General features: G+C 41.5%; 9 protein-coding genes across 14 annotated transcripts; 7 read left to right on the top strand and 2 right to left on the bottom strand.

Moving 5' to 3' along the window:
* The first annotated feature begins 3,906 nt into the window (after positions 1–3,906).
* Positions 3,907–7,743, top strand: vgll4l (vestigial like 4 like). Its single transcript, XM_069138425.1, has 5 exons — positions 3,907–4,092; positions 5,662–5,785; positions 5,888–6,137; positions 6,716–6,797; positions 6,949–7,743. The coding sequence occupies exons 1-5, from the start codon at positions 4,026–4,028 to the stop codon at positions 7,248–7,250; spliced, it is 825 nt and encodes a 274-aa protein (XP_068994526.1). The 5' UTR covers positions 3,907–4,025; the 3' UTR covers positions 7,251–7,743.
* A 3,675-nt stretch (positions 7,744–11,418) lies between these two features.
* Positions 11,419–18,430, top strand: slc20a1a (solute carrier family 20 member 1a). The gene is made up of 11 exons (XM_069139240.1): positions 11,419–11,533; positions 12,546–13,165; positions 13,283–13,423; positions 13,551–13,636; positions 14,692–14,788; positions 16,019–16,138; positions 16,507–16,716; positions 16,835–17,306; positions 17,398–17,583; positions 17,669–17,753; positions 17,907–18,430. Exons 2-11 carry the CDS (start codon positions 12,817–12,819, stop codon positions 18,060–18,062), a joined length of 1,902 nt encoding a protein of 633 aa, XP_068995341.1. The 5' UTR covers positions 11,419–11,533; positions 12,546–12,816; the 3' UTR covers positions 18,063–18,430.
* Positions 18,431–21,226: 2,796 nt separating this feature from the next.
* Positions 21,227–67,510, top strand: dtx1 (deltex 1, E3 ubiquitin ligase). Of its 2 annotated transcripts, none has more exons than XM_069139238.1 (10): positions 21,227–21,718; positions 22,176–22,804; positions 48,560–49,307; positions 56,646–56,707; positions 56,906–57,037; positions 59,135–59,196; positions 59,369–59,527; positions 60,604–60,765; positions 61,945–62,034; positions 62,147–67,510. In XM_069139238.1, the coding sequence occupies exons 2-10, from the start codon at positions 22,546–22,548 to the stop codon at positions 62,369–62,371; spliced, it is 1,899 nt and encodes a 632-aa protein (XP_068995339.1). In that variant the 5' UTR covers positions 21,227–21,718; positions 22,176–22,545; the 3' UTR covers positions 62,372–67,510. The 2 variants fall into 2 exon arrangements, with proteins under 2 accessions (XP_068995339.1, XP_068995338.1); XM_069139237.1 differs by having other exon boundaries at positions 56,876–57,037.
* A 757-nt stretch (positions 67,511–68,267) lies between these two features.
* On the bottom strand, positions 68,268–84,562 carry LOC138215953 (rasGAP-activating-like protein 1). 4 transcript variants are annotated; one of them, XM_069178482.1, is made up of 21 exons: positions 84,208–84,562; positions 83,846–83,902; positions 82,179–82,292; positions 81,759–81,820; positions 80,524–80,653; positions 79,856–79,937; positions 79,524–79,664; positions 79,294–79,385; positions 78,446–78,563; positions 78,094–78,247; positions 76,517–76,581; positions 76,094–76,206; positions 75,207–75,399; positions 74,927–75,064; positions 73,769–73,913; positions 72,927–73,099; positions 71,790–71,927; positions 71,350–71,485; positions 70,587–70,707; positions 70,292–70,371; positions 68,268–70,082 (listed from the first exon to the last, which is right to left on the bottom strand). In XM_069178482.1, exons 1-21 carry the CDS (start codon positions 84,270–84,272, stop codon positions 69,934–69,936), a joined length of 2,466 nt encoding a protein of 821 aa, XP_069034583.1. In that variant the 5' UTR covers positions 84,273–84,562; the 3' UTR covers positions 68,268–69,933. The 4 variants fall into 4 exon arrangements, with proteins under 4 accessions (XP_069034583.1, XP_069034584.1, XP_069034585.1 ...); XM_069178483.1 differs by having other exon boundaries at positions 78,464–78,563; positions 84,208–84,558; XM_069178484.1 differs by having other exon boundaries at positions 78,536–78,563; positions 84,208–84,557.
* Positions 84,563–84,868: 306 nt separating this feature from the next.
* Positions 84,869–87,900, top strand: dgcr6 (DiGeorge syndrome critical region gene 6). Its single transcript, XM_069178486.1, has 6 exons — positions 84,869–84,964; positions 85,098–85,203; positions 85,340–85,500; positions 86,411–86,511; positions 86,607–86,747; positions 86,909–87,900. The coding sequence occupies exons 2-6, from the start codon at positions 85,100–85,102 to the stop codon at positions 86,984–86,986; spliced, it is 585 nt and encodes a 194-aa protein (XP_069034587.1). The 5' UTR covers positions 84,869–84,964; positions 85,098–85,099; the 3' UTR covers positions 86,987–87,900.
* Positions 87,901–88,373: 473 nt separating this feature from the next.
* slc7a4 (solute carrier family 7 member 4) lies at positions 88,374–95,657 on the top strand. Its single transcript, XM_069138300.1, has 5 exons — positions 88,374–88,518; positions 89,839–90,902; positions 91,016–91,722; positions 91,886–91,994; positions 93,533–95,657. The coding sequence occupies exons 2-5, from the start codon at positions 89,921–89,923 to the stop codon at positions 93,748–93,750; spliced, it is 2,016 nt and encodes a 671-aa protein (XP_068994401.1). The 5' UTR covers positions 88,374–88,518; positions 89,839–89,920; the 3' UTR covers positions 93,751–95,657.
* A 1,205-nt stretch (positions 95,658–96,862) lies between these two features.
* Positions 96,863–100,739, bottom strand: ccdc157 (coiled-coil domain containing 157). 2 transcript variants are annotated; one of them, XM_069178100.1, is made up of 10 exons: positions 100,440–100,739; positions 100,211–100,355; positions 99,397–100,093; positions 99,242–99,319; positions 98,953–99,122; positions 98,640–98,816; positions 98,375–98,543; positions 97,875–98,014; positions 97,652–97,746; positions 96,863–97,522 (listed from the first exon to the last, which is right to left on the bottom strand). In XM_069178100.1, the coding sequence occupies exons 1-10, from the start codon at positions 100,685–100,687 to the stop codon at positions 97,291–97,293; spliced, it is 2,151 nt and encodes a 716-aa protein (XP_069034201.1). In that variant the 5' UTR covers positions 100,688–100,739; the 3' UTR covers positions 96,863–97,290. The 2 variants fall into 2 exon arrangements, with proteins under 2 accessions (XP_069034201.1, XP_069034202.1); XM_069178101.1 differs by lacking the exons at positions 96,863–97,522; positions 97,652–97,746; positions 97,875–98,014 and having other exon boundaries at positions 98,028–98,543.
* Positions 100,740–100,818: 79 nt separating this feature from the next.
* Positions 100,819–105,828, top strand: sf3a1 (splicing factor 3a, subunit 1). Its single transcript, XM_069178099.1, has 16 exons — positions 100,819–100,896; positions 101,020–101,098; positions 101,631–101,740; positions 101,844–102,048; positions 102,150–102,407; positions 102,501–102,575; positions 102,668–102,818; positions 102,924–103,120; positions 103,302–103,419; positions 103,514–103,821; positions 103,992–104,228; positions 104,322–104,529; positions 104,723–104,877; positions 105,099–105,200; positions 105,301–105,372; positions 105,480–105,828. The coding sequence occupies exons 2-16, from the start codon at positions 101,051–101,053 to the stop codon at positions 105,579–105,581; spliced, it is 2,346 nt and encodes a 781-aa protein (XP_069034200.1). The 5' UTR covers positions 100,819–100,896; positions 101,020–101,050; the 3' UTR covers positions 105,582–105,828.
* Positions 105,829–106,275: 447 nt separating this feature from the next.
* Positions 106,276–116,885, top strand: LOC138215758 (TBC1 domain family member 10A-like). Its single transcript, XM_069178102.1, has 9 exons — positions 106,276–107,115; positions 108,613–108,712; positions 110,423–110,530; positions 110,835–110,941; positions 111,127–111,241; positions 112,181–112,246; positions 112,827–113,016; positions 113,364–113,518; positions 114,329–116,885. Exons 1-9 carry the CDS (start codon positions 106,934–106,936, stop codon positions 114,824–114,826), a joined length of 1,521 nt encoding a protein of 506 aa, XP_069034203.1. The 5' UTR covers positions 106,276–106,933; the 3' UTR covers positions 114,827–116,885.
* The last annotated feature ends 9,415 nt before the right edge of the window (positions 116,886–126,300 follow it).

Here is a 126,300-nt window from a genome sequence, read left to right as displayed (position 1 = left end):
TAACTAACTGAAATGAAACGGAAGAAATGGTTTTGCGGCCGCTAAACTGACTATCGTCATGGTTAAGTCTTACAAGCAATAATGGTATATTAATAAACTTCCTGTATTGTTCTGTCTGTCTTTGTCTGACTTGACGCAGCTCTATGATGGGTTACGCGGGTGGTGCTGATGAGAGCAGTGGCAGGGGCGTCTCTCTCGGTCAGCCATGAGCCTGCTGTTGACTCCACAGGATACACAGGGGTGTTGATGTTATATGGCATCCTGCTGGGTACAATAAAACAGCAGTGGCATGCGCACTGTTTGGCCTTCAGGTGTTTTGATTTTGATTATGTCAATACAGATTGTTAGAGATGCGCCTCTGCCAGAGCAAGTGATCAACACTGACCCCCCTGGGAGCAGGCTCTACTATGGAAACTGGTCTCTGTGGTGGTAACTGCTGCTGCGGCTGGTACAGATTTATACTGCTGGGTGCATTTCTTTCCTGAATCATACATAATATATAACCTATATTACGCTGACAAAATAATTTAAAAAAAAATACATATTTTAGTGCTGCTGTTCATATTAGATCATTTTTGTTCCCTTTGTTATTTGCAATATTTTACCTTTAAATAAATGGTTGGTGAGTGTGAATAAATGTTTTATCAACACAGTTGGTGATATTTAATGCATTTTTAAATGTATCTATTTATTGAATGGTTAAGTATAGTGATTTTTTTTTTTTTAAATTCAGTCTAAAATCCCTGACATTTCAGCAATAGCTTTGTGGATTTTATCCTAAGAATAGTTCAGTTTCGCGCGTAGACTGGGTTGAAACAACTCAAAGAGCAAAGAAAATTAAAACTGCAAGCATGCAACGCGTGAACTAATGAAAGTTGGTGCCTGACGCATACAAAGTTTCGTGAGGTTTGGAGAATTGTTTGACCTTAAACATCAACTTCCTGTGTTACGGCAAAACATTAAACTTAGCTGCATCGCCCTGGCTAAACTATATACAAAAATGACTTTTGGGTCAACTTTTGGACGACATGGTTTTTGGAGTATGACCTTTTTCTGAACTGAAATGTATGCCTCAAGTGGGGATTGAACCCAGTTACTTACCAGTTACTGTAAGGCAACTCCACTGCACCACTGTGTCATACATGTACTCTGAAATATAAAAAAAAAAAAAAAAAAAAAGGTCCTGTATTAATGGGATTCTGGGGGATAAAGTTTGCGGTAGTTTGGACAGAAATCCAAGAAGATTTTGACAACCTTTATTTTGTATTAAGTATGACTGCATTTACACCACAAATCCGAAAGCGTGTGGCTTACCCTTAGCGGGACTTATCCTCCGTATACTGTGTGTGGACTACCCTTAGGGGGACTTGCCCCCTCCATGAACTGTGGCTCGAACCCGCATCTTCATGAGATAGTTTCCAGCTCTGAAGCGGCATAGTAGATCAGTGGACTATCTTTGGCTGAATGACAAAAGGACAGTCCTGACACTTCCCTCTGACTCCAGCTATCATCTCCAGCTCTCTCTAGCAGGGAGCCAGGCTGCTGCTCAACCGGCCACCTCAGAGCTTGGGTGAACATATCAGTCTTTGGTAATCAAAGGTCACTCTGACCTCACGTCTGTCCCATTCTCCTGAATGCAATATCTCAAAAATGGCTTCAGGAAATTTCTTCAAATGTGGCAATAGCATTCACTTTGACTCGAGAATGGACTGATTCGATTTTGTTGGCCAAATGTCGCTGTGACCTCACACACTGTGACACAATTTGTGTACATAACTCAAAAAAATCATACACCAGTCATGACAACATGTTGCACAAATGTCTAACATGAGTAAATGATGAAGTGATGATATTTTATATCCAAAAGGTCAAAAGTCAACTTCCCGGTGACATCATAATCTTCTAGCCAATATTCAACAACATAACTCAGGAACAGAAGGGGAGGGTGGGATCATATTTCACAGTTGGTCAGATACTGAATTGGTGACACTAATCTTGGGTGTCCACCTTGAAACTGTGTTAATTAAATGGATCTGGGGTGTCAGGTTGAAGATGTGTGTGAAGCATCTACCTTTTAGAATGTGTGGCTTCTTTGCAGCAACATGGCAACAATTTATTGTTCTGTCAGACCAAGCTTTATTTCTTCACTATCACATGTGTCTGGCCAAACATGGATATAAAGTGCAACTTGACTGACTAGTGGAGGCATGAAACTGCAAGGCAGTAGTTTTACTTTCTCTTACTTTCTGTTGTTTGATTGTCATGCAACACTAAACCCAGACAAATTATGTGAAAACTTGCTTGTTGGCAAAACTGTTGCGAAATGGCAGTGAAATAGATCATTCTTATCTTATCGTGTTTCATTTTGACAGTTGCTCTGCTATCTCTATAAGGAAGTGAAATAAATATCAAGGAAATCTTTAAAATAAGTTTTGATAAGTCTTTTATGTCAAAATTGCAGATTGAGCAAAAACTGTAGTTGTGTTTACTGCCAATCTACTGCAGAAGAAAACTCTAGTGGAGACTCACAGTTGACAGATTGATAAGGCTTTGAAAATAGATCCAGTTTGATGTGTACTGCTCGAACCCACACATGTCGGTTCAGGCATTCACCAGTAATGTTCACAGTTCAAGATCACTGCAGACAATTTTGCAGCAAAATACACTGATAATTAAATAGAATAAAAAATAAGATCATGGCTGAGAAACTTTTTTTTCAGCTAGAAGAGAATGAAAACTTTAAAACATCCCATTACAGTAGTATAGCACATGGAGAAACTCTTACTTGCTACTGTGAGGACGATTGTTACCAAACCAGAACTGTATTGACCATTCCTTGCATTTCAAAATGTTAACACTGCATGGAATTTGTCACTGACCAAACAGGTTTTTCAAGGTATATATAATGTAAACACTGTTTTTCTATCCCTGATCATGCAGGGTGCATAAAGACAGTGCACTAATGTTGGTTTTGATGTCATGCTATTGCTTTGTACAACGTAAGGGGGCACAGTTGAGCTTCAATTAAACCCAACATAATATTTTCCATGCATGTATTACCAGCAGGACATTTATACTAGCAGCTCTTTCTCATTTTAAACCAAACTTCATCAGTGGGTGCCATCATCCAGTTAGGGAAATTTTCATATTAAAATGGTGATATTTTGGTCAAAACCAGGGTAGCACAAAGGATAATTTTTCTTGATTCTCAATATGCTAATACATATTTTTTAGCAGAACCACTGTCACAATGTCTAAATAAGTGGCCTCCCAAGACCTCCTACGTGTTGCCAAACTCCTAAGTATGCTCTGACGAGATTGTTCTCATGGCAGCAGCATTTTCAGAACTTAGGAGTCTTTGTCTGGCCATCAACAATAGCCTTTGGATTAGTGGTGAGGCAGGCTCAGAGTACAGCTGCATGCGTGTATGGGCAGGTCAGTGGAATGACTGGAGCTCCGGTGGGCTAAGCACTCAGAAAAATGTAGTTTGGTGAGATTGCAGATTAGGAGGGAGGGAGGTGGGGGGGGGACAGGTGCTGACTCCATGGAGGGAAACCAAACACATACTTCACCCACAGGCAAGACATAAAAAAAGCTGCATCAAAAATGTATTTATTACCAGTCCTCTTTGCCATGACATCCTTTATAAAAGAAAGTGTTGAATAAAACAAAAGCTCCTCTGATCAGTGTGAATTGTGTAGCACTATGATATTTAGCAACTTCACTTTCCACTTTTGAGACAGGCCTACCTGAGAGCACATACCACCTATAATACAATAACAACACTGAGTGAATGAGGGCCCTGCATTGGCCCAGACAGCAGCCAATCTGAAGGCAGGGAATGAGTCATATGGAAGCCACTGTGCCTATCTGCACTCACCTGATACTTTACCTGACTGAGCTCAGACACAGAATCTCATTACCTTTCCAATACAATCTATAACTGAGGCTCATTGTGTCCTGTAAACTCCAGTAGTCAAGGTGTTCCTCTGTATTTGGCTCCACTCAGACAAAGACGAGGAGTGATGGCTGTGGCTAATTTCCAATACATTACGCGGATGAGCAGCGGCTTCAAGGTCTACATTTTAGAAGGTAAGCTTAAATATGGCTTTTCTTTTATTCCCTCCTGTTGCTTGATGGCAGTGAAGACTTGGATTACTTTGATCAGTGTCTCTGCTATGGTAACGCTATTACATTTTAATGATTAAATGTTTTTGATCTTACATCATGTCACAACCTTATAAAAAAAAAAATCTATGTTCATTACAGTGGTATTTACCTTTGTTCTGCCCATGATATTTATGAAAGAGAGAAGAAATCTGATATGTTGAAAATCAAATGGAAGATATACATCAACAAGAACCAATTAAAATATACTTTTTGGAATGTGTTTAGCTTTCTGATGAATGGATTTTATACAAGAAATCTACTTACATAAAGCATAAAGGACTCCCTATTCATAGTTATGGACATTCAAGGTCCTTGAGTGTGAACTAAGTTTCTATAAACTCTTTCTTTTGGATATCAATAAAATCTGATTAAATACAGCAAAACAGAAGGTCAGGCAACATATTCCCTCTGCTAATCAGGAAAAATACCCATGCCTGAGGCATTAGAAAATCAGCATAGGTGTGGTTATACCTGCCCCCTTCCACAATGGCACTGGAGTAGCTTCACAGGTGTTAGAGTGTTTAGGCAGTAGGAAATGTGAACTGTGGGTGTGAAGACACTAAACAAGTTTTGATTGTCTTTGAATGTGAAACAGATAATCACCTATTGTTTCAATTGAGGTGTTATATTGTCTTCTAATGCACCCAGTGGTTGCATTGAATACAGCTGAATACTCCTGCCCACCCATCAATGTGGATTTCCAAGTGTTTCACAGTGTAATTATGCTGCCATTACATTTTCAAGCAGTGCTACTGTTTTGACTGTTGGCATGACATATCAGATTGTGGATGTCACTGCAGACTGATTTGGTTGTTTTGATTAAAATGTATTGAGGGAAAAACCCACATTTATGAAAACACTGTGATGTCCAAATCCTTTTGTGAGTTGCAGTCTGGATAAACTATGCACGTATTCAACACATCAGTGACATCATCACCTTCTTGTTGATGTGTTTCAACTTGTGTAATTGCAAAAATCCAGTAAGTGTGTGTGTGTGTGTGTGTAGTCACCTTAATGGCCTTTTCACCAATGGGTGCCGCCCAAATCAGGGTCCTCAAACACTAAGAGCCATTTCATGTTTTGCGATCCATCCGAACAAAAAGTGTTGATTGAGGGCTGAATGCCAACAGTATGCAGAAAAACAACATTTACCGTTAGCATTGAATCAGCTGTGTAGTGTTGCAACCCTCACTGATCAGGTTGATCGAGTTCTTCAGCTTAACGGAGTTTACGATTAACGGTGACAAAAAAAACGTTTTCCCACGAATAGCAGTCATGCAGGTTGATGTCATGGATCAAAACAAGCAGTTACTCATCAGTGAGGGCAACTCACCACTGTACATTAAGTAAACTCAGTGCCAGTGTACAGTGTGGTCATTTGTCTGATTAGGTTTGTTTGTTTTAGCAAATGAACTCTAGAACCAATGATATGATTGTATTTTTTTTTTTTTAAATCCTATTCTTATTTTGCACTTTAATTTTGTTTTGTAGGTCAGCCACACCTCAGAAGTGAAGACAGATACAGACATATGTCAAATGACAGGGCTCGAGCTCCAGCTGTGTATCCAATGAAACGCAAGCGCAGCCACGAGAGAGGTCTAACTTTGGAGGAAAGGTTGGTGAGATTCCATTTACGATGCAATATAAAAACAAATTTACAGATTAAATGCAATTTTTTTTCAGAGATGTGACATTTTCTGATAAATATCTGTTTCAGGCGAGAGCGGGCGATGAGCAGAAGCAGTGTTAAAGTGGCCCATAGAACAGCTCCAGTACCAGTGGTGTTTAGCAGCCAGCAGAGTCCCACATCTACCCTGAGTCCAACACCCAGCCCCACCAGCCCTCTGCCCACCCATGTGTACTACACGCCAGTCATGGACGAACCCCTCGCCCTCATCAAGAAACCAAGAAAAGACCCTGAAAACACAGATGAAAAGACCAAAACCTCTGCCACCAGTCAAATCCAGGTAATTCAGCAGAGCTAAATAGCTGTTGCTTGTTGTTTTCAACAAACTCACTTTAGGGAAGATCAAGGTTGTCATAATTTAGGAATTGTGCAGGACTGCATGTCCCTTTGTAGTCTCAGTGTAGCTCCAGGCTACCCACAGCAGTGGTTCATCTCCCATTTGCAGGCAGTGAATCCAAATGCACTGGCATCCTTCTTCCAGGAGTACATGCAGGCCTAAGCTTGCCTGAGCTATGCAATCCAGCCAGATTCTGGAAGAAAATGTGAGCAATGGAAAGAGGAATGTCATCAACAAGACCAAACAAACCGCTTTCTCTTTGACCTGTTTATGCCACCTCACTGGGAGTGATCTGATTTTAATGGGCAAACCCAACCAGTTTAATCGGTTTTCAAATCATTTTGTTTTCAAATTAAACTCTATACACTGTTATTGTTGTGGCTGGTCAGGTGTGTGATCAGGTTTAGGTAATCCAATCATAGTAATACAAAATTTGTGGAATGAAAGGAAACAATAAGCAGGAAATAAAGTCCAATTTCTGTGTTCTTTTAGTCAAATTAACAATACATTTTTTTTTTCAGATGCGTCCCTCTGTGATCACTTGTGTCTCCTCATTAAGCAACCCCTCCAGCAGATCTGAGGTCCACAGAAGCCACTCATCAGGTCAGTCTCACACTCACACACTGAATCAGCTCGCTCACCAGACGGTCACTCCCTAGTCTTCACACACGCATCATAGTGTGGATAAACGTTCACTTTTACTGACTCACTGAGGTGTGTGTTTGACATGTGTCATGCATCCTTCCTATTGCAGTGATTTCCAAATCCAGCTACGACCATGTCCTTGAGGAGCATTTCCAGAGGAGCCTCGGTGTGAACTACCAGAAATCTCGCTCCCAGCAGCTCTCCATCAGCGTGTCTGTCGACGACCACTTCGCCAAGGCTTTGGGAGACAAGTGGCTGCAGATCAAATCCAAGTCTTCCTCCTGCTCTTCCACACCTCCCAGCAGTCCCAGTGTCACCCACTCCCCCACCTACAGCCACAGCCCCAATCAGTTCCACAAAGAGTCCACCAGCAGTTCATCGCCGACTTCTAGCCACTGGTCTGTCAATTAAAGCAGGATTTACTTCTGATCCAGGTGGAAACTGGACTTTGTGACTTTTAACATTTTACTGCCAACAGCTCTGCTTGTCCATGCGATGGAAATGCAGGCGCTAACAGTTGCAGGAGTGTCGCCACTTTGGAGCTCTGTGGGTCCAAACTTAATACACAAAATGACGCAGACAGATGTAGCATTAATTGGGACATTCTTGTGTTGTTACGTTTCTATCCTCTGCTTGTCGTTAACATCTGAAAACTTGAGATACTGTAGATGGTGATGTGGGATGATTGAAACATCTGCCAAATAATCCTTTACATTTCTTTGATTTTGGGTCATTCTTATAAAGCAGTCTGAATGCCACAATCTTATTGTATTATATTTATATTCTGTTACACTTGGGTTCCTTATAGTCTAAATGACTAGCCTATCTGCTGTACAATATTATGCTTATAAGCTGTACACCAAACAGACTTTTGAAAAGACTTAAAAAATAAAAATCTAAAAAAATCCCCCAAAAAATATTTTTGGTGTGTATGTTTTTTTGGTAAAAACACGTTTGAATGGAGCATTTGACAAAACCAAAGGAATATACACTATTTAAAAAGAAGCAATGTGAATAAAACTCCTTTCATACAGGAAGGTTGTGAACCCACGTAGACCTTGTAAAAACTGGACAGGGTGGTGTACCAGACAACCTAATGTCAGTTGTGAGTCAGTGTGCGTCTACAACACGTCCGGAGGACACGTAGCATTTTACACAGAGTTGTTGCCACACACGGAGTAACTGGATGTAGGACCGACTCATTGAGGGCTTTTTCCTGTAAGTTGGAGGGAATGTAGGGAGCATGTCCCAGCAGGCACTCAGCCTTGTGTTCTGACATTCCTGTCTCCTGAGAAAATGACTCTCTAAGATCCTACAGATCCTGTTTGGCAAGGGATAGGAGGGAGGGAAGAGGGGAAGGAAGGGTTGGGCTAACATAGGCCTGAGCATGAGAACCAGCCTTGCTCTTCAGTTACTTATTTGCATGTCCTATCTTGTCTAATTTCCATTATGATAGGCAACATAAAAAAAAAGATCCAAAGCTTTTGTTTTTGAAATTACAGAGTTGGACAATTTTAAATAAGTACGAGTTAACGTGGATGTTCTGACAAGGTGGACATGTTGAGGTTCAATCAGATGTGAGAAACAAGTAAACTGAATGTTTTCTTGCATTAAAAAAATTATAGCTAAACGTGAACATGTAAAAGCTAATGTTACTGCAGGTTTGAGTTCACGCTTCCCTAAAATCCTTCGAACACCAACATAAGTTTAAACACAGAACAGATTTAGCAGCAGGACTGCACATACAGGAGCAAAGAGAGACCGACCTACTGATGATTATTTTTATCTCATTAAGGCACAAACTGGTATTTCCACATCAGGCAGTGTAACCTGAACAGGGGCAGTGATGCCATCTAGAGGCCCTGAGGTGGACCTTACACCACAGACACTGTCACTGACAAATGGTCTCATGTTGCATGATGAACAGCACAAACAACTAAAAACGCAGCATGTTGTTGAATAAGAGCTCTCGCTTGACAGAGACCTTTAGAAATGTAAGAGAGAGAGGAAAAAAACACTTCCTTCAGTTAATCACTAGGAGGCGACTTCACACCCACTTGTAATCTACTTAACATGATCTGATGATCATTTCTACATGAGTATACAAACATAGATTGTGTTTCTTATTCCAAATGTCATGTTTATGTGGCAATGCTAGACAAAATAATGGATGATACATACATTTTCAATAGATCTTTAAAGATACACTGTGTATAACCACAGTTATAAGTTAAATATGTTCAGATATTGGCCACTGTTTTTTAGTGCAACTAAGTTGGAAGTGGTTGATAGAGATGAATCACATGTCATGAGAATGTCAAGAGAAAAACGTCTCATGCAGCTGCAATACAAATGCACATTGTTGTGCGAGGCAACAATGACAGATAATTACAATCCTCAGCAGCCCAAACAGGACTAAAAACAGCATTTAACTCATGGCAATAGTAATTAAGTATTCTTCACAATGCAGAAGATTGGCCCAGCCCTCTGGGAAAACTCTTGAAGTTTCTCTGGTCTTTCAAAAGTTAGATGACTGTCAACAAATTGAGAATGATTGTGTAAATAATTGAAATTATAGCGCTAATCTCATGAGAACATGATTGCGTGGAATGACATTGTGCATCTGATTTATTTTCAAAGTTCGTGTTCAAGAGATTTGCATTTAAATGATCAAAGATAGTTATCTAACCTTAAATGAAGATTATTCGGTTTCAGACAACTGGCTGCTAAAATTTTCTAACTGGCATCCTCCTTAAACCCACTGCAGGGAGTGAATATGATATGAAACAAGCACTTTATGACAGACTAATGCTGTTCATGTGGAATTGCTGTTTATGGAGTTACATTACATGAAACTTAAACTGTAATATTTGAATAGACAGCAAACCCTTAGAAACATGGCTCACAGGCAGTATCAGTCCTGTGTTAGTAAAAATATAATGGCACACTATATTCATTATTTAGAGAAAGGGGTGCTCAGCAACAAACAGGAAAAAAACTGCTTTGAAGTGTAGAAAAGTTCAATTAAAAAGCCAGTAATTTTTGTTGTTGTCGTTGAAAACTAAACTTTGCCCCCTTCTTCCATAATGTGGATACAAGAAGTGACGTCTCGGAATTATTTGAATAGACACTGCAAGAATCTGTCTCCGGTTATAATAATCCAAAACCATCATTTATAGCTTATGTAAAGCACACAAAGAAAACAAAGAGCATCATCCAAGTGGTAGGAGGATAACAAACTGTTATCTAAGATACTCTAGGTCATTTCATCTGATTTGTGTGTTTATAGGCTGGCACAGGCATGTCACACCTGCTTAATGAGCTAGAGTGTTTAAATATTTTTTGTGTGTTGTGTCATACTGTTGTGGTTACATTGACTGATGGATGTTCAGAATTATGTATGTATGGGCCTGACACCTATCAATAAAGACAACAATGCAAATTGATTTGCGTTTCCTTCCTTATCTCAGATATGGTGTGAGCAGAGTGCTGACTGCTTGCACCACCTTCACATTTCTTGTCACTAGAAATCTTTTCACTTGTCACATGTTTCAGAGAGGTCAAAATGTTCCACACTGCTGGCACTTGTGCGCGCGTCACAGATCCAAACTACATCGTCCAGCAGGCACTCAATAAATGAGTAATGAGGAGGAACTCATCAGCAGATTTGGAGGCACTGTAGCATTTCAGAAAGAGCCAGTTCTGCTGACGCTGAAGGCAGCCTGTCGCTCTGCTGGAGTTTCTCGTCAAAGTGACTATTCATAGTGAGCAACAGGTTGATTAGTAACAGTTTGTGGCTGTTATTTCACATTCTGCTAAGCTACACTGACTTCAAGAGCTATACACACTACAGATGATTCCCTATGGCCTAAACTTGACTTCACTCTGATCATACAGTGGTGGGAATTCTTTAACACTGCCTGACATCCTCAAATCCAGAGAAGCGGACAGAGATTAGGAAGAAAAAAACAACAACACCCCTGAAATAAAACAAGTTTATAGCCATGCTAATGATCCCAGAAACTAATTTACACGACACGACTTAAATACAAAGGTGTTTGGATGGAGGAAAAAGGTCCTGTTCTTTTAACCGTAGTGAGCAGAACATGTTAATGTGGCCAGCAGGTGGCACCAGAGTAAAGGTCATTTTGTTACTAGAATAAAAAAAAAAAGATGCTCTTTATTTGTTATTTTAATGTTTTAATGTCTGACCGAGATATCCAGGAATATTGAAGCGGGTACTACGCAGATAATATAAAAACAATAAAACCCTGATGTCTATAAACACTCTGCGGCCTGAAATATGTTCCTTATTTTTCTTTCGACATTACAAGAAGATATATTTAGGCAAAACAAAATTCTGTTTCTTCGCGGCGGTTGGGGAAAAATATAATTTGGGGTTGAGGTATAAAGCAACATAATCAGCAGACAACTGTAATTATTTTCTTCCCCTGTCAACAAACAAGCTAAACATTAGCTTCATGTGCCGGTGGTGTCTCATGACTGGAAAGGCGTGTTCTCCCTCAGCTCACTATATAAACCGACCTCCAACAGGAGTCTCTGAACGCTGCAGGCGGCTGAACTGCCTACATCCTCCCAATTTGCATATAAAGCCAGTTTAGGCTGCTCACACCTGCCAGCAGGACGCACAGAGGACAACAAATAACACGCAGTGGAAAACTTTGGTCTCTCATGTAAGTTTCACTTATTCAACTCTCTTCTCTCGTGTTTGATTTGGTTCTCCTCTGTGTTGACGCTCCATTTGAATTATGCAAGAGCAACTAAGCAGATTAACATACCGCTATTTTCCATACTGATGGTGAGGTCTGTTCAAAATGACTGACTGCCGACAGACCTGAATAGGCCAATTATTCGCAGCCCCGAAGTCTCGTTTTGAAGTTTTAAGTGGATTAATTTGTCATTTTTCTGTCACGCAACCGGAATTTTAGAGGCCAGTGCAATTATGTAACACTTCCCGTGCACCTGTTGAATGCGAAAGAAAAATGGCCCATAAAAACGTCTCAAGGAAAAATAATTAACAGTTAGATTTCATTATGTAATTGGCTTTTATTTCAGCATAATCCTAAATCCTTTTTAAAAACACTCCCAAGTGATTTAACACACTTTAAAGGGAAGTGAAGTCACTAAAAGTAAAGCTTTACTTCAGCCCATTTTCAACACCAGTCCCTAAAAATTAGGATCACAACACTGTAAAGTAAATGTTTTTTTTGGTTTTTTTTTAACATGATTAACCCTTCAAGTACACCTCTATAGGCTATTTTAAATCAGATGATACACTTATGTGTCAATATACTGCCTGTATATTAGGCCTACATCGTTATTTCAAGTAATCAGAGGTTGTTTCCTGTTTTTGTCATAAAAATCAAACCAAGTACACTATAGTCCATTCATGAGTTCAGATGGACCACAATGAACTCAGCTCTCTATAGTCTCCTGCTCACACACTTACACTTAATAGTAATATTATGTTTTACCAATTTCATGTCAAACTTACATGTGTCTCACACCAGTGTGAGAAAGTGTGTTTTTCTAATACTGATATGAAACACTTCCCTCTGCCATAGCTCAGTAAATCACGCATGCTGTTTGGTTATGAGAGGCAGTCTGGACTTGTTAATATGTAACGGAGGTCAAAGTAAATAAGGAGTATTCACCACTAACTCGTGTATGTCTGTGTTTTTGCAGAGGCTCGCTGTCAAAATGGATGTCTCTCCCATCTCTGTAACCTGCCATCTTACAATGAAGCCTACGGACAAACCCAGCATACACAGCTAGCAATAAATTTTAATTTCTTTCCATTCATACTTTTGGAACTGAGCTAAAAGTTCTTGTTTTTTATTTTTGTGAAAGAAATCTATTTATAAAACACATATTACCTCATAAGTTACCATCAAACCACAACAAATTGCCTCAGTTTAACTGTTATTCTTTTAATTAAGTTTAATTGCTAGTAGTGATGGATACATCTACACTAGCAGCTGTGGCCACTGCCACCACCGTGGCTTTGGCCTCTCAGTCTGACATGTCAGGCTACTTGTGGCTGTTGGTGGTAGGCTTCATCATTGCCTTCATCCTGGCTTTCTCTGTGGGGGCCAATGATGTGGCCAACTCCTTCGGCACAGCAGTGGGCTCCGGGGTGGTCACTCTGCGACAGGCCTGCATCCTGGCCACCGTCTTTGAGACGGTGGGCTCGGTGTTGCTTGGGGCCAAAGTCAGCGAGACCATCCGAAAGGGCATCATTGACGTCCAGATGTACAACGGCTCTGAACATGTCCTGATGGCAGGATCCATAAGTGCAATGTTTGGTAAGCATTCTCAGAAATTACTTCTTGATGACCTTGAATGGTGCAACTTAGGGAGATATTTGGCGGGTGAATTTTCAGGTTGTGAGCACAAGCCTTGCTCTTGTTTTTGCACTGCAGGTTCTGCTGTGTGGCAGCTGGCTGCATCATTCCTGAAACTCCCCATTTCTGGAACCCACTGTATTGTTGGAGCCACAATTGGCTTCTCCATGGTAGCCAGAGGTCACCAAGGGGTCAAATGGATGGAACTGCTGCGCATTGGTAAAATCATGTGTTTTGCCTACATTCCAAATAAAAATATCTGATAAATCTGAAATACAATTGTATGTAAAAGCTCATTTAATTAAATCATTTAATTAGTTAATTTCTTTTAAATGTCGATCTAAAGTGGCATCCTGGTTCCTGTCACCTATGCTGTCCGGCATTATGTCAGGAATTCTCTTCTACTTTGTCCGCAAATTCATTCTGAACAAGGTAAGCCCTTTCTTCTCAGAGAGCATCGTTGATAAGTATTTTGAAATCACCAACGATGGAAGACATGTTCAGATCCATAATCACAGTATAGAAATATATGAAGCTACTTATTTCAAAATGATACTAAGTAAAAGTACAGAGGTATTTTCAGCCATACACTTTTAAGTACTTGGATTAAATAGAACTAATGATCACTGCTGTAGTCCAGGAGTTCCCATCCAAGGGATCTGGTCCCACAAAAGGGTCACAAGATAAATCTGAAAGGTTGCGAGATGTTTAATGGTCAAGTAAAGGAGAAATCATAGCTTTTTTTGTGAAAGACCTCTTTAGTCTTTTAACAACCACCTGACAAGTTTCTTCTTCCTCTTCTTGGTTGGAATTATAAATAGGCCATTGAAAGGTCACAAGAGGCCTCAATTAGACTGTTTTTTTCTTATGAGGAGTAGAAGGGCAACTGTGAACCACTCTGTCATTTTTAATTTGAAATTATATATTATAAGCTTTTATAATACTTCGTGTTTTTTATTTAAAATCGTATTCTGTAAATAAATGTGTAACTCCACATTTGAATTAAATAATTAAAATTTAAATAATTAAATAATTAAATTAAAATAATTAAATTAAATTAAATAATTAAAGTAATACAATATATGCACCTATAAGTACCTCAAAATTATACTTAAAGGACTTGTTTAAAATTTTGGGAAACACACTTATTTGCCATATGGTGAGAGTAAGATTAAAAGAATGACACCACTCCCATGTCTGCAATCTGAGCATCAAATTAGCAGCAGAATCTTGCTAATTTAGGCTGGCATTAAGAAACGGGAAAACAGCTTGTCTATTGCATATCCACAGTACCTACTTCAAAGGTGTATAAATTAATCAATATCTGTCTCGTTAAGAAAATATATAAGTGTAGTTTTTGAGGGGCAAACCGATAGCCGAATGGTTATGGGACATTTTTCTTTCTTTAAAGTGTAGTTTGTGTGAAATCCAAGAATGGACCTCCTAAGAAATTTGTATATATGACCCCGACAAGTCTATTTCCACAGGCGGACCCTGTACCCAATGGCCTGAGGGCCCTTCCTATCTTCTATGCCATCACTATGGGCATCAACATCTTCTCCATCATGTTTGCAGGAGCACCACGTGAGTATCACGTCCACACACCACACCCGTGCTTCTGTCGAATGTCACTGACTGCACTGCACTACCACAGAAGCTGTTGAAATCCCTGGAGCAAGATGAGGTGACTAAATGTCATAGGATGCACAGAGGAGAGTTGATGACAGGATTGAGGAGACCATTTCATAAAGAAGTACCTGGAAAACTGTCTATATCAAAAACTAGAAGGTTTAACTCAGTAAAAGTACAATTAAACCAAGAAAACCCAACATGACTACAATAAATCTAACTGAATAAGAATCTAAAAAAGGATATACAATTATTAAATGGAAAATGTCCATTCCTTTTTGTTTTGTTTGCAGGATTGAATTTATCAAGAAGTCAACTGGCCTGGGCCCTTCACTGAAGGCTGCAGGCCGGTGTGCTGGGGTCAAGGAATTTAACACACCATAACTCCAGCTATGCCAAATTACAGCATAACACATTAGAGTGCACTTCTCACACTGATACTGCATGCATGTTCCCCTCCCAACATTTTATTTTTTGACACAAAGTTACAGAAAAACATCATTTTGTGTTATTTTCTACTAAAACTAATTTTCTGCCAACACACATTATGCAGTTAACAATTTTAGAGGCCAGTTTGGCTTTGCATGTTGAAGATGGGGTACACCCATACAGTTTTTACTGTGTGGCCTCTTAGTTGTTCTTAAGTTGTTGTTTTCTACAAAGAAAAGGTAAGTTGTGTTATTCAGGGGTGATTTAATGTTGCCATACTAACCCACATATAACCTAACTCCAGACAAACAGCAACAGCAGTTGAGCTATTCAGCGTCAACATTAAAAGAAAAGTGAAATTACTGAAAGCATCCCTAACTGTGTGTAGTATTTGTCTCTTTCTCACTATCTGATTAGAGGAGTTTGTACACTCACTGACACTCTTATCTATAAGAACATATTGAAATGTTGGAAGCAGCCGTTGAGACGTTTAAAAAAAAAATTGTAACAAATCACTTGACCACAACTTGCAATTAGAAGTTGGATTAGACTGGAATGGGGTGTTTTCACTTTGATCACTTCTTTTTTGGATCATGTAAAATAAGGGTCGCGCTCCTAACACAATGCAATGTTTCTAAAGTAGGCCGAAGCATGCAGGTATGTACAAGCAAAAAACTGTTTTTCTCTCACTGCTGAGTGAGTTGTGAATTAATTAAAGACACGGTTGTTTCTCATGTCCCTATCTTGTGTACACAGTGCTGGGCTTTGACAGAGTGCCATGGTGGGGTACGCTATGCATTTCTCTGGGCTGTGCCATCATCACAGCTTTGGTCGTCTGGTTTGTTGTCTGTCCACGCCTCAGGAAGAAAATCAAACGTAAGTAAATCTGACCATGTCAGACTTCCAGTAAGAATGCATTTGGAATAAGAACCAACTTCATGCATGCTAAGTACATGTACTCCAGTGTTGTCCTTCAGCACAATTTTAAGGCTCCTTCAGTATTTCCATTTTATATTATGTACTTTTCCAAATAAATAAAAAATATGTTACTATATGACAAGAAAAGATTTAGGGTAAATTGACAGACTACACTGGAGAATATAAAATCATTAAAAAAAAAATAGCCCCACCATTAACAGCTGCAACATTAAAGTGATGTAAATGCTGAATAAAGCAGAGATTACTCGCAAACAGAGTTTTCTGCGTGCTCCTTTCACAACTGTCCCTTATTTAATGTACTGCAGGAGAAGCAGCTGCTGCTCCCCGTGGAACTCCACTGATGGAGAAGAACTCCAGCAAACCTGCGCTGCCAGAGCAGCCGTCAACGCCTCCTGATCCGCAACCTGAGACCCCTCCAGCAGACAGTCAGAAGGTGGCTTTCAAACTCGGAGGCTCAGAAGAGGCTGATTTGGACAACAATGACATAGAGACCAAAGACCTGGATATCACCAATGGTGAGACGCTCCTTCTAACTATAAATGTCAAAATATTTGACCTCAGTGGTTACATTCATGGACATATAGTACCAGTAACTCTGACTAAGTTTACCAAGAACTAAACTTGTTGTCATAGGTCTGAATGGCCATGTTGGCCCCATGATGATTACTGATCCTCATAGTGGACGATCACACACAATCCACAAAGACTCTGGCCTTTACAAAGACCTGCTACACAAGCTCCACATGGCCAAGGTGGGTGACTGCATCGGTGACAGTGACACAGAAGAGCGGCCCATGCGGAGGAACAACAGCTACACCTCCTACACCATGGCTATTTATGGAATTCAAGGGGAAGCTAAATACAAAGAAGTGGATGGTGAGCTGCAGAGAAGATCGAGGGTGGACAGTTACAGCAGCTACAACTCGGCAGTGACCAGCGGGAGTGCGGTCCAGGACGGGACTGTGACTGAAGAAAATGCCAGGGGCCTCACTCTGGAGGAGGATGAGCTGGAGGTCGACCAGCCGGCTGTTTCCTTGCTCTTCCAGTTCCTGCAGATCCTCACGGCGTGCTTTGGCTCCTTTGCTCACGGAGGGAACGATGTCAGGTAGGCAAGGGGGGGGGGGGGGGGTTACTTTCGAGGAATTTATGTATGTGTGTTTACTCAGATGATTAACATAAGCCATTTTTAACACTAGCAATGCGATCGGCCCGCTTGTGGCTCTCTGGCTTCTGTATGAGAGTGGCTCTGTGGTATCCAACACACCCACACCCATCTGGCTGCTTCTGTATGGTGGTGTTGGCATCTGCGCTGGACTCTGGGTATGGGGTCGGAGGGTGATCCAGACCATGGGCAAAGACCTTACCCCCATTACACCCTCTAGGTGTGTCACATATCTACGTCTTATAACAGCCAAAATTCTGATCTGTGTACTAGTTTAAGTGTACTAACATTTTCTTCTACTTTAGTGGGTTCAGCATCGAGCTAGCTTCAGCAATCACAGTTGTTGTGGCATCCAACATTGGTCTTCCTGTCAGCACAACTCACTGCAAGGTAATGAAACTAAAATGTCTTAAACTTTACTGCAAATGGATGCATGTGTTAATGAAAAGTAGGTTCAGTTTTGAGCACATGCAATGCAGGTACTATATATTCTTGAGCCTGTGGGTACATTTGCCGAGTGCCTCTTCTATTTTGTGAACACAGGTGGGATCTGTGGTAGCTGTGGGATGGCTGCGCTCCAGGAAATCAGTTGACTGGCATTTGTTCAGGAATATTTTTATCGCCTGGTTTGTTACAGTTCCTATCTCCGGGCTGATCAGTGCTGCCATCATGGCTCTCTTCATTTATGTCATCCTGTGAGCGTCCCACTGTCCAGCTACACTAAGTTGAACATATGGACCGCTGCCAACAGTTTTTGTTTGACTTTGATAAAACTGTGCTAATAAACATGTTCCATTTGTTCTCTGTAAATGATTTACTGTATATTATATAATTTTGTGTATTTTCAATTGTTTTTTCTCACAGGGATGAGCCCATGAGTTATGTAAGATCTAATAACACTGCTCAAATATGTGATATTGTGTATCATTCTGTATATTTGTATAAAAGCAATATGTATTAAAAAAAAAAAAGAAATCATTCAGTTTTGATAGAAAAATAATGTGCAGCAGTCACATTCTATGTTTGCATATTTGGATACAATAAAATATGAAGTTGCTTAATTTGAAGGGATTTCCATGTATTTTACTCTTCATTAAACACACACTGAATTCATTTTTGGGCACAAAATATTGGTAACTAAAAACGGATCGGTACGGTTTGGGAGCAAATACAATGGAGTATGGTTACTTTGTTTAGGTTAGGTAACCAAGCCACCACACTCAAAGTGTTATGTTAACACTGAGCGTTATAATTAAATGTTGACACATCTTGAAGTTGAACGTGGCATGCTGTGTGAGAACTTTGCGTGTTCTCTTTGGAGTAGGTGTGGTTTTCCCGCAGGTGCTTCGGTTTCCTCTCACAGTTCAAAGGAGTGCAGGTGAGGTTAATTGGTTGCTCTAAATTGCTTGCAGCTGTAAATATGAACATGAATGTTTTGTTTGTCTCTGTGTCAAGACTGTGATAGATGGATGAAAGGGTTCACATTTCATACTGTGACGCCTTCTCTTTTCATCTTGCCTCTTCTTTTCATCTCTCCTTTACTTCAACTCCTCAAACTAGTGCTCGAATTATTATTATTTTCCTGCTCCACCAGAAAATATAGGACAATAAAAATAACTACATGAAAGCCAAAAAATGAACTATATTGAAACACATTGCAAATTAATTATTATTATTATTATTATTATAGGTGACCACATTATTGTTTCTGGCAGACTCAGTTTATACTGCCATAAACATTTTGTTTATATTTATGTACCAGCCAGAGGGACAAAACCAGTCTTTTTAGTTTAACACTTTAACTAGGCTACATTTTGCTGCAGATTTGTCTGTACTTTTACTTAAGTAGGATGTTTCATGCAGGACTTTAACTTGTATTACAGTATTTTTTTTAACATTATGTAATGGTGCTTTAATTTAAGAAAATGGTCTGAATATGTCTTCCACCTCTGAATTTACCCATTATTACCAATTAGTTTGGGATATTTTAAGTGGGTGGGAGCCCTTGAGGATATATCCTTTGTGAATGTCCCTCCACTGTGAAATAACCAGTAGCTGTGGAAAACTGGATTTCACAGTAGCTTGAACAATAAGGTGATTTTACAAAGATGCCTTTCCTGCAGAGTTTCACTGACACCAACCAGCCACATGATGGTGGTGTTCTCCAAATAACTGACACCGTGGTTAGTTTGAAGTGTATGAATCTTCCTCATTGTAGTCTCTCCTACATTCACCACTTAATGAGTATTTTTCTCTCCAACTTTCTTTGATTCACCATCTGTCAAAATAAGCCTGCTGGTTCCATCCAAATTAGAAGCATAGCCCGGGTTTGAACACAGAACGGTATTATTTAAAAACGCTTTTGTTCTCCACACTTGTTGTACTATCCTTTACTCCTCCACATGCCTCAGATCAGTCAGACTGCACTGGGATGCTCTGGTGTGTAAATCTGAACAGGGACAGAGGATTATGTTTACAGACACGTTTACATTTACTGACAGATACGACAACATCATTAATAGTGTTTTTAGCACGGATTCATTTCATTACATTACGTTAAATGAAATACTCCATTTTTCTTACAGTAAGAAGGGTGAAACTTTCAGATCTCACAAATTAATATTTTTTCAGTTATTAATGTAGCTATGATGTCACAAATGATTAATTCCATTGAAACCTGCATGTGTTTTTCAAGATCCTTGGAGAGAAGCTATTGTAACTGCAAGAAAAACCTTTGTGTCAGAGTCCGATGGCATTTTTGGAAGGAAGTAACTGGTGGGGCAACACTTGTTATATAAGGCCAGGAAGCTAATATCCAAGCTAATATCTCAGGAGTTCTGAAAAGTGACTGAATTTTTTTTTCTCCCCAGTGCAGATGCATGATTTTGGCAGCAGATGATAGTGTTGTCTCATTTAGTATGAACCTGCTCACATAGAAAAACCTTAAACAGAAAGACCCTGACAAGAATTAAACATGGGACGTTTCCAGAAAATGTGTTACCCTGGGCAACAATATCTACGTCGATCATCCATGAAACCATATTTAAAATTTGGATTGAAACATTTTCTCTCTCAGCATACTTTAAAATCATCAGGTAAGAGAAAAAGTACAATTTCAATGAAGCATGATTTCGTTTGGCATTGATGGCATGCTGCAGTGAATACTGCTGCAAGTCAAGAAGTGCTTAAGACCAGCAGATACTATTATGGATAATAATATCCTCCTCTTGCCAGATTCAGTTTCCAGCATGGAAAGAGATACATCACTGACCCACATAGCATCATCTGAAACTAATATAGACAAACATTTAGATTAGGTATCTAGATCCTCTTCTAGAACTCATATGATGGATTTGTTGAAAGGTTTTAAACGCATTGACGAGACATACAAACTGACTATAGCGACTGTCTGAAAATATCTGTGGCATGCTTGCCTTTAAAGCACCGCAAGTACATATCAGTATTTTCTCTTTCCTGCCTCCAATCTGGTCCCCAACAGCCGGAGCCCTGCAGGATCTTATGCAAGTGTTATCTTGCTGATTTACAGTATTTTTTTTTCTCTCTCTCTGTGCAACCGTGTGTGCACTGATAACTACTCTCACAGGTTCAGTGGCAGAACTCTTGATGTTTTGTGAAAATGAGATAGCATACAGTGGTGTTAGTCAAAATGCCTGAATATATTGCTTTGGAAGAGTGTTTCCTCTCGTAGGTTTTCTGCTTCAGTCTCTTCTCAGGGTAATCATATCAAACAGGGGTTTTATTTTGAAACCAGATACCGGAAGTTGTCTTTTTTTTTTTTTAAATTTTTTTTTTTTTTTTTTTTTTAATTTTTTGAAATTGACACTGTGGATGATTTTTTAACGAATGTCCATACAGGTGTGCCTGGACATTTATTTGCGGGCAGCGGGGATTGCGTGTTTCCTGCGTGAATGCATGATGTTTGGCGTTACAGAGAGAAATGCGCGACCACAGCGGAGCGGCGTCGCTCTGCACCTCACACACTGAAAACCGCGCAACTGGGGCATGCATTCACTTAACACAGCGGACCAACAAACTGGTGTATAGTCTGTAGCAGATCCACGGGAATAAAACGACGGCTTTTTTTTTTTTTTTTTTTTTTTTTTTTTGGTGTGTGATAACATTGGACTGCCGCAGCTGCAGGAGGTGGGTTTTGGAGGAGGATTTCATTTTTAAGGATTAGGAAACGCACAGATCACAAATGTGAAAATGCAGGTGCGTTTCGAGATTCGCACCTCGGTTTTTTTTTTCTCCTTTGCCAATCTGATTTTCTTCCGGAGCCTGAGAAATGCAGCCTCTACCTGACAGATGTGTGGCACCACAACTGCAGCCTACAGGTCTGTGTCGCCACAATCAATACAAGCGTGTTGTGCATGCCACGAAAATCATTCAATATGAGCCTTAACACTGAATACTACTGACACTTCATAGAAGCAACAGAAACAGTGTCGCTTGTGTGCCATTCGCTGCATCTTAACAGCTTTCTGTGTTAAAAATGAGTGATATTCTGTCTGCTGTGATGATAGTAGCATCTGGCTGTTGATGCACACTGATCTGTCCCTTTTACACACATCTGATGGCAATTATTTTGCTGCTGATAGAGCCCACAGACTCCGTTTTTGTCACTACATTTTGAGTAAACAGAATTGCCAAGAGATACAGGCCACTAATGGAGCTGTACCAGAGAACAGGCTAGGTTTGTGTTGCCCCCTCTGAGACTGTTGAGATATAACTCAAGGGATAAATCACAGCATTTGTTTACTAGTGTGCATCTGTTCCTTGTCTTTTGTTTAGAGAGAGTCTCCTGTCTACCTGCTGCAGATCTGCTGTGGTTGGCAGTGGAGCACTGAGACTCCTACAGCTGCAAATCTCCCCATCATCAACATCTGCCACTTCAAACGCGACAAGACACAAGAGGACAGGCTGCTTTTTGGCTGATCAAAGTGGCAGCAGTCAGAAAGTACCTGTAGACGATGACTCCAGTGGAGCTGTTTGCCTGAAAGCAGCATGAGATAACTGAGGACTCTCATACTAATCGCTGATTCAAGCTTTTTCTGTTTGGTGCTGATGAAAATGTTCCGGTGTGTCAGTTGACTGACAGTTTGGCAGTGGTGTTCTTGCACGGGACGTAACCAGCAGTTGAAGCGCAGACACCACAAAGAAGATGGCTCGTCCGGGATCAGGGTTGCTGGTGCCCATAAACGGGCTGGGGTACCCGCCTCAGAACCTGGCCAGGGTGGTGGTCTGGGAGTGGCTGAACGAACACGGGCGCTGGAGGCCCTATAGTGCGGCGGTTTGCCACCACATCGAGAATGTGCTGAAGGGGGATGCCAGAGGAAGTGTGGTTCTCGGGCAGGTGGATGCCCAGCTCTCCCCTTACATCATTGACCTGCAGTCCATGAATCAATTTCGCCAAGACACAGGTAAGAGACGTGGAAGTTTTCTTTTTGTTTACACATGTCACAGATACTGACGTCAAGGAAAGTGCAGATAACCTTGATGTAAACACATCAGTTCACCCAGCAGTTCTCATGTCTGAAATACAAAAAAATACATTAATCATGTTTGGCTGCCCAAATTACAGATGATGTCATATTATCTCAGTGGAAATGGTTACAACAGAGCCAGCATTGATGTGGTTGCTACACAAATCCTATGTAGCTTTCAAGGAAATAAAAGAGTCCTTAATGCCCCATCTGCTTTGGGACTACATGAGCCACAGGTCGAGCTGCAACAGACAGAGCACCAAGCACCCAGATGACAAAAGTGCAGCAGTCCCTTATTCATCGAAGAGTGTCTTTACGCAGCTGCAGGAATGCCACGACCTTGCCAAAGGTCACCATATTCGCGGGGCTGCGCATCCATCAGGCAAATGAGTGCTGTAGCTCAGTACAACACTTCTCACTCTTCTCATCTCACTGTATTTATTCAGTGTGTGAGAGTGGTATCACAACTGTGGACTGTGATTTGGTGACTGCACACAGTTTCTGTATAAGAGTAGTTTCTGCTACATTGACTCAGTTTAACTTTTCACACAATGAAACGAATAAACAGTATTTGTACAAATTTATTATATATTAGTCACTGAATCAATATCCCACCATGTGTGAACTACTGAGTGGTCAGTCAGAAAGGTTTTCTTCAGTTTTATGTTTAATGTGGGCAATCTGTGAGACAGCATGAAACCAACCTTATCTTGATTGAGGGATTGATCGCCTCGGGCCATAACATGCTCACAGTAAATGCTCTTGAATCGCCTTTCCTGCTACTACATGTCGATTTATAGAAAATCCACTCCGCTCAGCTTTGTTTGGTTCACTGTGATTCTCTCTGATTGCTGCTACCTTTTTAAATCTGACCAGATGTTTCCGTTATACTCCACCAAGGCTCAACTCACTGTTTGTTTGTCTCTCTGTGTGTGGATTCACCTTCCTGCTGTCCTAGTGTTTGTTATGGGGGAGGTTGTAGACATCTGTTTAGACCAGCCGTGAAGAAATCTCAGCTGTCATGAGTTATTCTTCACGATGCAGCTACACACCACTGTGTAAGTGAGCAATTTACTGTGACTTCTTTGTTCGGTGCTTCAGGTCATGTCTGCAATAAAACAATGTGTCATTGATGAGGTAAAGCATGAAGACGAAAACTCTTCGCACTTGTAAGTTCGAGGCAGGCCTCTGACTGTATTTGAAGGCGTTACGTAACATCAGGGCGATATACAGGTACAAGGTGACCTCACTGTGCATGGCTCTGCACGATGTCACCTTTCATTCATTTACATTTGCGTGAATACATATTTGTGGATTGATCTCGCAGTGTTCTTCAGTATACTGACTGAACAGCTCAAATTCAAACATTTCTTTGAAGTATCAGTCAGGATAAAAACCTGTTGACTACGGCAAAATAATGTTCAACTGTAATGACATGTTTCTCTAAATGGTTTAAATCTGCAAAAATACCCACGACCGTATTAAGCAGTACCTGTGTATGTGCTGTCTCGTTACTCTGTGTGGTTTTCAGATGGGTGGTGTTGCAAACTAGCACATGCTATAAATTCTGTGAAAGGTGGCAGTGTTGGAGGCTGGGTACTTGAGCAGTAAAAAAAAAATATTTAAAAGCCTCAAACATACATACTATGTTGAATGACCACTTTCTTTTTTGTTATATATAACATTTAATATAGCACCGAATGTATTATTCTATTCTTTATTGAGAAAATGTTCTTCTCTAATTTTTGACATGCAGAACAATACTTGTGAATGAGTGTGAGGTGGCAGAAGAAGCTGCCTGGCTGTGTTTCTGCTCTTCTTGTTGATGTTTTCCTCTCTGATAGAACATAACGCAGAGCAGCACATGTGTCTGGGCTTGACCGGCCGGGAGATGAGCCACTGCGCCGTTTGTCAGTCATTACCACAGCGTAGGAGCTGGGCCTGACGTTTATCGCTCCTCATTGTGCCGTTCGGTGTGTTACCTTCTCCCTCGACTGGGATAAACCTGTCACGGCGGGGCCTGACCGACAGCGGCTCGGATGCCCGCCGCCTCCTTTCCCTCCTATTTGCTCGTCCTCTCTGCACTCTCTGTTCCTGCCCCTAAAACCTCTGCCAGGCCATCGCCATCAATCCAGGCTCCCATGAGGCCTTGCTTCCAGGCTGTTGTGATGTTGTTGCACCACCGCTTGCACAAAGGGCCTCAGCAAGCTTGATTTAATGTAGATTGCGACGCATCTGTTTTACATCAGATGTTTGCTATATTTGTAGCTCAGCAGGTCACCCGCAGCCACTTGCGCCGTTGCAGGCTTGTGGAGTGTCCCTGTGGGGAAACCCCATTTTGTCGCAGAGCCAGTGATCTCGTCCTCTGAGGCTGTTTTTTTTGGCAAGAGCTGAAAAGCGAGTTGAGTGTGCTTGATGCCCACAACGTATGTGTGTGTGTATACGTCCTTGTGTCTGTACATGTGTATGAGTGAGCTGACGTCTGTGTGACGGCACCCTCTGCCAGCTGTGGTGTTTGTGTCCCGTCCCTGCAGGCCCTGTAGGGCCACCCTGCTCTCCTGTGGGTTTGGGAGGATCTCCTGTGGGTGGTAACCAGGCTGACTTAGTCCGGCTAATGAGACAGTAGCTACAGTTTATCTCCATGGCTCCCCTCTAATCAGGCCATCATGACGACTACACAAGCGGTCTAAACACATCTGTATTTAATTGGCATTTAAAAACACAGGGTATGGATTTCACCTCAGTACAGCTGTTGGTGAAGAACACCAGTCTGTAGTGAAATCCTGAACCCCTGTGCTTTGTGTGTACAGTATGAGACGAGGCTCAGAGAGAGGCTTATGCACATATAGTGGGGATGGATATCTGGCTAAAGGCAAGGAGAGGATTGGCTCACAGCCAAGAGGCATCGATCCGTTCTCCTCCCCAGAGGGGCATTAGAACCTCTAAACACTGCTGTGGACTGATCCCCTTTCACTACACCCACTCACACAGCAAAACACATGGGCTTATCTGCCATTTCCATCATACACCAACATTTGTGGCCTGTCTAATGGATTTCACACTGCAGGTATTACTGCCTTTTATGCACTTACATCCTCTGTGTTTTCCCTTATGAAGGAGAGATGGCACAAATCAGTGAGCAGCTCGTCGCCATTCTTCTACATTGTTGTGGCACAACACAGCATCTGCAACCATGTCTTACCAATGTCAACTAATTAACTTAAAATGGCAGTATTTGTAAATTGGATTGGTGCCATTTCTGTGCGGGCCAGCACTAAAAACTGTTCCTAATCATTTCAGTTCTCACAGCGACACAGGCGGTTATCTCACTAGTGAGAATCAGTTGTAATGTTTGATATGATGGGCCCAATACTGTCATTACACTTCATATTTCCTCACACACACAGTGAAAAGAATTATAATGTTAATCCAAAAAAATCAAAGCCGTGTGAAGTTGTTTTTTGCATCTGCGCCACATGTGTTTGTGGACTTGTGAGGACAGTTACAGTTACTCTGTCCTCACTGTTGTGAGATGGCCCATGTGTGACTACAGAGATAACCCCTATCAGCAGCTGTTGGCTGCTGTGTTGCCAGAGCGGGGCTTTGTTTGTTTTGGTTCCACAGGCGTGAGAACCTCCTCTCCTCTGGCCTATTTCCTATTTCTCTGACTAATTACTGTGAAAAACCCCACACACAGTGTTGAGCTGACAAAGAACAGGAGCTGTGGTAGTGGTTTGGTTGCTACCCATAAACTTGCTGAGCATGTGCAATACTGCAGAGGGTGGTGTATTTGCTTCTTTTTTTCTTTTTTTCCTTTAATGTAGTTTAGTATGTAGTAAGTGCGTGTGGGAACTGTTTTGGTGGTTTGTGGGAGGAAGCTGTAAAAAGGATTTCTGCTATGTACGTGCTAGAGGTCAGGTGCTGTATGCATCAGCTCTGACTGTGAAATCCCACTTGCATCAGAAGAAAGCTAAATGAGCGAAGAGGAACCCAAAGACTCATAACTGTAGACTTAGTATAGAAATGTGTAGTAGAAATAGAAATGAGACAGAAGTGGGCACAATCAGGTGCAACAGTAGTATGTTTGCTTTTATTTTTGAATATGTCTATATTTGCGTGTGTGTTTTTGGTTTTGATATCATAGGGCTTGAGTTTGATTATACACATTTTAGATCCAAACAAGAACTGTTTATTCTGAACCGAAGCCCTGCAGATACTCGGCAAGGATATCGCTCCATCCCGTCCACGTCCTCAGTTACGTGCACTAAAGATAAACAGACATGACAAAAATAGGTGAATTATATTACTCTTAAAGCTTTTGGTAATTTGTGTAATTATTCAGAGAGGGTCTTTCACAGAATGAAAATGGTGCTCATGGCTCAGGCGGCACTGAGGTGTCACTGTACTCAGGGGTCCATAATAGCCCCAACCAGCTGGCTGAGTTCCACTTGGATGTCGGCAGGAAAGAGATTGGAGCGACACTGTGGGGGAGGGGGAGGGGGCAGAGGGAGAGGTGGAGCATTTTCCTGATGGAAAGTGACAGTCAGGGTGGAGGGAGGGATAATAACACTGGAAAGACCCTCAGCTGTGCACATTCTCCTGCTCCTTCTCTCACACGGCTGCAGTGTTGTTGCTGTGAAGTCTCCCATCCATGCCTTAAGGTGTGCTTATTTTAATTATGAATTAATCCGTCCATGTTCTTTTGTCAATTATCTGACCCCATATTTTGTTTCCAGACTCTAATAAGCAGAAACAGATGTCTGCCACAATGTAGTTAAAAGTCATTTATATGCTCTGACAGGAAGTCAACACCATAACAATAAACAGAACTATTTATACTGACATTATTGTGGAAATCAAGCAATGTTTTGCAGTTGTACAACTACTTGAGCAAAAAAAGAACTAAAAAGCATGCAGCAACAAAACTCATTTTCAAAAATATATACTTTTGCTTATTTAGTGATGCAACTAATGATGTTTTCATTCCTCTCTTTTGTTCCATCTTTAGATTTTAGATATCTAATGATATTTTAATCTCCTGTTGTGTCCAACCAACAAACTAAAACCAAAAGATATATCATTTAAAGTGGTATAAAACAGAAAAAAGGAGCAAATGCTCACCTCCTAGAAAGTAGAAGCAGTTTCAGCAGTACACTTCTAAGATTCTTAGTTTCATCGTTGTAAAGTATGTCAGACTGTTGTTCCTTCTAAAAGTGACCTTGTTTCCAGGGTCGCGGTGCCTTGGTCTGCTCGCTCCACATCCTTATTGCATTACAGTGATGAGCAGGCTGTGCAGCTTCTGGCAGCCTCTGGCGTTGGTGGCGGACGCGTCTCTCCACATCTCCTTTCAACTTCTAATCCAGCGAGTCACCACTTTTAACTTCTAAAGTGGATATCTTACTTTTTTTATCAAGGAGGCAGCTTTCAAGCTGCTCTCTGCGCTGCTTGCTTATCAGGCCGGTCTGGGAGGTCACTTGGATCAGAGGCTGTTGTCCGCCTCAGCCCATCAGTCTGCTGCTGCAGGAATAAAGTATCATCACTGCATTTTTTTTGGGATAAAGTATTCTACATCTGCTGGTTGTGTTTAGAGACTAATCTCTTGTCTTACTACAGCATGTTGAACCAACATCTTAAAAGTATTTTCAATGTTGTGTGCTTTTGTTTGCAAGAAATCATTCTTCCAATCTGTCCCAAATGCTTCCATTCATAAAAATGTCATCATCACTCACGTCAACAGAGCTGTTCATCCATGTGTTGTGTTGAAAAAAAATCATAGCTTAATGGCACAGTATTCAGTATACAAACCAAATGTTAGCTGGCTGTCCTGTTGAAAAGGAACAGAGAGTTCCTGCTGTAACCGATGGGATGTCTTTGATCTGCAGGAGTGCATTGCCTAACATTTACTAAAAACATCTTTTGACAGAGACCAGAGCTGCACTGACGCCAGCCATTGCAGCGAGCCGAACTCAGGTCTCCCTCGATCAGCCACAGCGAACGAACAAACCCAGCGTGGGACTTTTTGTTTTGGTCTCAGCATTTTCAATCATTTTGCACACAAAAAAACCCACTCTTACCCCACTTTAGTACTGTGGAGGCGTGACAAATCGCTAAAGCCGAAATGGGACGGCCTTTTCCATAAGCACCTTAGCGGTAAGACAGTCGTCATTGTTCCAGTGTAAGCTACTGTAATGGACAGAGAAGATTCTCCCAAAGTCTGAACACACAGTTAGAAGTTTACTCAAACACTGTGTGTGAAGCACTTTTGGCAGTTCTGTGAATTATCATTATTTGACCTTTGTTTTGTTTTTGCAGGCTGCTTTCAGACTCTCAGGTGTGAACAACACAACTTCATTTATTCCCATGAGTCAGTTTAGAAGGAGACAGGAAAGGTCATCTTGAAGGACTACAAGTGTAATCTAATGACATTCGTGTCAGACTTAATTCTACTCTTTGTTTTGTGCTAATTATAAAATGTTTAAATGTTAACAGACAACAGTGAACATGGTAATTCAGGTTGTACATGCCATCATATGTAATTATGAGCATGTTAGCATGCCGATGTTAACATTTAGCCCAAAGCTTGTTGTGCCCAAATTCAGCCAAAGAGAGCCGCTAGTTATGGACTAATAATGACAGTGAAAGTTCTCAGATTCAAGCTTTTTAGATGTAGAAATTTGTAAATTATATTTTGTTTATTGTGTCCTTGATGTCTTTGACAGCTGTAGGAAGTTAAAACAATTTTTTTTCACTGTTTTCTGATGTTCTAAGGATAAAATAATTACTTGATTAATCAAAAAAAATCCATTACAAATTTGGAATATCAGATGCAGCCTTTATGTCAATGGTTCAGTACTAACTGTGGCTGTATTGCCAGTTTGGGCTGCACAATTCTGGATAAAATGAGAATCAGGATTTATTTTTTTTGCTGAGAATTGAGATCACAATTCTCTTTTTTTTTTTGTATAAATCTTTATTGCTTTCATTTACCTTATGTAGAAGAACTAAAAAAAAAATGTGATGGTGCGTGATGTAGAATATAAGAGGTGAAATATAATTCTTAGCGGGCAGGCAGAACTCAGCATGGTGCTTCATGATACCTGCATATCAACTGTGGACAACAGAAAGGGAACGGTCTGTTTTAAGCTTCATGAACATAAAACTTGAACATGAAAACAATCAGCTTTAGTCTCTTATTGAAGCTTTGAACCAGTATTTTTGTGAACGTTGTCTTTTCATCAGTGTAGCTCACTCATTTTGTTGCCGATATTGGCTCCTCTACATCACGTAGTGTAATGCTGCATTGTCATTGGCTGAGTAGAGAGTAGCGCTTGTTTTGATGTAGCTGATGTCCCGAATGAAAATGTGGCAGAATTCGAGGTATGAATCGAGATCAGGATTTTTTTTAACGATCAATTGTGCAGCCCCAGTGCCAGTTGTACCAGTATCCAGGATGGGTTTCTATTGTTGTGGTTGTCCTCAAGTTTTTGTGTGGGCTAGTATTCATAGAGCGAAGTCACAGGTTGTTTGAACTGATGAAAATGAGAGGAGGAATTACTGCGACAAAGCACGGGATGAGCACCCCCCCCCCCCCCCCAAAAAAAAATAAATAAAAAACCATCACTTATTTTGATTGTATGCTGTCAAGGCAGTGCGCAGAATATGAATGTGAGGCCCTCTCGCCCTCCTCTTCTCTTTTCCCTTGTGTCACCTGTAAGTACTTCTAAATCATGGCTCTTGGTGAGAGTCCAAGTCTTGCGACTGGTCAGTGTGAGGAGCATCCTGCGGTAGCCCGGGAGGTGGAGAATATTTGCCAGGTGCTCCTGGCAGACAGCCTCCACTTTTGCGGCTCAGAGGAGCTGCTCACACACCATCACTTTTTTAGACATTTCATTATGAATGAGAGGGTGCAAACTCTCAATGGATTTATGCCACTGGTGCCTCAAGGTCAGTTTTTACCAGACTTAAATGACGATTGCCTCTCTTCTGTTCTGTCCTCTGCATGGATGCGTTTTAGCCCCAGAGACTCTCGTCAATAAAAAGGGGAATGAACGTCAATACAGCAATGTCTTTCAGGTTGGAAGATTGATCTGTGAACCCGCCAACTTAAACATTGAAAGAAGTTTTCAATCCGTGCTCTTTTTTTTTATATTGGAGCAGATTATATAAAACACTGTCGAAACTCCTTTATCTGACAGACAAGATGTTTAAGTCTAAACGTATTAGAAGTGTGTCTGACAATAAAGAAGTGGCAAATAATTTATTTCTGCTACAAGTGGGATCAATGTGGTGGTCCAAACCATCATCTTTCCCTTCCATTAAATTATAAAAAGAAAATAAGACCACTGATAAATAATGTGTCACTAATTTATGATGAAAAATTCTTCATGAGTAATAAATGACAAAATGTTCACTTACTTTTTCTTTGGTTTACTTCCAGGGATCGTTTTTAAAACAAAAATGTGCAAATCACAGCAGGATTCATAACTGTGATGAGCTAAGTGCATTAAAGGGTGCACTTTGTCAGATGCAGAGATAAGCTTTATTAAGCAGTTCAGGTTCACCACATTCTGTACTTGTCACTCACTAGTTTTTCATGTCTCTTTGCTCTGTCTCATAGCCCAGCTGCTGTCATTTGAGAGACAGTGTAGCAGATTCGATGCAGCAGGCAGACAGACAGATTAGACACAAACTACAGAGTCACAAAATATGAAAAGTCTTGTCAGCTTTTGAAAAGGTGGGAAATAGAAGCTGTGGCCCGAAGCCTTTACACAACACCCGAGAATTGGAAGCTTTGGACAAATGTCAAATGTAATACCATATGGGATAAACAAAAAGGGATTTTAAAATGTGCTGGGATTTTGAAAAAAAAAAAAAAAAAAAAAAAAAGGTTTTAACAATATCCCCTCTGGACGTGCTTTAAGATATATATCAAATTAGTAGTTTTTTTTTTCAACAAGAAAATCTAATATGGCTGGAAATTTGGCGGTTTGTAGACCATGTGGTCAGCCCTTTATGTCAGGTGCCGTGGATTGTATGATTGTGGATGTACTCCAGTATAATATACTCAGTACAATCTAAGCCTTTGCCGTCCACTAGTGTGGTTCTCTCTGGCTGAGTGTTTAGCCCTGTAATCCCACCCCTACTGCTCTGTGAGCGCAACATAAATTGAATTTCAAAGTTGAACCTCCTCTGTTCTGGAGTAATTATGCTTTCTCAGAAAATCCTAAATGATTTATTAATTATAGCTCCATATAAATTATGTATGTTTCTTCCAGGTGTTAAAGCCTCGCGAGCATGAAGTCATCCTCTTGAGCGGATATCACACTGCAAACAACCTTTCATTATTACATCCGTACACCAAGAAGTAGTCGCCCTTGAACGCCCAGTTTCACATAACAACATCATTCATTTTTCATCAGCTTCCTTTTCCTCCCTCTTCACCGCAACAGAACGGATGACTACTGAAAAGTGTGTTTGTGAAATGAGTTTCTCTACATGCTTTGACAGTCTAAAGTCAGTGTACCACTGTGTCACCTCTGTAGGCTCGCATGAGGTCCGTTCCACTTGTGGTCAGGCTTTAAGCTCTACAAAAAATTTCAGCAATCCAATGGCAACTTCGCAATGAGGACACAACGCTGATTTTATTCAGCCTTGACATTTTAGCCTCGACAGGCATGATTTGTTTCCCTGAACATTTTTTTTTTTTTTACTCCTAACAGACAAGTCAAATTTAGGAAAAGTGTACACGAAGAATTTTTAAGATGAGCAATTAATAGTGAAAAAGTGGAACGACTCTTCATTAATTTTGAGGTACGAACACAGCAGAAATGTGATTACACTTGTGATTCAGCAGGGAAAAGATCTGGGCCTAATAATAAAAACTCTTTAGGAAAGTAGAACACACTTGAAGGTGAAGTTGTGTTTGGATAAAACGTCCATCCCCAGCAGGGTGGTTTGCTGACCTCTCGCACCATGTCCAGTTTACGGCTGATCAAAGTTGACCAGTGTAGTCTGGCACGGTGACAATTTGCTTTAATGTAGCCAGACATTTCCTCTGATAAGACCTGACTGCGTCCGACAGCCATGAAGTGGGTTATAAAAGCCCGTCTCGGCAAACTCATTTACTGCATGCTGTTCATCTCAATGAGTCAGACTCCTTTTATTTGTCAAATGTAATATTCTGAGCACTTTTTTCTCCTCTGGTGCCTCCCGAGGTCATCAAATATCATTTGTTAGAAATGAATACAGTATTGCAGCCAAAAATAACTCATTTTAGGAAATTCTTTAAGACCCACTCCATATATTTTTTGGTGTGGAAATGTCCATAAAACCTGTGTGGACAAGGAAGTGAGTCAGAAATGGGTGACGTCTGCTCGCTAAGGGTCGAGTTGATCTTCCCCTTTTTAGAATTCGATGTTATGCTGCTGTCGTTTGTTCAGATTGTGATCTATGGTGTGACCGTGCTGTGTGCAGTGTACTCACTCCACACAATGTCGTAAATTCCTGGTCCAGTCATGTAGCAGTTAGCGTTGCATGTACAGTGTGGCAGAGGTCATCCGATGGAGGAGCGTGTGAGCTATTCCTCAAAGCCTCCTCTGTTGTGGTGCGGCCATCAATCAGGTTTCTGCTGAGCGTGCGAAATGGTTTTACTGATATACGGCCTGTCACAGCGGTGTGACGTGCGAAATAAAATATCACGTCACCACAGAGAGCTACTGTGCCATGTTAGGGTGTGGGAATCGTACGCATGTGTCACTTTCTCCTGCTGAATGGAGCGATGCGATTGGTAATGTAAGATGAGCTGCGAGGGTTTGGCCGTATGTTTGGAATCATTCACCAACATCATGATATTTATGTTGATTACATTAATATCAAAATAGAATATTATCAATACCTTCATATCAGTCACTCTATTGTATGAACTGGCACTCGTGGGAATTGTTGAATCGTTGGGTTTCTCTGTAATGTTGTTTTATACTGACCTCACTATGTTGAGTGCCTTGCGGGGACTTTGGTTGTGGTTTGGCGCTATATAAGTGAAATGGAATTAAATTGAATTTAACTTTATTGGGTATGCCTGTACAATCTGATGCAATCCGATGCAACTGTTTTATCGCAAAGTTTATTTTTACAATATTTTAAAATATTTTAACAGTCAAAGGTATTTATTCAATTCTATGTTTTAGCCTTGAGTGAGAGTGTTTCCTTGGACCACATTATGTTCAGAGGGGTCTCTTATATTCCTTATACAATAAAAAGGAAAGATAAAATATAAGTAACCCTTCTCATTATAATGAAATCCATTAAAACACCACCTTTAATTGTGACCTCGGTAATAAACATTATGAGCTTGCATGAAGAAAAATGTCATTGCAGCATTGTTATTGAACTACATTAGATTGTTTAGCTGTTTAAAGTGGCCATTGTGTAATCATAATGTAGCAAATATATATATCACAATCACCTACTATAAAATAATTCACTTCACTTTCATAAAGCATGGGCAAAAACCAAGACTTTGTTTTACACATACACAATGATGTACCCAGTACCTAGACACAAATGTGTTTTTTAACAAACATTATTTTTGTTAAAATTATTCTGATTAAAGCTTAAATAATTTTAGAAATTTTTCTTTTTTTTTCATTTCTTTTTTTAATATGTTGTGCAGCACTGTGCTCAAATTGGACTGATGTCAGGATGAAAAAGCGTGGTAGCATCCAGGCATGAGAAGTAATCATTTGGCAGCAATCGGGGGTGAGAAGAAATGGCTGTGATAAATAGTAAGCCTCTGTTGTGCTCAGATGTAAGCAGGCAGAAATCCCAGAAAATTAGTCAATCTCATACCTCAGAAGGAAGTGTTGTCGAGAGACGCATCGACCGTATAAGCTGCTTCAGTGCTGTCAGTCACTTAACTGGCAAAGGCAGGATCTGGTTCTCTGTGTGTGCATGTGACTCCCTTCTGCTAATAAGAAACCTGTTTTGCTCTAACCCTCAGTCTTCCCTTTGGTAGTGCTGGGCTATGTCATGTGAAGCCAAGGCTGCGTGTGTGTGCGTGCGCGCGCGTGTGTGTGTGTGTGTGTGTGTGTGTGCGCGTGTGTGCGTGTGTGTGTTGCGTGCCTCGGGCCGCGTGCCTGGAGCTGTGCCGCCTCCTCCCTTGCCCCAGTGATGTGACGGCACGGCGCTGACACGCTAACGAGGTTCCTGCTGGACGTGATGAGGCTGAAGTGGTGTGAAGTGGAAGCGATCGTGCGTTGAAACACACATATGCAAGGCACCGTGTGTTCAGCCACTCTCACCTCTTCAGTGTGTACCACTCCTGGTGTTCAATCATACACAAATACACACTTACTATACACACACGAAGTGAGTCACAGCGCATCCTTGGCCGAAGGAAGAAGAAGAAAAAAAAAAAAAAAAAAAAAGCTCCTCAGCCGAGGACGGTCACGACATCTACGGCGTCAGAAGGTTGTTTCGGGGTCTGTTGCTGCAGCAGTACAGGAGCTGGCAGGTGGACAGGACTGTAACTTCATTTTCTCAAAGATTTCTTTTTTTTTTTTTTATCCACTCTGTCTTTTTGTGTTGCCTCAGTAAGTGCAAACTCTGCACAAGTGCACAGTAACTGGCCGGCTCCCTGAGCCATGGGTGTCGAAGAATTTGGAGAGTCGAAGGGGCTGAGGATGAGGACCGATGCAGTGGGAGTTAAGCCACTTTTCTTCACCACTTTGTCTTGCTGGCAGCAAAACTATATTAGTTGGGCCGGTTTTACTGCAGTGTTCACTTTCTAAGCTTGGGCAGAAGTGAGACATCCTCTTTTTATTTTTTTATTGTTCTTTGGCAGAAAACCTCCACTCATCACATGCCTCCCATTTACACCCTCCTTCCCTCCCTCACATAGCAGTTCTACTTCTACTTTACTCCTTTCTCCCCTTTCTTTGGCCCTTTATCATCCCCTCATCTTCTCCGTCCATCTTCTTCCTTTTCTCTCTCCTCCCACTTTTCCTCAATCCCTGCTGTTCCCCTTTCCTTCCTTCCTTCCTTCCTTCCTTCCTTCCTTCCTATCCTTTCCCATCTCCTTTTCTCTTTCTTTTCCTTCCTCCTCTCTGTTTCCTCTCCTCCTACCTCCCCCCCCCCCCCCCCCCCCCCCGTCCCTCCTGCCTCCCGTCCATGCGGCTGCTCCTTTGCTTTTGTTCATCCATCACATTTGCCAACAAAGAGACGAAAATGCTTAAGGGAATCCAAGTCACTACTGTAGCTCATTATAAAGAACTGCATTCTGGGAAAACTAAAGTGTCATCTCAGTATAGAAAATGAGCTTTAATGTGTGATTTTTGTGAGAGAGGAGCTGGGATGCTGCGATATTGTAACATATAATGCTGCTAAACCAGCTTAATGCCAGACTGTCATGCTCATTATTATGGTCTCTGATCTCTGGGTATTTGTTAATGAGCTGATAATGCTCTTACAGATCTCTGAGACATTGATGTACAGGTATGACAACAGCTTTTGAAAAGGAGAGAGTTTTTACATCTAAAGCCTCGGCGGTGCATGAGTTTGAATGAAAAGTTCATTTCTTATCACATTCATATACTGACATATCAGATCTGTTTGAGACAGATGTTTTCTCTCAGTCTGTGATGCATTTTTAACCACTCTGCAATATTCTGTCTCTTTATCATCCTTAATATCCAGCTTGGGTTTATTGTTTGTGAAGGCCCTTTTTGGGAGATGAAAGTTCTTTTTTTTTTTTCCAAGCCATGCTCGGGGGTTTATGTGAAAACATCAAACGCGCTTCAATTATTTTATTTCCCCCATGCTGTAGAATTTATTAGCATATTCATCCTGTGTTCACTATTCATATGTAGGATATTATGAAGGCTGTATGATCATAATTCACGGTCACTCTGTTCCTGCACTGATGCTGAGTTGCTTGCAGCTTTAACTGTTAAACAAAATGAACACGGACTGAATCAAAAAAAGATAGACTTGTGTGCATGTTTAAACCAAGGAAGGCGTTTACCTCATATAATTGCCAGTATTTAGCCAGTGTGTATCATGAAGTTGGGAAGGGATACGGCCATGATGCTAGATATTCTTCCACAAGAGAATAGTGGGGATTCAGACTGAAAACAGCACAGGGGGCTGAGTTAGTGTAGCCAACTCTGACCGACTATTGATCACAGCTTCAGTTTTTGATGCGATTTTAGTCTGGAAACCCTGTTGGCATGACGGTTTGTTCAGCCACTATGAAGGGCCGACCGATCATCGACCTGTGGGGGTGGCTAAGTGTGATGAAGCTGAACGTTTCTTTCTAAATGTGGTTCCAACAATAGTGACAGTGTACAACTAGATGAAACGATACGAGAAGTTGTAGCAACACAATTAATGCATTTGAAGCTGGAGTAAGAACAATGCCTAAAAGTTTTGTAGGTTTTGCATGTCTTTTTTTTGTCGTTGCCTGATATCTTTTCAGCTTAGTTTAATTTAGTATTTTTTTCTTCTATTGTCCCCAGCATGAGGATGGTGCATTTTGTCCCTCCATTACTTACTCTAAAAGAGCATTAGAAATTACCTGAATGACCAGGAGGAATAATTACATCAAGTTAAACCTTTTTCATTGTGCGTGGGTTGGCTGATGCTTCAATACAAACTTGAACGACTGTGAACCTATCGTTAAAAGGAAAAGTTAACCCTTAGATTGTGTCGTGAAGGTTTGCTGCAATCCATGATTTCATTTTTGATGCATACATTTTCGTTGTTTTTTCTGTCTTTACCTGTTTTGTCGACTTTGACTTCAGTTCACGATTTTACCGGATCGACTTTCAGCAGCTCTTTAGAGAATGAGGGCCTCTGCTTTATGTACTGTACATTGTGAGATCTCAGCCACAGTGTAACAACAACATGAGTGTTTTTCTGGTAAAGTAAAAGTGGGAGAAAGCTATGAACAATGCTGTGGTGTACTTTGCCTCGCTGTTAAAAAAACAAAACACTGAATGGGGAGTTTTGTTTCTGTCAAACAACAAGCTGTGGCTGCATCTGCGGCTGGAACTCAAGTAGAAACTCACTTTCCTTTGTCTGATGATATGAATCTCTCCTTTTGTGATTGCTGAGTTTTGTTGCAAATTAGTGAGTCTAGAAAGAAACTGTTCTGTTGACATCTTGAAACAGCTGGAAAGTGAACTTGTGTCATCAAAACTAAAGACCAAAAGTAATTGTATAAACCCAAACAGGAAGAGGGTAGAAATGACAAATGTGTTTTCCTCGACGTATGCTGTATTTGTTTATAATTTATTGTATAGACTAAAGCTGAAGCAATTTTAGTATAGCACTTTCATAAAATGGCAGCATATTTATGAAATAGGTTTTTAAATTAATTAATTAAAAATCAAAGCAGTCGAGCTCACAGAAGCTTGATTTTAACCACATAAAGCAACAGATCTTACATTCTCCCACAATACACTTTGGTAGCATCGTTCATTAGTCCCTGTATGTCTGTTAAATGTCTGTCTTTCAAACTCAGATGACCGGATTTTCCCACCATTTCTTCTCAAACTTTGCAGTCTGCAAACAAGCACAAATATTTTTCCAAACTGTGGAAAGCTCCAATTTAATTGCATCCTTTAGTTCTCACAGCCTATGTAATGCTCTCTGCAATGTTCTGTAAACTAAGCATGATTGCCCCTTTAACCTCTTTCTTCGAGGCCCCCTGGTGTGTCGACGCTGGCATCTGCATTTAGTTTACACATGAAACAAGTTGCTCATTAACCGAAAACTGTATCGTACAAACAAAGGTCACAAAATAATTGGCAGCTAATGAGGGACAGAAATATGAATGTTCATAGGCCCGACTGCCGTTTAGCAATTAAAGTGTTGTCCAATATTCCTCTTATTTTTATTACATGTGAGCGCACTGTTGTGTACGTACTGTATACAGTTCACAACTTAGTTCTTCTCCATAAAAACCTGAGATGTGTTAACTTTGTGTTTCCAAACCCAAATTTGTTCACTGAATATATGGGTCTGGCTATGCTCCCTTAATGATGGTTTCCAGTCACATCCCAATGATTGTAGGCCTCAGGTTAATGCAGAACGTGTTGAAGCACCATTTAACCAAACAGTATTGACCACCATTAGTGCATGTTGTGTACTGAAACTGTATTACCGCTACCATTGTTGGTCGCACTTATCCACCCCAAACATACCCGTTCTTGAGGGCCAATATCTAATTAATGACGGGATTATTTTCAGATGGATCACCATCCGTGGACAAAGCAATCTGAATATATCAGCATTGGCTCTGCAAACAATATGCATATTTCATTATATTTGAACAGTTTAACATTTAATTCATCAATTAAATGGAAATACAATCAGGGTTTTCTTCACTCTGTACATGAAGGTTAGATCAAATGAATGGGATGTTGGTTAAAGTAATGTTAGTATTAGTTAATATTAGTCTGTTCTGTTCTGTTCTGAGGAATGTTTTCCAGCAGAGACTATTGCTCAGCTAACTCTAAATACCTCTCAGACAGCATTGAGGCAGATGATGCTGAACCTGTTACTGGCCTCTCGCCTTCTGTAGTTAAATGGAAAAATGCAGCACTACGTTTTAATTGGCTCAACACAGCCCCAGGGAAATTGGAGAGGCTCGTCAATTGTAAGGATATATTATGAAGCTTGATCCGGGCGCTTCTCGTTTGCTTTTTCTCCCACAGCATCAGCAGCGCGAAGAAGAGTATTAAGTACAAGGTGATGTGGGCCCTAATTCAGTGACACAGATTTCTGCTCTCTGTCCAAGAGTTGAGCATTGCGTGAGAGCAGGATGGGGTCCAGTGAGTGACAGAGTGGAAAATGTGAAGAATGGCTCAGCGCCACATCGTTGGTGAGGATCCAGGAGAGACGGTGGAAAGCTGGCGTCAGCAGCAGATGAGATGAGCGAGTCGAGGAGTTGACATTGCCGGTGTTGTTCTCAGGGAAAGGAGAAGTAGGAAGGTTCACACATGGGCAAACGTACCTCCTGGTCTTTCCTCTCTCAGCCCGAGGGACAGCTGCCATGACAACAAAAGCTTTCCTTTGTGTTTCTGTAGCAACAAAGCTTGAGTCATGCATGTTTCAGCAGATGTTCAAGTATTACCTGTGGTAACGCATCAGGTCATACCTCACTGACAGTTTCCATTCAAAGTGTTTTTTTTTATCACACTTTCCTGGATGACCACAGCACAGAGGTATGATGTAACCCCAGTGACAGATTTAGATGAGAGTTGGTGCTCACTGTGTGGAGCTGCAACCAGGTAGAAGTGAATTCGGTCCCTCAGTGTCACAGCAGAGTTCTACATCGAGGTTAAATTACATCTTCGGGCCACACTGCGTCTCTTGTTATATATTGTGTTTGGAGTAATTGCACAGGTCTAATATAAGCATGCAGTAAAATGAACCACAAAGCATCATTTTGCCAATCTGCTATCTTCCCCTGTCTTTGAGGGCAGTCAAGGATGTTGCAAATTAATGATGCATGTCCTTCCATTTAAAAGAGTGATTCAGACAGGCCTTTCCTAATTTCCAGAGGAAAACAAAGCTATTAAGGATGGAGACTGGCATGGCCTCGTATTGAACAGACTGTGCAGAGTTTTCCCCCCCAAGCTAAGATGTGAGAGGGCAACCGAGCTCACCCTGAACCCACCTGGCCCTGCGTGACAGCAGGGTCAGAGTCCCACAGCGAGGCCCGATGTGGCAATACATCACACAGCTACAGCTCGCCCGAGGGGAACCACGCTGGTGTCGGGAAAGGACAGCTGCAGGACATCATGGGAGGGAGATAAGGGATGAGAAGGAAGGGTAGGAAAGATGGCTGCCAAAGGCATCCAGGGTCAGACAGGAAGTGGCCACTCTCGCCTGGTTTCCTTTTAGGAAGAGAATGACGGGTCACGGGGAGAACATCAACAACTCAGTCCTGGCTTTTTGGCAGAAGCCTGTATCGTATATACAGCAGTAAATTAGGGCAGAACAGGAGGCAGGGAGCTGAAATTCAGGTTGTATGTTTTCAATAAAACTTCCCACATGAGGCCCTGGGACTCCTGTGTTGTTGTGCCCTCTGGTCTTTCCTCCCACAGTCCCTGATCAACAACCTGTGCAGTCCCTGCAGAGGAATGCAAATATTAAAAAAAAAAGTATTTCTGATTTTTTAGATCTTGGCTCTTACTTTTGTAGTTGTGGTTATCGTCCATCAGTTAACTATACCCGCTTTATCCTGGACGGGGTTGCGTGGTGGCTGGAGCCTCTCCCAGTTAACTTTGGGCTAAAGCAGGTCGCTTGTTTGTCATTTATATAAGTAACAATAGTGTTGTACTTAAAAACTATCGAGATATGGATATGCAGTCTCTAAAAAGAAGTCAGAACATTAGAGCAAAAAACAATTAGTTAATCATACCATTTTAGCCAAACATATTCAGAAGATAAAGCAAGCAGTAGAAAATAGCATTAAAACTTTCAAGAACACCCATCAAAGTTGACAAACTGACTTAAAGGAATGGTTATTAGCGATCATTCACGTTTTTGGCCAGAGATAAAATCATTGGCCCTCATTCACTAATATGTGCTTAGAAATGTTCTTACTTTGCACACAAAGTGAGTGCGCGCGCAAAATCAACGTGGGATTCGTGACATTTGGTCAATGCATTAGTCAATTAACGGTTTTCAATATTGTTGTTTACTAAATCATTTTTTAAAGAGTGTAGTTTGTTTTAATATGCTAAAAGTGTTTGCATTTTCTAAGACAGCCAGGTAGTCATCATTTGTTCACACACATGGTCTAAAGCTATCCTGAATTTGTTTGTACTCTGCGAACAAATTTAGGATGACTAGGAGAAAATATTGATGAATCCCAGATTTGCGCGTCAAATATTCGTATGCACAGTTTAAGCATAGATTTGTGCGTACACACTGTTAGTGAATGAGACCCACTGCTTCCACTCTCTTATCCATCTGTTCACTCAGGCCCAGGAGACAGTTAGTTTAACTTATGGAGGCAAGCACAAACTGTTAGTTTGGCTCTTCCCCAGCTTAGATAGATGCAGTTTGTTTTCTTCATATGCAAACAGAAACGTAAAAGTAATGATCTATGACTTTAAGGGGAGGTTAAATGCTGTAACTACTTCTTCGCAAACAACATCCAGGTGCTAGAAAGTCACTTTATCCATAGAATAACACTAGCTACAGCACGTAACCTCCAATAAACACACAACTTACCTGCAGCAAACCTTCAGGACAGATTCAGCTTTGTTAAAGGACCTCTCTGTATTTATTTCTGTGGAAAATCGGACACTTAGCTCTGTGACTTGAATGCGATGGTTAACATGAGAGTCACAAACTGTGGTTAAAGTCTGTGAACGCTGAGCAACGCTTGGTCTTCACCTCATTTTAATTACACTCAAGAAATCAGACTGCCAAACACAGAATCCCTCAGAGCCCACTGAACTGTTTATAGAAAATCTTTCAGATGAGCACATTTCATGCATCTGGCTCCATCTGAGCTCTCATGAACTAACAGGACTAATAGGCCTTCAAATAGAGATATTGTTAATCTTTTCCTCACCAAAGTTGAAATGTTTAAATTGATGCCTGGGAATAAAACATCTCCATATGTTCAAATATTTATGAAGCTTGTGTTAAACGTACCGCTGAGTAAGACTGTGTGAAGCTGTGACGCTATTGATCGTAGCCAGAAACACGCAGCGATGCAGAAAGTGTTGAACATAATGCATCCCCGAGGAGCCACCGAGATGAAGAGTTCAGATGTGTGGCTCACCGTCACAGAGCCTTCCACTGCTTCGCCGAACATACACAGAAGGTCAGCGAGCAAGTTATTGTTTTTTTTTTTTAATTATTATATTGAGAGAAAATAGAAGAACTCAAGCCCGCAAGCTGTGAGCAGGCACGGATGCAACTGGCTGAGAAAGTTGTGCATGGCTGACTGACTGAAAGCGTGAGAGACACAGACAGCTGGCTCACTGAGCAGTCATCTGACTGTGTTTGTGTGTGTGTGTGTGCGTGCGCGCGCGCGCGCGCGCAGTTCTCGGCAGCTCCAAATGAAATTAGCCATCAAGCTGAGTCCTTTAGCAGCAGTCTGCAGCAGCGACTCAAGGTCAGACTTGCTGATTCTGCTGATGCATTCTATTCTCTGGAGCCGGCACCAAGCTGCCGGATCAGGGGTTACCGCTGCCCACCAACCCCCCTACTCATTTCAACTCTTATTCATCCTCTGCACACACTCCCGTCGCTCCATTGTCACCCTGGTCCTCCCTGGCACGGAAGTGTGCATTTACCCGTTAAATTAGGTGGGGAAGGAGAGGGTGACGCCTTCTGCAATAGTGCCTGGATACCCTTGCTGACGTGCGGCGGGGAGATGGATAGGCTAAGGTGTCCTGATTTCCCATGTGACTACAGTAATTGTGTTATAATGGAGGTGGGAGCTGAGTGGCCAGCAGCAGAGGGACAGAGGTACAAAGCTCCCAGCTCCATGTCCCTCTCCTTCCTGTCATCATACAAAACAGAGTGCAGACTGAGACAGCAGGGCATTGTGGGTAGGATGTCTGTGTTTCTGACATCCTACCCACATGAATAGTGTAAACTCAGCAGAGAAATTACCCAACTTTTCTTTGTCCTACATGTAATGGAATATATCACTGTCAGTCTGTATTGTTTATGTTTATCTATAATGTTGCATGAATAGGGCTGCATCTGCAGCCATTACTGATTAGTTTGCTGATTATTATCTCAAATTATTGTTTTGATTGGGGATGGAAAGTCGAGGAAAATGTTTAGATTATTCTTTTATGTAAAGAATCTGACATATAAATGCGATTTATTTCAAATGTTTTTTTATCCAACCAGCTTAAGACACTCAGAAAAAACCCACATATAACAAAGAAAAGTAAAACAAAATTCTGCATTTTTGCTTGTAAAAACAGAAAGAAAATCAATTGCCTCTTACATTTGTTGTCAATTTCATTGTCATCATTTTGTTTCCAGCCATTTTAATCTTTGACCCCTCAAAATAAAGTGGTCATCATAGGTTACATAGGGTGAGATTTTCCCTTCTCAGATCTTTTTTTTAAATCATTTTTAAGTGAAAATTGGCAATAATTCATTTAAGTGAAAAGCAAAGAGTAGAACACATTCTCAAAAAAAAAAGAACGTATACTATATATTATATTTTTCTGCTCTTCTATCTTGTAAGTCAGGCCTCAGAGAAAAGCAAACATTTTTTTTGATTTAATTCAGGTATATTTCATTATTATAAGTTTCTCCCTACAAAATACAAAAAGACTGAAATATGATTGAACCATCTTTTTTTAGATTTTAATGAAAGACCAGAGTCATAAATGACCTGAAGCACCTGTCATCATTCTGCATATTTAAAAAATGACATGTTATCCTTCAGAGCTACAGTCTGAACCGTCTGCACTGATGCAGCAACTAAATCAAGTATCCAGTTTAATAAGTGTCAGCGCAAATTCTGTACAAAAAATAACTAATTTGATTAATCAAATTTGAATATACCCCCTATCCTCTCCAACCCCCAAGTTAGAAGCCATTCAAATAATCATTGATCAACTAATTGTTTTGAATCTAGACATAAATATTACCCCGCATCTGTGATTCGTATTTATCAAAGTTTAAGTATCTCTTTAATCGAAGCCGGCCCACAACAACCTGATAGATCCACCACGTTTGCTACCGAGGTCTCCAAAGACAAACATGTTATTACCTTTTTTTGTTGTTGAGCATGCATGTGTGATTATGAATAACCAGAAGGAAAACTTAATTCATAAGCCATTAAGTGTTATGAATTGCAATTTCTGTGACCCTCTCAGTGGCTCTTTAAGGCCACTCTGAATGCGGCGCACAGAGCCGGCTCAGTTCTCCCCCTTTCTGGCAGCTATAATTGAGTCTAATAGCTGTAGCATAGACATAGGGAACCTCTTTGACACCTAGACCAAATTTTCTAATGAAACGATCAAATAGGCATCATCCAGCACCGGCGTATCAAAGCCGCCGGCAGCTGGCAGCATGTCACAGGTCTACAAGCAGAAGAGACGCAGTGATGAATAGAGGAGACTTTTGCCAGCTGCTGAAGAGGAGACGGTGGCTGATTGCGTCTGTAATGGAGTATGACGATGATGCCCGTGTCTGTGTGTGTTTTGTGTGTTGGTTGTATAAAAAACACTTTCCATTTTTAAATTGTAGTTGCTTTTCAGGCAAAAGTGCCACCACGTACGATTCTTGTTCCAGACTCTCAGTTGCGTGTCGCATGGGCTGAGTCTATGTCTTGTTGGTCAATATTTCACGTTGCTGTGTCGTTTTAGGACATTATGATGAGCATTTCTCAATGTTTTCTACTTTTTACTTCAATTTACCAAACAATTAATTGAGAAAATAATTTGTAGTAATACTGTACATTGTATTAGAGCTATCATAGCGTTTGTCTGGTACCGTTTGAAATGTCAGGACTAAATTTTCTTTGTCCAAAAAAGACTCTTATTACATGAAGGAGAAGACTATTTCTTTTGCATACTTATACATCTGATACATCTGTATCTCAGTTTTGTTTTTTGTGGTAGTCTGTGGCAGTCGGCCTCAATCTCACAAATAAGTAGTTTACCTTTTAAGAAGGCTCAATAGTCCTCCAAACCATCTGGGCATTGTAGTCTTTCGTAACCATGAATCAAATAGGAGTCAAAAATGTATTTGTTAAGGACCCATTTTCAACTGCGGATTAATACAGATGTGGGGCTCCAGTGAGTATGTGCAACCATGTGGCTCAGTTATGTATTTTTAACTGTTTCTGGGCAACAATGTATTTATGGCGCAGAGGCATGTACTGTGAGACTTCAGGTGTTTTTTACAGGGTTTGTTGACAATAAGAAAAGTGCAGAATATCATCAGCTTTATCTTTTTCTCCACCTGTAATTTCATTAAGAAATGCTGATCTGTACATTACGGTTGTGCAGCAGAGGAAAAGAAGTACAACGAAAACATAATTACAACAAAATAATCTGCAGACAATAATCAGTACGTGTGTTTCCATTCAGGAACACAAAAAACAAGTATTTTTTTTTAAATACAAAGATAAGTTCAATTTTAGTTACAGACAACATGCAAAATAGTTCAACTAAATGCATTTCAAGTGGACAGAGTGAAAAGGGCCACACATGTAATTTATACTATTGCTCTCCAGTAAAAATGCTCTGTGTACTTGCACTTTGTCAGTTTGTAACTGGAAGGAAGTAAGGCGATTTGTCAAAGCTCCTCTCGCTAAGTTTGACACCGCAGCCCCAGCAGGAGTGGTTCAACCCTTTCAGGAATCCCCTGTGGAGCTGCGGATGTCGTCAGTCCGCCGCCTGCTTATTTTTCATGCTTCTATTGGGACTGAACACGTGCAGACCACTTCTTCTCCCACTTGTTTGGTTACATTTGACTCTCTGCGAGATAAGAACTAGATTAAACTGCTGGAGCTGCGAGCAGCATCCGGGCGAGAGGGCGGCGGCGGAGAGCGTGGCTGAAAAACCTCCACTGTGTAGTCTGCTCTATCTCTGCAAACTCGAGTGTCAACCACCGAAGGCCCTTTGCTTGTCTGCCTCCATCTTCACATTGTTTTGACTTTGTCTGCTCATCAAACCGTCCTTTTCTCTCCCGCTAAATCAAAAACGGGATAACTTACAGGTACATGACAAACGAAAGCACACGAGGGAAACAAAAATGAACGAAAGAAAGGCAAATATTTGAGCAGTTACAATAATGGTAACTGCTTATTAAAATATCCTTTTCTGTGTTTGTTTCCACCGACGGCCGACTCGTTCATGTCCTCGCTAACTAAGGAGTTGTGCAGTGTTACTGACACGTGTGGATATTTACAAGTAATTATTATAAGTAATAATATAACTCTGTAGTTCTTAAACTCGATTTCTTAATATAATGGTATATAACTTGTTTATAAAGATAATAATGCCTTAATAGCAGTTAAATCATTTGCTTATGCTATATCTATTAGTCATAAACTATTATTAAGAAGAGTTTTGGGGTTGCCAGGTTGTGAAAACTCCCCTAGACAGACCTTTTGACCTCCTTTCTCTGGAGATAATCGTTTGTTAACGGCTTATTAACGCTTACTCGGCAGATCTACTAGTGAGTCGTTAACATATATTACTGCACACCTAATTTGAGAGTGAAAAACCTGTGAGCATTTACTCAAAGATTGTTACCTTTTTAAACTGCGTAACCAAGTAGAAACGCCAAACACCTGCCAACTTATTGAAAATACTGGATTTTTTTTCAAAAGCTGGCAACCTGGCAGCCCTAAAAGGTTGTTCTTAATTATGGCCTATAACTGCGACACAAAGCATTAATAATTGATTAATTAATTTTCATCTCCATCCTATTATTACAGTATGCTAAACGTACGTGGGCCCTAACAGATTTTATTTATACGAATTGTAAATACCTGCTGGTGGAGAGCTCCTGAGCGTCTCCTTCGCATTTCCTGGGTGTCTCCTTCGCGTCTCCTGGGCGTCTCCTTCGCGTCTCCTTGGCGTCTCCTGGGCGTCTCCTTCGCGTCTCCTTCGTGTCTCCTGGGCATCTCCTTCGCGTCTTATAATGGAGGTGGGAGCTGAGTGGCCAGCAGCAGAGGGACAGAGGTACAAAGCTCCCAGCTCCATGTCCCTCTCCTTCCTGTCATCATACAAAACAGAGTGCAGACTGAGACAGCAGGGCATTGTGGGTAGGATGTCTGTGTTTCTGAAAGGCCATGCATGCAGTTTAATACACAGTGGAAGATTCTTGGAAGGAAGGATTTTACTAGCATTTGCAGCCCAGCTTGTTATTCCCTCGGGCAGATATTGAAGGGTTACAACTCATCTCCATCCGATGGTCAAGTTGCTACCTCAACACTTGTTAGCTCGCTTGATGAGCTTGAAACTGAGGAAACATTAAAACTGCATCGTGCCTCCGGTTAATGTCACCAGCCATTTATCTGCTGATATTTTTTATTTGTATTAATCATTTACATAGTTATTCAACTGTTGATTACAATGACATATTCCCATCAAAAGCTAAAAAAGTTTTAATGTCACGAATGCTGAAAAGCAAGCAATGTTCTGCATTTGTAAAACCCTAGCCAGAGAATATCTACAATTTCTCTTTAAATTAGCCCAATTTCATTCATTAACTGTGGCCAAAATTAATTAATTAAAACAAATTGAAGGGTCACCACTGATTTTACGCATGAAATTCACTACTCATCATGCAGAGTAATTCTCCTGCGAGAAGCATGACTCAAGTTACCCGTATGACATCATCAGGGTTATTTTGACTTTACAATTCTCTTTCCTGAACATACAGGAACTCATACGAGTGTTTGAAATAAATAAACCTGATGCTGTCATCAGGTTTGTGAGACATGGGTTTGAGACGTCTTGCTTTGGAGGTGTGATGTTAGAAAAATACTATTCACTTGCATCATGGGAAATGTAATGCATAATGGGATGTATAATGTTTAATCTGTCTCATAAATCCCCTGAGTTCAGTTGCAGCATACTAAATTGCTGGATTATACTTGCAAAGACTGAAACATCTTACCAGCTTTCATGATGACAGCTCAACCTCATGTTCCTTCTCTCCTCTCTTTTTTACTTTTAGGCACCATGAGACCCGTGCAGAGGAACTTCTATGAGCCGTCGTCCGCCCCGGGGAAAGGCGTGGTGTGGGAGTGGGAGAACGACAACGGCTCATGGACGCCGTACGACATGGATATCTGTGTGACCATCCAGAATGCCTATGAGAAGCAGCACCCCTGGCTGGACCTGACCTCCCTGGGTTACTGCTACGTCATCGACTTCAATAGCATGTCTCAAACCAACAGGCAGAGCCAGCGCAAGCGACGCCTGCGGCGACGCATGGACCTGGCCTACCCGCTCACCATGGGCTCCATCCCCAAGTCGCAGTCTTGGCCGGTGGGCGCCAGCTCCGGCCAGCCCTGCTCCTGTCAGCAGTGCATCCTGGTCAACAGCACGAGAGCTGCCTCGAATGCTATTCTGGCCTCTCAGCGGCGGAAGCTCTACGGAGGGACGGCGGGGAACCCAGGCGCTACAGGAACCCTCACTGTAGTGCGGCAGAGCAACACCTTTGCTGGGACCTCCCTCTGGTCTCCAACCTCCGGCTCCTCCGGCACCAACAACAATAACATGAGTGTGGGAGGTGGGCAAGCCAAAGCTGAACAGGTGCAGTTGCCACTGTCCACTGCCAACTTCCCCTGTTCCCCCGTGATGCCATCTCTTTCATCCACCCATGGCCACCACGCTCTAGCCATCAACGGACAGAACAACCTGAACCGGCCTGGCACCCAGCGCATTTCCATGGGGACTGCCAGAGGAGCCATCCCACCAGGGTAATGATGTTTACAGACACAATCATGCATTCCCATTATTCTCGAATTCAGATTTTCTGGTGTCTGCAGTTGCCTTTTATTTGTTATAATGCTCAGATTCAGTTTAATTTTCAGTTCCACTGAGGCTGTCTGCTTCACAAAGTTTCACCCTGAATGTGTCTCGTGTGCTGTACTCAATTTCTGTCTTTCTTTACCCCCGTTCCTCCTGCTGATTTATGACTACTCTCGTTAACATGCTGATCAATGGATCTGCAGAAAAAGTCCAGCTGATTCTCCTTCGCCTGAATATACTGAGGAAGAAGCCTCTTCTTCCAAATGTGTGTCTGTCATGGTTACTGCTCCATAATGAGCTTATGTTGGCCCCAATAGGCGTGAAATACTGCAGCTCTTCTGGATCATTCTGTTGCTTCTGCTTTGAACTAATTTGTTATTACACTACGCTGTGGTTGTTGTCTCACCAGATGTGAAACAGTCTGACATTGTATGTATGTGAGTGTGTTTAATAGAATCTTTGTTTCATGATGCACGGTCAGACATATGAAGTGGGCTCTGGTGTAGCTGTGGAAATCTATTTACCATAGAGGCAGAGCTCCACTGGGGAAGAATGAATAATGGATCAAGGAAAAATGGGAGCTTCAGCAGAGCGCTGTGACCTCAGAGTGATTCAGAGAAAGGAACCAAGGAAAAGAAGTGTTAGCGTTGTAACCGATACTTCAGTCCCCTATCCTGCTTTCTTTTACTAAAATAAACCCTCTCCTGATCTAATTTGATTCCATTTTGTTCTCGTCGCTCATGGGGAGAGACACACTTCCTGCATGTTTGAATAATACTGTCCTTCACCCGGGCACAAATGCTTTCTCTCTGTGGCCTAATTCAGTGTCATTAAAATGTACAGGGGCTTCCGCTCGCCATAGCACAGCATACATCAAGTGGGTGGGAAATGATGCATCTTTGTGCAAAATTATGAGTGATAGAGAAAGCCAGCACAGGGTGACCTACTCTGATAGTCTGTATTTGAAGAATTCAGTGAAAGCACAGGTGCGCAAAGTTGTGGACGAAATGTGACTCTTTCAGCTCGCAGCGCAGAAGACTTCTGTGGAGACAGAGAGAGCTAGAGCGAGAGAGAGAGAGGAAGAGACAGGCGAGGTGGAGTGCAGCGGTTCCCAGGCGAGTGGCTCGACGTACAGGATGAGTGTGGTTAACATACACACAGCAGGACATGAGAGCTTGCAAACACACACACAAACTGAAATGTGAACTCCCTCGCACATTCCCACAAGCGACAGATAACAGTGGAACCCACACAGAATGTAAAACATCAGATCTGTTTTTCACACACCCACGCCCTAATATAACTGCTGATGGGTGCAAGGAAAGTATTTGGCACAGTTTACTTTGCTGCTTTACATATATAAACAACCATGCTGTATCTGATGACAGGTTTATAACTGCTGGCATCATGTAAAAATACCTCAAATAATCTTGCATAGGATTGATTTCTTCTTTACATAAGCCAGCACAGCTCGGTTTATGTTTTTGTGACCTGTGTATCATTGATGATGAAGGCTGCAGTTCACATATTGATCTTTTTATTGTCTCAAGAAACCGCTGGTTGTGTGATGTGAAGCTGCTGGTGATGGGGGAGGGGGAGGAAGGAGGGGGTGGCATTGCTACACGCATCTATCTTACATGCACAAATATTAGAAGTGGCACCATCTGCTGGTTTGTGTCAACACATCAGTTTATCTTATTACTGGGCAGCCCACATATCACCACCCGTGCAGTGTAGTAGCAACAGGTGCAGACTGCTATGGATCAGATAGACTATTCACACTGGTGCATGTGCTAAAAGCAGGGCTGCAACTAAAGATGATTTTCGTAAAACAGTTTATTATTCTGATTATTGTCTTTGTTAAGTGGTTGAATTGTTTGGTCCATGGACTGGCGAAATATGGCCAAAACAATGTTCAGTATAAAGGGACATAAACCTGAGAAAAGATCAAGACAGTGATTGACATTTATTTTTATTGAAAAATAACCGAAAACAATAATCAAAATCGTTCAATGAAATAAGATTGACAGTTGATTCAATTGTTTCAAACAATCCACCCATTGCTTTGTGAATTGATGTTGTTCTGGCATTTTGGCATCTTGTTTTTTTTGGAGCCAGAAGTAACCATATTTGGACGAGCTGGGGAGAATTTAACTCATAGTTGTGACTGAGGACCTGCCCGCCTAACTAAAGCAACTACCTGACTACACCCCAGGCATGTCAATCAAACCAGGGACACCTCCAAACATACCTCTCTTTGAGGCCTTATATCTGATTTATAAGAGAATAATTTTTTAGAAGGACCACCAGACCACCAAAGGAGTGAATTTAACTAATGAGACCATTATGAATTGTGGAAAAATTTGTACTGACTTTGTATTTTAATAAGAGAAGTAGATACTTTTTTAATGGGGGTCATAGTTATTTTGGCGACAGCCTCTACAGGCCCTTCGTGGTACTGCACTTTAAAGCACTTTGGCTTCAGTTTTCAGCCACAAAAACTACACCTATTTTATATTCAGTCTATGGCTTCAAATGCAAGTATAAAACTATTTATGCATTTATTGATCTTTTTTTTTTTTAAACAGAATATATTTGCAGATATACTAATATTTTTAAGTGTGTAGTAATGAGTAGTATTTGTCAGCAGTTTTCCTACAAAGACATATTTTTCATTCTTTTAATTATGTTTTATTTTATTTTTTGTCCATTATCTTTGTATACACCAGTCTCCTTTTATAGGTGACCACAGTAGTTGACAAATACATAAAGAAAAACTTAAATCTGCTTTAAAATTGTAGTAGTAATAGTTAATGTACTGCTTGTTAAATGGGAATTAAAACAAGGCACTGTTTAACTAGAAAAAGGTGCCATATAATAAAACCAATACAGGTGTGTGTGAATGTTCTCAAGTATTTTATCCTTAGCTCCAGCTTTTAATCAGTCTCTCAGTATGAGATTTAATGTTGTGATTTGATTACATGGAGACATGAGAAACAATAATATTGATGTCTGTTTAAAAGATAAAGAGGCATTTTTGTGTTGAAATGAACAGAGAAAGAATTTCAGAAGTTTTTTCTCAGGTCTCTTTTGTCTTTGAAACTACTCCTCTTGTGCACTTTCTCTATGCACACCAGTGTTTCATAGAACTCCGGCCTGCTCTACAAATCTCTAGACAGAATTACTGCGTAGTATCGCTTTCTGTTCTCTGGCAGGTGAAGGATTGGAGGTAAAAAAAAGTTCAGTCATATTCATATGGAACAAAAAGCATGTGTTCACGCCTCTGTCAGCTGTGTCTACCAGCTCCTCGTGTTGAGAACGCCTGTCTTGGTTTTGACTGGAGGGCTGTTAGTGTGCCGAGTGCAGAGATCATCATCCCTCAGTGGGCTGCTTCGCTGCTCCGCTCTGGTGCGCCCAGTACGATAAAAATTAATATTGAAACAAATGTATAAATCATGGGAGCTCATGTGGACCACACTGCTGCCATTTGGACATTTTTGGTGTCTTTATTGCTTATTTTCAGGGCATTTCAGGTTATTCTGAATTCCCCCACCCCCATCCCCGTTGTAGCAGGGAGGAGGGGCTAGCCTCTGCCTCCTGCTACTCACATCAATATGCAATTAAGCACTCGTGGAGTTCTCTTCATCCGACCACCCTCGCACTGTCGTTACAGCGCATAATAAACAGATGAGGAGATATTAGTCCTCCGTCAGCACTTTCTCTATCAGGCTTAATGTGGTGTCTCTATTTGGGGAATCATGTCCTATTAAGTCCTCAAGGCAGGCTGAGGATTCCCTGAGGATGATAGTGAGACAGCAGCCCTCATGTTCTGACCTGCCAGGGGCCGTTATTAATGTGGTGTTAATGGATTAGGGGCTGGGTTTATTGCTTAATTGCAGTGTTTTTCGGTCAGAAATCACAGCATTAGACAATTGAATAGAAATTCCCTTGCAGCATTTTCCTCACTGTCTTCTGTCAAAGGTTTTGGTGTAACCATGCTCAACCTTTTTTGATTTCTTCATGCAGAGAAGATGAAGAGAAGGGGGCAAAGAAGAACACGGGTCAGGAGGGAGAGAAAAAATTGAGTTGGCAGCACGAAAGAAATGCAGAGGTGACAAGGTTCAGTGTGGTTCGCTGAAATGTGCCTCATCAAAACTGGAGTGCTAGAACAGTAGTGTCACGGTGGAGAGGCGCGAGGTCTGCACTTGTTTACACTGATGATGAGGTATAAATGCTTTCGAGATCTGAGCACAAGCAAAGACAGCTTATTGTTTAGTATCATTGATTTGTTTTTACCATGGAAATGCCAGTTAAGCAAGGACAAAAGATTGTTGTGGGTTTTAACAGGAGTGATAGGTGTCTGGGTGAGAGAACGGGCAAAGGGGAAGAGTGAAAGAGTTAAAACCCTGGAAGTCATCCAGTGTGAGGGACTGTCAGCACCGTGTGAGGAGCTGGTGGCATGTGTCTTTAACCCCAGAGCTCAAGGCGTAGCTGGGACAGACAGGGTCACTTCCTGCAGAGGTGCACATTTCTTTTAAAAAAAAAAATAAATAAAAAACTAGTCAAGAGAACAGAGAACAGAAGGAGATGGAAGGTGGCAGATGCACTCTGGCTACAGGTTGACTGGCTGGATGAAGGCACAGCCTCTGTTTCAGCAGTGCATTCATGGGTAATCACAAACTTCATATAGAAATAATTAGACAGGGATGGGAATAGGAAATTGTTTGCAAGATGTGCATCTATCTTTCTTTGTATAAATGAAACCGTAAACACAGTGGAGACAAGTGTGTAGGCTTGTTTCTTTCCGTTTAGCAGATAAGGATAATCAGTAGCTGCTGCTGGTTGTTTTTTTGGCGTTGCAGATGTTATATCACCGCATTTATTATGCTATACGCGCTCCGGCTCGTAGTGAGATCTTTGCTTGAATTGGAAAGCAATAAAGATGAAAGGCATTGCTAATTAATGTTATGTTACAGATCCGTGACTGATCCTCTGTACTGTGCACGTATAGTTTGTGCAAAATGTGCTGACAGCACACAACGAGATTGTGCTGAAAGCTCTTGTGGTGTGTTAGCCCATTTCTTCTAATGAAAATTATTTGTTTGATCACAGCGCTCTCTGGGAACAACCTAAATTATACATGCACTCATAAAGGGAAGCATCTTGTTCATAATGGGTTTTGATTTGATTCAGGCCTGAGTGCATGTTTAGATAAAGGAGACTCTCAAATGGTTTGGTTTGTTTTTTGAGTATCAAAATCTGCTTTAAGTAAAAGTAGATCAAGTCTTTTATTTAATATATTTATTCTCTATTAAGATTTTCCTCTGCCGACTTTATTTAGCCAGCCCTTGATTCAAACTGGTACTTGTATTGAGTGAAGGCCAGCTGTGTGCCCTGAAGTATCGACTGCTTGGTTTTTGTTTCAAGCAGCAGACTGCTGGAGGTCAGCTCACCCATTAATTCCTCCGCTGCAGCTCAAGGTGTGAAATCATTCGCTGTAGCCTTTGCTTGAAGAAAAAAAAAAATCAAACCTGTCATGGTTTCACACTCCTGAGTTCGACGTTCTAACATGGGGCGCCTATCAGAGCTGCACATCTCTGTACTTTGATTTTGACTCGCATCAGTCCGACACACAACAGGAGTCAGCTGATCCTGCTTTCTGGTCCACTGGTGTGAGACACAGTGTATCTAGGTCTCTACCAGAGATGCAATAGGACGCATCAGCTTCAACCAGGCCTCGTGTCTCTTTTTGTTATTGCACTCAGCTTTTTGAAGGGCTTCCCCTGGCACAGGAACAGAGGCTCTCACAAATATCAAAGCGGTCTGTTGATGCGGATTTGTGCAGCGCCTGGGAGCTGCAGGGCCAAAGACCTCAGTCGCTTCATGGTTCAACAGCAAAGAGATTCAAAAGTATATGTGCAGCAGTGTGTGTGTGTCTGAGGTCGATAAACTGAGACTTTAAGTAGTGATTTGGGGAGAGCAGAGCAGTGAGCATCTCGAGTATTTTGACTCATTCTTGAACAAATATATAATGAAAGATATCAACTTCAGTGGTTAAACTCTAGTTTAATTTCTAGCACGTGTACTACATGCTTATAAGATTCTGCTTTAATAGGCTTCAGATAGAAAAGTTGCATCAGAATATGCATCCATAAAACATGTCTTGGACTGCCTCCTTAAGAAGCTCATGCCATTATTAACTTGACCACTAGAGTTTTTTCACAAGCACATTCCTGTCATGCACACATTTTGGGATTCATGTTGGCTGGTGTTACATTGGATCAGCGAGAGGGATACTCTGACTGATTTTGTTGTCATGTTCTGGGTGGGTTAGGATTAGTATTAGGTTTAGTTACATGGCCAGCGACGACTTGATTGACAGCTAAACAACCAATAACAGCAGCGTAAATGTTAGACTGTGCATCCTTCCGGCTGATTCGATCTAGCACCAACCATTTACATACTGTATGCTAGTACAAGCCAGTGAGTGGCATGATACATATTACTATTGTAGCTGTAAAGAGAAATACCAAAAGTTTGATTATGCTGCGAGGTAACGCTCAACGGCAGTCCAGCCCAAAGACACTGACAATAATTGTTGGAATGCAGCACATTTTCAGAACGATTGAATGAAAAAAATCACAATAATTCCACACTTTCAACAGGAAATGACCTGGTGTAAATGGAGCCTTTCTGTCATGAAGTTGAGATTTAACTTTATGTTCTGAGGTCATCCAGCTGCTTCACATCCACAACACATCCGGTGGGATTGTTGCGCGGAGTCTTACTTTTAACCCGAGAAAAGGACACTTGTTCCTGAGTTCTGCTGTGCTGCGGGATACCGTAGGCTGGGTTGAGGCTCTGGTCTTCTGAAGAAGAGACTCACAGACTTGTATGCTCATATTAATGCTCCGAGTGCTTTTGTCCGCTCTGCTCCGCAGATCTTGAAGAGTACGCAAGTCAACTGTCTTTGTCGTCTGTGTTTGCCACGAACTCAAACCTCTCCAAATGTCATCCTGAATCAGGCTCTGCTGCAGTGCTTTGTACATGAGTCAAGCTGTCTCATCCTATCGCAGTTGTCTCTGTGGTCAAGCACATATGACATTTTAACTTGAATGTTTTTCATGGCATGCAGAGCAGAACTTTCTGCTGCTCTCAGGTTTTTCCGTGGTGGCGTGATAACCAGTAATAGTCTATTTTATTATTACCAGACTTTTTATATACATTATGTGCTTCATTTCCTTTATTACTACTTTGTTTCACTGTTTATTTATTCTCTCTTTTAGCGTTCCTGCTCTCCCAGTGAAGAACCTGACCGGCTCTGGACCACTGCACCCAGCACTAGCAGGTTAGACCACATCTGCAGCTAAAAATAAGCTTTTTTTGTTACAAGTGCTTGTGTCAAAATGATATGTCTACACTTTTTATTTTTTATTTTATTTTTTACCTTGAAGGAAATTCACCCTTTCCACTCTTCTGTGTGTGTATGTGTGTGTGTCCGCGACATATGCATCAGGTATGACAGGTATCCTGATGTGCGCTGCAGGTCTGCCGGTTTGCCTGACTCGAGCCCCGAAGCCTATTCTGCACCCACCACCCATCAACAAGAGCGACATGAAGCCCGTGCCGGGGATCAACGGCATGCGTCGCAAAACAAAGAAGAAGCACCTGAGGAGAGGTGAGACGGAGGGAACGAAGAGGAGAAAATAAAATTAAAAAAACCTAATCAAATGCCATCATTGTATATTTTGTATAATGCTTTAGTGAATAAATGGGAAATGAACTGAGGAGAGAACAGATCAGTCAGCAGACTGTCTTTGTCCTGCCAAGCAAGATGTTTCCATATGAGCTGTCAGTGAGTCTGTTGTTTAGCATGCAAACAAAACCATCAAATAAACTGTTGAAGGACCCATAATTGTTCTTTAAATGTCTCCCATTTTAGCTGCATAAGGGTTGCAACAACTCCAACCTCACCCAAGTTTACTGACGTTAAAAGAATTACTGTCTTCCTGTAATTCTGATTTCTTTTTCAGATTCCCGAGTAAATATACTGAAACTGTGATTAACAGTTTGAAAGATGTAACTGTTCATGTGGATTGACCAAGGCTGTTGTATGGAAAGTAATTGACGAGGGTCCGCCGTTTCGAGCTGGTTTGAGAGGAGATCTGGTGTTCAGTTGGACGGCTCTGCGCTTGAATAAGTGCCTTTTGATGCAGGCTGTGGAAACCACTGGTTTCCCAAGGGAGTCTTTGTCCTAATTGATCAGAGAGGCTGTTGGGTTTCCATCCCTGCACCTTACATGTCCTCTCAGTCAGCCCTTTAAAGCTTATCTGTACTGTACATACAGATGAAGTTGTGTGGAGATGATGTGGTCACACTTTATTTTTCACTTCCTATACTCTTCTCTAATTTCATTGGAAGGAACACATATATGCCTGTAAATTCATAGGAGGGTAGTACTTATATGGAACATGGAAACAGTGTTCAGTTGATCAACTTGCAATTCCAGTTAATTGGTAGTGTAGCATAGTGTCCAAAGATAAACAAATAATAAATGTGGTTTTTTAGAGGGTTTAAATGGAGCTGTTCCCTCCTCTGAAAATCAACAACCTCTAATAAACTCAACAAAGCTAAGTCATCTCCAACAAGACCAGGAGGCTAGAGTCGCGCTTATGACTATTGCGTGAGGCGGTCATAAAGCGATCACAAAAGATATCTAAAATTCATCCTCTATGGATTATAATCTGTTGCAAAATTCATGGCAATAGTTGAAATCTTTCGATTAAAAACCATAAATTCAGAGGATCACCAAATGTTCATTTCAGTCTGGATACAGTCGGTTGACCCACAAGCACATCAACATTGCCATCTAAAAAAGATACAATTCTCTATCTGTTTCTGCCCTTCTCTATAGTTCATTCCAAATCACATATTGTTTTCAGGAATATTTTTTTTTAAAGTGATTATAAATTATGGACCTTTTTTTTTATAGTACTGTAGATTAAGAAATAAGGAGCGGTAGATGGCAACCTGTGTGTGCAGCCTACAGACAGCATAAACTCAGACATACTGGAGGTCTGTAAGAGGAATAGAGATGTGTTTTTTTCTTGTGCAGGGAGATTTGGGTTTATTCTGCTCTGGTCTCTGCTCAGAAAATGGTCAAGAGAGGCTTTGCGATCTGGCTAATGAAGCCATCAACTGGTAGCAGTGTAAAATACATAATTCTGTCTCTTCAGTCTTTCTCCTCCTTGTTTCTGGTTCCTCTCCTCACTACCCTGTGCCCCCTCTGCCTTGCTATATTAGCGTTTTCTTTCTCTCTGCCTCTGTTCACTTGCTGTCCCTCAAATGAACAAACAAAGGCTCCGGGGGAAACGAGGTTGCCTGTAAGCGTATTAGGGGTGTAAGCTGTGGGTGTGCTCTCAACCATGCGAGCCTGGTTGCGCTCGGGGATTATCGGAGAGTGTGAGGATGGCTGGTTGCTATGTGCCAGTTTGAAGGTGACCTCCTCTTCAACATCACAGACATGTATACCATACAATAACTCACTCTCTTTTATCTGAAACTAAAAAGGCACCCGGGCCAGAGTGATGAAAGTTTGCCATCGATCAAGGTTTAGCTGTTACTCTCTCATGTTCAAATGACAATCAGAGGCCGTGCAGAGGTCCATCTTGTCTTTATTCATACATGTGGTCAGTGGGTGTAAATAAGTGCCAAGCTTTTCATGCTGCTCTTTGACGGTCATCTCATATCTCTCGTGTTTTTATTTTATGACAAGGTAAAAACCCAGAAGATGTGGTGCGAAGGTACACAGAGAAGATTAAAGTTGTCCCGGACGAGGTAAGAAAAAGGCACAAAAAGGCACGCACATACTGAGGACTAAAAAGTTTTGTGCCCAGCAAGAGATGCAATCTGTCACCGTTTGGTGTCCCAACCGAAAGTGAAAGTCTCATAAACACACAGTCATGTCCATGCAGAATGTCAGCTGAAGTATTTTGGTTGGCTCTTCCAGGACTGTACCATCTGCATGGAGAGGCTGGTAATGTCATCCGGCTATGAAGGCGTCCTGCAGCACAAAGGCATCAAGCCAGAACTGGTGGGCAAACTTGGCAAGTGTGGGCACATGTACCATCTGCTGTGCCTGGTGGCCATGTACAACAATGGCAATAAGGTGGGTAAAGGCGTGCGAGCCAGACGCTGTTGTGATGTCACTCTGGGCTCAAATTATAAACTCGCGATGTCTTACAGCTTGACTGGGCTGAATGGCACTGGCAGATGATCAGGCTTCAATACTGTCGCACACAGATGGGGATCTTATACACTCTTGTCGGATCAGTCATATCAGCCTTCACAGCACAGTACTTTGTAATATGACAATTAATTCTCTTCACTTCAGTTTGCCTGCATGAAATACAAATTTTACAGATTGCTACTACAGATGGAGCAAATAAAAGCAGATTCAATCAGCAACCGTCAGTGTCACATTAGCAGCAATAGCTTATATTCTCGTTTACTTTTGGTGGGATCAAGCTATGTTGCAGTCGCACGAGGAAGGTATTAGAGCTTTCTTCAAGAAATAAAGAAATAAAGCTCTAATAATTGATCTTAATATGCTGCATTCACTACAACCATAGTAAACCCAAATCTCTGACTGTTTCGAGTGGCATTGTGGGAGATGTAGGCACAGGGGTTTTAAGAAGGAAAAATAAAGCATGAAATAAAATGAAGGCTGCTTATGCTGCCTTTTTAAACTGTTTATCATGAGTCAGACACTATTTAAGTGCAATTTTATATTTATTGAATGCTCTTCTAATATGGGGGTAGTGTGAGAGAGCGTTTGCCTATTAGTATACAGTATCTAACGTAAGCATAATTTAGCTTTAAGTGTGAGTCAAATAATCCCTCTCCTTTTCATTTTTGTCAGCTCAGGCTCTTTAGCTGCTAAATACTTTACAATCATCAGCAGCTAGTCACTAACATCGTCTGTCAGCCGTGCAGTTAGCTCACACTGTGTTTATTTTGAGTTCGTCAAAATTTATATCCACATAAATATAGGCAGAAATATTATAAATTATAAAACAAAATTGTTATCATGGAAAATATTTCAAAAAAAAAATTATTCTTAGGTTAAATCAGCACTTTAAAGCAATAAGAAGCTAAAAAAAAAATATATATATATATATATATATTAGTAGTCAGTTTTGCTTTATTGTATGAAGCAAATCTGTTTATTTTTCTTCAAACCAGGATGGCAGTCTGCAGTGCCCAACATGCAAAACCATCTATGGGGAGAAAACCGGCACGCAGCCCCCTGGGAAGATGGAGTACCACGTCATCCCCCACTGCCTGCCCGGCTACCCGGACTCCAAGACCATCCGCATTGTCTATGACATTCCTGCCGGGATCCAGGTCGGAACCGTCTCACTTCACTAAATCCAGCTTTGTGCCCTGATATACTGTCTCTCCCCTCTAAATCCGTGAACTTTCTATAACTGCTTATCCGCTTAAATATGACCAGCGGTCATTCGTACTGGAAGGTGAGGTGTTGGGGCACCGAGGAGACTGCCTTCTTAGGAATCACACCACGGTTCCTGGCAAAGAGACAATTCAGAATTACAAAAAAAAAAAGAAAAGTCAAATACTGTAGTCATGTAAGACTATTTTCACATAGATCATTTCTCTTTCTGTGTGTATATCAAATGAATAAATACAAAAATAGACAAGAAAATGAAAAACTTAAATCCAGTAGAGAAGACCTCAAACTCACATCTGCAGTGGAGAGGACAGGATGTTTCGGTGGGTTGGTGGCGATGAGAGGGCTGCGTATTTTATCCTGACTGCTGAGATGAGCTTTAATAGAGTCAATAAACTGACCTTTTTCCACCAGCAGAGCATTCTTAGTGTCCCCAGGGGAAGAGAATACAGACGGTCATCTGACCACTCAGTGCACAGCAGCACAATACTCCTGCCAGTGAGCACAACTCCTGCCTCTATTTCTCCTCTTTTCAGTCCACTCTCTAAACATCAGGCTGCTGCTTATAGTGTGGTTTAGGATTGTAATGAAGTAAATCTATTATATATATTAGTGTTACAATTAAAAAAAAAAAAAAAACAGCAATATTAAGGGTGATCTTAATAGAGGCAGAAAGCTGTTTGGTTGGAACCACATTTTAAACTAAAATTAAGGAATGACAAGACGGTTTGGCATGACAGGGGTACTATAACTGCAAATACCTCTTTTATTAATGAGGGAGGAAGGTGGTCTGGTTGTACAAAATGTTCCCGATTTTGGTGGAGACCTGTTTCACATCTGCTCCTCATCTGACCCTCGATGGTTTAATCAAGACGAGGATTGTTGTTTTTTTTACACTGGAGCATTAATGGAACCTTTCTAAAACAAAATGATTAATGAGATAAATGGATATTTACAGCAGCACATCTCTCAAATAATTATTACAAAGGCCATTGTGAGCAGTGTGAACTGTAAAGCTTGTCCTGTGGGTGCTGTTGACATTTCCCACACAATCAGGTTGTAATTGGAGGAGAAGGAGTTGTAATGTTTGTTTTTGTTCCTGACATTTTTACCAGACCAATGAGCACCCCAACCCTGGGAAGAAGTTCAGTGCGAGAGGGTTCCCTCGCCACTGCTATCTCCCAGACAACGAGAAAGGCAGGAAGGTGAGCTCTGACAGCAGTCCCAGAAAACAATGCTCCTCTATGTGGTTTTATTTGTTCCTTCTAGTCATGTAGAGATAGTCAAACTCCTTCCTCTCTTTTTGTGTGTCTCCAGGTCCTGAAGCTGCTGATCATGGCCTGGGACCGACGCCTCATCTTCACCATCGGCACGTCCAGCACCACGGGCGAGTCAGACACGGTGGTTTGGAACGAGATTCACCACAAAACTGAATTCGGCTCCAACTTGACCGGCCACGGCTACCCCGACCCCAACTACTTGGACAACGTCCTGACAGAGCTGTCGGCCCAGGGGGTCGGTGAGGACAACCTGAAGGACTGATGGGCAGCCGAGCTGGTACACAGGAACACAACCCACCATGCCCCACCATCTCCCAGAGAACAGGGACAATGCATTAGGGCCGACATGCCGCCAACAACTCTTAACTCCCCACAAACAAAAATATCCAGCAGAAGTGGCGGCACCAGAGCAATGGAAGCAAAATAAATGGTTCTAATCAATATTTTGGTTTGTATAACCTATGATTACCCCTGATACATGCCTTGAGCATGTTGTGTCTGTGGCAGAGTTTCTCAGAGGGTTAAGAATTTCAAGAGATTTTTGTTTGATGTTGGAAGCTGCAGTTAAATGGTATTTAACCCATTTTCAATTCAAACTGAAGCTGTTTTTGTGCACTCTGAGTAAACTGACAAGGGGCCAAAACTATAAATGCTGATGTCCAGAATGCATGGCCCCTGACTAACGCTGCATAATGAATGTTGAGAAAATATCTGTGATCGGGTGCGGTGTCAGTGGATCGGTTTGTTGCTTGTTATTGTGAAGATACATTGAAGAGAATTTCAGCTTTACAAATGAATTGAAATTAATTGATTACTTGCTTCTCCCTTTTACTTTTACTTTTATAATTAGTTATTGACCTGTAACAAGTGTTGAAGCTTTGTTTTAAGATTTTAAAGAAAGAGTCTTGGCTCTTGTGATGTCATTCAGGGTGACGCTGGGCATCTCTGACATTTTCCACTTCTGACACAACAGGTCAGTTATTCTGTAAACTGGGGGTTTGTTCAGTAGTGCATGACGTAGATTCCAGAGAGCTGAAGAAATATCGGTGTTTGATGATAAATGTATGTTGTACGGTTAACCTTGTGGACTGTCTACAAGAGGAGACGTGGAAAAAGGATGAAACGAGCGTCTGACCAGTCAGTTTACTGCTTGTTAAGAGGTGTTGTAACTTGAAGGGCTGAGGATGTGAGGAGGGATTTGTGCTTACGCTCCAAGGTTAAACTCATTTGTTTTGTTGACACACTGATGACGCCGACCTCTGTGAATATAAAGCCTGCATTATTATTCTCCCTGTAGGAGCAAACCCAGGCGTTGGCACGATCCATCATGCTGACCATACATGAGGGGTGAGTGTGCAATTGCATGCTCTGAGGCATTGTTATGCTGGCTGCAAGTCCTTGAGGAGAAAAGCTGACCACACAGATGGACGTTCCTCTTTCAAACACCAACAGTTTTCCCGTGGAGATCCATCTTGGGCAGCACTCCTGCTCGCCTGCGATCTACAAGTCTCTCGTGAGCCTGTTTGCCGTTGGGCAGCGTACTGAGATCAAGTGCTTGTATAGCGAGCAGCGAAACATCTCATTCCCTGCGTGAGCTCACTCAGAGTCGGTAGGGCCGATCCTGATGTATGGCTTCGCTCCCACTCTCCTCCTCCTCCCCCTCAGCTGCAGAGCTTCGTTCTAGGAACCATCCAAATGTTGGTCTAGTATGTTACTGCCTGGAAACTAGTTTTTCAACACTCCTCTTTCCCCCTCTGATTTCATGCCCGTGAGCTAAAGACTTTTTGAAGGTCCTTGGTGGAGATCTTGTGATGTTTCTTTACTCCGAGATTAAAGATAACCCAGTGCTGCATAATTCTCCACAAGTATATCTGATCAATTTTAATGAGCGGGGGTGTTGGTGGTAGGTTTATCATGTGGGCACCCAGCTGTGGGCTTAATTTTGGGGTGAATCATAGTCTTCCATAGCACTCTGAGGCAACACTTTTGTTTAATCAGTCATTTAATTTTTAGGAAAATGTCTTAAATTGCAACTAACTCTTTTTTTTAAGTTGGTGTTTATAAACTGGCTTGCAATGCTTTAAAAATACATATATATATAATATACATTTGCAGATGTGATATACCTTTAAAGTCAAGCTCAATTTGAGTCAATGGTGTAAGTTTAATTTATTTTTATACTCTTATATAGAGAAAATATAAAGACTGTCCCACATATCTATACACAGGCACATATTAACATGAATACATAAAATCTGGCAAATATTTGTCAGTATGTCAGGGACTGAAACATGTATGACTTGTTATGGACGTCTTATATTACAAGTAGTCTTAGCGTATGCTGCTGTCGTTACCTTAATGTAGATTCTGTGTAGTTGATTCCCTGTGGGGCGCCAATAAATACAGTAAATGTGTCTTTATTATTGGTGGGGGAGCTTTAGCAGCATGAAGATGGCCGTCCCCCCCAAGTGGGCCATTTCTCTTTTTCTACTTGTCCAGAAAATGGGAATGGATGCAGTCAGCAAATTTTATTAAGTCTGACGGTTAAAACAGCCTGGGTTAAATATCGGTTATAAATATTCTTAAGAGTTTGTTTTAGCTAAATGAAGCAACAGATTGGTGGGATTTTCCTCAATTTAGTTTTAATCAGAAATAGGAGACTTTTTTTTAAAAAATTTTTGTATCAATGACACTATCCTTACTCGCTTTCACGGCCGTTTATTGCAGAGATGCATCACTGCGACCACCATATGCTACAGGTGCAGGGAAATTGTACCTCCAAAAGCATGTCAATAACAACAGGAGGTCTATCTACTACAATTAAAATAATCACAACTTAATTCAACTGATTTATCACTCTTTTGGTAACAACTGCCAGTATCATCAATGGTACGGGATACGTGGTTGGTTTAGTAACAATAATAAATCATATTTACCCTGCTTAATTCATTTCCAGGTATATGAAGGAAAATTCCTTTGCACTTGTTTTTGGCTGTATTGTAAAATAATTTTAATTTTATACATTAATTTAGAATTTTGGAAATAAATAACAACTTAAAGATAAAATTACAAAAAGTACAAATATGCAAGGATTACATAGCCAAAATTTTTGGCAGGCCTCACAGTTGTTTTAATTACATCTCAATTGTAATTCATAATTAATAATAATTATAATTAATATTTTTGATATTGATATTGTTACATCCATGAAATCTGCAGGTTTTTGCAAAGTTACTGTTACACACAGGATTTACTTACCGTCATTTTAAATTCTACACATTTGGAATACTAAAATACTGTAAAAGTCATTTTCTGTTTCTTGGTTCTGGTAATTATTTCATTCAAACATGCAAATCAGCACAAACTTCTGGCATTTCCTTTTAGCTGGCCTGAATCCCGCTGCAGTATGGCAGCCACTGAGACCAGTCTGTGGCAAAGACACTTCACGAGCTGGAATGAGGTCTTTTCCCCGTCGTCTGAAATGTTGGGGTTATTTTACATTTGATTTTTTAGTATTTGTATTTTAAAATCTCATTATTCACACCACAAATTCCACCACCACTAGACGGTTAATGCAGTCCGTGTTGATTTGCAAACAGCCACGTACAGCTACCTAGCGTTTAAACGCTGGGTTTGACTCTTTTATTTAGTGATGAATATTTTTCTTGAAGGACTTTAGTTACTTAACTGTGTTGATTTAGTCTCACAAAAGTTTACACAGAGGGCATAGCGAGCGCAGCGTGTTAGCAGAGTATGGAGAGACAGGTAGACATGCCGTCGCTGTTTCGTTTTATCTAGATTCAGCTCTAAAAAAAAAAACACCAGACACAAAATGGCAGACTACGTTAGTAACCAGCTCGTGAACTGAAGAAACAGATATTTCTCCCAAGAGTCACTAAAACCAAAAAACACAGATCTAAAAGAGAATAAATTGGACTTATACTGACCCGGTGGACAGAAAAACACGACTCCAACTGTAACTGCTGGATGTATAAATGTGTTTTCTGACAACATACGACTGTTATGTGTTTTTTTTGGCTGTGTAATTGCAACTTTCTGGTTACCCTCACAAGCTAAAACAAACTACTAAAAGAATTTTTTAAGTTTGACTTTGACCCAGGTAATTTTTTGTCTCTCACCATTTAAAGTTTTCTCCCTCACCGCTTTTTGACACCCTTTATAAAATGGGACAGCGATGCTTCCAATCTATCAGGGAATTTTTTTCCATGTTGACTGAAATTTCATTAACTGGCGAAATCCAAATTTTTGCTTCTTCGACTTTTCCTTTCCATGTGTCGGTCTCGTGGTGTGAACGATGCAGGCCCTTTAGACTTTTCAGGTGTGTACAGACTTATATGGGAAGGATGAGGAAAATATGGTTCGATTTTTGTCTGATTCAAGAAGAGAGAGATGGTTTTTATGCAATTTACTATTTTCAAGATCTACATGATTTATGTGTAGCAAGAAGGTCGATCTTTGATTTAAATGAGAATGGATGTTTTCTTTATGGGGTGCTTACCTCCAGATTTTTTAAGATAAGGGGTTGCAATCCGATGATGTCCACATGCTATAATAGAAAACGTATATTTTTGATGTCTTTTTTTTGAATGATGAATGACATTGCTGTGTTACTCCTAAGATTCATTCCATACTATTCCAGTAGAAGCGGAATAAGGGATGAAATCACTTTGTCCTAAACATATGAAGTATTTACAGTTGTGCTCTCTCGTAGTGTCCACTGCAAACTGTACTTCTCTCTCTAAATGATACCTTAACATTTTGTGTGGATATACTGTCAGTGTGTCCGTGTGAATGTGTGTGAATGTGTGCTAAGTGGGCATCTCGTAGACAAAGCTTAGGTTCATGTCCTTTAAAGATACAGTAATGTTCTCCTAGAGGTGCATGTTAACTGAACTGTGAGCAAGTTTATTGACAATGCATAGCTTTTTGCGTATGAAAACATCATGGCTTCTTTAGAAACATCACCCTGGTTTTCTGGTGATTTAGCACTGTGGTTTTGCTTACTCCAGTTAGTCAGAAAGATCTTTTTTTTTCTCCCTCTATTGGCTTTGATTTACACAGATGGGGACGTGATAGCGTTTGGCTGCTCTCCTCACTCTTTCGACGACGTGTAAAACATCTTGAAAGTTTTGCATTTTAAGTGCCCATTTCAATTGACATTTCCAAATCCTGATTTTTGTGATTTGATTTATCTCAAGCGGTGTCTGCATATTCATAAAGAGAAACTGGGATCAACTAAAAGCAAGATATAGAGACATTGATTAAACTATAAAGGGCTTCTTAATCTATCGGTCTTTATTGAATTGTGATGACCTTGTTGCATGTTTGTGTGTTTCTTGTGGAAAAATAAATGTGCCCTTGACAAGGGTAGTTTGTTTGACCTTTTGTCACCTTGGCTCTTCCTTGTTTTTTTTTCTCAGTCAGTGGCATGTCTTCCCTCATTTAGCACCACTATCTCCATGTCCCGGGGCAGCTCTGTGCTCTGCACCTCGTTATATGGATATAAATGAGCCTTGCAGGAGCTGTGGTGTGCAGCAGAAACAGTTCGTTCACATTGGCAGTAAATTTGCTATATGGTCATTTTCGGTCTCTGACTGCTGTACTTTGGTGCTGTGGTGAGGAGCTGTGGTTGGCACATACTAAAGCAGGCCCTGGGATCCGTCGAGGTCTGAGATCCTCCATTCCTCTTTCTCTTTCCAGCACTGACGCAGCAGCTCAGGGGTTCACTCCCCTCCGACTTCCCCGCTGCCCTGCCTCCTCTCATCGCTCACCTCTCATGCCTAATGAGAGTCCTGGCAGTGAGACTGCTGCATCACTGCAGGTAGGTCTGCTCTCATTAGCATTTAAATAAGGCCTGGAGGTGAAGTGGCTGAACACATTGTTTGTGAGACATAATTTAAAGTTAGATTCTGACTCTTGTTGGGTCGTGAAGTCGGTGGTTTTGGTGGTTTGTTTAAATTCGTCTTTCAAACGAAGGGGTGGTGTGGTAACCATGACGCTGTGAGCCTGCTCTGGGATCTATCAGACATGATGTGACGTCTCCTGTAAAGCCACAAATGAATTAATGTCATTGGCCCCGCTGAGTCAGACCTTCCACTTTAATACAAACCAGGAGACAAAAGGACAGAGACAGCAAATTACATAATATCAATAATTTCTGCATTTAATTCAACCCAAGTTAACAAGGAGGGAAAAAGGTCGGATTTGTTTTTCTGGGCACAAATTTAACATCAGACTTGTTAGCTAAGTTAGGAGTTTATTGAATCATACATTCGTGTTCACAGTAACAATCCACTTGGAACAAACCTTTATGGTGAATTTGCAAAATAAGGTACAGGCAGTGTGTTTTTCTTTTCATAACTAGAGCCCTCATTCAGGGGACATAAAGTTCACCAACTATTTACTCTTGTTTCGAAAAGACTTTAGTGGCAAATCAATAAAACATATTTTGAAAAGCTGGAAATATCAAAACACTTGTAATATTTGCATCAATGTAGGGTAATAATTGTCATGTCTGGCATGTGTACGTAGTGTTAAACCTAAGGCAGGAGGAGTATTTACTCCACGTAGCTCTACCAGAATAAAATCGAAACGGCTCCAGAGGCAGGGGTGGCCTGCTCACAGATCTGATCCCCATTACAATCACTGACCTACTCTGTTTAAGGAACAGACACCGAACACGACTAGCTCGATGGGAAATGGTTTTACAACATGTTTGTGTGTCTCAATGATACCTAGAGAAAACTAAATGACGAATTTCAATCCATTAAAATTCAACTTTTTTTCTTTTTTTTTTTATTATAAAAGCAAATTTGGCATCTGAAACATCCTGACACCTTGTGAGCCAAATGTAGTGGCACCTAAACCTTAAGAAGATGTAAACTTATCAGATCTCACATGATTGTTACTTCTACTGTCTTCATTGTACTTAAGATGAATTCTTTGTATGTGTGGAAATTAAATTATTGAAAGGTAAATATTACCCATATGACTTCAGGAATGGCTATATCGAGTGTTAGGACATTTTAAATATGCAAATTACATTAGAACCAAACATTTAAGTTGACTGGCCAATAGCACCAAACAAAAGCAAAAAAAATTGTATAAAGGGAACAAAGCAATATTTAAAATAATATGAATTTTGCTCACTGTACAGGCAGCGTTAAACTGTGGCATGTTGACCACCATTCCCTAAACTCATGGTGGAATAAACCTGTAATGTTAATATCACTGCTACATTGCTGCAATGGTGTTACATTGCCTCAATAAAAATACAAAACGTTGATAATAGCAATATCAAAACACTGTACATTCAGGTACTGTAGATTACACGACAACAAGCTTCTTTTTTTTTTGCATAAAAATGTGTGACTGAGGTCCTGTACAGTATCTGAAAATATAAAAGCTTCTTTTCACATTTCACAACAAGGGTATGCAGGCCATGCAATGGATTGCTAGTTATCTACATAAAAAATATCAAGTCAGATCATGCCTTAAAGTCTCCCCACCCCCACCCCCAACCTACTTTATCGTTAAGTATCATAATCTCTCCGCGGCGCTGTTGTCGGTGGCACTCAGAGAATACAAAAAGATTAAAAGTGGCAGAATTCCCTCTGCTCTTTACAGCCAGCGAGAAATTTACTAAAAGGCTGAAAGAGGTTGCACCGTGTGGCCACTTTTTCCCTCCCTGACGATCCAGAGAGCGGATAGTTGATGCTCCCTCGTGTTGGTGTAAGATGCTGCCCTCCCACCCCCAACCTCCCTGCCCCTTCAGGCATTAATAGATCCCAGTCTATGCGTGGTTTATGGATTCAGAATGACACTGGGGGCGTCCTCTTTTTCTCTGCACTGGAAGGTGGCGTGAGCCTGCTCCAGATCCTCCATCACCACCAGCAGCCGAGCAGCGATGCCCTGACCTGGCTTCATTAGCTGAACATTACACTCGGCGCCATCTACAACACAGAAATGTAAAGATTAATTTACGGCTCTTCCGTTTTAAGAATTTCCACATCATACCCACGTGCAACCTTGATATATTATTTCCTGTTCAGATGGACCATTAGTGAGAACACTGGCAGACAACTGTTATATATCCAAGATAATAACTGAAGGGCACACACGGCAATAAAAATACTTCTTCCATGTCAGAGTTTAGTGTCACCTGGGTGAACGTCAGAATTGATCTTCTTTTCTTTATTGCTTGACGTCTGATCAGCGTCTGGCATCTCCAGATATTTTTTCCTGCAGAATGAATCAGAATTATGTCAAATAATCACTGCTTTGTCAGAGAGCTGCTTGGTCTTTTTGTACGGTTTAAATATTTGACTCACTGTATTATCAAGCAGCATCAAGAAGCAGTTAAACAGCAGTGCAGTGCATTCCTGTGTTGCAACATAGACCTCTAGTGTCCAGTGAATGAAGTGCATCCAGGCTGAGGATGCTGACGTACAACTGACCTGAGTTTGTCTTTGCCCTGGACAAGCTGCTTGTATATCATCTGAGTCTCAACGTCGGGATCCAGCGGGTCACTCCAGTCGCCCAGAGTCACAGCTGAGTGGGTTCTACTGCATCCTGTAACTGAGACAAAGCCTTTTATTTAGCAGTGGTGCTCTACAATTTAACCTCACACCATAATATATCCTTCAGTTTGACTATTTGATGAAGATCTCAAACTACAAGTGTGTACATGATGGCAGCAATCAAACCCCAAAATCTGGCATTGAAGGTTTAACCTGCGGGGAACTTGTGTGATATAGACAATAACCGATAAACTGATGCTCGCGACTGTTAAAGTCCACACAAGGAATTTAATCACTTCCAGCTTTCAGGCAGTGGCTGAATGTAATTGGTCAGAGAAAATCACATTATGATTCTCAGAGCTCGTTCTCCACTGAAGCAACAAAAACATGGCAGCTACAAATTGAGGGTTTAGTCATTAAATATGGATTTGCCAAGAACTCATTCGCTCTTTAAGAAGTCAACCAGGAGCGAAGCAAAAAGCTGTCATATCATAGCCTAAGCATGCATGTTAATGGACAAATACTACTTATACTCTGGGATGCATTTAATTCCTGACAATCTGGGGTCTTGGGTGTAATTCATCTATAATTGTAAATCTGAGCAAGATTCGTCATCTGTGCTCATAAGCGGTGCAATAAAAAGAGATAGTCATGCCACATCCTGAGTCGTCAGTATTAGAAGTCACAAGAGCAGGATTACCAGCGCGGTCCGCCTGCAGGCAGCAGGTCCACTTGCCGCTGCGATGAGCCCCCGGGTGGAAAGAGGGCAGCATGCGCTCATTGTAGATGCTGACTTTCCTGATCGCAGACAGCCACTGGTTCAGCTCATTCACGTTCTATTTAGACCAAAAACACAACAACAACAACAACAACACAAACACTGAGTTTAGTGGACAGATAATAAGCCTTTGTGCAAAGTAATTCTCCACATCTATAGTGAAACTAAGGGTCGGATAAAGGGAATTCGTATCAATTATATGAAAAATAAAACTTTTTCTCAAAAAATTACACTTGTCATCACTACTTTTTTTTTTTTTTTTGGTGTTAATTGTTATCAAAGAAAGAAATCATGCTTTGTGACAAACTTGAAAAAGATCATGCACTTTGTTGGTGACTGGGTTGGTGTCAGTGCCAACGCACCTTGCACTGGATGTACATGGTGTGCAGCTGTCCGTCGTTGTCCTGGGTGATGACCTGCATTACATTCTGCTGCTGAAAGGCATTTTCATCCACCCTCTCCACGGCACACACACACTGAATGGGGATTGAAGAGCGCACCTGCAACAATTCAGCCACAACAACGCCAATTAACACAATCACGCACATGCGGGTAATGACGTGTCACGCTTTTTTGCCTTGGGCAGTGAACACGAAGGTTTAAGTGAAGTAAAGGTGACATTTGATCACAGAGCAAATTAACGAGGCGGTTTCTTATATGGAAATATTTTGCACTTTTTAAGCTACAAGAACCCGTGTGAGACGAGGAGGAAGTGAAGATGAGATCAGCGTGGCAGCAAAGGCTACTTTAAAGTGTAAATCAGCCACTTCCAATGGAAGCTCGCCTCACTGAGACTGGAGTGCTCCAACATGGAGGAAAGGGGCCAGGACATTGTCTGCAGTCTGATTTGCAATGTTAGCATGAATATCCACAGCCTTCAATTAACCCTCGCCTTTATTCCAGTCACACAAAGCAGAAACTGGCTCAAAGAGGGAGCTTTTTTTCGTGGTCTAGATTGGGCTGCTCCCCTCTCCGTCGCCGTCTCTCTCACAGTCTTCTGGTAAGTACATGAGAGGGGATCATTATCACAAGGTTGGGCTCCACATGGTAATAACACTAATGATGTTCTCACAACATCACAAATACATTAAAGCAGGCTGGGGATGACTAAAATGCTTCCTCTTTGTATAAGCTAAGTCGACGAGCGTCCTTCAAAGGGGACCCACGGTAACTAATTCATCACAAGAAGGCATATCAGCTTCCAATGATGGATGATTCACTTTCATGTGACTTTGATTCAAACTTTACTCATATGTTTTGTGAAACAAAGAGAATAGATAAGGATTTATCTGCCAGACATTACTATTCATATTATTATTGTCTAATCCAGACGTCACTGTAGAAGACAGAATAATTAACACTCAAGTGAAAGGCTAAAAAAAAAAAAAAAAAAAACATGACACATGACACAGTGGGTGGTAGCCAGAATGGCTAGTAAAGTAGACATATGACACATGCGGGTGGAATACAAAACTCTAGCCTACTGGTTCAGTACCAACCTGCCAATCAGGAGTCTTGGCATAAGAAAATGTCTCACTAGTCAACCAGAAGTAGCGTTTCTTGAAGGCAAAGCGGGAGAGCAGTTGGGGTCCCTCTGCCTTGTGTTTGTGGAGGAATCCCTCTTTGACTGTGACTGAAGGCATGAACACAGCTCTCTGAGGCACTTCGGACACTGCAGGGAGAAGAGGAAAACAGGGAATTTGAAGAAAACACTCTATTTGAAATGCATACGTAATGAGATATTCATCCAGTCAGACACAAGGTGGTGCTGTGTCAGTAAACAAACATACATTCAATAGTTTAACTGCAGTAAATATCTCTATTTTTAGCTCTCTGTAATTGATGGCACCTCAGTCTCCTTCTTGCATCGCCACACGAAGGACAGCTTCAAAGAGGAATAATAAGCATCCACGTCTGTCCAACAAATCCACCTGAAGAGCATTAAATGTCAAACTGGCCTTTAAGAGAAAAGAGTGGGTGTGAAGTGTTGAAGGAGGCTGAAACATGATATGTCAGAGAAGAAGATGTTTCACAACAACAGCCTCACTGACACATGACAGTAAGAAAGCATTGTTGGATAACCAGTGTGGTGTGTACGAGCGCCTGCGGCTTCTCACTCCAGCTCCCCGCCAGCTTATTAACCGTGTCATCTCTTTTCAAAACCTCCAGCTAGTTATGAATATTTCACAACGAGGCTTCAGTGTTGTTTCACTTAATCCTGATATCAGCTGGGAGCTGCTACGCTGGCAGTTGGCCTGCGGCTGATTAGCTCAACAGCACGACGTCTTGACTTTGCTTTTGATCACCACTTTAGCGGCGCGTTCGGTGTTCTCTGACTTACCGATGTCATGATCTATGTCAATCAACTTGTCCAGGAAGTCCTTGACGGAGGCCACACTGCGGAGGATGATGGGATGAAGAGGCGTCATCCACTGCTCCTTTCCGTGGCCCAGCTGAAGGCCCAAGTTGCCGACACTTTGTAGTGCCTGGTGAGCCATAAAGACACAACATTCACTCAACCTTTACATCTTCATCACATCAAATCTGCAGTGACTGACAGAACTCAGTGAGTGTCTGCATATCTCAAAGTCGAAGATCAAAAGGCTCCCTGAGGCCAAGCATGCTGTGAGGCCCTTTGTCCGGCCCACACCTGGCCTAGGGCGAGGAGGAAGTCCCTCTCTACACCCCTCTCTGATGCTCGGCTTTGAACCGCAGTCTAGTCGCAGCACACACAGCGGTAAAAATAGCCCGTTCCATGTCTGTGTCTAGGGCCCATGGCAACAGCAGTTCAGCACCATGGACAGCAACCACCGAAGCCACATGTGGGTGAGGAACGCGTTTTTACTTTCCCTCCAACATGTGAACCCTGTTTTTAATGATATCCAGGGTGTTTATCTCAGAGACACGTAGGGGTCACTTCCATCCAATAGCCTGGTTAACTCTCTGTTACAACCTGCGTTTCCTGCTGTTTCACAAGGAAGTGATTTTTCACCGGTGTATTTCTGTTGCAATTTGATCTATTTCCCGTTAAACCAAGGCATAATGTGAGGAGGTATTGTTTTATGGAAAACAATGGCACAAAAAAACACTAAATACTCTGTAGTTGATGTGTTGTGTATGATCTAGAGTTGTCATGAATTTGCTTGTCTTGGATTTCCCTGGGATGCTGACACAGTGTATTTGAGAAAGGAAACACCATTTTTTAAGGAAAATATTGGAAACAATTACTGATACTTTATATTGAAAGGAATTAACAGCATTACATAAATACCTAACAAGGGGGAAAAGCAGGGAGCAGCACAGTGCTTTACCTGCATACAAAAGCACTGTTGCCTGTTCACATTTATTTTTACTCCCAGAACATGAAATTGCTCACTGCTGGCAGACAGCATGTTGCCTCTAATCCACCTGTTGTTTTTTTCTCCGCTTAAGTGCGATATCTGGACATGAATAAATTATTAACAGCAGGGTCCATGTGTATGTGTGTTTTGAATCATACCTTGGCCAGTAGTAAAAGCGTTCTGCTTGTACGTGTGTCAGCGTGCTGGTCTCTCAGCTGGAACAGTTTAGGCGTGAGGATTGCAGGAGCGAAAAAACGCAGGAAGAAGAATCCACTGATGGCCAGGTACTTCACATCCTGTCGACATTAAGGTGAGTTTCACAAAGTGAAGGTCAGTCTCCCACAGGGTAATAGCTGCAGTTCAAATCATACGACCTACAAATGCATGATTAGTATTTTTTTTCCAGCTTCTTCTCGCTGTGTTTTGCGCCAGACTGACCTCATTCTCAGGCTCAGTGAATTGCTCCTCTACTCTCTTGTGCAGCTGCTTGAAGGCCACTCTCATGACCGGAGGACACTGATCGACGGAGCCCACGATCGATTCAATGATGCTGGTTAAGTAGCTCTGCAGCATCTCCACACTGCTGTCTCGCACCTCTGCCTCCGACACAGCCCCCTTAAATGAAATCCGTCTTCAGAGACAAAGAAAGATCTTGTAAACGACTGAATCCCTGCGTCAGTGGTCTACAGAGTAAATACAATCCAACAACCAGCTGTTTTGTTTATAGATTTGTCTAAATTATGTAAATATCATCTTTATTCCAGAACACTAATTAAAATAAAGTCTAATCGACGCTCTTATTTACAATGACTCCTATAACACAATAGATCCATGTGCCTGATTATGTCATTACATGTGAGAGCATGCTGTTCCACAGATTGGACAGATGATCACACTGTACTGAAAATGTCCGAAGAGATATATAGACGGGGGAGTGGAGACAACAAATAAGATGATGGCAGGCAGATCCACCGCAGAGGCAGAGGATGTTAGATCCCGGATCTCTGTCCATGTCAGAGATAGACATCTCAGGGGGCTCATGGCAGTTGCCAAGCAACAGCCTTCCCCCTTTTTACATTCCTTTTTTTTTTTTTTTTTTTTTTTTTTTCAATTTCTCACATTGATGTCTTTCTCTCAGGGGTGAAGTGTAAAGGAAGTGGGGCGTCTGCGCTGGCAGATTTTTCATTTGACCATTCTAATCTGTGAATTGCACACATAAACCTACAAACCACAATCCCCACTTGTCATTTGTAGGACCTGTGAAACAGACCTGGACTGTTGTTAGGTCAGAAAATGATTGTGGTATTGTGATGCGACAGTTTTACCTTGTGCGGTTCAGGTCGATCTTACACGGGTCCAGCTCAATGTACTTCTTCTCATCAAAGATGCGGTTGATGATGGGCTTCAACACCTCATGCAGATACAACATGCCCACAGCCTGACAGTAAAACAATACCATATATTGAAGACACCTCATGTACAGCTATACTACTGGGATTGCTTCAGAAATACGTAACGCTGCATAGTACCGAGAGTAAAAGAGGCACAGTAAAAAGCAGCAAGGGACCATAACACATATGACGAACACATTTAAAAGAGATGTAGAATGTTTGGGAAGAAAACAGCAAAGACTGAACAAAAGGTTATAAAAAAAATGAATAGAAAAATATTAGCTTTCTCTCAAAGTAGAGACAGAAAAATCAATAACTTACAAGTAGAAAAGTAAAACAACAGATACAATAGCCCACCTTCATGAACTGTTCCATGGCCTTGGAGGCAAGTGAGTTGGAGCGAAATAAAGTGTTTGGATCAGCTACAAGCAAAACAGAGAATAAATTTTGTATTAAAATACAAAATATACAATACAGTGATAATACTGATCCAGCTGCCTAGACTTTAGAGAAACAAGGTCATGATCTCTCTCCTATCGCTGTCTCTCTGCTCACCATCAGGTTCTTCTCATCTTTTTATTTCAAATAAACTGAAGTTTTTCTTCATGTGTTTCAAAGAAAAAAAAGTTGAAGGGTTTTATTTACTATAGATTAAGATTGTAAGATTGTACATTTACTATTGTTAGTCATCTTTTTTCATATAATTTTAAATAAAAGGAATAATTTAAAAAATAAAAATAAAAAAAAGAATTAAGTAGCTCACCATAAACCACAATAATTCATGGCTCGTTTTGTTGCATCTCTCTACTGTTTTGCCGAAAATGCACTTTTTCTTTGAGATATGTCTGAGGCCAGAAACCGGGAAAAACATCCCACCACTGCATTAATCACTCCCAATCAATACAATGAACTTTCACACAGACCCTTATCAAGATTGAAACATTAAAAGGGAACCTATTCCGACAGGGTGTGGAGCTTTTGTCTCTTCCTGCCCCCGGTTCAGCCTTTTCCTGTGAGCACTTTTCTTGGATATGCAAGCTTTCTATTCTGTTTGACACATGTTTATCGGCCAAGAATTGATCTTCTGGAGAAACAAATAGCTCAGTGTCACTACTGAGGCCAGACTGACCTTGCTGCAACGTCAACATAAATCCATCAAAGTGGTGGTACTAAAATATGCATGGTGACGGGGGCTGAGTTGCCAGGTAAAATGTTTGGCTCTATGGTTTTCATTGCAGCCCGGTGGGTGTACAGTACATGTTCCTCGCCTCACCCCCCGAGCCCAAACCTTAATGTCTGGCTGCTGATCCTGATCAAGCAGTTACTGTTTGAGATCATGTGGAGTTGCTATGGAAACTTGGGCACTGTGCTTATTATTTCGAACTATACCAACCGAACCCAAAGACCACAGCAGTGTGAATTATCACGGGGATACAGTGCGGAGGCAAAAACATGACTAATCCTGACCACAGAGAAGCCATGAAACGAGTGTTGGGTGAGTAAATAATTGGCATCGGGGTAGTAAATATAGTGTTTGTAGGCTTTTACTGCCTCCACACAGACCGTAACTGTGGCATTCAGAGTCCTTAATGTCAATTCAGAGTTAAACAGCCGCAACCCTCAGAGGGTCTCAGGAGAGTGGAGCAATAACGGCCAACTGGCATGTCCCAAACTCTGACTAACACAAATATTGACTAACAGAGATAAAATCAGACCTTACGCACATTGTGCATTATGCAATCATAGTAGGGCTTCAATATGTATGAGAATATGAGAATACATCATAAATACTGTTAAATTATGAGTAGGTTATCTGAACTACAAGCTACAATATATACAATAAAAAATGTCTGCATATCCTAGTTTCTAAAAGACACTTCACAATGGCTCAGACAGACACTAATATCCTAGAGCTGTGTTTCCTTTAATCTTACTGGTGTGGTTGACCTCCCGGGTGTTCAGGTAATCAAGGAAGGGCACCACCAGGCCTTGTCCCAGGTAGATCTTCACCAGAGTCATTGCCACGTCCTGCCTGCTCTCGACTGTGGTCACGTCCTCCAGCATGGTCAGAGCACTGCTATCCTCCACCTGGAGAGAGGAGAACTCAGGTCACCGGCAAAGTATTTGCGTTTCAGTGGATAAATGAAGAAAGTGGAGTCGAGATGAGTGTGGATCAGGTCAAGGAAAAACACCATGGAGAGGGGAAAGTAACGCATGCTGCAGTCTCTTGACGCGATGCTTGTGAACAAATGAGAATCAGCACCGAGGACAACCTGAGATGCTGACCTCTGTAGGGGAGATTACCGACTCGACCAGAAGGTCAATGAGTGGCTGATAGTATATGGACGGCAAGATCCGATCCTCCACCAGACGCACCTTCAGACGCAGCGCTCCCAGCTTTCCACTGCAGACAAAGGACAAGAACATAGCATCTCAGGAAGTGGGAGTTTTCTGCACACCTTGATCTTTTAAGTGAGGCTCTTTTAAAAATATCTCAGAAACGGACAAAAAAAAAAAAAGAAATCACAGAAATCACAATATTTTTGTGGAGTGATGAGACATATATTAACTTTTAAATTAGCTGTCAAAAGTTCAATGATACAGTAAGGAGAATCACTGCTGATAGCAAATCAAAGCTTGTCTATTCTGCCAGTAGTGAAATGAAATTTTCTCATGGTAAGGAAAGCTGTCAGTGCCCCCAAAATACATTCTGCAATGACACTTTTTCTCTTTTTTTTTTTTACTGTAGTATACTGTAAGTAGGTCTCCAACAAATGTATGCTCAGTGTGCTTGTGTCTATAAAAACCCTTTAAACTGTGAGTCATTCGCTAATGAGCCTCAGAGATTCACTTTACTTTGACACTGTCCTTTTGCGGCTCACTCTGACCTTTTTGTTCTAAAATAATCTCACAGAGCAGATGCTGTCACAGACCTGGCTGTACACCTGCGAATGTTTATTTAAACGCACAAAAGGGAGCTCGGAGGAGAGCAAATACTTTCGCTGAGCACATTTAAACAAAAAAAAAGACAGTGATTGCTACTGTACTACTATTTCCAAAAGCAAAATGCATCTCAGGTATACAAACACACCCAGTCGCCCCATTGCACAAACAAACACAGCCATAATCCTCACCCAGCATCAACCTCATCATTTCCCAAGGGCAGCAAACGAAACCAGCCCTCATACAGAGGTGTCTTCTGCAAACAAGCAAAAGGGATTTCCACCTGTGGAAAGAGAGAACAAACAGGGATACAATTTCAGATGAGCACAAAACTATACAGTACAATACTGTACTGACAGATTACTTTTTTTCTAAAGCAGTCATGAATATGAAACATATTTAATAACTGTGGCATCCTCACCTTTCCTAGAAAGTCATTCTTGCCCACCATGTCCCAGTCCCAGACCTCCACAGTAACAGTCCCCTCCTCACTCAGCTCCACTGGATCCAACTCCAGCTCTAAGGTCTCTCCCCAGTGAGGAAAACGTGTCTTCTTGATAATCTAAAACCCAGCGTCAAGAAATCTTAATAAATCCTTCTTCCTTCATATTAAAGTCCTTCCTATTACACTTCTCCCCACTTCGGTTGTGTACAGTGATATGAAATGAAATGACTTTTAAAGAATGGAAGAACATGTACTTCAGGGTCCAGTGCAACCTAAATATACCGTGCATGCATGCACACAGAGCTCACCGAGGTCTCCGCGCTGTGGTTGTTGAAAATAACTCTTGCAAAGGGATCAGAGGTGCCAGAAATGTCTCTTGGAGCCAAGTCTCTGTGGGTATCACCAGGCCAAAAGACAAAAGAAATGATCAATACACCAAAGTGTTTCGACAAACTCCCATTACCTGCTCTGCAAAATAAATTAGTTAGTGCGGCAACAGCAAGGAAAGGAAGGCAAACCACTACTTCCCCACTTAACCTTATTATTCCAAACTTAATTCACATTCATCTGAGCATGTTTGAATAACAGTGTCGAGCGCTGATTGACATGTTCATTAGTGCCCTGCCTGAGAAGGAGAGATTGCAGCCTGGGACACACAGATGGGGCAGTGAGTGGTGTGATGGTGGCAGTGTGACTCAGTGGGGAGTGAAGAGGCCTGCGGGGTGATGGAGATAAGATTTCAGCTCAGAAATACTGATGGTTTTCCCGGTCTCGTCTACAAGGAGCTCAGCTACAGAAGGTTAACTACAGTACATATAAAATGATAATATGACAGATCTACTATTTGCAATTATGCCTTTGTAGTCTATCTGCCCTTCTGCTCACGAGCCTGCTTATGTTTGGACCACCGTTGTCCATTGCTGTCTCTCAGTGAGATAATTTAACCTCACATATTCTCAGCCAGATTTCCTTTTACCTGGCTTCAATGACTTGACAACGCAGGCCGATCTTCTCTGTGTCCTTCAGTAGCTCCAGACTCAGATGGATCTCCCCCTGGACTTCTTCATCGGGATCCACCCTTGTCAGGTTCAGCCAGCTATCGAGCCCTGACCACACCACAGCACACGGAGAGACATTATTCTCTAAAGCATGAAACACAGAGAACGAATAACAGACACAACAACCAGGGACGCAAATCATATTCTGTCTGTTGATGAATCAGCAAATAATCTCCGTGCTAATATCCAAATACGGTTGGTTTAAACTTGATGGAGAGCTGAATAAGAAAACGTGTTAATCTGCAACTATTTTCATAATCAAATAGTTATTTGAAGTTATTTTTCATGCAAAGAATGCAGAATATGCCCTCACTTTAGCTTTTTAGTTGTTAGGAATTGCAAAGTAATGTAGTATTTCTAGGATCTGAGGTGTGTCACACAAGAAAACATGCAATTTGAAGACATCATCTGAAAGTTTAGGATATTTTGGTGGATATTTTTTATTTAATACATTTTGGCATTCTTTATGCAAAAATATCTATAATTATAATGCAAGGTGAAGGCATGCAGTCAAAAAGCCTTCAATGCCGTCTTTGAGAGTCTGAATACCATGTAAATTATGAGATACCGTAATTTTTTTGTTTTATGACTATCAAACGTAAGAAAAGGTGCAACCTCAAGGCCACACTGAGGGAGTAACTGACTCAGTGCCACCTTGTAGCAATGAATCACAGGTGTGAAGGCCATGCCAGGTGGAGGCATCGGTATGGAGCAAACATACGCCAACAAACACTTCTAGTCATTTAATAAAGCCACAGCATCATCACGACATATCATGTTTCAAATGCCAAATTTCTGGCCAAGACAGCAGAGAACGTACTGCAGCTAACGCTGAGGTAAAAGACAGGGAATGATTCACCTCCTCATTCTACTGCCTCCACACAAAAGGCTCCCGAATCCCGGCGTTTATTCAGACGAGCGCCGGGATGATAACAAATCCATCAATGACGCTCAAAAAAGTGATTAAGAAATGGGAGGAAACCAAATTCAATGTGCGAGAGAGCACTAAGAAACATTCCCAGACTAAAAACAGGCACGTCTCCTCAGCCTCTCTGACTTTTGACTCCATCACGGGAACTGGTGTGTTTAACCTCTGAGCTCTGGTTCATGCACTCGTCCAGTTATAAATTAGTGCTGATTTGCTCAGTTGTACCTTTTGCTTGAGATCCAATGGCTTCTTTGCTCAGAGAAATCTTTCCAATAACATCGTCGTGCCTGTGCAAAAACACAAAAACAAAGATAATCAGATAGAAGCTATTGAGGCTACGATCGAAGTTGTTGAGTGACATGATGAGTGTAGTGGTGGTCATGGGAAGAGAAGAAAAAAACCTTTAATCACTCAATCTGGGCGACCATCTGCCTGATGATGTTTGTTTATTCAAAGCTTGGAGTTGTTTTTTTTTCTTTTTTCCAAAGCATTTAAGCTGTGCACGAGGTTTAAACCCAAATAAGTCCGTTCATGAGCCAACTTAAGCAAACACCGAGGACTATAAATCAACTGCAGAGCAATGTCAGTTAAGAGTAATGGTTGAATATGGAATCATTTTGAGACAGCTCTGGATGACAGCGTTACCCAATCGTGTCCTCGTCCATGACATGAAACGACAGCGAATGGAATCCCATCGGGAGGTGCAACGTGTACTCTTCACCCCAGAAAGGGTTGAGGTTCTTCCACACTGTGGCAGTCCTGAAAAGAAAAGTTTAACGTGCTTGCTAAGCAGACGTTACGCAGAAATGTATGACATGATTGGGTGACACAGAAGAAACCAATAGCATAATGGCAAGGGGTCAGATATCATTTTAAATGTGCTGCTTACCCAATACCTGACAACAGATCACATGCTTCTCCTCTGACAGATCACAAAATGATTAACAACATAGGAAAGAAGAGAAATTGCGGGTCTGCCTCACAAAATATGTTTTTTATGTTCCATACTGTATTTGCTACGTCTGACAGGAGGGGTCGCAAACAGGCTTTATTTCATTTTAAAGGGTCATCTGATAAAAATGTCATGGCGCACTACTCTCAGTTAAAATGTGCTGCTTCAGAAATCATAGCAAGTTCCAACTCTGAATCAGTAAGCTTTCAGGATATATCATTTTGTAAGCGCTCTTCAGGGTTCTGATGAGGTCTAAAAGGATTTTATTCTGTGTGTCAAGCCTTCATAATTCGTTTATATTAATTGAAATCTCTCCGTAACACCATGTATCAAAAAATGGCAAGTACTGAAAGTTGGCAGTGAATTGCTGGTCCAATCCATGCTCTGTTATGGTTATCTTCCTGATTTAAGAAATACATTTTTAAATTTTGCATTTTGTTTTGTCAAGGAAAATTCCTGCAGGACCCATATGCATGGAAACATCCAAATAACAAAGATTTCATAGAAAAACGGGTTTATATTCTTTAAAGAAAATCAACTTTTGAACAATGTTTTGTTAAAAACACCAATTATAAATCATACTGTCAACAGGATGGAAAGATTTCAAAGAGTGCCCTTGCGCTGTGCCGTAAATAAACCCTTCTGTTTCTAAGAGTACGGTACCCATTATCTCCCACCACAATCGACCAGCCTCATCGTCCATGAACATCACACTCGAGGAGTCAGTTGGCCAGTAACACTACAAGTACAACATAATTAGTGTGAGTGTCTACAGTGAATCATTGGGCTGTGTTCCCTCAGCATGCCAGATGGAATAATAACCACGGAGTTCACCCCACGTTCTCCTCATTGTCCACAACAAACTGTTTTTTTTTCTGAGGAAATTTGGGTTGCTGTCCAAACAACACACCGTTCACGAGAGTTGCCATAAAAAAAAAATTTAAAAAAATTTAAAAAAAATTATTTAAATAAATTGGAGGATGAAATAATCTGTACTTTTGCACTCAAACTGAAAGCCCCTCTGAAGCGGTGTATTCTGCTCCCAGCTCCCAGCATTCTCCTTGCTTACACCGGGCTCTCCCTGCAATAATTGATGCGCCCTCTCCATGGTTACCTGCGGGTGTTTTAAAGGCCAGACCAGTATCAGGTTCTCTGGGATGGAGGGGCCACGTTGTGGGCACCACCACACTGATCTCACACACACACACACACACACACACACACACACCACACCCTGGTTAACGTGCAGAATTAGATTCTGCACATTGTTAACCAGAATTGCACAGAATTAGATGACTGATACAAATATATAAAGACTGATACTCTAAATAAACACGATACGTAATCAGAGAGCACTCACCTGGCCACAACTTCATTGTCAACTTTTACAATGCAGTATGGATCACTCGTTCCGGATCTTAAGATGACAAGAAAAAATAGGACAGAATGATAGTCAATAGTCATAGTCAACTTTCCTGAGAGTAAGTTGAATCAATTTTTTTTTGTTGTTTAAATGTCTTCAATCATGCCAATGTCAGTTTCAGTAAATAGAACTGACTATCTCAACTCCTTCAAATAAATTGGCATAATAGGCTGGGCTTTTTTTTTTTTTTTTTTTCTCATCTAACTTGATAAGTGGCTATTAAACAATGGTGAGTCTGGATACAGCTTATTCATGAAAGAAAAGACTTGAGCACATGACACACATGAGAAATTACTTACACGTCTTTGGCCGGGAGGTTCCTGCCCTCGACAATTCGAAAATAAAGAGAGGTGTTTTTGGCCATTTTTAGTCGAGTGCGCTATTAATCCAATTTCTCCTATGTTCCCATACGAGCTCTTATAAATAGTGCTCTTCCAGACCTCCGCAAGTGAGTTTTCTTGGTTTCATGACACCTTCAGCTCGTGACAGAGCACAGCCCACCAGTGGCGCGCGACACAGGCGCGCATGCAGTCCGGTCAGCCGAGCCGGTTAAACGCTGCGGGTCACAGTTGAATTGGGGGGTGAGCGACGTAAACCTTATAGATCTTCTTTTTAAACTGCCCAAAGGACCGTGAACCATCAGAATTGTCCATCCTGAAAGAGACAAGGTCAAATAAACTGCATGTACAAAAGCACTGGATATTATTATTTTTATTTTTTTTTTTCAAAAATGACATAGATCACGACTCGTTTGTAATTGACGTTATTGCATGTTTGAGATACGATGTCACGATAATTGAGAAAAAAAAAAAAAAAAAAAAGAAAAGAAACCGGATGGTCATGCATGATTATGTCTGGTCCTCTCAGGAGCGTCTCTTCTTTGACTCAATGCGCCATCTGGCGATCATATTCAGCTACTTCACGCGCGATTACAGACAGGCACCTTGACGGCCAACAACTTGGGGTCCGAGTTAGCATGAATGGAAGCTAAATGTCTCTTTTTTTTTCAGTATCTTTAACTGTGTTTTGTTCATGCACAAATATCATAAGATACAGGCAAGTCTCTCATTTCGTGTTTCTGAAAACCTTCAACTATAAAATAGTTAAGTTAACCGCACCGGCTGCTTTTTTTTTTTAGCAAGCTGGATGTGTTGACAAGACTTCCTGCTCTGTTCTCATCTCTTGACAGAGATGGAGGGTTATCCCGGACTTATTGCCGGTGATTCTACAAAACAACAAGAAAGACATTACTACCTGTTGTCGGAACTGCAAACCTTAGTCAAAGGTTTACCAAGGTATTGTTACCTTCACACAACTCGGGAGAACTGGTTAAAGATGTCATTTCTAGCTTTACGTGCGGGGGTGATGCTCAGCTTCATCCTGATGATCAAAATGTTTGTTTTGGTTTGCGTTGTTCTTCTCCGTGGTCAGCTCCTTCCAGCAGCGCCTGTCTTACAACACCCTGAGCGACCTGGCGCTCGCACTCATAGACGGGACGGTTTATGAGATTGTGCAGGGCCTCCTGGATATTCAGCATCTGACGGAGAAAAATCTGTACAACCAAAGGCAAAAGCTGCACTGTGAACACCAAGGTCTGTGCTCTGCCTCACAGAAAACATACTGTAAATATACAGTAAACATACTGTAAACATACTGTAAACATACAGTAAACATACTGTAAACATACTGCAAACATACAGTAAACATACTGCAAACATGCTGTAAACATACTGTAAACATACAGTAACTAATTGGGCCTCTTCCGAGAAGCATCCCCACAAAGTGATTTGTCAATAGCTGCTGTTATTATCAGCCATAATGTGCAAATGCACCTCACTTTATGTTGTAACAAAAGGATGTCTTTGTGAAACTAGCATTTTACATGATTATAGGAAATATATTTTGTTTCCGCTGTTTATGTCTAATATCCTTGTTGGCAACTAGACTGTTGTTCACATTGATTTACACATGGGTTATATTTAAGATTAACACTCTGACTATGCACTTTTTTCCCTGCTCAGTGCCCTAGATTATAACCAACACAGTTCTTTTTACCATTTGAAATATGTTCAAGCGGCAATAGGCCTTCAAGCTTTAAAATACAACATGATTGCCGTGTCCACTTTGACACTGAAAGATTATTTATGCCCTTTTTACCATCTGAAACACCTGTAAAGGGTTAACACAACCCATAAAATGCGATTTCAGACTTTGAAAATGAACTGCAGCTCCTTACTGCTGAAAGATTATGATGAATTCTGAACGTTACTACAGTTTGATCCTGATAAAATCAGCTGCAGACATGCATACAGTATACTAAGCCATACAGGCTGCGGGCACTTCCATGGACATCTGTAATCTGTATGACTGCTCTGTAAGGAAAGCAATCCCCTCACACCCACAAATATATCAAGTATTAAACATTCTTCAAACAGGCCTTCAGTTTAAGGTTAGAATTTGAAAATGGCAGTGCGATGCTTGACTGCTTCCTTTTATGTGCAGCACTCAAACAAGATCTTGTACGAAAACACAAAGATGGTCTGCAGTCGTGCAAGTCTCACAACCTTGCGCTTCTCAAGTCAAACCAGCAAGCAGAGCTGGAGGTAAGCATCGAATTCACAGTACCTCTGATTACCGAAAGGAATATGGTACTTCCATATGCTTTTTGGTTGACTAACACTTGAGTGTTGTGTTTCAGGCTCTGGAAATTCGTGTGCGAGATGAACAAAGAATGATGGATAAGAAGATTGTAGTGGAAATGGATCAAAAAGTTATAGACCAGCAGAACACCCTGGAGAAAGCAGGAGTGCCCGGGTTTTATATCACCACTAATCCACAGGTGAATGTCCACACCTGTCTACCCACTGTGGTTAAAATGCATACTAACGCCTCAAATAATGAAAGTATAGCAGAGAAAACATGCACTTTGAGATGGAGACATATGTCCAGCAGATGGCGATGTATGTCCCAACTAATGACTCTTCGATGACTGTCTTTCAGGAGCTGACAATGCAGATGAACTTGCTTGAACTGATCCTTAAGCTTCAGCAGAAGGACTCACAATTTGGAATACTATGAGAAAGATAATAAAGAGGCCCGATCGAAAACAAAAGAGCATACGCTCACATTTCAGTAATTGTAACATTCAGTGTGCGTCAACATGTAACACTGCAATCTCTAAGAAGCAACAAGTTCAGAAAGCATTGAACATGTTGTTCTGAGTGGGATATTCACCGGCGTCCTAAACCTGTGGAAGGAAGCTGGTGCTCAAGTCCCAGAGGAGAGCACTGACAACTTAAATGCCATGTCACACATTGGGAAATAAGAAAGCTTGTTTTGTTGCAAATCCTTTAAAGACATGTTGTGTTTAGGGACACAAAGACATGAACAGAGATGCTTTATCTGGTTTTAATGTTGGGACTCTGGCAGTGAGATGGTCTCCTAACAGCCTCTAAAGACTCATAGGAGCAGTTGGCACCAAAACAAGGAAAGTTGTACTTATGTTTACTTGTATTTATGTTCAAACAGACCAAATTCTGAGCAGAAATAGTGTACTGAAAACTTTCCACATAGTGCCGTCTGCAGTGGTGAAGCTATGTTGTCGAAAAATCTATTATTTATTTTATATAGCTGGGTATTAACTTAAAATATGTCAAATAGGAACACGAGGTGAAGCGTGTCCGCTCCAGTGTTCTGGCTCTGTTTTGAACAGACTTTATTTGTGTATTATTGTGAAACATTTCCGACCTTCATATTTTTGATACTATCGCTACTTTATTTTGTATAAATTAGAGGTTGACATGTTGAGCTAACCATATTTTTTTTTAAATGACAGGGTTGATTAATATTTGTTGTCGGACATTTAAAAAAAAAAAAAAAGCAACAGTAAACAAGTTCATTAGAGACACAGATACAGACAGTTTGAACTTTCACCTGTTAATGCTTGACTGGATACCAAAAAAAAAAGAATACATAAATAAATCTGCACCTGAACAGAATCTATGGGCTCTCGTTTGATTTGTTTTCTTCATTTGATAAGCCTAACACATGAAATTGAAGTCCTCCATACTGTCATCCACATTGTACAGCAGGATTTACATCTTTGTTCTTGACACTGCCACTGATTAAAGGCAACATGTCCACTTAGTCCCGGCTGCATTGTGCCTCCATACATCATACATGGCTCCTTGGGTCTCCTGGCAGGGTTTTAATTGGCGCCCCTTGTTTTAAAAATGAAACTTGATCAAGTATTCTTGCCTTTGTTTTTTGACACTGGAGACACGTCATTCCAGGTTGGCACTTGATCCTGTTAGCTGTTTATCTGTCCTCGTTTATTCAGAGGACATTTAGTCAGGTTCTGCAAACCCCAACCCCCACCGTCCTCCGGCTTATCTCCTGTTGTGCTATAATATGGGTGGGGCGCAGTGGGGAAGCCCTTCCAGCAGGAGTGTTCAGGAAGGTGCCTGTACCTTTAAGAAGCAGTCCAGGCAGTGCATGTTGCCTTTTATTCCTCGGCGCACCTTCTGCTCCATCACCAGACGATACATCCCGGTAACTTCTCACGGCACCGGAGCCGCAGCACAGATGACAGACCCTGAACAATAACGACGGTAAATTGAATTCGTGAATTCATAATGTTGTTACTGACGTCTTTCCTTTTGTGCTTTCAAAAAGATCAAATGATCCCACCTAACTCACGAATGAAGAGTGCGATTCAGTTTTTCCCTCCAGGATAGAGGTTTTAGTCTGCTGCACTAACGATCGTCTCTTTGCCTTCGTTTCCATTTTATTATAAATTATTAATTTGGCATTTAAAACGACGCTTACTCCTCTCGTATATTCTTATTTCTCTTATGTGGTCGTGGACATGATCGTTTGAATGTGAAATGCAAACGAGTAGTGTAGTTTATGACAGCGGTCTTATTTCTAGAGGGGAATAAAGCGTTACGTAATTATCATGGAGGCATCCTGTTGTCGCCATATGCCTATCGAGGCCAGGAATCGGATGTTGCACTGCCCGGACCAGCAGGATGAACACTGGGAAGCCTGTTACTGATGAGAACACTGAATATAACAAACAAATGGAAGTAATCAGCTTCTGTAGTTGACTGTATTTATTTTGCACTTAAGCGGTGGCTTGTAGATGACGTGGATTGAGTGTTTAGGGCAGTGTCATTCATTGGCTCTATGGTTTGACCGCAAAAACACAAATATTAACGAAAATGTACAGACATAAAAGTCCAAAAATACAGAAACTGACTTTTTTTTTTTCTTCTTTTTTTTTGGGGGGGGGTGTACATGTATACCAACTAGTATACAAGTACGCATACAAATGTACATTATCTGATTCTGATGTCCATAATATTTCTCAACACGAGATGTTTTTAAAGATTTTTTTGTTATTAGAGACTACAGATAGGTGATCAAATGTTGTACATAAATCAAGGTTATTATGGCAGAACCTTTGAATTTTAAGTTTGCCTAAGAGAAGGAAATTATCAAGTTTTCAACTTCACCATCGCTCGTTGTGTTACTGTTAATAAAATCATACTTTAATAGGGACCAAGACCCTATAAATCTCCAATATTGAATGATTAAATAAGCCATGGTGTGTAAATTAAAATATTGTTCAATGTAAACATCAAATATTTTGTGTCCCTCTTGATTTTTTTTCATTACACAGATTAGGATAAAGAGATAATTCTTCTTTGGTTTTGAGACAAAGTTTGAAAGACAGTTCTGTGGTTTAATAAGCGATACAATATAAACATATTCTCCCACATAAACCTACAGTATGAGTCGAGCAGCTCTGTATCAAACATTTTGTGCCAATCAGCAGACCGAACAAGGACACCCTGAATGCAGCAGCTGCGGTAGATTTTCCCTTTTCTGATGTATGCCTTTGTCAATACTGTGCTCTGTCTCTGCAGGTCATCTTCATAGGCAAGTAATGGATCCAGTGTGATTAATACAACACCAACCTGTCCAGCTGGCCTGTCTAACTCTGTAACTATGGCAACCTGTCCGAGAGGCTGCGCACCAGCTGTGCGCCTTTGTCAGAAACTGAACCGACTCAAGACACTAGACGATGACATGATGGCAACGTCACTGAAACGCTGCCTCTCCACCCTGGACCTGACTCTGATGGGTGTTGGTGGCATGGTGGGCTCTGGGCTCTACGTCCTGACAGGAACGGTGGCTAAAGACACGGCCGGTCCTGCTGTCATCATATCCTTCCTTTTCGCAGGTATTGCTTCTTTATTGGCTGCCTTTTGTTATGCAGAGTTTGGGGCACGCATTCCCAAAACAGGATCTGCCTACATGTTTACCTACGTCTCTGTGGGAGAGATCTGGGCCTTTCTCATTGGCTGGAATGTGATTCTGGAGAACATGATTGGTGGTGCTGCTGTGGCACGTGCCTGGAGTGGCTATCTAGACTCGATTTTTAACCACGCTATCCAGAACTACACAGAGACACACATCATGCAGTGGAACGTACCCTTCCTTGCCCATTATCCTGACCTACTTGCTGCAGGAATTCTAGTCGTGGCCTCATTCTTCATTTCCTTTGGAGTTCAAGTGTCCTCTTACCTCAACCACATCTTCTCCATCGTTAGTATGGGCGTCATTGTTTTCATCCTGGTCTTTGGCTTTATGCTGGCGGAACCAGCCAATTGGAGCCAGGAACAAGGAGGCTTTGCACCGTATGGGATGTCTGGAATACTGGCAGGCTCAGCCACGTGCTTCTATGCATTTGTGGGTTTTGATGTGATCGCTTCCTCAAGTGAGGAGGCAAAGAATCCACAGAAGGCCGTTCCTATTGCCACTGCTATCTCCCTTGTACTGGCAGCAACAGCCTACATCCTGGTCTCCACAGTGCTCACCCTGATGGTACCTTGGCATACGCTGGACCCCAACTCAGCTCTTGCAGATGCTTTCTTCCGCCGTGGGTACAGTTGGGCTGGAGTTGTCGTGGCAGTAGGTTCCATCTGTGGTGAGTGTCAGCCTTTAACTAAGAAGTGCAATTTTAAGGGCTGCTGATATGTTTTTTATGTATTAAAACCTCAGATGTATATTGACTAATGTCCTCTCTGTTCCCATTTCTAGCCATGAACACCGTGCTCCTCTGTAATCTCTTCTCCCTCCCTCGGATCGTGTACGCCATGGCAGAGGATGGATTGTTTTTCTCCATTTTTGCAAGGGTCAATCCGATCACCAAAGTTCCCATCAATGCTATTTTGGTATTTGGAATCCTCATGGCCACCATGGCTCTGATCTTTGACCTGGAGGCCTTGGTCCAGTTCTTGTCCATTGGCACTCTCCTGGCGTACACCTTTGTGGCAGCGAGTATTATTGTGCTACGCTTCCAGCCTGATAAATCCAGTTCCAAGGGAACTGCTTCCACATCTCCCAACCCCAACGCCGAGCCCTCCCCTGCCCCCTCAGAGTCTCAGACCATAACTGAGGACAATGAGGAGCTGAAGCAGTATGAGTCCTTCTCTGACAAACTCCAGCTGGTGGAGAGGCAGAAGACAGGAGAGCGGCGGGGGGTGGGGCAGCTGAGGGCCTGGTGGGAGCCGTACCTGGACAAGCTGGTGGGGGACTGTGAGCCGGGCGAGGTGGTGGCCTTCTGTGTGATGACTCTGATAGTGAGCTCGGCATCCCTCTGTGCTGTGCTGGAATTTGGAAATAAACAACTGCAGCTGCCGGTCTGGAGCTTCACAATGCTGGTGGTGATTTTTAGCTTAGCTTACCTTCTCAGCCTGGCGCTCATATGGGTTCATGAGCCACAAAAAAACCACAAAACATTTCAGGTGAGCCTTTACAGCTATTATTCAATGTGTAATATAGTGACAGAAGCCAACATACATTTAAATGAATCTTGATTAAATGGAAACATTTACTTGATGCCAGTTGTTGTCCTGAAAATGACATTAATTGTGACTGGAGAATGACTGAAGTGTTATTGTTGTACAGGTACCTCTGGTCCCATTGACTCCAGCTGCCAGTATCCTCATTAATGTATTCCTCATGATGAAGCTCAGCCTTCTAACCTGGATTCGATTCACCGTGTGGATTGGCATAGGTAAGCAGACGTCAGAACTTGTAGCACCCAAAAAACCTTCTCTTTTGCATGGTTCATCAAACATATTCCTGCATTGCCTAATTTAAAAGGTGACCAAAGGGATTTCACACAGTGAGCAGTGGGCACACAGCTTCCTCTCCACATAGAAACTGGACTGCAGTCTACCACTGATACATGATACGTGAACGTTATCTCACGAAGCAGTTTGAATACACTGTCATAAAACACCTGCCCTCTGTTGCTAGTGAACATAATGCACATACGTGTCACTTCACCAGATTGAACAAATATTCTTTGGACGCTAAGGACACATAAACGTTTGTCATTCGGTCAGCAATCCTCTGGGGATAGGTGATGGTTAAACAGAGGTGAAAGCCCTGCTAGTGAGGGGAGATCACCGGAGAAACATGATTATCTGCATTAGCTTAAGGCTTTTCTGGACCAGTAAACCATTTAAACACCACTGTCAGATTGCTGCAAGTTAACAAGATGCACACTCGAGGAATATTACACTTGACAGGGTTTTTGGCTAAGCTCTCAGTCCCTGGAGACTGACATGGACACTTACCTTCCATAATGAAAAAAGCAAAAGATTTCTTCTTTGTTCAGCTTAGAGTTAATGTCATAATCAATACTGCAGCAGAGTCGACACAAATTGGCAAAAGCAATGGATTTCATCGACTGTAGTAAATAATCTTGTGAGGGCTTGTGAGATATTTTTTTTGAACCATGCCAGCATTGTGGCTGTATTGGTCCATTGTTTGTCATTTGTTACTCTGTTTCCCCACACGAATGTTCCCCTTAAGATGTTTAAAATTGTAATTGTAAATTCTATTACTTTAGTGGCTAAATACCTGCAAAACTAATGTTATTCTCACCTGCTTTAGTTGTACTTTATGTGTACTGCTAGTTAGCAAATGTTAGCATGCTAAATTATAATTGTGAACATGGTAAACGTTATAACCTGCTTAACATCAGCATGTCGGTATTGTACATATGAGCATGTCTGCATGCTGATGTAAATCAGTAGAGCAGGGCTTTTGCATATTAATGAATATCCTTGCATTCAAGCCCTGACCAAAAAAGTTCACACAACGCTAATTAAGCATATCACCGCGAGATAAATCTCTCTATTTTTCACAATATACTTAGTTTTTAAATCTGGTGTCTGGTGAGACATTCCTGCGTTGAACAGATGAATGCATACTGAGTATGCTCCAGGGGCAGACCATCTGTACCAGAAGTCTGTGCAGGAGAGAGCCAGCTAACTGTATGGCTCTTGACCTTCCAAATGTTGTCATGTTATTTATACGCTTGTAAGCGAGTCCTGTCACCCGAAGTCTAACAAAAAGGTAAATTTGAAAATTGTAATATCACTGCAATTATACGGTATGTTTATTGGTTTTTACAACATAAAAAAATAATTTTGACCTCCCAAAATAAGACCATTTAACATGAAACAAATCTTTATATCACTCTTCATGTGTCATCATGATTTAAGTTATTGCTACACGTGTTCCCTGCGGTCTCCTTTTCAGGTCTCTTTGTGTACTTTGGCTATGGGATCTGGCACAGTAAGGAGGGAATTCGTGAGCTGCAGCCCAAAGACATGGCAGCCCGGTACGTGGTGCTACCCAGCGGCAGCTTGGTAGAGACAGTGCAGTCCGTCCAACCCGACGGTCAGGTGGACCCCTCGGCGCACCACATCAGCGCCTCCGCTGCCTCAACTGCCGAGGAGTGTGCAGGAAAGAGATGATGTGTGACCAATCCTAGTCAACATTATAACTGCCTGGTATTATCTTTTGTTTCCCACTCATATGCTGTACTATTACTAGTATACTCTCTTGATCTCACTCCGTTTAGCGTGTGACAGTCTTTACTCGTTGTTCTGCAAGTGTGTGTACACCACAGGATGGGATGCACTCTCTCTGTCTTATTGTGAAGCATATTTGTATATCTTGTAATACTCAAATGTACAGTAGAGAGCTTTATTACTGTCCTGTAAACTTCTATCATCAAAGTTGTGTTATATCCTTTAAGACCAGCTTTTTTTTTTGCAACTCTGCCAGTTTGTCAGAATCCACGCGGTTCTCGGTTACACAGTTTCCGGTGCTTTCTTTGTTACATATGGTGGAGCTGGAAAATCAACATATACTTGTTTTTTTGTTAGATAAGAAGTTAACCACCCACATTTTTTGAAAGATATCATTTGTTGCATGTTTTTTTTTTTAAGTTAGGTAGAGGAATGCACAGAGTTGTCAGTTTACATTTTTGCCTTTTTCTCAGATTCTTCTCCCCAAATCCAAAGAAGAAACTCCTGACCTTAATAGTTTGGATCCATGTAGTCCATCTCCTCCTTTTGGTTATCATAGACTCCCCCTCTTATATTGGGTTCTGTCAAAGTATTTAATCCTATATTATAAGAAGCTATATGTATTTATTTTTCTATTAATCATCATTTTATTTTATACTTTCTTTTTCCGTATTTTTGCCATTCTCATTTTTGTGTAATTATATCTGTGTTAAATGTTTTGCATGTACCTCAGCAATTTGTTTTCACTTTTTAACTGGCTGAACATTTAATTTATTCACTTAATCTCCTAACTCTCATCCCATGATCTTTTACTTTTTTTGTGTCACCGATCTTGCACATGAGCAGTCTTTTTTCTCACGCACCGTCAGACCTTTCCCCTTTCTGTCTTGTTGGCATGAGATTATATATCCAAAGCACAGTGGTCATTGAGATCATATGACTGATGTCCTGAGACTACCTAAGAAATGATTATATAAATGGATGTGCAAGCACAAACTTACTGAATGGGAGTCTTCAGACAAAAATATTGGCAGGCAGGCAGGCAGACATTGGTTATGTTAAACTGGATCTACATCGTCTCTCTGAGGCCTCTGTAATCCCAGCAGATTTGCAGCAGTCCATGTCGCCAGTCTGCAGTTTGACCTAGATTAGAGAAAGCCACACATGTGAGAACACTCTCATATTATACAGATAACATTCCCTCGGTCTGCACTTGTGTCTATAAATGAACTGAAATGAGGCTTTATTTTTTATCACAGATGTAAAAGTACCTAAAATGATGTTTATTCCGTTTATACTCATGTCAGTTTTTGTTTTGCATGTGTTACATAAGAAACCAATGGCCTTAAACACATTGTAATTAATTCAGACTGATCTCCAAAGCTTAAAGTAGTCGGTCTGAATGGTTTAGTTGTTACATTAATTTGTCTGTTAGATAAATACTCTAATACAACAGGATTTCATGCTTTTGAATTATTAAACCAAAACACATAAATATAGAAGAGAATATACAGCAGGAGACATTTTGGCATAGTTTCAAAAAGGAGTTGGGATCAAGAGAATTTTGTACAATTTTGCACAGTTTGCAAACTATTGTCTGGTAATTCTGTGTCAGTTATGCTTTTGATGTCGGGGCCAGTAAAAGATATTAATACTGTGGTGCTTTTTTAAGCTCAACGTTCTCTCACGTCTTTTTCCGTCTTTTTTGTGCCAGGAAGCACAGTTATAAATGATCCAATTCTTTTTCTTACTTCAGAATAGTAATGCGCATCAAAATCTGAAATCTTTCTGTTATATAGTGTATGTCTGTAAAATGCAAAAGACAAAAAAATAAATGTTTTGAAGCAGCATTTACAAAAATCTAAATTGTGGAGTATCATTCACATCCCACACAGTTTAGACTCATCATTCTCAGAGGAGCTTTGTGTACAAGAGGCTGGTTTGTGTTAAATTGAGAGCAGAGAATAAGAAAAAAGAATACAGCAAATATTCACAAAACCAGGAAAACTAAACTGAATGACAAATGAATTCGGCGAGGAACCGGCACACACACATGATGAAATAAAATAAACACTAAATTGCTCATAAAACAAACAACATATCGTATATCATATATACATATCAAGTATATTATAATTATACTCAACCATTTCCCATGTCCTTCAAATAAAGTTTTCACACCTGTTTAAAAAAATTGAATAGATTGTAAGTATCTCGTGTTATCTGTTGAGCTGTTTCAAGTTCTGGCTGCCATACACTGCATACCTGGAAATTTTGACAAACTATATTAGGTATCATACCTAACCAAAACTCTAGTACTCTCAAACACTTGAAAATAGTGTAATGCCTGGCCATTTAGCTAAAAACAGAACCCATATGAGCAATGCTAACCACTTTGATGATTAAAAATGTTCTGTACTTTAAATAAATTGTTATCAATTGTGGTAACAGAAAATTACACACATGGTCAATTACATCAAACCCTTATATTATATGCTTATAAAAATACAACATATGCATCTACATAATCAAGAGTATGTATTTAGTCATTAAAAGACAGACACTCTTGATTAACATGCTGTCATTCATATGAATTGCTTAGTTGAGCATAGCGCTGATATAGTTTTCAGTGGCATCTATAGTGCTGGCTGAAGGAGTTTAAAACTAACTTCAATTATGTGGGATTAACCCTCAAGTCACAAGACATATGTTCAGTGAATGAAATGATGATGTGTCCATTCAGGTAGTGTTGGTGGGAAGTCACAGTGTTGATACTAAGATGACAAGTAATATTAAACAGATGTTAGTCTCCATCAGACTCAGATTACACAACCAAGCTCATGGCATCTCAAATACACTCTGCAAAACAAGCCTTTTGATTTGTGATGCAAATACAAAAACAAAAGGTATGTGTGGTCTTAATCTTGGTGCACTGATGAGGATATGTTGAAAAATTATATTGGAGGGACTGAAATAAAGGTTTGTATCGTGATTCAGCTGAGAATGATTCCTGTGAATCCTGCAAGCACTTGCGTTTCCATGGAAACTCCCTCTCCCCACCTTTGTTCGATAGCAAACAAACAATGACATGGACATTCAAGGTTGTACATTTACTTAGAACCATGTGATTAATCCGCTGTGATGGCCACCTATTCAGATACATCCAGATTTGTTTGAGAAACAATATCACATATCTTGAAACCTGATATGCAATTCCCATCAAAGCCCTATTTTAATAGCATTAAAGTAATAGTCAATATATACACAATAAGTTTATTATTTACATACATCTTAACATAACGACATGTTGTGCTAACAGTTGTAATTAAATGCCCTTATTGTACCCAATGCCAATGTAAAAAACATGAGAAAAATTGTAGGAAGAAATGTTTATGAGTCATTGTTGCCAAAAATCCTTTTATAAAACTGTGTTCTCTCTTGCAAAAGTGCCATCTGTTTAAATGCATTTACACCTCCAGGGTTTCATTTTTTCCTCTGATTCAAGTGAGAGAACAGAGAGGCACTGCGTGTCTTTGAATGGCTTTTCGCAGCAGTGGAGCCCATGTTGAAATGGAGGGTTTGAAGGTGAATTGTCGGGTACGAGGGGAAGGTAGACACATGATCCTCTGACCTGGCTGACTCCGGACCACGTTCTCCCCTTTTTGCTTCCTTTGCTCTGTTACTGTATCCCAGCCGTGCTGCACTGCTGCTCTGCCTGTGGAACAAGGACGGAGAAGGCAACAATGAAGACACTGTACTATAAGTACTCATTTATAAAACATGTTTAATGGTGCACGCGTTAGAAGGTCATATTTTTTAGAAATCCAAAGAGTAGAATACTCACAATGTACTCTTCTGCATTTGTGTGAAGGGGTTTGGTTGTCTTTCTATCAATGTGCTGGGCAGGTAGTTGTTCCCCGTCTGATGAGGAGAGGCTTCCTATTGATAAAAATGCACATATAATTTTCAATCATCCCAATAACATCAACAAAACCATGCAGGAGCTGAATGTACAACTGTGTATCAATTCACATGTTTTACGGCGTCACAGCTTTCCAATGTCTTACCCCAGTGCCATTATGTTGTGCTCTTTCCCCCAGTTTCTCAACACTTCTGTGCAGGGTTGCATTTTCCTGCTGTAGAACTTTTATACGAATGCTATTTGCCTGCAGTTGTTGCTCCATATCCAGATGCACATTTCCTGTACCTGGCACGCAAACAACAACATGTAAGTTGGCATTCAACATGACTGCAGTACTCAAAAACTGAGGTAGTCAGGAAATACAGTAAATACTAGACTGGATACAAGATTCACACTTTACCTTTTTAAGTAGGCCTACAGAATATGGAATAATTGTTGTAACATCAGCCTGTGACAATACATGTAATTGCGCTCTCTGCCACGTACAGGTGCACACGGACACTGTTGGATTCTCAGTTAATTTAACATTGTGTGTTTTCCAAACAAAACCAGCCACAGATGGCTTCTGCTCTACAGGACCATAAACACGTTTTATGTACATAGATGCAGGTAGTGTTAGTCAGTGGGTGATTCATGATTGCCTACTCTGTGGTGGGACCTGACCCAGGGGGGTGAGCTCTGGGAAAGCCACCAACAGCCTCTCCCTCTCCTTCAAAGCTTGTACGTATTCCTCCAGCTCAGCTACAGAGCTTTTCTGCTTGTCGACAAGTGTTTCTAGTGTCTGCTTCTCCTTTTGGAGCTTTAAACACAAGTCCTGATGGAAAAGAAAAACAAACATATGCTACCAGATTTAAACGTATTCAGTCGGGGTATTGATATGGGTAATGGCCATTTAAGGGTTCTGATATACCTGCTGTTGAGTGAGCTGAGCCTGCAGTTGGTCCTTCTTCTCTGACATCTGTTGCAGCTGATCACGTTGGTTGATATGTCTCTCTTCTCTCTCTCCCAATTGCCTCTGAAGCTCCTCACACTCTTCGTCGAGAGCATCAACTCTCTCTAACAGAGATTTCTGCTTCGCCTGCATTGACTGTGTACACAACCCCGGAAAAAACACATGACACCTGTATAAATCTAATTGATTTTGTGTGACTGTTTCATGTGTCAAACAATTAATGTCTCCAGCTGAAAACAACAAATAATCTGGTGTTTGTTGTGACACTGACCTCCTGTTGACGGCAAGCGCTCTGGTACTTGGCGTTCTCCTTGTCAAGAAGGAGTTGAGTGTCAGAGATTTGACTCTCTAACTGCTGGATCCTTTGTTGTAGTTTACAACAGGCCTCGTCCTCTATTTGCAAGGACTTCACTTTCTCCTGCAGCACATTCTTGTCACATTCTACCACAAATTTAAAAAGACACATTATGTAGCATAACAGTTTATGTATACTCTGCAAAACATGATTATCATGAGAACGGTGGCAGGATGGTAACAAATTTAATCGTACATGTGCTTACCAAGTGCTTGTAAAGAATCCTGCTGCAATGCTACTTTCTCCTTTAGTCCGGAATTACTTTCCTCCAAGGACAAATTTTCTGTAACAAAAATATTAAACATATAGTAGTAAATGTGATGTCAGTGTCTCATCATGTTTATTCACACGTTGACTCACCTCTCTTGAGTAGTCGTTGCTCCTCTTGTAGCCTTTGCTCTGTTTCTTTCTTGGATCTCTCTGCTTTTCGCAGTGAAAACTCCAGCTGGACCATGTTTACTTGCCATTTTTCCCTCTCTTGTTTGAACTCTTTCTGTGCTTTTTCTAACAGGGCCCTGAATCTCTCCCGCTCTGTTTCTGCTGCTGCTAGTCGCTCTTTAAGAGGCTGCACTGTATCCCGCGTGTCTCGAAGATGTTTTGCCAGCCGGCGCATGTCCCTGAGCTGCTCGTTGGACCACTGAGAAACATCACCTGCTGTCATTTGTTCCAGCGCCAGGGTGTCCTCCACAGCTTCTATGAAAGGCTGCAGAGACGAGGGCAAGCCCTCGCTCTGAAACAGATCTACCAAAGCATCTCCTGTCTTTCTTAAAATGGATTGCACTTGATGACAGGCATCACAGGGGGTGAGGGATGATTTGACTGTCTGGCAGCATACGTTATGGCTGTTAACTATAGGATAGTCTGGGGTGTTGTGGTTGGGGCTGGAAGATACATGACTCTGTGAAGAAAATTTTAATGTGCTTTTTGAAGACCAGGCAGAATGTCCACAAAAGTCAGTCCTTTGGCTCATCTGGGAGGAGGCAGGTGACACTGTCTTTGTCTCATCACAGTCAAATGTCTTTGGTTTCGTCTGTTTGTTATGGTCTTTGCAGATCTCCTAAAAGAAAAATGAGAGAATAAAAAGCAACGAGATCTATTTGTTAATTGTTAATGTTTGGCACTATTTTTTTTATTTGTATCATTCTCACAAAAAAAAATGAAGAAATATGCCAACCTTAATGTTGGTAAATTGAACTAAATTACTCCAGTAACTTCGGACCATCAGACCAACTGACAGGCATCCTCTCTGCTGGGTTTGTTCTCTCCTGCCCTTCAGTTGCTCAACATAAGCATTGAAGCTTTGCAGAAGAAGCAGTAGTCTTTTTCGGGCAAGGAGAGAAAAGACAAGTGTTAAACGTCTTGAAATAATTGTTGTGTAAATGTAATGTCACGTTATGCATCACCTGTCAATCACTAACTCCAGTAAAACAATGTGGGAGTGTTGATTGAATGCGTCCTCCCCATCCACAAAGTCATATTGCTCCAGCAGAGCTACCATGTCCAGATTACAGGCGAGTTTGTCGGGAAACTTCCAGGAAGAGAAGCGGACCGGTCCGGTTCTGGAAAACACGTCCAGAATCGCACCCTGAAGGTCGACCAGGTCTTTTCGGAGGCTTTCGATACAATCCTGACGTCCCAAGAGCTGACTCATGTCTGACAAGCTAAGTAGCACATTTATTTTTCTTCCTTACCCAGCAATGAAAGAGGAGGTGTAGCTTGTTGACATCGCGTCTCCTTGGCAACCTTAAAAAAAAAAAAAAAAAAAAAAAAAAAAAAAAAAAGTACTCTAAGTTCCGAAATGCATTGCGGCTCGTTATCGGAAGTAATACGCCTCCATTGGGTCAGAGAAAGCGCGACGCAGTAAGTATTCAGCCACAGTAAATTGAAGCCTTTTGCCTCAATAAACTACATTCTTAAACTATAATATGACGTAAACGTGCATTTAAAATACATATTCTCATCTTGCTTATTGGGCGTTTGCAGGTGATTTCTGATTTTACTGAAAGTCGCAGCCATGCCGCCTGGGCCTGTTCAGATAGTTCAGCCGGAGTCCAACAACAAGGTAACGATACCGCTCTGAGTTAGCAATGTAGCTAACGCACGGCTGCCTTTGCCGAACTAATGAACAACGAGGTTAAAGTGCACTTTCTCTCCTGTAAAATGTGTCTATGAATTTGAGTTTTTAAGTAGCTACCGTCTATTTAGGATCAACACTTTAATGTGTAACGATAAAGCCTGTTAGCTTGTTAGCTTTGAGGGCCAGGTGACCCACGTAACCGATAGCTGCTTAGATTTTTTTTTTTTTTTTTTTTTTTTTTCTCAATCACTCCAGTATTGGCGTTAAGTGTTGAAAACTGACATTTGGAAAAACTCAGCTGTAACATTTATCTTCAGAAACACCGTTATAGTTTTCCAGAAAGACATCCGAGACTTAATTATTAGCCCATGTAATTGGCCTGTCTGGTCTATTACGGAAAATATCTACACAGTTCCCACAAATTGTATTGGGAATGTGTGAGAGCAGAAGAACCTTGTTTTGAAACCTAATTTTAAATCTTGCATTTTATAGCCTAACAAATGTACATTTTTCACAGAATGATGCACCACCAGAAGAAACTCCAGCCACTAAGCCTATTGTTGGTATCATATATCCACCTCCTGAGGTCCGAAACATAGTTGACAAGACAGCCAGCTTTGTTGCCAGGTCGGTTACTCTATACGTGTCAGTTTTACTATTCAGCTGCATTTCTAACTGGGTATTATGTCTATGATTCCACTAATCTCTTGTCTCATCTCTCATTTCACAGGAATGGGCCGGAGTTTGAAGCAAGAATCCGTCAGAATGAGATCAACAATCCAAAGTTTAATTTTCTCAACCCCAATGACCCCTACCATGCTTACTACCGTCACAAGGTCAATGAATTCAAGGAGGGCAAAGCACAAGAACCGTCTGCAGCTGTGCCGAAGGTTATGCAGCAGGCCATGCTGCAGTCCCAGCAGCTTCCTCAAAAAGTAAGGCATTGCATTTCAGGCTGTTCTTACTTTAGTTTTTGTCATTGCATGTAATTGGTAGTGTTTGTTCATCATAACTAATATTTTATGTTTATCAATAGGTGCAGTCACAAGTGATTCAGGAGACTGTGGTCCCCAAAGAACCACCCCCTGAGTTTGAGTTCATTGCAGACCCTCCATCCATCTCAGCATTTGATCTAGATGTTGTCAAGCTCACTGCCCAGTTTGTTGCTCGCAACGGCCGCCAGTTTCTCACTCAGCTCATGCAGAAAGAACAGAGGAACTACCAATTTGACTTTTTGCGGCCACAGCACAGCCTCTTCAACTACTTCACCAAACTGGTTGAGCAGTACACTAAGGTGACTTGACATATTGTGCCACTCTGTTGTAATTGGTATTCTTTGTTCAGGTAGTGATGCTAAACTGTACACTAATCTTATCTCAATTTTTAGATTCTGATCCCTCCCAAAGGCCTTCTGAACAAACTCAAGAGAGAGGCTGAGAACCCAAGAGAGGTTATGGACCAGGTAATATCTTTTAACAACAACTGTTTTCTCAGAGTATCCGTTTAATAACATGATGCCCATCTTAATCAACTATCTTATTGCACAACCATCAGGTTAGGTACCGTGTTGAGTGGGCAAAATTCCAGGAGCGTGAGAGAAAGAAGGAGGAGGAGGAAAGAGAGAAAGAGCGGGTGGCTTACGCACAAATCGACTGGCATGACTTTGTAGTTGTTGAAACAGTGGATTTCCAGCCTAATGAACAAGGTAATTTAACCACAGTAACAATAATAAATAATAATCTTTATTTAAATATGAAAGCCCCTAAATGTAGTTAGAATCATGTATCTTCATTGTTATCTGTGTCCCAAGGCCACTTCCCCCCACCGACCACACCAGAGGAACTTGGTGCTCGCATCCTGATCCAAGAGCGCTACGAGAAGTATGGAGAGAGTGAGGAGGTGGAGATGGAGGTTGAAAGTGAGGATGAAGATGATGAGCGGGAAAATCGGGGTGAAGGCCAGCCTTCACAACCAGATCAAGACACACAAGTGCAGGACATGGATGAGGTTAGAACCGATAAAATAATCAATTACTGTGCATTGTAAAGTCATACATGCATGGGGATATTATATGTTTGTTCATTTTAACTGTCTGTTTAACTCGACAACCTTCGTTTGTTGCTCTGCTTAAAAAGAAGCAAAGAAGCGCTGGTTATAACCCGTAGTTCTTCCTGTTTGCTTTCTTCAGGGGTCTGATGATGACGATGACGGCATGAAGGCTCCACTGCCACCTGACAACCCCATGCCACCTCCACTGCCCCCGACTCCAGACCAGGTTATTATTCGCAAAGACTACGACCCCAAAGGTAACATGCTTCCATAGATGAGAGAATACAAACTATATATGAAACTATTACTATGTACAGTGTGTATTAATCCCATGCTGCCTCTTTCTCACAGCTTCCAAGCCTCAGCCCTCAATTGCAGTTCCAGATGAGTACCTCATCTCGCCAATTACTGGTGAGAAGATCCAAGCCAGTAAGATGCAGGAGCACATGCGCATCGGTCTGCTGGATCCGCGCTGGTTGGAACAGAGAGATCGCAGCATCAGAGAGAGACAGACGGAGGATGAAGTCTACGCTCCTGGTTTGGATATCGAGAGCAGCTTGAAACAACTGGCCGAGAGGCGTACCGATATCTTTGGTGTGGAAGAGACGGCCATCGGTAAGAAGATTGGTGAAGAAGAAATCCAGAAGCCAGAGGAGAAGGTGAGAACAGTAGTGGGTTTATGTCACACAGTTTTGGTTAAAAGAATCGCCGAGTTGGATGAAGTTGAGTCGACACTGTTTTCATCCACAAAGATTTACATTCAATTTGGTTTGTTTACATTAATTCTGTGTTTTTGCTTGTAACATTTGTGTTCTCCCGTGCCCACCAGGTCACCTGGGATGGCCACTCAGGAAGCATGGCTCGCACACAGCAGGCAGCACAGGCCAACATCACTCTGCAAGAGCAGATTGAAGCCATTCACAAGGCCAAAGGACTGGTGGGCGAGGATGACACTAAGGAGAAAATTGGCCCAAGCAAGCCAAATGAAATTCATCACCAGCCTCCCATGCCCTCTATGTCGAAACCTAATCACCCTCTCACATCAGTCCCTCGGCCACCCTCCTCTGTAAGTTACTGTCGTTTAAACATATATGTGTGCTTAATAACACATCTATTGTGCATATGTACCTTATAACGTGCTAATGTGTCTGTTATACAGTTGGCCCCTCCAGTGCGCACCACTCTCCTGTCCGCTGTACCTGTAATTCCAAGGCCGCCTGTGGCTCCTGTGGTGCGCCTTGCACCAGGGCAAGTTCTAACATCGATGCCTCCAATGCTTACTGCTCCGCGCATCAATGTTGTTCAAATGCAACCCTCAGCACCTCACATTATGGCCCCCAGACCACCGCCCATGGTTGTTCCAACCGGTAAGATTAAACACCTGTCAGTAGTATTCAAAGTAAATATTCATTGTTTAGAAAATAGATGCCTGTAACTGAACTCGCATAGTCTTCTTTTTTTTTTTAATGTCTTTACATTACATTACATTTCATTTAGCTGACGCTTTTATCCAAAGCGACTTACAATATATAAATTCAAACAACCTTTTTCTTCCTCCAGCATTTGTCCCGGCTCCTCCGGTTCCACAACCACCAAGCTCTGTTCCAGCACCACCTGCCCACCCACCCCCACCTCATGATGATGAGCCAGTCAGCAAGAAGATGAAGACAGAGGATAACCTCATTCCAGAGGAGGAGTTCCTCCGTAGAAACAAGGTTTGTTGGAGCAGTGATGAATTGGAAATATGTTGCATTGCGTTTGTATTTAATCAATGCGATTGTTTCATTTCCTGTACGACGGCACACAGCCAATTTCTTTCGTAAAATGAGGAGATTTGGCTCAAATAAATATGGTCAAATTACTAATAGGATCTGCCATCTTATCCTGCATGCTGACAGCAACTTTTTTTTTCTTCTTTTTTTTTTTCCACCTCAAGGGTCCTGTGGCGGTTAAAGTACAGGTCCCCAACATGCAGGACAAGACTGAATGGAAGCTGAATGGCCAAGTGCTGAATTTCACTGTCCCACTCACAGACCAGGTATGCAAATATTGGCTTATTATTTCTCTCTTTTTATCTAGTGTATGCAAGTGTGCTGACTGCATTCTTACAGATCTAAAAATGTGCAATATCTCCTCAGGTGTCAGTTATTAAAGTCAAAATCCATGAAGCTACAGGGATGGCAGCAGGAAAACAGAAGTTACAGTATGAGGTAAACTTTTCTTTTTTTTTTTTAACCTTTTTGGAACACTTGATCTCATTTGCATGACTCTAAAATGACTAACTGAATCACATTGTTGGATTTTTGTTCCTGTTTAGGGCATTTTCATCAAAGATTCCAACTCCCTGGCTTATTACAACATGAGCAACGGTTCAGTCATTCATCTGGCACTGAAGGAGAGAGGCGGAAGAAAGAAGTAGACCAGCCTGCAAGAAGGAAACACAGATGTTTGGTCACTCCGTCTTGTGTCATTTTAGTTTATTGGTCATTTTGGGAAGTATATTGCATTTTTCATACAATTTTGAGAAAGGCATGTTATTCTTAAATGCTAAATTCTGACTGTCAACACTTTTCATGATGATGATACCTGGATATTAGTAACTTGTACGAACATGTAAATCCCTATAATGCCAATTCAGTCATTCAAATAAAGGAATTTTAAAAACATCCGTGTGCTTTTCTTGCTGCATCATAACATGCAAGTTATAAAGTAGTTAATTACAATGTAATTAGCCAACTTGACATGGACTAATGCAGACCATGTTATGCACAAGAAGACAGGAGTTTAGATTTAGAGGGCCGAGACGGTGCAAGTGGTGCAGATACAAAATTACTCCCAACTTCAAGAGGCTTTTCTGAGGAAGAATACAGGAAAAGGTACACAAACTACAAAGCGGTGCAAACAGTTTACATATATTAAGTGTTTTAAGGTTTGTAGAGGGTTTAATAGTTTGTGTGTATTACACCAGTTCATTAACAAAAAATAAAAATAGTTTTAAAACGTACTTTTGTGAATGTTGAAATTTTGCTAAAAAAAAAAAATAATAATAATAATAATACAACGATTTTATGTTGTTGATCTGATGACGTCAATCCAAACAGCAGATCTTTGCATAAGTCTCGGAAGCGTTCCAACGAATTTAACGGGGGCGAATTGTTTTCAAAAGTTCCAGAAGAGGGACCTTCTTCCTGAGCCGCCACTAGAGAAAGCCACAACACCCACGACGGTGGGAAGCAGCCCGGGACGGACGGACGGACGGACGGAGGGAGGGAGAGCTGCTGCCTGGTCTCGGCCAGAAATCTGTCCGGCTCACTCGGGATGACAGGACAGCGCATCGAGCCGCCGAAGGACATAACAAACTAGTCTGTTTACTAGCTGTTAACTCTGGGGGGGAAAAAAAAACACAAAAACAAAACAAGATGAAAATGTAGGTTTTGTTTGTTGGAGGTTAGAGTCGATGTTAGAAATAGTTTTTTTGGGGGGATCTTGTTGGTACGAGCAAGTTCAAAGCTAACTTTTAGCATTCCACCGTTTTAAGTGTTTCTCGAGTTAACGCAGCCAGCTTGACGCTACTGGTTTTGATGAGGCCCGACGGCGCCGGGTAATATCTACAGCTGGGAAGTTTGAACTCGTGTCGAGAAATCATGGCGTCGATGGAGTTTGATCCGACAACATGCGAAGAGGAGCAGATTTGACTTGTCAACAAAGCACGCTCGCTCGCTCGCTGTGACGTTAGCTGTCCCGGCTAGCCAGCTAGCTGTCTTCGCCACCATGGCCAAAATACTGAACGGCCGTCAGTCGGCGGACACGCGGAGCATCAGGACGATCAGCAGCAGCCACGTTGACGACGAAAGCTCTTTGGGATCCGACTCGGAGATCAACGGCTTCACCAGCGAGAAACAAACCGATAAATATGGATTCATTGGTGGAGCGCAGCAGTACTCGGAGGCGTCGTAAGTCCGGTTCAACTCTTTACGCAGTGATTCATTCCCAAGTCGCCTTCACTTGTCCTCCTCTCAGCTAAAAAAAAAAAAAAATGACAATATCGGTGCTCAATTTGCAATCCACTTCAGCCAAAGTCGAGAACGTGGTCACAGTTTATACCGTTGTGATTATGCTGACACGTAATAAGTTGTTGAGGTGACGGTCCGTGCGACCAGCTGCGTGGCACGGTGTTTTTTTTTCGTGCCCTCTGGTTGCCTCGCTCAGGATGACTAATAGCGAGAGAGGCATTGGGATGTAAGATCGATCGATATCAAAGAGCACATCGTTCATCTTAAATCAGTCATCCAATGTTAAGGCATTTTCTTGTGTATATATTATTTGCCACGCACACTTTTTTTTTTTCTTTTTTTTTTTTTTCTCCGCATCACGAAAAAGCAGTGTGGTTATCACGTTTTGAATTAATGTATTCGTGGCCTTATAGGCAAGATACAGTGTCTCTTTTGTAGGAAGGCCCCTGTGTCTTTTTTTTTTTTTTTTTTTTTTTTTTTTGCTGTGGGCTTAAATCCTTCCATGAAATGGTGAAAGGAGTGGGTGAAAGTTGTGCCAAGCACCGGCTGTCTAGGAGTTTCCTGTCTCTGGAGTTTTGGCACCTCTGGTGCCCCATTTACTAGAGGGCCTCTTCTGGCTCAGATACTCACAAACCCTGGGTTTAACTTACACAGCTTGGCAGTGAACGTAACCTATCACTGTTTAAAGGCTTTGGCCGAAGCTGAAGTATAACATCTTGCACTGATCCACAACATGTTGCCTGCACTTTCAACTGAAAGAGGGCTGTCCTGAATTTAAAAAAGCTCTTTGAAGACATTGGAGCCCTACAATTACAGACTTGCGCCGATGAGATAATTACATACCTTAGTATAGCATCAGACCTCATTCATAATGTAGGTTAGACTTGCCTACGTTTTCTTTTTCTGTTGGAGAGTATGGTGTTGAAGTCCTTAATTTTTCTTGCCTGCAAAACATTTTGCAGTTAAATGACGTCATAAAGCAGACAAATATTGACTGCAGCTCTTTGAGGTCAAACAGGTTTTGTCATTAAATGGGCTACATCTGAGTTTGTATCTTTTTATAGTGTCTTCAAACCGAGTGTTGTAGTTTCTATTTTCGACTCATTGCACAGTTTACTGAGCGATGGCCACACACGCTGATCTGATGGCAGAAAGAAAAGATAAATTGCCTTCCTGAGGATGTTTTTTTTTGTTTTAATTTTTAATCGCACTTTCCAAAAGAAAACAGCCAACCTATAACAATTGTCTGTATATGCCTATTTGGAGATTTATTTCAGACTTTACCTTATTGAAAAATCTTCTAACTTTTTGCTAACCAAGCAAATGTTCCTTTGCAAAAATAGGAAGTGATTTACGTGTTGTTCACTCGCATAGTTGTGATTCGATGTGCCAAATATTAAATATATCCTTTCCATGTTTTCTCTGTTGTATCCCCAGAGCTCAGGATGTGCCTCCAGAGGTGCTCAGGCAAAGGGAGGTGAAGTGGCTGGACATGCTCAGCCACTGGGACAAATGGATGATCAAGAGATTCAATAAGGTCAGCACCACGTGTTAACTCAATACACCAAACATCGAGTGCTTTGTTTGTATGTGTTGCACGGTGCTGGTATAAATTCTTCGCAAGGTTTTCTGAAGCAGGTTTTCAGTCCCGAGTAGTTTTATACACATGATCAAACAATGTAAATAGCATTGCTAAAGTATTTGATTGCACAAGGAGGACAAGACTCTGTGGAAATATTGTTTGCTGCTCCACTTGTTGGGCTGGTTCTGTGGTGTGAAACGCTCTCGGCGATTCAGCACTGAGCTGCAACTTCACCCCTTTTCCATGAGTCAGCGGCAAGCTAGGACACAACCCATCTCTTTTTCACACTGTGTACCAGGTGACAAATTGACAGTCTCGGATTCAGGGTGGGGCTGTATTGACTGCCTATGAACCAACTCTAATAAAGGTGCTGGGAATAGAAAATATAGATGAACTCAAGTGCTGGACAGCTTTTCAGAGTGCAAAGGGAATTTAGTAGAAAGCACTTTTCATTTGCCTGTTTTGCAGGTAGGTTTAAAGGTTGTGCAGTGAAAGTCAGGGTTTCAAATCCCTTATTGTGCTCCTTTGATTGGCAGTAGTTGTACAGTAAGAACTGTACTCTCCTTGGGGAAATATGCCAGCTTTGTAGGAGAAAAAACTAGAGCCTGCTTCATAATGGACCTTTGAAACCGATACCGATACTATGAAGTAAAAACATTGTGATGTTAATGATAAACTCGATTGTCTATAATGAAATCAGTACATTTAAACAGTGAACCTTTACAAATGTAATAATTATATATAACTATAAATAAAAATATTTAAATAACTATAAATAAAACAAATTATATATATATTTTTAAATAACTACAGGTATTTGTTTTCTGTATAATAAGGTATAATTTTTTAATTATAATTGTGGCCCGACCAATTGTCGGATCATAGAAATCTCTCTGCTAGTGTTTTTTCATACATATTTATAATTATTAAATTCCCAGTGACGTTCAATGTTTCAGTGCATTGATGTCAGTGTGGACAAAAAACTGAAAAATATCCTTCCTCCATTACGTATCTTTGTAAAAAATGTTTAATAACCACATTTTAAAGATTTATATGTACCATATATTTAGTTTATATATCAAGAATACATAACATCTGAATTTTTTTTACTCCCAAATATCAGTATTGGCATCAGCTCTAATAATCCAGTATCAGTCGGGCTCTAATTATAATCACATGATAAATTTGCACTGCAGGTCATAAATGTTATATTCCAAAATGCCAGCATGTCTTTGATCAAACTGTCAACATGTCAAATAGATTTTCATCTCAATTATTTTCAACTGACCATCTTCACACCGTACACATCCACTGTACCAGAAGGGACCCCCCCACACACACACACCACCACCACCACCACCACCACCACCACTTGTACATATTCCACATGAATAACCTGATTATCAGACTTTTTTGAGTGAAAGAACTTTGTCAACATGTCCTCCTGAATGTGAGCTGTTAAGTCAGCTTTAAAATTAGATAACCACATTCCAGATGTGTTCAATAAAAGGAACCAATACCAAGAGGCAAGTCCATGACTTTCAGGACTGACTGTACATACCAGATTGCATGATGCCTTTCTTGGCTTGTGTCAACCCACTGAAACACTTGTTCCCTTGGTGTGTATTGCCTTGTTTGGTGAACCCCTGTTTTTCTGTGGCTCAGGTGAGGCTGCGGTGCCAGAAAGGAATCCCTCCTGCTCTGCGAGGTCGCGCATGGCTCTACCTGTCGGGGGGGAAGGTGAAGAGAGAGCAGAACCAAGGAAAGTTTCAGGTCAGACAGTTTCCTCTTTCACTTCCCTCTCACTGCTCTGTTTATGCCTAAGTTTGGGCTCATTTCATTTTTTAAATTTCATTTGAAATAGTGACTGAAACTGTGGTCATGCACCAGTGTTTAGAGCTCTGATGTTTTTTTGCATAAGACCGGAGCCAGTACATTTTTAGTCCAGTCAGTTTACAATGTAAAATATACTGCTGCTGTCTACGCTCTGCATTCTTTCCATTTAAAAGCACATCACAATCAATGCTGTTGCTATGCAATAAAGAGACCTCACATGTCCTCCCATGTGTTTTGTCAGGAGTTGGACAGCCAGCCAGGGGATCCCAAATGGATCGATGTGATCGAGAAAGACCTCCATCGACAGTTTCCATTTCACGAGATGTTTGTGTCACGGGGGGGACATGGGTAAGCTGTCAGATGTGATCTTCCATTACGCACCGGATTTAATGGCCATGCCTTGTCTGACATCTAATTTGTCTAAATGGTGTGCGTGCGTGTGTGTGTGTGTGTGTGTGTGTGTGTGTGTGTGTGTGTGTGGGTGGGCGTGTGTGCGTGTGTGCGTGTGCGCGGGCGTGTGTGTGCGTGCGCAGGCAGCAGGACCTCTTCCGTGTTCTTAAGGCTTACACTCTCTACAGACCAGAAGAGGGATACTGCCAGGCTCAGGCTCCTATTGCTGCCGTGTTGCTTATGCACATGCCTGCTGAGGTAATACACGCCCTCTCTTCTCTCACACACTCACACACACACACACACACACACACACACACACACACACACACACACACACACACACACACACACACACACACACACACGCACCATATAAACTGTCTCCCATAAACAGTTGTTCTGAAGACTTGTTATTATTTTGTTCTTTAAAACGGAAATCACATGCTTGTTCTCTTATTTTGAAGGGCCAAGTTTTAATGTGACCCTGGATAAGTCTGTTTTGGAGCTGAAAAGCAAGAGACAGAATGTGCACATGATGTAATCTGTAGATAAACCCCAGAGCTGCTTGAAAGACTAAATAATGGATAAACTTTTAGAACTTTAGGCTTACCGCCATGGTGACACTATGAGGTTTTAGGGTTTCTGTATTTACCTACCAAACCTCTTCACTACTGCTGGTAGAATTCTCTAAACCCGCAGTGTAAATCACTATTATGCGCGTCAGTGAATCATCTGTCATCAAAATTAAATCTCTGATGCAATCATGAATTCCACTCATTCAGTTTAGCATTCCTCGCTGTGCTTATCTGTCCTTTTGACATGCCAGTTTTCTAATGAGGCAAGTTATTTGACACAAAAAAAAAAATCACAACTACATTATGTTACAGGTTAAAGTCTCCAATATCATATTCCAAAGGGAAACATACTTCATTGCCACAGAAAATCTGAAGTCATAAATTAAAGTAACACTAATGCTGTGGCATGATAAACATATACAGAATGCAGAGGAAGATCTGATGACTTGTTGTCATGGGAACCAGTGTGCCTTACAATGGAAGAATGACATAAGTGTCTATGTTCCAGGGAGTTCTTTTATTGTTATAGCCAACATTTCCAACATTATCTGACTTCCATGTGAGCAGAGAAGCATCCTCTTAAGGTGAGAAGTGATTACATCTGTATTTGTTTCCACAGGATGCTTTCTGGGGGCTGGTCCAAATCTGTGAGAAGTATCTTCCCGGCTACTACAGTCCTGGCCTGGTGAGACTGAAACTCATGAAAGCATGCCATGATGACATCACCAGGTGTTGGAAATGGCAGAGAACATAACTTTACTTGATATTTATGTTACAAGAGCTATTATCCTTACAAACTAACTGGGCTTTTGCTGAGATCACAGTAAAACTGGAATGGGTTTTTGTTGGCTGCAGAGTGTCTGACACAAGGCTACTGTGGTTAGAGCTTTCTGATGAAACCAGGGGGGTGTTTTTCAGTCCTGCCAGACCATAATTTAACATCAGCTTACTTCCTTGGCCAACAACAAGAGCTGTGTAATTAATTTTGCCTCTTGGTTATGCTCTATTTATTTCATAAAACACAATTTCTTTGAAATGGAAACAAGATTTACTAATGAAATGTTTCCTTGTGAAAACATAGCATGAGCTACAAAGGAATATGTTACATAATCTGTCATACATAGTGGGGAACAATTAGCTGAAATATGATGCATTTGGACTAGTTTAAATTAAAGGGTAAACATCCACAAATCAGATTTCATCGCTGACAATACAGAGAACAACGTTTTTTTCTCTGTTAATGCTTCTGTCTGTGTCTCTTACAGGAAGCCATACAGCTCGATGGGGAGATCCTGTTCGCTCTGCTGCGACGTGTTTCCCCGCTTTCTTTCCGGCATCTGGAGAAACATAAGATCGATCCCATTCTCTACATGACTGAATGGTTTATGTGTGCCTTCTCCAGGACCCTACCCTGGGCGTCCGTGCTGCGCGTCTGGGACATGTTCCTCTGTGACGGTAACAGCGGCATATAGTACTGGACCTTGGCCTGGGTATCAGTCAAAAATGTTTAATACTGGTACCGAGCCCTTGGCGTCAATGCTTGTTCCTGAACTTTTCTGTTTATTCTTGCATAAATGGAGCAAAATTTCAAAAAGATGTCACCTTGGTATCTAAATCTGTCGCTGAATGACAAAGCATTTTTTTTTAATACTGGATAGTGAAGAAGCAATTCAGTCCGTAATGTAAAGTATCAATGTTTGGTAACCAACCCTAAATATACCTACAGCAGTACCAGATGTTGTCTGTACAGGAGAACGTCTTCACACTAAAACTCACTCCACTCGTTCTTTTCCCTCTTTCAGGGGTGAAGATAATCTTTCGTGTGGGTTTGGTCTTGCTTAAATGCATGTTGGGGACCCGTGAGAAGCTGAAAGCCTGCCAGGGCCAGTATGAGACCATGGAGCTTCTCAGGGCCATAGAGCCCCGATACATGCAGGAGGGCTTCCTCATCCGGGAGGTAAGAGCAGAGGAGCAGCCATGTTGTGGACTGAGTAAGGGTACTGTACATACAGATACCGTTCATTATTTTAACTTTTTAAGTGGTAGCTGCAATCCAAATTACATGTTTCCCATCACATGACTTCTCACATTAAAGGGTGGTTATTCACGAATAAGAACAGCCGAGGTAGACTTCAGTGAGGCAATATGGATCATGCAGTTTGTGTAGTGAGTCAGAAAATATGTCTGGGGTGGGGTAGTTTAGTCTGGTCCGAACAAGCCAAAGACTTTGTGGTCTACAGGAGTCATTAGAATGACATACAGTAGTTTGTTTTCACATACTTTGCAGGAGCAGCACTACTTATGGCAGGCTGCATGTACTAAAGCTGATGCCACGGAAGTCGTATTATGTTGGAACAACACTGTAATGATGCACAGTGTTCTTTCTCATGCTCAATGTGGAGTTGAAGAGAACAATAAGTGCTCATGAATCTGAGTCTGAGAGATTGAATTAAAGGGAAACAGACGAGCTGACCAGAGTGCTGGCTGTCTGCTGTCTGGTTCCTGCACCAAGCTTTGTGGGAGTCTCTGTCTACTCCAACAATACCCCTCTTATATGTAGGGCTGTCTTGACTCTGGGTGACGGTGCATCCACAGCAGCCCAAGGCCCTCTGGCATTTACAGACAAAGTTCACATATTTATCACAATGGCCAAACATGGCAGGAACATAGTTTCCAACAAGAACTGGTCTTGTCGCTTCATATTTCCTTTGATTATGATTTGTACAAGTCCAGCTGTGACCTGGTGACGTGTCTTTTCCTGTTACAGATTCTCGAGGTACCAGTCACAGCTCGAGATGTGGAGAGAGAGCATCACACCCAGCTCAAGCGCTGGAAGAAAAATCACGGAGAGCTGAATTTCAAACCGCCTCCGAGGATGCACGGTGCTCGGCTTGTCATGTTGGCCGAGCCGCCCAGGCACCAGGACCTGCAGCAGAACCCCACCATCGTACTCGAGGTGCCTCAGCCCACCCCGCAGCTGAAGCAGGGTAAGGAGGATAGGAAGAGCAAGAAGAAGAAGAGCATAAAGAAAGCCCAGCCCATCGAGGAGATCCCTAATCCGTACCCTCTTCTCAGTGAGCCTCCGCCTCCTCCCTCAGATCCACCCGCCCCACCTCCAGGCAGCAGCAGTGTGATGCCACAAACCGAAACAGACTTGCCTCACCAGCAGGAAGCGCCTCCTGCAGACCTTCCCCCTGCCAAAGAATCTGCTCTGCAGCGGTCCACACAAAGCCTTAGCAGCACAGATCAGGATACATACTTGTAGCTCTACAGCAGTCAGTATGTGTGTGTGTGTGTGTTTGTGCACGTGTGTGTGTGGGTTGACAAAGCACCAGCACCCTCCAGTCAACAGCCAGCCTTGCCTAAATCTGACTGGCCAGGATCGCTATTATTCTACTATTGGACTATTTTGTATTCATTTTAGACACCGTTTTGCCAGTGATATTATTAGCATTCACTAAAGCGTCATTGTTAAGTGTAAAACCTCTCTGATGCTTTTGCCGTTTGTCAACATTAGGCTGCTGTTGCCACCTTAAAACTTGATGCTCTTATTCACACCATAAGTCTTAATATTCTGTTTGCGAGGGAGACAAGTTACTGAGTTACTGGGAGCAGAAGTATTTTCTTCAGAGTATATAAAGGCTTAAGTGGGACTTAAAGAATAAGGAGGTGCCACACCTTATGCTTTCTCCACATGATTCCACTCAAAGTCAACACTATTGAGTTCACCAGTAATACTGTGCAGCAGAGGATGTATGCTCCTGATATTGGTGTTTTGACTTCTCAAGTCATTCATTACAGGTTTTGTTCACTAGAGGGCAGACTTGCAGCGGTTCCAGCTGTAACTCCTGTTTCATTCCTGTCAGTAAAACTGACCACAGCAGATGAGAGTCACTAAATTTGGGATGCGTTATTCTGAGATTGAGCTCACTTATTTTAGTCACTGTATCGTGTTTTATAATCTTAAATTTAATTCATCTTCCTCTGCAGTGTGTTCAAACCTTTTTTCTATAAGCACTATTTATTTAAAGAGCAGTTCAAACCTGGGATTTGTCACGTGCCCTGTTAGTGCACAAATGGTCACTTTTCTTTTTTTTTTCCCATAGTCAGTTGAATTGATGTGGTTCAACTCTTTCTCACTGTGCCAGGCACTTCCAGCCACTTTAGAGCAGCAGTAATTCATGTTAGTTGGACAGCAGAGAGGAGGATACTGGACATTCCTCCTTGTAGGACCCAATCCTGCCTTTGTAAAAGCTAATCCGTTTCAAAACTGTCTCTTGCCAAATGCAAATCTGCATAGCGTGTGTATTTATAAAAGTGTTTCCTGTCAAAACTTTTAGACAGTGAGGGATTGCAAATCACCCACTGGTGCTGACCTTCCTATGGGCACTGCTTGAGGTCCAGCTAGGGCCAGCAAGATGTTGGGTCCATGTTTTTTTAAAATATAGTTTGCTAGAATTTCCAAAGCAAATCAACACTCTTGTTCTGAGATGATCTACGACCGCTACCTGTGACCAGGCTCATTCTGTGTGTACGGTCAGGAGCGATCATGAGACAACAAGATTTACTGGGATATTTGTAGCATTTGTCATACGAGAATTTGCCTCATTTCTTTGGGAAATATGGAGACTTGCTTGGGTTGTTAAGGCTTTTTTTTTTTTTTTTTTTTTTTTTTTTTTTTTTTACAAAACATGACAATCCTTTTTTGTGAGTTTCAAGTCTTAAAAAAAAAAAAAAAAAAAAAAAAAAAACTTTCATGCCAATGCTAAAGGGAGTTTTGACAAACATAAGCACACGTGTGAAATGTGTTTGTGTGTATAATTAATATTATAAAAATATCTGCTAAAAATGCATGTGTAGGTCAGTTAAAATAAAAGGACGACATTTAACAAGGAGTCACTCGCCTTTATGCAATAGGTTTTCTGAGTTGCTTGTATTACACACCTCACATTCCGCTTATGTTATATTTTTATTTAATGCTCTTTGTGTAGATATGACATGTAAAAATAACAATTTGTTATGTAATGAAATTTATTTTTCAATGTATAATGCTATATTTTATTGAGCAGTCACAGAAACTGCAGGAGACGCCTCTAAATAATTTGCAGCCTATGACGCAGCATTTTAGATCCACATTTGTAACACTAGAAAAAAAAAAACTTAATTTGAAATTTGGGAGTAACTTCTGCCACTAAAACTGTTTTACTACTTTAAAAGACTGATTGGTATTATTTGGGCCATTTACACTAGGCTTACAAAAGAGATGTTTGACAACCATGGGGCATAATGTTACAAATAAAATTTTGTTTAAAGCCAATGTAAAACATTTCTGTTGTGTGAGTGATTGACATCAGCTTGTAGTATAACGGGTATTTTTGACACGTTGACCTTTCGCCCTGTTTGTATGCAATGTCTTATGTTCACCAGTAGATGGAGCACCAGAGTCAGCACATTTTTTAATTACTCATGCTTGGTGCCCAGATCATAGACGTATGTGTCATGGCCCAGATTGGATAAACCGGAGAGAAGTGCGCTCAAAACTCGACGATGCCATGATTAGTTGCTTCACAGGCAATCAACTAGTCCGTAAGCCTATCCTTAATCATAACCCTAACCATGACCCTCCCACAAAATAACAACAAATCACAGGCAGAGTGGTCTTCCCGCTGATCCAATCTGGCACCAGCCTTTTCTAATGTGGATGACATAAATAATGGCCCAAGTTGTCTTCAATACTTTAAAAACATATTACACCACATATAGGTCAAGAGTTACATTAACTACTTTGCATCACATTTTTAAACATGTCACAGCCAAGAGTGATGTCACAGGTCTACTTCGGAATAAAATTCAACAATTTATTTTAGGCATTTATCATTTTTGTTCACTATCAGTTCTAGGATCAGTATTTAATCTTCGAATTTGCTCAGCAACGTGACCCAAAGTTGAGTCTGACCTCTGAGATCGAGAAAATGTCTTCAGGTCATGGTGCGTTCACGAACAACCGGGGAGTGGGGAAGTTCCTACCTCTGAGCGGGACGATACACCTGAACGCCCGTTGAACGAGGAGGAATATCCCGCCGGGAAACTCCATCTCATTTCTATGCTAGGTTATATGGATGACGACGAGGGTGTTTCTTTCTGTTTTCTGACAGCAGAAATAGATATTGAGACCCAACCATCTCTTGTTTGTTGTCGTCGCACATTCCTCGATCATGTGACATGTCTGACGTCCAGGTAAGCATGTTGTGTCACTTCCTGTTGTGTCACTTCCCGTTGCTACCTGTTGTGGCTCTACATAAATACAACTGAATTGAATATAATTGATACTCTCATAGATGGTGTTAATGACAAAACATAGGCCATTGAGACATACAGTGACACTAACCATTAATCCTCTGGGATACACATGCATGTTCAAATTATGCAATAATCAGTCATTATGGAGTCGTTTTATAGTAGAGATGTGAAGTTTCAGTTTGGCACAAATAATATTTTGACATCATTCTAATAGTTTCGGGAGCAGCTGTGCACAGACATGTTGCGGTTGCAGATTTGCATATCTTAGTAGTGTGTGCTACTGGCCTTAAAGTAAGTCTGTGTTCTCTGAGTGCTCATCGTTTGATATTAATTTAGTTGTATTGATAGAAATTCTATATAGGTATAGTGCCAAATTTTTTTCCACAAATGTAATTTGTTTTGTTAGTTTCTTAAATTCATAAGACCACAAATACAAGCGTAATTGCTGGATGAGAAGATTGATGCTAAATACATACCTGATAGCAGTATCAATCTTCTCATATGACTTTGTACAAAAGTGAATATGTATATTTCAGCGAGGCTGAATGTCAAAATTTTCATTTCAAAAGGTTTGGGAACTACCGGTCTAAGGTGTGGTAAAGCAGTTTTTACCAGAGTGGCGTTGGAAGGATTTTAACGTCATCTTAGAGGTATTTAAACCCTAAAGATTAGTTACATTTCATCACTGATAGTATATTGGCAGAATTTTGACACGACAGTGATACATTTTCTTTCCCAGCCATTCTGCCTTATGTCAAATCTGTCTTGTCAGATAGGATTGCATGGTGCAAAATCTTATCAAATAGGAGTCCATGGTCTGGTGTCTGATCTGTCTGGGCATCCTGGAAAGGAAAGAAAGACTCTGAAGCCACTGTGTGTCTGCAACATATTTGACCTTTCTCCTCTAAGGCTTTCTCTTTTGCTTGAACGACTCCCCCTCCCCTAAAAGGTCATCCCTGCTCCCTCGCCTCGTTTAGACTAATAACAGGTTGCTAGTCTTTTCTTAATTCATTGTTTTAACTCCCAAATGCCTCTTTTCTCTACCTTGGGTGTGGGATATTTTAAGTTTTTGCCTCGGGCTTTAAAGAGTTCATTGTAAATTGCCGCCTTGATGACCCCAGTAAGCCTGCTAACTCATTTCTAATCATCCAGGAAGGTGTGAAGCTGCAGCTGTGGACCTCTGGTCATCAAGAGTTCAGTGATTAAGTAAAGGCAGCAAGTCGCACTTAATGTGGAAATTGTCATTGTCTTAATTGCTTTTTGATACACTTTATTTTGTCAGTACCACAGGTGTGATATGTTACTTGAGAGAAAGTTACCCGAGGATAGCTATTAGTCACATTCACACATTGTGTAATTCCACCAAGGCCATTATGGGATCTGCTGATTTTTGCCCGCATGAGGCACAGCAACAGTTAATGGTCTCGGTCCCTGAGGAATGCATGCACCGTCACGCTTTCCCTCTTTGCATTGGACACCTGGCCCTCTTTCAGTGCCACCGTGCCATTTACATCTCAAAGGGGGATGACCAAGAAGGCTCTCTCTGTGCTCCCTTCCTTACTCCAGAAATGATCTGATTTATCTCTTCATCAACGGAAATATATGCCTTTTAGAGGGCCATCCCGCTCCTCTCATCCCCAGCTAATAGAGATGGGAGAGGGAGCAGTAAAAAGAGAGACTTGTGATCCTCCGTGTGATCCCAGACCCAACGGACCCCTGTCACAGTGCTTGATTCATGTGATGCGGGTGACTTTCTCTCTGCTCCCAGGCTCAATGTGTTAAGGCACTGGGAGGTGGCGGTGGTGGTGGGGAGTAATGCAAAGCAAAGGCGCCTGTGTTCCAGAGGTATCCGATTCCCATGTTTGATAGAGCATGACAGGTTGGCTCAGGTCAAATTAAAAGGTTGCAGTAACAAATATGAGGGCAGACACTGTGATCGTCTGTGCAGGTGAACTTTCCATGGCAGTAGAAATAAAAAAGTTATTTATTGCACCAAGGGAAAACATTAGTCTGCAAGAGGCATTAAGAGAGGGGATCCCTGTGCTCGGCCAGGATGGATAATTGAATCATCCCCGTGTTGTTATTGCTGCTTGGACCACTTGTTTTCATCTGCCAAAGGAAAAGCCCTCGCTTTTCTCTTGCTCTCTAAGCATTATGGATGACTGTTCCTTTCCACATCAAGACCTTTGAAACAAACTGTCTTGCTTCCACAGTCATATGTTATAAATACTGACTGTGTAGTCTGCTCCCTGGCCCTGCAGGTTTCCACTAGATGGAAACAAGACAGCTCCCCTTCTAGACATAGCTTTGTAAATATTTTCCATCCTTTGGCTCCTGTGAACTATTTTGGATCATTCTAAAACAAGACTACTGTTAAATAATGTTATAAATGCCTGGTAATGTTTTCAGTCTGGAGTAGTGCCTGCAGGTTCAAGTGTCACGTCACAAGGCTCTGCCTCCATTAGAAATTTCAAAAGGTTTTGGCACCTAAGTTGTTTCCATTGTATAATTTTGCTTCCATTTAAGGTCTACAGATGGCTACAGATGGATAATACTTAGCTGGTAAATTTAACATAGAATAACACCCAAAAATCCTCAGGGGTGCATTTAGCAAAGAGCTTTAAATGTCATCACAGTACTCATTCCAGCTGCTCCCAGTGGACGGACTACTCTGGATGAGGGACTGTATGAACATTACTGGGATTGAATGTTTAAAACAAGCAATAGTTATTAGTTTTAGTTTTAGTCAGCTTGACTTTGAAAAGGAATTCTCAACCCTGATTTGAGGATGAATAGATTAATAGGACAATAACTTCTACAGAGCCCAAACTGCACATTGGCGGTGAAATTAACAATTGCCAAAACCATAGCAAACATAAAAAAGCACATTCTATTTGATCTCTTTCTTTTTACAGTGTCGTGCAAAAACCAAAAAAGGGGGTTAAATTATGTACAAATCTGAGGCATTGAAAGATTAAAGGCTCCTCTCCTGCTCTCCTGCTCAAAAAGTATAAAGAAAAACACAACCCTTCCCATTTAATGACCACGTCACCCACTGATGATTCCAAAACAGTCCTCTCCGATATTTAAAAAGTTTGTCATTTACTTCGGGCCTTTGAATCACATAGAGCAACAAGCCTGTCTCTGTCAAGTGGGATTCAAACATGTGGGTGAATGGTAAAAAGGTAAGTGAGGCGTAGTAATTGTATCTGCTAATCACCTGCCTGCTGCTGCGCCCACAGGACATTTTAGCTCCGAACGATGGGCGTGTGGGGGTTATGCAGGGGTAAGTGCAGCACACCTGTGTGGCTGTCATGACGAGTTTCATGCTTTTAATTTAATCTCCGTCAGTCCTCCCCTTTCTCCAACCACACACACACACACACACACACACACTACACCCATCCTCCTGACCTCTTCACCCGCTACCTCCACTGGGTCAGTATAGTGCCAGAGGCATGCATAATTGTCACTGTGAAGTCTTGTCAAGTAAATGAAGCAGAACCAGTGGCCACATTTTTTCGGACACCCCTGAAGTCTGTTGACTTGACTCTCTCTTCATTCCCTGCTGGTGGTAATTAAACCTGTCACAATGGTTTTGTTTAATACCCTTGTGTCCTGATTGAGTTATTTCTCTGTTTTGTCTGACACAAATTCCCTCCATAATGAGGACAATGAAACAAGCTGAAGTTAATGGGCCTCTGTTCACAGCTGGCTCCTCCTTATCCCCTCTTACCTCTCTCCACTGGCTCCTGTCCCCCGTTTTCTTTTGGTTGGCGCTGATAATCAGTGATTAACTGATGCCAGGTAGAGAATTAGCTGTTCAATGGCTCTATCTGGGTGTTTGTTTACTTCTGAGTGTGCCTGTGGAGGCTCCTGGCCGGTGGGTGATGAGTAACAGACACAGATGGTGGGCATCAGCAGGCTGGCTGGGGGCAGATTAGCAGCCTACCCGGTGTTAGAGCAGCCCCGTCCCAGCCCGCTACCACTCCCACTGAGCCCCAGAGGAGCGCCTGTCTGTAACTCTACTCGCTTTTGGAAAGCCTCATGTGTTGATGGAGGCCGACCATGGGCTTATCTCGTCTCATTCCAGCACCAGTGAGCCTAGCAGGCTCAGGGCTCCCAGAGAGATGGGGTGGGGGTGTCTGGCTGGACTGTCTGAGTGAACAGCCTTGTTTTGAAAAGGTAATGCTGTTGCCTTTAAGTGGTGCAGATTTTGCAATTAGAAGTAACTTAATACCAGTGAATAGAGCCTGAATTAAATGCACACTCATTGCACTTTTAAATGAAGAGTTGAACCTTTTTTTTTAAATTTTACTACTGAGCCTCGTGTGACTTTACACGATGCATTGACAAAGTTCTGGTCTACAACCCTTTATGTGCTCATGTGTGGGATGGCGGCTGCCACTTGTGCCACTTCCAGGAGGATGTGTTGGTAATCCCCTCCTCTGGTCCATCAAAAATGCCTACAATGCAGATTTTGCCATTATGCTGTATTCACATTGCACTAGACAGGAAGCCCAGTTGAAACAGTCCAGGTCGAAGGTCAACCAGATGCAGAGAGGAGGGTGCAGGAGTGGGGGGGACTGGCTGTAGGTTGGTGTTCGGGGGACTGTTTATTTTATAAACAGTGGGGGCAGATTAGCATTGGAGCCAGGCTCCCTCAGCCATATGGGGAGGATGTCCTCTGTGTTGGGAGGCTCTTAACAAACCATTGTGTTCATAGCTGGAGTCACACAGTCACTGGCATCATTTCTGGTCACTACTAATGATGAGATGATGTTGTTGCCAATACACACAGGTGAATCCATGGATGTGTGATCCGCACCGGTTCCAGTCTGGGCATAATGGAGTCTTGAATGATTGTGTTAGTCGTGGTTCACAAGTTCTGAGTCATGAGTGGTGTTGGCACACGCAGGCCCTCGTCACTGCTTAGCCAGAAGGTACAAACAGGAAATGGACGGATCCCCCCAACCTCCGCGCCAGGTCTAATGAGTCCTGCTTGAAGATGTTTGTGTGTGGCTCATCTCCTGAAGACTTGCAGCCCCTTCCTGCCATTGTTTGGGGTTTTTGTGAGATGCGATAGCAGTAAAGTCTGTTTGATGACCCAAACTGTCAACTCTTGGCAGGACTGATGGTTCTCCATCGACACTTAAGGATTAAAGCAAACATGCTCTGGTTTGATGGTTGAAATGCTCCCTTCCAAATCACCTCACTGCACTGTAAATACATACATGAGAGACGGTTGAACTCAGTGGGAAATCAAACCCCAAACATTTTTGATTAGTGCATATAATCCCAAACAGGATTGCGTCACAACTTTTTTTTTTTTATCTTTAGTTAAACAGGTAGAGATTGTGATCTCTTTTACAACAGACTTATGCACAGAAAAACATACACAGATTAAATATGGGCAGACACTGAAGATTCACAAAAACAAGTTACATTTGTTCCATATTAAGTAAATCAGTTAGATAGCAAATATTTTACATTGTATCATCAGGTGAAAATCGTCTTCTTGTGAAACCAGGTCTGCTAACATGAATTTCTGGACATGATGTCGCTGCCTGGTATCACACCAAAGTGTGTAACGGTGGACTTGTCAGTCAGCCACAGGACCTCCTTCTTCAAGACTGATCATGGGTGTACTTTTCATTCTTTGGCGAGGTAAAATGTGACACTGACACGGTATCATTTACTGTAGTAGACTTATGGGCATGCCTTGGTGTGATTCCAGCCTGGATGGTGATCTGTTTAGAGATGCTCTTCTTACTCCTCCAACCCTCTTTTCCTAAAGTAAATAAGGGGTCAGACCGGTCAGCGCTCCTGGAGTTGGTAATTCAGTGTTTTATTGCCACTTAATCTGAACAGTGATCTACCTTTATGCCACTCTGGATGCTTGTTTTGGCAGATTTCATGAGTGAATCCGTTTTCATGTGAATCATTAATCAGCAGGGACTGATTTAACATGTAAGGAAGTGTTGTAATAGGTTTGGAGCCTCTCCTTCATCCCTAAATCAGACAGCAAAGATTCCCAAGCTGGAGCCAAGGATACCCGCTCACAACTCTTGTCTTATGTAGACCAGATGAGGAGAAACCTGAGCGTTAGAAAGCAGGAACCATAAACCTTACAAGCAATTTTGATGTTTAGCATTAAAGACGCGGCCTCTCGAGAAGAACTGGCCCTGGAGTCCAGTACCGTGAGGTAGACAGGCATACAACACTTGAGCTGTGTAGATATACAGACTGAGGAACATAAAGCAGGTTTGTTTCCCATGGAAAGAGCTAGAGTTCGGCTTTTCTTTTATTTACAATGAGCCGTGGGGATGAAACAGCAGCTCATGTATCAGCACAGAGGGTGTTGTGTTTTCAGAGGTGGACAGTCAAAGCCCCTTCATCTCCAGGCCGGGGTATGATTGAGGAGGATCAGGGTGCAGCGGTGGGGCTTGTTAACACTGCTGTTATATACTGCTGGCTGCAAGTTCCAGTTTTAGCCAGTGGGCAACAAAATATTGTTGGTATATAATAGATTACGACTCACAAGGATTGATGGTTGATTAAATCTGTTATTCTAACTTCCGCTCTGTGTAAATAAAGGCATTAGTGAAGGGTTCGGCAGCCGGACAATGCCCCCATCTTTAAACTCTTAATCCTAAACATAAATGCATGCTAAATGCAACACAGGTGTCCTTGTGTAGCATAAAAAAATAATTTGAGATTCTAGTTCAGCGAAGGATTGGGTGGCTGTGACTCGGATAGTAGAGTGGGTTGGCCACTAATCACAAGGTTGGCTGTTTGATGGGTTTCCCCTGTCCGTAGTGTCCTTGGGCAAGACACAGAACCCCAATTTGCCATGACTGATGGCAGGCGAGCACCTTGCATGGCAGCTCTGTCGCCATGGGTGTGTAAATGTGTGTGTGAGTGGGTGAATGGGAGGAAAAACTGTAAAGCGTTTTGAGACCACTAAGGTGATAAAGTGGCATATAAAAAAAACCCTGTAATTACAGGGATTAAGGAAGAGTAAATCCACATTCAGTTTAGCTTCACTTTCATTATTTTAAGAGTGTTTCGTTCTTTTGCATTGATATAAATCTCCATCCATCTATTTTCTACCACTTACCCAGGGTTGGGTCACAGTGGCAGTAGTTTGAGCAAGTTAGCCCAGACTTCCCTTACTCCAGCAATATTTTTCCAGCTCCTGGTGAGGGATCCTGAGGCGTTCCCAGGTCAGATGAGATGTATAATCCCTCCAGCATGTTCTGGGTTTACTATGGAATCTCTTACCAGTTGGGCATGCGAAGAAAATCTCCACTGTAAGGTGCCCAGGAGGCAACATTATCAGATGCCTGAACTACCTCAACTTGTTTCGTTTGATGTGAAGGAGCAGCAGCTCTACTCCGGGTTCCCTCCAGATGTTGGAGCTTCTTATCCATCGCTAAGGCTGAGCCTGGCCACCCTTCAGAGGAAAGTCATTGCAGCCGCTTTTATCCACAATCTAGTTTTTTCGACCACTAACCAGAGCCCGTGACCACAGGTTAGGGTCATAACATAGATTGACCGATAAATTGAAAGCTTCGCTTTCCACCTCAGCTCCCCGTTCAACAAAACAATCCGGTACAATGCCTGGTTTACTGCTAATGCCACATAGATCTATCTGTCAATATCCCATTCCGTCCTACTCTCATTCATGAACAAGACCCCAAGATAGTTAAACTCCTTCACTTGTGGCAGTAACTCCGTCCCAACCTGCGTCAGACTTGGAGGTGCTGACCCTCATCCAAGCTATTACTCAGATGTAAAGAATGCTGGAGGTCACAGTCTGATGAAGCCAGCAGAACAACATCATCTGCAAATAGCATTCATAAATCTGTACATTTTAAGTTTGTAGCACATCATACAGTCACATAACAGGCTACATTATAGGAAGGCACATTGTATTTCAAAATACCAACAACAATTAATATTGACAGGTAATTGATGACAAAGTTTTTAATTAGTGTAATTACAATGTCTGATTCTCCGTCCATACAGTAATACTGTGACCGGATATTATCTTTCACTCAAGTTTCAATCCAAATTTAATCCATTACATTCTTGACTTTTGACCTTTACTGTAATGAAAATAAACCACCTCTTAGGTCAAAATAACTTGAATGTTATTGAAGTCATTGAGGCCACATGAGAGCACATCTGGAGTTCGAGCTTGAGCTAAGGTTTTGTTCCTGCATTAATATGAACTCATTATACCATATCATAAATCTTGCTGTAGCCATGATTGCGTGTGTGTGTGCGCTGTTGTCACCTAAACTCAACCCCAGACTTACATCTGCTGCGGGCCTCAGATCGTGACAGATGTAAGAACGTGATTGCTGCAGATGAGAAGGAAGTACTAATTCTAAATCACTGAGAAACACATGGACAGATGAGCGAGTCTCTATT

The sequence above is a fragment of the Embiotoca jacksoni genome, unplaced genomic scaffold, assembly GCF_022577435.1.
Source record: "Embiotoca jacksoni isolate LCO1_2020_lvr unplaced genomic scaffold, fEmbJac1.0.p SCAF_8, whole genome shotgun sequence".
In the NCBI taxonomy this organism is placed as follows: Eukaryota; Metazoa; Chordata; class Actinopteri; family Embiotocidae; genus Embiotoca; species Embiotoca jacksoni.
Note: the sequence above shows the minus strand (reverse complement) of the source record. Positions and strands in the feature narration are given on the sequence as shown.

Excerpts from the sequence above, each read along its gene's own strand:
- vgll4l (XM_069138425.1), top strand. The coding sequence starts at position 4,026 with ATGGCTGTGGCTAATTTCCAATACATTACGCGGATGAGCAGCGGCTTC. Across the intron at positions 6,138-6,715 it reads CTGCCACCAGTCAAATCCAG|ATGCGTCCCTCTGTGATCAC; the intron begins GTAATTCAGCAG and ends TTTTTTTTTCAG. Across the intron at positions 6,798-6,948 it reads CCACAGAAGCCACTCATCAG|TGATTTCCAAATCCAGCTAC; the intron begins GTCAGTCTCACA and ends TTCCTATTGCAG.
- slc20a1a (XM_069139240.1), top strand. The coding sequence starts at position 12,817 with ATGGATACATCTACACTAGCAGCTGTGGCCACTGCCACCACCGTGGCT. Across the intron at positions 13,166-13,282 it reads ATCCATAAGTGCAATGTTTG|GTTCTGCTGTGTGGCAGCTG; the intron begins GTAAGCATTCTC and ends TTTGCACTGCAG. Across the intron at positions 17,754-17,906 it reads TCAGCACAACTCACTGCAAG|GTGGGATCTGTGGTAGCTGT; the intron begins GTAATGAAACTA and ends TTGTGAACACAG.
- dtx1 (XM_069139237.1), top strand. The coding sequence starts at position 22,546 with ATGGCTCGTCCGGGATCAGGGTTGCTGGTGCCCATAAACGGGCTGGGG. Across the intron at positions 60,766-61,944 it reads ACATTCCTGCCGGGATCCAG|ACCAATGAGCACCCCAACCC; the intron begins GTCGGAACCGTC and ends CATTTTTACCAG. Across the intron at positions 62,035-62,146 it reads ACAACGAGAAAGGCAGGAAG|GTCCTGAAGCTGCTGATCAT; the intron begins GTGAGCTCTGAC and ends GTGTGTCTCCAG.
- LOC138215953 (XM_069178482.1), bottom strand. The coding sequence starts at position 84,272 with ATGGCCAAAAACACCTCTCTTTATTTTCGAATTGTCGAGGGCAGGAAC. Across the intron at positions 83,903-84,207 it reads AACCTCCCGGCCAAAGACGT|ATCCGGAACGAGTGATCCAT; the intron begins GTAAGTAATTTC and ends TGTCATCTTAAG. Across the intron at positions 70,372-70,586 it reads CAGGGCAAAGACAAACTCAG|GAAAAAATATCTGGAGATGC; the intron begins GTCAGTTGTACG and ends TTCATTCTGCAG.
- dgcr6 (XM_069178486.1), top strand. The coding sequence starts at position 85,100 with ATGGAGGGTTATCCCGGACTTATTGCCGGTGATTCTACAAAACAACAA. Across the intron at positions 85,204-85,339 it reads TTAGTCAAAGGTTTACCAAG|CTCCTTCCAGCAGCGCCTGT; the intron begins GTATTGTTACCT and ends CTCCGTGGTCAG. Across the intron at positions 86,748-86,908 it reads ATATCACCACTAATCCACAG|GAGCTGACAATGCAGATGAA; the intron begins GTGAATGTCCAC and ends ACTGTCTTTCAG.
- slc7a4 (XM_069138300.1), top strand. The coding sequence starts at position 89,921 with ATGGCAACCTGTCCGAGAGGCTGCGCACCAGCTGTGCGCCTTTGTCAG. Across the intron at positions 90,903-91,015 it reads GGCAGTAGGTTCCATCTGTG|CCATGAACACCGTGCTCCTC; the intron begins GTGAGTGTCAGC and ends TCCCATTTCTAG. Across the intron at positions 91,723-91,885 it reads AAAACCACAAAACATTTCAG|GTACCTCTGGTCCCATTGAC; the intron begins GTGAGCCTTTAC and ends ATTGTTGTACAG.
- ccdc157 (XM_069178100.1), bottom strand. The coding sequence starts at position 100,687 with ATGAGTCAGCTCTTGGGACGTCAGGATTGTATCGAAAGCCTCCGAAAA. Across the intron at positions 98,544-98,639 it reads CTCAGCTCACTCAACAGCAG|GACTTGTGTTTAAAGCTCCA; the intron begins GTATATCAGAAC and ends CTTTTCCATCAG. Across the intron at positions 98,015-98,374 it reads GGGTCAGGTCCCACCACAGA|GTACAGGAAATGTGCATCTG; the intron begins GTAGGCAATCAT and ends TTTGCGTGCCAG.
- sf3a1 (XM_069178099.1), top strand. The coding sequence starts at position 101,051 with ATGCCGCCTGGGCCTGTTCAGATAGTTCAGCCGGAGTCCAACAACAAG. Across the intron at positions 103,121-103,301 it reads AAGTGCAGGACATGGATGAG|GGGTCTGATGATGACGATGA; the intron begins GTTAGAACCGAT and ends TGCTTTCTTCAG. Across the intron at positions 104,530-104,722 it reads GCCCATGGTTGTTCCAACCG|CATTTGTCCCGGCTCCTCCG; the intron begins GTAAGATTAAAC and ends TTCTTCCTCCAG.
- LOC138215758 (XM_069178102.1), top strand. The coding sequence starts at position 106,934 with ATGGCCAAAATACTGAACGGCCGTCAGTCGGCGGACACGCGGAGCATC. Across the intron at positions 110,531-110,834 it reads AGAACCAAGGAAAGTTTCAG|GAGTTGGACAGCCAGCCAGG; the intron begins GTCAGACAGTTT and ends GTGTTTTGTCAG. Across the intron at positions 113,519-114,328 it reads AGGGCTTCCTCATCCGGGAG|ATTCTCGAGGTACCAGTCAC; the intron begins GTAAGAGCAGAG and ends TTCCTGTTACAG.